This window comes from Amblyomma mixtum, chromosome 3, assembly GCF_055824585.1.
Source record: "Amblyomma mixtum isolate Tamu chromosome 3, ASM5582458v1, whole genome shotgun sequence".
Lineage (NCBI taxonomy): Eukaryota > Metazoa > Arthropoda > Arachnida > Ixodida > Ixodidae > Amblyomma > Amblyomma mixtum.
The window spans coordinates 341,590,312-341,734,490 of NC_143014.1; the positions used below are offsets into that span (position 1 = coordinate 341,590,312).

At 46.2% G+C, this 144,179-nt stretch overlaps 2 protein-coding genes and 1 pseudogene across 6 annotated transcripts; 2 read left to right on the forward strand and 1 right to left on the reverse strand.

Annotated features, from left to right (window-relative positions):
- Positions 1-17,135: 17,135 nt before the first annotated feature.
- On the reverse strand, positions 17,136-63,558 carry Rab14 (RAS oncogene family member Rab14). Of its 2 annotated transcripts, none has more exons than XM_089584122.1 (8): positions 63,368-63,558; positions 59,974-60,298; positions 44,962-45,028; positions 38,132-38,219; positions 34,821-34,851; positions 27,932-28,000; positions 24,496-24,630; positions 17,136-18,691 (listed from the first exon to the last, which is right to left on the reverse strand). In XM_089584122.1, exons 2-7 carry the CDS (start codon positions 60,255-60,257, stop codon positions 24,522-24,524), a joined length of 648 nt encoding a protein of 215 aa, XP_089440248.1. In that variant the 5' UTR covers positions 60,258-60,298; positions 63,368-63,558; the 3' UTR covers positions 17,136-18,691; positions 24,496-24,521. The 2 variants fall into 2 exon arrangements, with proteins under 2 accessions (XP_089440248.1, XP_089440249.1); XM_089584123.1 differs by lacking the exon at positions 63,368-63,558 and adding an exon at positions 62,947-63,350.
- Positions 63,559-68,762: 5,204 nt separating this feature from the next.
- Gclm (Glutamate-cysteine ligase modifier subunit) lies at positions 68,763-113,762 on the forward strand. Of its 4 annotated transcripts, none has more exons than XM_089584124.1 (8): positions 68,765-69,302; positions 72,117-72,182; positions 74,963-75,046; positions 79,642-79,723; positions 85,948-86,004; positions 87,444-87,640; positions 93,208-93,322; positions 96,727-97,290. In XM_089584124.1, exons 1-8 carry the CDS (start codon positions 69,183-69,185, stop codon positions 96,900-96,902), a joined length of 897 nt encoding a protein of 298 aa, XP_089440250.1. In that variant the 5' UTR covers positions 68,765-69,182; the 3' UTR covers positions 96,903-97,290. The 4 variants fall into 4 exon arrangements, with proteins under 4 accessions (XP_089440252.1, XP_089440250.1, XP_089440253.1 ...); XM_089584125.1 differs by lacking the exon at positions 96,727-97,290 and adding an exon at positions 101,374-113,762 and having other exon boundaries at positions 68,771-69,302; XM_089584126.1 differs by lacking the exon at positions 74,963-75,046 and having other exon boundaries at positions 68,763-69,302; positions 96,727-97,581.
- Positions 113,763-136,811: 23,049 nt separating this feature from the next.
- LOC149356153 (uncharacterized) lies at positions 136,812-138,106 on the forward strand (annotated as a pseudogene).
- The last annotated feature ends 6,073 nt before the right edge of the window (positions 138,107-144,179 follow it).

Below are 144,179 nucleotides of genomic sequence, written 5' to 3' on the forward strand. Positions count from 1 at the left end.
AATCACGAATATAAAAGATCTATTTGCTATTTCTGTGTATATCTTAATGCAATAACATCTTCTGTCAGGAGTTGTTAGAGGTGTAACTGTTCGCGTTCAGTTCATTTATCTCCTTTGTCTTTTCATAGCTGCCTCCCATTGCCTTCATTATCCGTTTATTCTAGATTATTTTAAACTTTCTGCATATTTTTATAAGTATTAGGCGAAGTGTGAGGCAAAGAAAACGTCATCAAGACTGTTCAACTGGCGATTATCTTATTTCACTACCCTTGCATGAAACGGCATCAGTTTTCACTCGATTTCAGAGTAGCGCAGTACACGCCTTCACACGTTTCGAAAAAATTTGCGTTCACAAGAGAGCTTTTTGATTGTCATAGAAGACATGCTAGAACGACCAAGCAAGTTGTGGAGAAGGACACTGTTCGCGTAAGCCTAGTAAACTCCAGACTCACTGTTATCGCCATTTCCGAAGATTTCAGCCTGTTATCAGGCTCTACAGTAACTCCGTGGACTGGGAGACGTCATGTGCAATATGTTGAACTAAATGACAGGAGCCCAGCTGTCACCTTTTCGCACACTTATGCGTGCACTCCCAGACACCCTTAGAGCGTGTGGGGGTAGCGGTCTTGGTCTCAGAGACATTGGCCTCGACTCCGCATTGCAAGCTCAGCCAGAAACCAGCTACCAAGGGATAAGGGAAGTGGTCGTTTGGTTCCCAGCTATCGCAGGTCGCAAGCCAGAGAATGGATCGGAGCCAAATGTTCGCAAACAAAACAGAGTCTATACACTAAACAGACGATACAGAGGATTTTCTAATCAATTGTACGAGCACATACAAAGTGATTAACAAAACAATGCAACACATGCAAGATAACACTCGATAGAGACTACAATACACGATAAATATATTACCTAAAGTGCGCTAGCACAGCACAGATACAAACAAACAAAGCACAATTTGTTCACCGGGCACTGCGACATTCCGACGTCCGGAGGATGCGACAGAGCAGTCCCGAAAACACGCGCACGCTGCCTCGCTGGTCCGTAGCTGCGCGAGTGGTGTAGACCCGGGAGTCGTGCGGGCTGGCTTCTCCGAAGCTTAAACGGCGGCTCGGGCTGGCCGACAGCGGTCAGCGCCCTTCATATACAGGCGCGCGCCACGTCTGTTTGTTCTGTTTGAAGGCCAAGCGTAAGGTTGGCCTTCTCCTCAGTGCCCACTATTTCGGCAGTAGCTGCTCTCTCACTCTCCTGAGAAATCGAAAGTCCGGTCAGGCCTTCTCTCTCTGTGATTTCAGTTGCAGGAACTGGCTGTTCCACAACCAGGCTCTGACCCGTGGAGCTAGCTCTTCTGTGGTTGCCAATGAGTCAGACTCGTTATTTTTCCACTCGACCTCTCGGGGATACGCTCCACTTGCTCCCGACGTTCATTGAACAGCAAACTTTAATAAGCTCCCTTAGAAGGATTGCATACTCTCTTTCTAATGCTCTTTCGGCCTCTTCCTCTCTCCTCTTCCGTTCTCTTCCTTATCGTTTTCTCTGCCACTCTCTCTCCTCTTCTTGAACTTCTTTATATTTCTGGTCCACCCACTCAACAAGTTCAACTCCTTTCAGACCCTTCTGAAGCCCTAACTCAGCTATCTCCTTGAGGTTCATTCTGAGCCTGAACTATTTAAATGCAGCACATGCCTCTGCTCGGTGAACCTCACTAACCGCTTCAGCGCGGCACCTAAAAATATCGCTCTCCTGATAACACTTGTTTACGACCACTTCATAAACTCCTTCAGACTGTTTCTCTGTCCTTTGCGCTTGCAAGCCCCAAACGTCCTGTCGCGTTCGCCAGAATATGTCACGTTTTCGCGCACTTCTGCGTGCACTGCCAGACGCCCTTAGAGCGTGTGGGGATGGCGGTCTCGGTTACAGAAGAGATGTTGTCGACTGAGCGTGGCTAGCTGAGACAGAAACAGCAACCTAGGTATAAGGGGGTGGTCGTTTGGTGCCCAGCTTTCGCCGGTCGCACGCCAGAGAATGGGTCGGAGTCAAAGGTTCACAAACAAAACAAAGTTTACACACTAAAGAGAGGATACAGAGGATTTCACAATCACTAGTACGAGCACATACAAAGTGATTAACAAAACAATGCAATGCGTGCAAAGTTACAGTCGAGAGAGATTACAATACAAGAGAAAAAAAATCTCTTCCTCTCCCGTAACCGAGAGTAGAGTAAGCATGAAATGTTTACGGGCCTAATGTCATCTCGGTGGACACCCGAACCGCACCGTAGAGGAAGGGAGGAACGCCACCACCCGTTCAGCGCGATACCTTGCCATTTGAACGCAAGGTTTTTTGAGGAAAGGAAATGGCGCAGTAATTCTCTGCCATCTCGGTGGACACCCGAACCGCACCGTAATGGAAGGGAGGAACGCCACCACCCGTTCGGCGCGATGCCTTGTCCTTTGAACGCAGCGCTTCTCCCTCGGGCCCCTGTGCGCCTGCGCGGCTTTGCTTCGATGCGCGAAGCCCCTAAGAGATCACGTATGACAACGAAGTGTAACGTGGCATTTATGTGCTTTTTGCACGCGTTATTAGAAATCGGAAATTATAATTCCGTGCGTTATCAAACGCACAGCGACTGATATCTTTACAAACATTGAGAAGGCACTGGCAGCAGTTATTTTTTTGCGACTCCTTTGGAGACCAACCGGCGCTTGCATGCCGGTCGCGTAGGAGGGCTTACAGAGTCTCGTTAAATCTCGTTAAGTCTCGTACGGTGCCCGGATGTTCTCGTTTCAGAGCCCGGATGACTGGAATTCAGTGCCCGGATGAGTGGATTTCAATTCCCGGATGAGTGGATTTCAATTCCCGGATGAGTGGATTTCAATGCCCGGATGAGTGGATTTCAATGCCCGGATGAGTGGATTTCAGTGCCCGGATGAGTGGATTTCAGTGCCCGGATGATGGCTCTCGGTCTCGGCGTGACGTCACCACACTGCCGACAACGGGGGCTAAAAGCATTTCATGCTTAATATTGCATCTAAAGTGCGCTAACAGAAGAGGGAGGCAAACGAAGAAAACAAAATATGCTCACCGGGCACTGCGACAGTCCGACGACCGGAGGATGATGAAAAAGCCGCCCGAAGACACGCGCGCGCTGCCTCGCTGCTCTGTGACTGGGGCTAGTGGTGTTTACCCGGGAGTCGTGCTGGCGCGGCGCACGGGCTGACAGACAGCGGTCAACCGCGTCTGTTCTTTCTTCGCGCCAAGGCAGGCGCGCACATGCAGTATCAGCTGTGCAATTCCGTTCTCATTCTCGCGCCAGGCGTGCGTCTCCATTGGACAGGCATGGAGACCGTTTTCCAGAAAGTTCGAGTTCTTATCCGCCGCCGCCGACGCGCGAACGAAGTAGAGAGGGCATCCCTCAGCACGCTCAAGGCTACGTCCTCTCCGTCGGCAATGAGCAGCATTTACTGCAACCTTCTCGACTGTTCGACGGCGCAGGCGGACATGTTTCCTTTGGCGCCGCACAGTGAGCGAAGTAGGGCAGCAACACACGCAAGGCTAGGCGCTCCACGGGCTTCTTCCACCGTCTAGAATTTTCTACGGCGAGCACTGGCGACATTGCTTCTGCGCTGCGCCGGTCTTTCAAATGCGCGCCGAATTTTGAGACACCTGCTGAAACCCTGCACACCTGTTAAAAGATTAGGACTGAAGCTTGGGCAAGTTGGTATGCCATCTTCAAGAAGAACAGCGCGAAATAGACAAGGACTAAAGGACTGCCTGTGTGTATCTTCCTTTAGTCATTGTCTATTTCGCGTTGTTCTTCTTGAAAACTGTGAAAAGAATTGGGTATCCAGGATGAGTTGGGTAAAGGAACGTCTGGTGTGGAGAGGTCACGACGGAAAGGAGATTTTATTAGAGGAATAGAATTTTTTATCGTGCGGGAATGATGGGATTCAATTTATACATCGCCCCAAATGCAATTTCTATGGATCTAGTTATAAAGCTCTCTCGTTAAACCACAGTGGCGGGAACGTAATGGCACGGAGCTGATTGTCCGCCAGTGGAGTTTGTCGGCTTGACTGAATTCAAGGTGTACCATGAGCAAGGAGGTTGATCAGGGTATTCTTGAAAACGGTATGCTTCCATAGGCACGCAACAGTCTGGAATGTTGATGCCTTTTTCAACAGAATTACGGCCCGAAGCACTCCGCGCTTTTGAAATAGTTGATGAAGAGGACATGTGGTCTTATGGAGCGGCCCAGCCAGCCTACTGAGATTATTTCAGTTTAGTCTATTTAGATAAGCAGGCTTCCAGAGGCACGCAGCAGTCAGCAATTTCGATACCTTTTTCAACAGAATTACGGCCCGAAGCGCTCTTTTATGCTTTTGAAAAAGTGTAAGAAGAGGACATGGGGTCTTATGAAGCGGCCCAGCCAGCCTACTGAGATTATTTCGGTTTAGCATATTTAGATAAGCATGGCGTATCATCCGAGAGAAAAACACAGTCGCGCACAGCAGGTAGTGCCGAAGTTGCTGCAAAAGTGGATAACATGGACTGGACCTTCACTGACAGCTTCCTGGACTCCATGCTCGGCCGGAGTCAAGCAGTGATCGCCGGAAAAGGCTTTCATGTCTCCAATATTACAAAACTCCATGTACTACAGAAAAAAGCAGTTCGTGCAATTAACAACATTCCAAATGATGCACACACCAAACCTGTCTTTGAGGCATTACACATTGTACCTATTGTGCAATTGTACTCTGTCCTGCTGCGCAAAAAGTACACATCAAATATTAATCAAGGAACTGCATTCCTCGCTGATTTGTCTAGACTAACATGCAGAGAACGCCCCTACAATACGCGCATCGGAGACAACTGGTATTTACCGCGAACGCGAACTAACTACGGCAGACAAATGCTGTCCTATAATATCCCGTCCATTTTAAACAATTTGTGAAAAACTGTAATTAGTGAAGAGTAAGAGCATATAGTTTCTTTCTTTAGTGTACTAACTCAGCCTGCTTTTATGCCTTCCCTCTTTACGTGATATGTTTGATGGTTATGTGTTTTTTGATGCCCTGAACGTGTTTATTTTCGATGCAATGTGCTTTTGTTTTAAATATGTCACAGGCATAACATATAATGTACCGTTGTGTGATTGTGGGTTTTTGTGCACAATGTAGTTGCTGTAGGGGGCGGGGACCTCCGTCAAGCCTCTATAGGCTTTTTGTCCCCGCTCCCCACATCCTTGATGTGAAAATAAACTTGATTGATTGATTGTTTGATTGATTGATTGATTGATTGATTGATTGATTGATTGATTGATTGATTGATTGATTGATTGATTGATTGATTGATTGATTGATTGATTGATTGATAGATTGATTGATTGATTGATTGATTGATTGATACTGACGCATGAGGCTATTGTCGAAAGGCATTCTTGAAATTGTTGCCTCATTTGGCAATAAAAATCGTATAAACGCCGATACCTTCATGCAGCGCAAAAAACAGTTATTCAGTAAATTTGCGGTAGGAACAAATTGTCGCCTTACAAGATGAAAAACATTGGTTCTATTGGGGCAAAATGTCTTGCATTGTCGTCCCACCAACCTCGTGCACAAAATTTAGTGCGATAAAAGTTAAATTCGGAAACCTGTAATATCATATATTTTTGTCCCCTACTGTATACTAAGCAGGTGCGTCTTAGGTGGCTGTTGGTTTTTCTTGTGTCTCTTTAACTGCCAGTGTTTTGAAGCAGTAAAGTCGACAAAGTAATTTCGAAAACGAGCGACTAAACACATATGCGCCACAATTTATTAATTCACACTATTTATCTCGTAACACCTGTCAAAGTCAGAGCTTCTCAAAGTAACCAATATCAAGTAACACCGTTCTTTACAGTTCAGTGAGCGCCCCTCATTTCTGCTCATTTATGCCCCTCTGAATTGCCAACCATAGCCAATACTATCAACCAGAGCAATGATCACAAAAAATGCGGGCGTATCTCTCCAGTTGGAGGCCAAGTACGGTTTTGTTTTACAACGTGCAGTGCTGACTGCGTTGTGCTTTTTCGAGTCTTTACGGGCTAACGTGTACCAAGTCCGCAGTAAACGTTCTTCACTCGTATCTTTCCTCCCTTCTTCTAGCCAGGGTGTACGATATTTTCTTGGTGTCCACACTCCTGATCGGCCAGGTGAACTGCCTTATCGGCTATGGCCTGAGCGCTCTTGACAAGTCACCAATCAACCTGACACACAAGCAGCCCATTGCGGCACAGGTAGAGCAAGTCAGGAGCACAGCGAAGATACGGACGAAGGTACGTGACATATTTAAACAGGCTTTCTAAGGGTATCGGCGCGGCTGCTGTGAACGAATATTCAAGGCGGCTGAAAAGCGCTCGGAAAAACCTACTTGAGTATGTAGACTGTGCATTAGACAGTACAGGCTAAATTTCAAAAAACAAAGATGAAAGGATATTTGGTTTTCTAAAAAAAAACGTAAATTGCGACACCTTCCTTACCATCTTCTATTCAGTCGAATGCTTTCTAGCCCTTTAGAACAGTCTGGTGCAAGAAAAATAATGATGAGCGGGCTACCACGCATTTCCTAATTCAGCGGTTGCGAGCAGTTTATGATGTACAGGATTTCTTGGAAGTGCATGGTCTGTTCTGAAAGTAGTAGGACTCATTTTTTTAAACAAAATTTATTCAAGAGAATAGTACAAACGATTACAATTTTTCAAGGTAGCACCCTTCCGCACCTACACGCTGCTGCCAATGAGTTTCACAGTTTTCGTACGCCTCCAGGAACGCCTGGACCGGAGTGCTGTTTAACTCCCTCGTCACGGCCTGTTGAACCACCTCTACCGATCCGTGATGTTTCCCCTAGAGCGTCGATTTTATTCTCGGGAATAGAAAAAAGTCTGGCGGGGCCAAGTCGAGACTGTAGGGGGGCTGAGGCAGCGTTCCCGCTTTGTGCTGGGCAAAAAAACGGGGTCCTCATTCACATGATGAAAAAGATCCACCGGTTGCCCTTTTCCTCCTCTGACAACACTCCCGGCACCATCTTCGCGCACGCTTTCCTCATGGATAAGTTTTCTGTCACGATCTCAAAAACTTGGGTTTGAGGAATGCTCAAGTCATCAGCAATCATTCTGATACTCATTCTACGATCACTGCTAAGTAAATGTTTCACTCGCTACACATTTTCGTTGGTCTTGCTGGTCGAAGGGCGTCTGGAGCGGTCGTCTTCCTCCACTCTTTCCTTACCTTCTGGGAACAGCTTGTGCCACTCAAAAAACATCTGGTCTACCCATGGAAGCGTCACCGTAGGCCTCCGTAATCATTTTGTGAGTCTCTTTGCCCGTTTTACCAAGATTTACTCAAAATTTGATCGCGTATCGCTGATCCAGTAAACGCTCGATTATTCTGCGTGACGAGACGTTTCGACAGGGGTTCACATTACAAGCGACCTCCTCTCTTCAACGGCCGAGAGCCGACTGCCGATTTTACCCAGCATTCCCAATATCCCCCTTCAACGATCCTGCACGCGCAGACCACCTCTCGTCCGCCCGTTCGCCCAGGAAAAAAACAGTCCTACTACTTTCAGAACAGACCCTATATATTGTTAGCTAATACGCTTTGCTTCGGATGTAAAACGGTTAGTGAACATTGTAGCATACTGACATCATTCGTAACACAAGAGCGTGTTCTTCACCGGTTTATGGTTCTTAAATGGTTCTTAAATGTCTTTTGTCTAGGAGCAGTGCTTTCTTTCTGAAAAAAAACAACATGGACGAAACAAAGCTTCCTTCACTGCCCCGTATGCAGATCCCAAAGCCTGTTGTTATGCTTTCTTCACAGGGTATACACCTCGTAGTAGCCGTTGGCAACGTGAAAATGACGCCGGAGAATCTGGTGGAGAACACTAACCAGACACTCCGGTGTGTGAACAAGCTACTGAAGAAACATGGAAACCAAGTTCATTCGGTGTGCGTCAGGACCATCACGGGGCCTACACTCAAACTTTTCTGATCACACGCTGCGGCTATACCGTTGTACGTACGCGGTAGAAAAACATTTTCGGCCTTCAGAAAGAATTTCTGTTGAGGACTGACAACTGCAATTGTCTGCTGTCGCTGAAAAAAAAAAATCGCCGTCTGTCTCGTCGCTCATTGTCGACATAAAGTGTGTTGCAGGAGCGGTGTAGCACATTCTAGGAAGAGTTCTGCTCTTCACGCAGTTTGAGTCACTGTGGGCCAAGTCTTGCCTAGCGTCTGCATTTATTGCGTCGAAGCAGGTTGCGGAGGCACGTATACTAGATGGCCGCTAGCCCATGGCTAGCGGCGACCTTGTTGGCCCGCGCGATTGCCCGCACTTGAATCTTGTGATCGAAATTATTCCGGAGACCTCCACTGCGGCACCTCTGTCTCTCTTTCATCTTTCACAACCTTCCTCTCTTCCCTGTGGCGCGGTTCAGGTGTCCGTCGAGATATGAGAGGCAGATACTGCGCCATTTGCTTTCCTCAAAAACCAATTTACCAATTTTACCGCCACGTAGCTTAAAGCATGACTGAGGAGTCCACAGTTACAAGAGGGCACCTATGCGCCTTCCCTCTGCTTTCCAAGCTGCCGCTCCATTGGTACCGCAGCTTGAAGCGCGACTAAGGTGTTCACTACTGGTTACAACGGCGACGCCGCGAAACGCAGAAACGGGCGCCAAAGAGCTGCGGTGTAATGTTTGTCCTGTGTTCATTCAACATCGGTCCAACGCAGCGGTTGACAGTGCCGACCAGAAGGCAGAAAAATGCCATCATGCCACAGCAGCGAAGACACAGAGTACGTCTACAAAAACAACTGCACTTCAAAGAAGCTGCAGAACAAGAGCAACGGCGGCGTCATTGCCGGAAAGGTCGTTATGGGAACGAATGTATTTCGAAGACGGCTAAATAACTCGAGGAAATGGGCTTCTGTGCCGAAGTTAGGAGTGCTGTAAGTTTGATTTTGCAGTCCTTGGCAGAGGTCTAGTCTCTTTCGGGAAGAAATGCCTTCTGACTGGCCATGGCCTGGGTGGCAGCTGCTGTCGCCGCGAGTCCATTCTAAGTTAAAAAATAAAGTAGTTATTTGTGTGCTCTCTCTTTCAGAGAGGTAAGTAGTTAATTAGTGTAATTGCCAGTAGTGAGAGCGAGAGTAGGGCGTTCTAAACGGGCAGTTTAGGTATGCTGCTAAGCCTTAGTAGCTTTGTGAGCTGATTGTGATATCCTCCTGGAGGTGTTAGAGCATCGTGCAGGTGCAGCAGGATGTGTTGTCAAGCAAGTGGGAAGGTAATCCTCCTTTTACAGAGGTCCGCCCTCTGACTTCTTTTCTTTCTCTGAAAGAACTGGCCTGCTAAATACAGCCCCAGATCAGCTTGGCACGTTATGCTATCTATCATAATCAGCGCGCAATAGCGCTTTCGTTGTGTTTCATTGTTATTGACTGCGAAATAGTCCACTTTCCATGCACTTTCGTAAAGCAGGCTACCGTAACCAGAGCACAAAAGTTGCTGCCGTGTATCAGCAAGTCGAGGGTTATTATTCCGAGACTGAAGAAAAGAAAATGTTTTTCCTTTCCTGCGTAACATTGCACTTAATGAGCTACATCAAACTGTTAATGAAACCGGCTCCCTGCCCTAAATTTGGTGTGCACGCAACGAACTTAATTGCTTATTGCTTACAGGACTGTGGCCACCCAGACCACGCTGACTCGGAAAGCATTTCTTTTCTACAAATTCAATGCTTGCGTACTATGAAGGCGAAATCATTAGTGTGTCACTTGCACGTAACCTTCGTGCATTCTTCATGCAGTGAACTTCGTCAGCCCATTTGTCGGACTATGCACTCCATCATTCCATAGGTTACATCAATACTCGCCGTTGCATCCTTAGTACCCATTTCATGGCCGCATTTTTTCTTCGTTTTTTCTTTACCTCTTCCGCTCTGCTCTCCTTCTGTCTTTATCTCCCAAATTCCCCTCCCTACGCAGAGTAGCATGCCAGCGATTTTTAAACACCGTGTAAATTCTCTGTATTTCATTAAAGAGTTTCTCTCTCTCTCTCATTGTGAGCGTTCGACCTCGGCGCAGGTTGCGCACTGAGACATGAAACGAAGGCGGGCCTCCGAACGCTGATTGCACAAACGCTGAATCGCACGGACACTCGGTACGAAAACCTGCCACGAGCTAGCCTCTAACCTGACTGAGGTATACTATATGGAACGAGAAATCGCATGACGCCACCACAACGGTGTACGACGAACGGTTGCGTCCCAATTCTAAAACGAAAACCACGAAAAATTGTTTTTAAGAGCATTAACTCTTAATTACCACTAAGTTTGTCAAGGACGCGTCAGTCTGCAATAAAGGTCAAATTCACCAAAGCAGTGACCATTTGATCACACTGCATAACACAGCAACAGTGGACGCGTAGCGCCTCAGTTGATTTCTATCCGTTATGCAGGGTGTTACACGGAAGAAGTAATTTTAAAAAATAGGTTTTCGGAAGTAACATTGATTTTTTTTTTGCGCGAAGTGGCCAGGGGCCGTAGTGGGCGCTATAAAACGGGTTCCAAGTTCTAATTAGGGGAATAATTAACTAAAATTTGTTATTAACCTTTAGTTATTGCTGTTAGGTGTCTGTTTGTAGTTAGCAAATTGTACAGGATCATCAGTCAACCAGATATCCGTCGTTAGATTTGCGAAAATGTAATTGCGCGCAGAACTACAGCGCTCATAATTTCCGCTCTCCATACGCGAACAACGGGCTCTGTGCGGCACGTGAGCGCCGCAAAGTCACGCCCCCGTATTGACGTCACTCACAGCTGGACACGTCACACGCACGCCGTGCTTTATCTGCGGCTCGAACGGAAAGTGGCTCGCCGTGGCCGCCGTCTGCGCGCAGCCTTCTCGCCCGCCAACTGTGACTTTGTCATTGTAACAGTAGCTTGTTTTGGGCTAGTTGGTAACAGTTCTTCGAAAACAGCGCAAAAAGGACACGTACGACACAGAAATGGACGGGACAGGATATATTTGACATGGTGGCTTTTCGAAAATAAAATTTCACGTTAGCGCCTGTCCTGTCCAGTTCTGTGTCGTCCGTGTCCTTTTTGTGCTGTTTTCGAATGACTTGTCATTCCTTCCAGTCCCCCGCCTATCCTCCTCCCCGCCCCCCCCTTCGTGGCCCATCTGGCTTGCCTCCCTGGATCTAAAACTGCAACGCGCCATCGTCACCTTGGCCCAGGACCTATTGAACGCCTAACATACAGGCTGTTTTAATAAGTGTCGCACCACCACCACGTCGAGCCACGCGCGATAGCGGCGACCATGTCACGTTGGAACCGAAGATATCAATTGTCTGCCAGAGCTTTCGAAAAATCCTTCCTAACGTATTATGCCATCGCCAGGAGAGATCACTGGCACATTGACCTGCTATTGGAGACGTTTCTTTTAATACACCAAAGAATTCATACGCACGCATCAGTGGCATATCACTGCTCTACAGTGGCCTTAGGTTTGGAAAGACTACACCATTCGGCCAGAGTTCACAATCTTGCAATCCAGAGGTACTTGCAGTCAAAGTTTTGGTGATGTTCCTGTACGCGTTGCCGCTAGAGTATTGTGTATACAGCAACTGCTGCCTAATCCTGGAACTCCTGAACTCTGGAGGGACAAGCAACATTGCTGGCCTTAACCTCCAGAAACCTGGACCAGTAGACACAATGAGACCCACACACCATTAGACATACAATTAGGAAACCAACAGCCTATCAGATTATTGACACTTACTGGTGTGCCAGCACACCGGCCTTATGGTATAGACCAGTAAACCTTTGGCATATAAGACCAATATGCCAGAAAGCCAATATGGCCAGTGCACCGACACATCAATAGCTGTCAATAATCTCTTAGGCAATTGCCTTCCTATCCGTTTTTTCGCTAAGGTGGCCATCTCTTCGTCATCGCTACGCTGCTGCTTCGTGCTGTTTCCTGGTCGTCCTGTTGTGCCTGCTGTTCCTTTGCATTGCATGGCACAGTTGGGTGTTGCGTTCTACAGCCATCAATCACCAGCCAAGCATGGTAAAAGCCCGGACCTTACTGGAAAACACCTGTCTTTAAGTTCTCAAGAAAGCGCTCTGCAAATTTTTATTGGCTTGGCAGATTTGTAACACTCGTCTTTTAGCTTTCACGGCCTACGTAATCGGTGCACGCACTTCTGGCCCGGTGGATCAAAACGTGCAGCTTCCATAAAACTTGGGTTGAGCCTAGTTGGTACATAATGTTGTGAAGGTGTAGGTTGCGCAACCAAGGGATGAACCACGAAGAAAGACACAGAGACACACACAAGCACTTGTGTGTGTGTCTGTCTTTCTTTGTGGTTCGTCCCTTGGTTGCGCAACCTACACCTTCACAACATCGTGCAGCTTCCGACAGCGTGGTGCAGAAGGTGCAATGTGTACTGAAGACGGCTGTAATCGGGAGAAAAAAAGGGCTGCGACGAGTAGCAAGGAGTTTCTAATCCGGAGAAGAAAGGCGAGGAACACTGGAAACATGCAAAAGCTAGGCGAAAGTGGGCAATTTCGCCCATCAGGCCATGCCTCTTTCCTTGAAACGAGTTGCTGTTGTGCAAGTGTTCTGTCCACACTATAAAAAGACAGCGGTTATTTCGTTTTGCTTCGGACAGCATGCGCAGAAAGAAGTGGGAATCTCAGGTCAAGCGAGATGGCTGGAAACCAACAGACTACTCCACAATGCATGCGAGGTAAAGCATGCGAAACACTTGATTTCCAGAACAGTTTCAGTGGGGGCGGAGTTATATGCCACTTTGCACCCTCGTATTTACCGTAATCGTATTAGCTTAAATTTGAAGAGGTAACGGAGGAAACTGGTGAAGCGAAAGGCTATTAACGAGTTAGCATTAAGAGGGAAGGTAGAGGAATTCAGAATGTCGCTGCAGAACAGATTTTCTGCTTTAACTGAAGACGACCATAGTGTTGAAACAATGAATGATAATCTCACAGCTATCGTTACAGAGTGCGCCGCAGAAGTAGGTGGTAGGATGGTTCGACAGGATACCAGCAAGCTATCTCAGGAGACTAAAGATCTGATTAAGAAACGCCAAAGCATGAGGACGTCCAACTCCACAGACAGGATAGAACGAGCAGAGCTATCGAAGTTAATAAATAAGCGCAAGGTAGCCGACATAAGCAAGTTTAACATGGAGAAAATCGAGAAAGCTCTAAGGAACGGAGGTAGCCTAAAATCAGTGAGGAGAAAACTGGGCATAGGTAAAAACCAGGTGTATGCGCTAAAAGACAAACAGGGCAATGTCAATTTGGATAAGATAGTTGAATTAGCCGAAGACTTCTACACAAATCTATATAGTAGCGAATGTAATCATCAAGTTACCGAGGGAGGCAGTCGAGCACAGCAATGGGACATCCCGCCAGTAACGAAGGAGGAAGTAAAGAAAGCCTTAGGAGCAATGCAGAGTGGTAAAACAGCTGGTGAGGATCAGGTAACAGCAGATTTGTTGAAGGACGGAGGAGAGATTGTGCTACAAAAACTAGCCACCCTGTATACGCAATGCCTTGTGACCTCGAGAGTACCAGAAGCTTGGAAGAACGCTAACATTATCTTAATTCACAAGAAAGGAGACGTCAAGGACTTGAAGAATTACAGACCGATCAGCTTATTGTCCGTTGCCTACAAGGTATTTACTAAGGTAATCACTAATAGAGTCAGGACAACCTTGGGCTTTAGTCAACCAAATGATCAGGCAGGCTTTCTAAAGGATACTCGACAATAGACCACATTCACACTATCAATCAGGTGATAGAGAAATGCGCAGAATATAACCTACCCCTATATATAGCCTTCATTAACTACGAGAAAGCATTTGACTCAGTGGAAACCTCAGCTGTCATGCAGGCATTGCGGAATCAGGGTGTGGAAGAGTGCTATGTGAAAATATTGGAAGATATTTATGATTGCATAGCTACTATAGTTCTCCATAAAGTCAGCAATAAAATTTCAATACGGAAAGGTGTCAGGCAGGGGGACACGATCTTGCCAATGCTCTTCACTGCCTGTTTACAGGAGGTATTCCGGGGACTGGAATGGGAACAGTTGGGGATAAGAGTTAATGGAGAATACCCGCGTAATTTGCGATTCGCTGATGACATTGCCTTGCTAAGCCACTCATGACAAGAACTGCAAAGCATGATCAATCAGACAGGCAAAGTAGAACGGTGGGGCTAAGAATTAACATGCAGAAAACCAAAGTAATGTTCAATAGCCTAGCAAGGGAACAGCAGTTCGCAATTGCTAGCGAGGTGCTGGAAGTAGTAAGAGATTAAGTCTGCTTAGGGCAGGTAGTGACCGCAGATCCGGACCATGAGAGGGAAATAACTAGAATAAAAATGGGGTGGAGCGCATATGGCAGGTTCTCTCAGATTATGAATGGTAGCTTACCAATATCCCTGAAGAGAAAAGTATACAACAGCTGTATCCTACCGGTACTCACTTATGGGCAGAAACGTGGAGGCTAACAGAGAGGGTTCAGCTTAAGTTAAGAACGCAGCGAGCTATGGAAAGGAAAATGATAGGTGTAACGTTAAGAGATCGGAAGAGAGCGGAGTGGGTGAGGGAACAAACGCAGGTTAATGACATCTTAGTTGAAATCAAGAAGAAGAAATGGGCTTGGGCAGGGCATGTAATGCGAAGGCAAGATAACCGCTGGTCCTTAAGGGTAACGGAGTGGATTCCAAGAGAAAGCAAACGTAGCAGGAGACGGCAGAAAGTTAGGTGGGCGGATGAGATTAAGAAGTTTGCGGGGATACAATGGCGGCAACTGACAAAGGACAATTGGAGAGACATGGGAGAGGCCTTTGCCCTGCAGTGGGTGTAGTCAGGCTGATGATGATGATGATTTACCGTAATCAGCAGCTGTCACGAGGCAAATTCTTCCATTTCAGTTCATAGTGAACGAGAAGCTGTCTGATTGGCAGACTTGGGCTTGGGCAGGGCATGTAATGCGAAGGAAAGATAACCGCTGGTCCTTAAGGGTAACAGAGTGGATTCCAAGAGAAAGCAAACGTAGCAGGGGACACAGAATGTTAGGTGGGCGGATGAGATCAAGAAGTAATCCCGAGTGTTGGAACAGTAATCCAAATGAGTGAGCGGGTCAACAGATTGCACTGGAATATGCTACACTCGTCGTGAGAACTGCTAACAAGGCGCAAAGTTTCTCAGCAGACCAGCTGCAAAAGACAATATACTTCAGTGTAACTCCGATCCATGTTTCAACAATCTCTGGTACAAGCCCGTCTTGGGAGAGTGGGACCAAACATGCCACCGTCAAGAGCGGAGTCTTCACCCTGAAAGCAGCACTGGCCCATCGAGGCACCCTACGAAAAGGTCTATTGAAGCCACAGCGGATGGCTCTTTGGAACTAGTCTCCACCCATCATTACAAGTCTAAACCTATTACTAGCACACTACAAACAGAACCACCTCACTGAAATTATCCCTTTCCTTACCACACAAAAAAAAAGATTTTAAACGTTTAAAACGAAGTGATAAACGCATTGCACAATGTAAAACATCGAACTGTAGCTTGCCAATTATAATTCTGAACGGAAAAAATGCCAGAGTAACACGTGCAAAACTTTAAAATTTATTGGTTAAATATGTTGGCAACAAAACAGAATACACATAAAAAAGCAGCTGCGCCGAGCCAGAAACAGATTACATAATGTTGCACGTGCTCTTAGCTGCCATTCTTGCATTTTTCAGCGACATACATAATACAGTGCACTTCCGGGGCTGCTTCTGTTGGGCAAAAAGGACTGCTCTGCCATTTGAGCAAGTAGTCTCGAGAGGACATGAAGTGGAGGTAGATGCGAGATGTGCTGCATATAACATTTTTTGAGAGTTCTGTTCTTGCCTTTTTTTTCACAGCAGAGCTTGCAGTTCCCACTTTTCTCCACTCTTACTTTTCGGTTGGTAGTAAAGGTAGGTTTGGCCTTCCTTGACATCAAAACCAAAAATCCGAAGGCGCATTTGCAGCATACTGCCAAGATATTTTACCAAAGACCCAAAAGAACCTAAATAAAACCATCCTCATCATTTACAAATCAAACGCACTGCATAAAATGTAACGTGAATGGCAAAACAACTGTCTCACGCGTGAATGTCACGGGCTTCCGAGAAAGTCCCCCAATCGGAACTGAAATTCGACCATACCACTTGGTTGCCGAACCCACCACTACTGCTCTAAAAAAAAAAGCATAAGAACCGTCAAAATGGCTCAGTGTAGCCTTTCGCTTTTTAGCAGTGCATGACGAAACAGTCACCCTGATAGGAGACCGGTGGACTACATCTGGTCAGTCATTTTTCATGTCGCCTCCTTGCATTGGAAAATGAAAAACAAAAACAAAAAAAACTCATAGAAGCAACCTATACGTCGCAGCTTGTCCTGGAGCGCCAACTAATTTTTGTGAACGAATTTTTACACTAAAACATCTGTCATGTAATGATTGATGGTGCGGTAAGGAATGAGTTAAGGTAGATTAAGTTTCTGCAACTCCTTCAGTAGCGATGCAAGTGAGGCGAGAGCCATCGCTAGGCTTCGGTCAGTCAGGCTGTGCACCAAATACCGCTTTGTCCCCACGATAGTGGTGCCACATAGAAAACGAGTACGAGACCGCTCGTTCACAGTGTCGTGCAGTCGCACAGCGTCAGCACTGCCAGCAGGAGTCCAAGGCCGTGCTGAAAAGCAATCTGGAGAGCGCAATTTAAAGCGCCCCTTGTAGAGGCATGCCGCACCATCAGACATGGAATGTTCTGCCGCACGCGAGTCATGCTTGTGCACAGGATTTTCAAGGGGATGCTCAGAGAGTTTGATAAAAGCAGCAATTTGACATTCACCCAGGATCGACTGTAGATAGCAGCACCAGGCCCCACTCCCCTTTTCCCATAAATGCACCAAATGGTCTTTTCACAAGACGCACAGTTGGATCACTCTCCACACCATAACAGCAGTGCTGCATTCAGGTTGATGCAACATGGCAGAAACCAGCAAAAGAAAGCACAGAGGCATCCACACAGTTCATGAATTCTTCCTTTTATTAGCAATGTCACCTGCAATGTGTGCCAGTGTTCAGCTATGTAGGTGGAAGATATAATTACATTAGAGAAAAAAAAAAGTAGAAACCTGCTTAAAAATCGAAGTACGGAGTTTTTTTTTTTCATTCTGGTGCCGGCAACCATCTCAAGGGGAAAAATTAAATTCGCCGAACAGCCTACGTACAATATTAGGGTCACAGGAGTGCTGCACAGGTTACACACACACAGCCGCATCTGTCTGCAGCTCCCAGGCCTGCAAGTAATCACCACAGCTGTGAACACAGCAAGACAAAATGGGCGCGCTTTGTTTACAGCCACGAGTTCTATACAAAACCAAAGCCAAGCTAATGGTGGCATCTGGCCCATAAACACTCTGTTCTTTGTCTGCAACACAAAGAGGTGCCATAATACTTGGAAGGGGAAAAAAAAAGGCATACAACTATCACATCCCGAATAACCACCCGACATCAAGTGGCTGTGAACAGGACTCGGCAACCAACAATGGACTACAGAGCGAGAAGCCTTTCTGTCCCCATTTTGTTTAATGTACAATCAAAATGAATCACTCACACATACACGCAACACGCAAAAGCAGCACACAAGCGACTTGGGGGGAAGAATAGTTCCTCGACCTCAACCGGCCGGCACACACACTTGTTGAAAAGTAAAGCCCAGTAGAGAAATCTCCGAAAACAAGTAGCCAGCTCTGGCTGTCTCTCATCTCTTCCCCACTTTCCCAACATCCCTGAAAACCAGAGCTGCCAGGCAACACTGGAGGGGCAAATCGCAACACAATCAGGAAAACAGCAGCATCGTCTGTGCATCAAAGCTTTGCAGTTAGCTTGCATTTCAGGCTACAACCATAATGCCTGGCAACGGTGGGTTTGTGGAAGGCAAAAAAAGAAAACAGTAGCCCATAGCCAGAAGTTCATGTCACTGGGTAGATTCGAAAGAAGCTGCACAGTAGCATGAGTGGCGACAGTTTCAGTGCGATGACTGGAGCTGCCCCACGAAGCATGCAGTACGTGTCGGCAGCTCAGAAAACAAAATAGAAAACAGGTTGTGTCGAGCCTCCCATGCAAAAGCGAGGAATGTTTTAACAGAGGCAATGCACAGATAACACACAACACTGCACCACAACAATGCTCCGCTTCTCCCACCTCTCCCCTTGCCCACCAAGTACACAGCAGGAATGAAGATTCATGCCCATCGTAGAGAGGAGAAAGTGATCAAGTCTGACTAGACAGAAAAGGGCAAGGTCAGACTTGAGTGGCCGCCCATTCTTCTAAGGAGGGCAGGGAAAAGAAGAGAGAAACCTTTATTTCTTCACCCCTAGCACCAAAAACAAACAGAAACAAAGTTAAGCAGCAGCGGTGGGCCTCTGACGACGGGAGTACAAAGCAAAGAAGAAAGGGGGCTGTCGCCAATAGAAGACCCGTGTGTGCATGTTCGGCTGTGCCCACCCCTCCTCCCCTTGGTGGTGGTAGTCGAGTCTCTCCCCTCTGCTCAACAGGACTGCACCCAGGCTGCACACTGCAAAGAAGCAACAGTTGGGCCCATCGCAGCTGCACTCACAGCAGACATAACTGGGAGCTAATGGAAAAAGAGCGACAACGCACACCCACCGAATGCTCACTTTTTGTGCCGAGGCTCCTGCCTGCCTTCGCATGTGCACAGTGACAGCGATGCTGAGTGTCAGAGCTGCCTTCGCTATGGGGAAGTGGCTAATAAAATGCCACGACAGGAAATGTGTTCTAGGAGCTTGCTCTAAAAGGTGCAGTCCCTCACCGAAAAGTCGGACATGCTCGATTACTCTGACCGTTTCATGCCACTGCAACATGTCCCACAGAGAAAATGTCTAAGAACGAGAGATATTCAGAACGCACTGCACCTGGCTACCCGACTTTTTGAATACCATTCGCACTTGCCGCAGCATTGCTGCCAGTGACCAAACTGCTACATAACATATCGTGGGCAGTCATTAATTGAAACTTGAGCGAATAAAATTAAATGAGAGCCTTAAGAAGTCTGACTGCATTGTGTAGCATTCATTCATTCATTTCCAAAGGCAGTACATTCAATACAGAGGCGTTTTTGTGCTACAGAAGGAGATCGCAATGTAAAAACTGTCCGTGGGACCTCCTGCTCAAAAATGAAAAATTACGGTGGTTAAGCTACATGGCAATTAAAGTATATAAAAAAATACAGGAATGAACACCAAGGAAACATAATACAATACTAACGAGCAAACAAAAAATATGTACAAAAAGGCACAAGAACAAAGAAAAGTATAGAAAGAAAGTATTACAGGCGAGATACGCATGCAATACTAATATGTTAACACCTGCAAAGAACATTCAAAGCAGGGGAAAAAAAATGCACTCGTGACCAGATGAAGCCAGGCTTGAAAAAGGTCCCCAATGAACGGTGAAATGAACGCAAATTATGGTGAGATTTTATTTCGGATGGCAATGAATTTCACATAGAGATAGCTGAAAAGTATGCTGTTTGTTCCCCATAATTAGTGTACACTTTCAGTAGCAGTAGTTTTAGTTGCTCAGCAAATCCAGTACAACTGTCACTGAAGAGTTTGCACGACGTAAACTATGAAGAACAATGTGATTATTATGTGTATGAAAGCTAAGTGATGCCAAGCTAAGATGAAGCTCATAACAATGGGAGAATGCTTAGATTGTAGTAAGTAGATGGGTGCTGATAAATGGCTGAAGGTAATTAGATGGAGAGCTTGATTTTAAAGGTGGCCCCTTTCTACTCTTGCCTTCGCTTTCCACGAGAAGGCAAGCGTAGCAGGGGGCGGCAGAAAGTTAGGTGGGTGGATGAGATTAACAAGTTTGCGGGGATACGGTGCCCACAACTGGCAGAGGACAGGGTTAATTGGAGAGACATGGGAGAGGCCTTTGCCCTGCAGTGGGCGTAGTCAGGCTGATGATGATGGTAAGTGTTACAAATGGTGCCCCAAAATGATATGCAATATGCATAAGAAAAACGCTTTGCATGAAGGATGGGTAGCTGAAAGTAATGGCAGGCTTATCACACTAACACCAAAAGCAGTTTCAGACTTCAGTTCCAGCCTCACATGACCTAAAACCACACTTTCACATGACAGTCATCGTTCGGCTGTTGAAACTGAAACAGCATGAGAAAGAAAATTAATTATAAAGTATTTAGCGGTTATAGCAGAATATCGCATGGTAATCCATGCATAATACAGTCAAACCCCGCGATAACGAATGTTCTCAATTAGGAAATTTTCGCAAGAACGAAATATTTTGGAGTCCCCGGCGGAGGTACATAGGGCTACATGTATTTCATATCCCTCAACAACAAATTTCTGCCATAGCGGGTCGCGAGTTTTCTTCGCAAGGTCTCAACATAACATCACAAAAAGTGCAATCCGGTTGAAATCTGGATCAAAAATGTGCTAAAACATGTTATTTAAGCGCTTTAGAAACTTGCTTGCTGCTAACAAGCAAGTCTCTGGTCGCAGCCATCTTTGTTTACAAAAAAGCTCAAATGATGGTGATGAAAGGGACGCGTTATCGCGACATCGCAGGCGCCTGGTCACATGAGCGCTGTCTTTGCGCGCCAGGGAGGGGGGAGAGAGCGGTGCTGTTCAGAGCGGCATTCAGAGCGGTGGCTGTGTGCTCGTAGATTTTTTCTTTTTAAGGGAGTGAAAGGAGGGGAGGGTCGTGCTGCTCTCTCTCTCGCTCTTTCCGGCTTCAAGGTAGAGGCGGCCGGCACCTCGGGCAACCCGCCTCCCCTTCCCCTCTCCATCCCCCCGTGAAAACGTCTATGCCCCGCGCGACGCGTCCAGACTGTCAGAAGCGGCCAGGCGACCTGTTTCGTACCCTTCATCGCATGTGGCCGTTGTTTGCAGTAGTAAGCCTTGCATAATACCTCCTCCAGTTAAGAAGCACAAATTTATCACGCTCTTAGAGAAATCGCATATCATCGGGGAAGCTGCAACCAGAAAAAAGAAGATGAATATCGCTGTCAAGTTCAGGATACCATGCAGCTCCCTATCCAGCATTTTAAAATCCAAGGACAGCATATTGGCAGCGCTGAAGAATGGAGCACGTGGGGAACACAAAACTGTGGCCGCCCTGGCTTTCAAAGACATGGACCAGGCTGTATACAAATGGCTCCTGGACAAGCGTGCAAACAGTATACCGCTGTCTGGCAGATTGTTACAGCAGAAAGCCATCGACTTTGCATGCCTTCTGGGGCACGATGACTTTAAAGTGAGCACCGGCTGGCTGAGCCGTTTTAAAGCGCTACACAACATCACCGCCAAAGTGATTGCTGGAGAATGCACAAGCGTTAACAAGGAAGACACAGCAAACTGGATGCGAGAGACATGGGAAGCCATCACGGATTAGTACGAACCCCGCGACGTATACAACGCCGACGAGACGGGATTGTTTTACAAGATGTTTCTGTCGCAGACGCTAGATTTGAAGGGCCAAAAATGCCACGGCGGCAAGCACAGCAAGAAGTGCATTACAATTTTCCTCTGCACGAATACAGACGGCTCCGATAAACATCCACTCTTTGTCACTGGAAGGAGCAAAAAGCCACGATGTTTTAAGGCACACGGCAGGCTGCCCATTGGCCACCAAAAATCATGGATGACACGCGCTATCTTCGCCATCTGGGTGGAAGCCTTCAACAACAGCATGCGAAGAGCAGGTAGGTCCGTGTGCCTTTTAGTGGACAACTGCACTGCCCATTGTGTTGACGCCATTTTCACGAACGCGCGACTGGTATTCTTCCCAGTGAACTGCCTCTGGTCCTTCAGCCTCTGGACCAAGGGGTCATCTGAAGCTTGAAGTGTGCCTACCATCAAAGGTTTATATGCTGCTGAACATCGAGTACAAACGCCTGATGGAGGAAGACCTTTTTATGGCCTCAGAGATGGTTGCTGCAGCATGGAAGGCAACAAAAGCTGCTTCGAACACGCTGGCTTCAGTAACCAGCAGGCGCCAGCTGCAGCGTCAGAGCGACCAGCAGAAGAAGGTGGAAGCGAGTCTGCTGACGCCAGTGAACTTTCCACGCTGAGTAAGGAATGGGATGCGCTTCGGAGTGCGGACGAAACTGTGCCGGACGGCTCAGTACCACACGACTTCCTGTCCATCGACGATTACTTGGTCGTCCACGAGGAACTAACGGATGATGCCATAGTCAGCAGCGTGCACGGCACTGACGAGAGCGATGACGACGCCGAAACCGCGACCAAGCAAGTGAGCCCGCGAGAGGTGCTTGACGCTCTCGACACCGTACGCTCATTCCTCGCACGACGTATGGTGACGACTTGGCCATGCAACATAATTAGAGTTGTGAGGATTGAGTGTTAAAAATCCTCCGAAGCCGTCGACATCAGACCGAGATTACGCAATTTTTCTATTAAAGTTAGTTTCTGTGGTATGTACCTTTTTGCCTGCCTTCTCTTATTTTCACAATAACGAAATTCTCGTGAGAACAAAAAAAAATTGCTGTCCCCGATGATTTCGTCATCACGGGGTTTGACTGTTATGCGTTACGCATCATTACAAAGAAGAAAACACGCACCCATAAGTTAGGTGTCTATACTCCTTTAAGTCCAGCACGCACGGTTGATAGATAAAGGCTTGATGTGGTGAAGCCTGGATATTACCTGTCAATGGTAGCGCTCTTGCAAACTGCCCAGTGAATTAAGCATCATTTTCTTGAATAATTTCTTGGGGCACCCAGAGGGCCACAGCAAGGCTGATAGTTTTCTACGCACATGTACAGGTGCCGTCAGAAGTACATGGAAGGCAATATTCACGAAAAATTTAATCATTGCCCCCTCAATTCATGCATCCTTGAATACATACGTGCAGCCTAATTGTGATTGTGCGAATTGCACTGTGCACCACCAATCATGGACCATTATGCTTTAGATTTAAAGAAATTAAGTTTTTTTTACAAAGTCGCCTTCCATCTACTTTTGACAGCGAGTGTACAGTACTCACGGATTGAAATAGGACACTCGGAGCGCGTGGCCACGCACTCCGAGTGTCCTATTTCAATCCGTGAGTACTGTACATAGCCCACAGGTGGTCTGTATATTACATTTTTGTATGGCCTCCAAATACTTGGTCTTGTTGTCAGGCGCTTCCCAGTTCAACCAATGCGTCTCAAGCCCACTAGCCGTGCGAGGTGGCGAAAAAATTCCATTCCACTGCGCAACACGGCAAATCCTCTCAGTGCGGTTTTCTCAGACTCTAACGTGCACTTCCCAACTGAAGGACAGCTCTCGAGCTCAGATCAAAAGCAACACCTGTATTTGATCTGATTTGAGCAATCTTGGTGTGTATCTCTAGATCTCTAGTTACCACGCGGGGTATCCCAATTCCCCTGCCACGAGGCCTGCTTTAATGATTTACTTTTATTTTTTGTAACTCTGCCCTTCTGCAGATTTGTGCACTGACGAAGGTGGCAGCATCGAAGTCCAGTGCACCATTCTGTCCTAGGAGTAGAGTGCTGGTTAAGTGTATATTTGCAGTTGGCGGCAAAGTATGCTGCAGAGAACAGCAAGCACAGAGCGACGCCAAGCTGTAATGCATGGATTCAACATGCAAAATCATTTTCTCACTTCAAACAAAATATGTTCAGATCAAACTTCCAGAAATAAACGCCATTTAATGGTGGTATGCAACTTACTACCACAATTTTACTGGACCACCGCACTACGCAAGTGACGGCTGAATATGCATCAAAGCCAATTTCCTCAAATCTAAAATTTTTTTGTTTTCGACACAAACCTTAAGATTTCTGTCTGAAAAATTTTCACCTACTTCTTTGCCTTCTGGACAATTTAGAAAAACAGTTGGAACGACTACTGCGAGAACATAGAACTTGATAAAAAAATTTCAATCTTCCCCATTTGTGTACCTTCTTCAGTGTTTCATTTAAAAAAAAAAACAATTACAGTGCACTGTACTGCATATGAAGGCACAGTGTCTTATTTATACGAAAAAGTTTTCATAGTCATACGTAAAAAATTCAATTTTCACAAATTTTTGCAAACTTAAAGTGGCAGCCACAGCACAGAAAAATTTTTTTCGCAAAAACAAGCTAACATATGCTTGTCATACTAATCCAAGAAGCCAATTTTTTTTTTTTTTTCAGAAGAAATCAAAGATGGTTGAGTGCAAAGTCTGGATCAGTTGGTATGGAATGACCCTGCAGAATGTCATTTTCCCCCATACTGCACTGATTTCTCCCAGTGTCTGTGCTTGGATATGCCACCAGAGGGAGCCCTTGCGCTGGGGATAGCCACCAGAGGCACTCACCCGTGGAGAGAAGCAGGGCTCTCCTCCTAACAGCCACAGGCCTCCTTGTCTGTAGTGGCCTCGCTCGTCAGGCTCGTCGTGGTCCGCGTCTGCGGTTTGTGCTGCACGCCAGACTCGGCAGCATTCAGGTCCAGGCTGGCCACAAGAGACACACACACAGTCGACAAGGGCCACATTGGAACCGATTTGGCGACTACCACACATTCCACCCTGTCCAGTACGACCTGTACCCTCATCGGTCTTTGCCAGAAGTAACCAGGCTGCATAGGTTTGCTTCTCAGCAGTACAATGGAGCCCTTCCCTAAAGATTGGTTTGGTTTTATGGGGGTTTAACGTCCCAAAGCGACTCAGGCTATGAGGAACGCCGTAGTGGAGGGCTCCGGAAATCTCGACCACCTGGGGTTCTTTAACGTGCACTGACATCGCACAGCACACGGGTCTCTACAATTTCGCCTTCATCAAAATTCAACCGCCGCGGCCGGGATCGAACCCGCGTCTTTCGGGTCAGCAGCCGAGCGCCGTAACCACTGAGCACCGTGGCAGCCTTCCCTAAAGATTAAACTTCCCTTGCTTGAGGGGCTCCACTACACAACAGAGAAGCAAACCAGGCAGTTTGGTTACTACTGGCTAAGACTGTACATAAGCTATACTAAACTTGACCAGTATTGCTCCTCACACAAAAACCGTAAATAAGGTTAATAAGGAAGACCACTACATGAATGCAACACCATTGCTTTCACATGCATCGAGGTCCACTGCAAGTCTTCCCTGCTTAAAGGACAACAGACACCAAATTTTTGCTTCTGTTTTCATCACTATGCTTTAGACATTGGCATACAATGGAACACCTGTGGTACTCGCCTACTACCACTTAAATTTATAATTTAATCTTGACGCTGTTTTGGTTTCAGTTTCATCAACCAAAGGATGGCTGTGACGTGTAGTTGAACTTTAGGCCACGTGAGAAACAAAAAAAAAAAACAGCAACATAACTGCTGATACGTACAGTAATTCCAGCCCTTGAAGCAGGCTGGTTTATGTGCAGTAGTGAGGTAAATCTACGAATCAGCATTTACATTGCATTTTTTCCATGACTCACGTGACCTAGAGTTCAACTGCACATCAAAGCCATCGTTCAGTCGATGAAACCAAAACAGCATGATAGAAGAAATAAAATTATAAATTATTCAGCAGTCGCACACAAATACCCTGCGGTGTTCCATGTATTGTAGTCTTAAACGTCACTTTGAAGAAGAAAATTAGGTTTACATAGTCCTTTAAAGAGGCCCTGGAACGCTTCATACATAAACTCAGCCAAAATGCAGCACAGCATCCACAATCCTGCGCGAAAGTTGGGAGAGCCCTTTCCCGCGACTTTTTCATCCTCGTGCCCTCCTCTGTCTCTATAGCTGAGGCTATATATTGTGCTGAACGCAGGGTTATCTGCTGCATTAAATGAATAATTTGTGAAATCTACAGTTTGTTTAAGACCTTTGCTTTGATCTGCGCATGTCGGTTAAGAGATGGCTGTTAGTTAATTCTTTCAGACGTCAGGCAGCTACCATGGCCGCGGTCAGTCAGCCGCGTTACTCCGCAGGTCAACCGCATGGGAAATTGTCAGCTGCTGGCGTAGCAGACCTTGTAGCACGCAAAATGTGATGGCAGGAGAGGGAAGAGCAAAAACACTAAAATTACTTTTGACTAGAGATAACTGCTTTGAACGAACACATTATAAAAATTCTTGCTGGAGGATATCCGTGGAGCAGCGTCCTTCAACACCCCAGGCATACCGCAACTCTATTTAGAGCAAAACCTGACACTGATGCCGACCCGATGAAGACACCCACGACTGGCCGATCGTCGACCAGCGGCCAGATGTCATTGCAGTGCAACATGCTTCGAGGACGGAGACACTGACAAAGCCAGTCTGCCAACTGTCAGCAGCCGGGTTTTCGCGGAACTGACCACCAGGTGAGAATATTCACCACACACAGACCAGATTCTACAGACCTTGTCAAGAGAGAATGTGTTTCAGCACTCGCATAAAATGAATGAGTATGACTGCCGCCCACACAAGAGCACAGACTGCAAAAGTGTGCTCAAAAGGCACCTAGGACCAGCGTATGTATGTGAAATGTCTGCAGCACCATTTTCCACTCAAGACGAGCAGTATGCCAGTAGTTGAAAATATGGGGTGCACTACATGAAACAGCCATCAGTGCGAGATTTTAAAAATATATATATGATTTGGAAAAATATGCAAGGCACTAAAAGGCCAAAAATTTCAACAAAATAATTGTGATGCGCGTTGAAGCAGCAACCCTAACCATGGTACCCTGGCAGATTTGTTGAGTGTTGGGTTTTATGGCACATAAGGAGCTGAGGCTATATATTGTGCTGAACGCAGGGTTATCTGCTGCATTAAATGAATAATTTGTGAAATCTACAGTTTGTTTAAGACCTTTGCTTTCTTTAAGAACCTAGAACATGTGCCACATCAAGTGCACTTTCACCTAAGCGTAGCAATGGGTGAAAAGGGATGTGGTCATTGTAGAATACAGCAAAATATTTGCAGTTCTGAGCATGAAATAAAAAATACGGTTTGGTGTGAGCTCTCTCCTTTCATCAGTAAGAAGTTGTGTGTTAGGTGTGTGTGCGTCCCATGCGAAGACGACGTAAGACAACTTCAATGAAACGTTCCTCGTGCCTGCATGACTTCCATTCTCCCAAGATCGGAACTATGAAGTGCAGTTTGTTGTTCAGTTAATTACCCAACTCCTTCTGCCATTTACAGTGCATTAACTTCATGCAGTCGTTATGAGGCATGTTCACATTCTTGAACACTTTGAGCTTGTAAAGAACTTTCCCATTACCCTCTATGCCAACGTGACCCAGCAGAATCTTATATGTCCTTGTGTTGTGGTTTCTTTCTATGTTGTGTATGATGCTGCCTAGTAAGGGTTCAACTGCATTTTGTGACTGTAGCGCTGTGAGTAGGGTCAGCGAATCGGTATAGATTATGATATTTTCAATGTTCTCATCTACTATTTTGCTCACAGCCATGCACACTGCATAAAATTTGGGAGTAAAGATTGATACATGACTTGGCAGTCTTATTTTTTCCAATTTCCCTTGGACTACTGCACTTACGATGTGCGTTAATGTGTTGAGCCGTGTATGTAAAATTCCATGCAACTTGCTTACTTTGCTTTCAGAGCCAAGTATTTGTGCAGTGCCAAGTTTTTTACGAGAGTGACTAAGTGTGAAGTTACACACTGCGGGAAGTGGGCTCGACCCAGAAATGACCACAGAGACAGTACAGCAATACAGCTGTGACGTCACATGCCTAGCGCAGGCCCTGGCATGTGCAAGACTACATATATCTTTACGACATCCCCTGAAAGGAAGAACAGCTGTGGTAACACGTCTTGCTCACCTGCCATCCTGGATATTCTGGAAGATCTTCTTGGCAGTCTCAAGGAATGCCTCCTCGACATGTTCACCCCTGGTTGCGAAAAAAGCAGGGCACAACTTGACGAGAACACAAACCACTGGCCGTGAAGAAGGCAGCAAACAAACACCTCATGTAGCAGAACTTTTTGCTGGGCTAGTTGGTCAATTCTGACATTGGTGAAAACAGTGTGAAAGAAGAAGCCCGAAGGCGAAACGAGGAAGTGACAGTCAGTCAGCGCTCTTTCCTGTTGTCAGTTGTCAGTCAGCGCTCTTTCCTGTCACTTCCTCGTTTCGCCTTCGGGCTTCTTCTTTCGCGCTGTTTTCACCAATGTCAGAAACACCTCATGGCGTGGCCTCGCTAATGCAAGCAGAAACACACAGGTGAAAGCCCCGTCACTCAATCTGAAACACTGCTGTCGGCAAACCCTTGACGGGCCCTTGTGTTTGCACAATTACTATGCACCAAGAGGGGACATGAAGTGAGGCTGGCCTAAGCCAACAGATTACCGCGCTCTTAAGGGGGGACACTGGTCTTAGACCTGTTTTCCTTATTTTTAGTCCAACCCTAACGAAACTGTGCCACCTTGCTCAGTTTTTTTATACTGATTCCAACAATGAAATTACCTTTCTCATAAATTGGTCGGTTCCCAGGATAATTAATTTTAATTAGTCATTGATTAGTCCCTCGGTGCAAAAAAAAAACTGCTCCATAAAAAATCATTTTTAATCCATGGCTTCATTGTATAGAGAGTAAAGAGAGCAATAATCAAAACCATTTTTCCATTTTACCCTCATTAGGAATTTCACAGCACTTGGAATGTCAATGTTCAAGGTGTGAATGCAATGCATCGATAAACTTTGTGAAATTATAAATTTTTGAAGTGCGATTGAACAAATCTGCTTCAATTATTGCACACACTGTGCCTTCAGCTTCCCTTAGCAAATAATACAACATCTCTATCTGCCCTAGATGTTGAGATATCGACATACTAAGGCAGCCAGATGTCCAAAATTTTCATGCCACTAAAATTGACTGCCCCTGCATAAATCAGCCCACACGATGATCTTAATTTAATATTATGGTCAAAATGTTGATTTCCTGAAGGAAAAAATTGGTACAGTTGGAAAATAATAGCTGTATATTCCACAAATGTTATTTTTTGAAAATCGATTTTTTCGTCATTTTTTGGTCTCAAAGACCAGTGTCCCCCCTTAACAACAAACACACTCCTTGCACCAAAAACGCAACTTGGAACCGGTGTCGCCATTACCACCGGCTAATTTCACAAGTAGACTACTATGGTGTGTCATCACTACTTTTGCTACACCCACATCGTCGCATTTGGTCGCATTCGGACCGATGTTCGGCGAGAGTCGTGGGCTGGCCTGGAAGGCTACCAAGACTGCTTGTGTCAGCCTCGCCCGCACAGCCAGCGGTGCACTAGCTACTATCATCGGTGCAGTATTTGCCTATGTGCTCTGTTGGTGATATAGCCAGGCAGCACCCATATTGCGTACGTGCTCCAACGTGCGCTTTGGCACAAGCTCCACTCAAATACACGCGTCCACAATGCAATTTTCCTCAGGTTCGTTTCCAGCCAGCAATGGAATTTCATTGCACTGAAAGTGAGGCGAAATCTACTTCGTTATATTGAAGCTAAAAATACATGGTGTCCTATGGACGCGAAGTTACGAAAACAAATATTTGATTACATCAAAATTTCGTTACATTGAAGTTTGTTATAACAAGGTCTAACGGTGTATCACTGCATATCAATGGAAGCCACTTTCTTTAAAAAAAATGACATATCAGCGGGGTCTAAGGTAGTTTCGGGCCGAGCTGTGGGTAGTAAGCAACCCATGCAGGTTCCTCCTGTTCACACCACAGTGCACGAAGCGTGATACGCGCTAGTTGCTTCCGACAACAGCTCAGTTTGCCACTTGGCACACCAGCCTGAATGCGAGTGAGGAACACACGAGAGGTGCACTGCTTTTACCAGTTGAGCAAACCTCCCATTGTAGTGAAAACAGTCCTTTACTTCTGCATTATCTACAATGGCACTGTAAGGGATCATTAGTGTACGCGGGGTCATCGGAACGCGGCTGGGAGCGCTCAAAGCGAAGCGTCTCCTTTCTCGGAACGCGGCCGCTCACAAACGCGTCAGGAAGTACGGGTGTCCCCCGCCCCGCGGTACCGATTCGCGCACGTACTGGCACGAATGTGTATTTGTGTTTGTTTTTATGTTTATTTAGTGGTAGAGAGGGTGGTTTTACCTTGTTGAAGCTGGAGGGCTGGCCATGCCCTTGAAGAACCAATCATGTTGAGAGCACAACATGATTGGAAGCTACGAAATGTGGGCCGGGCCTTTAGGGCTTTAAAACCGGGCCCCGGAGCTGGAAGTGGGGTTCTGAGCTAAGGTCAGATGCTATGCATCTTCGGCTATGCCGAGATAGGGGCCTCCCCTAGTGTTAGCCAGTTCCACCTCTTTGTTGTTTGTCCTTTGCTGTATAATTTGTCTCTAGTGCCTGAACTTGTACATGCAATGTAAATAGCTGTATATAAATCGTCAGTTATTGCCTTTTTTATCCCTGCATCGTAACTCATCACGAGAGCGTCTCTGGCGGGGCACCTCTGGTGCGAGGAAGATAAAGAAGAACCTGTGGAAATTTACTGGCACGCTGTGCTGCCTACCATAGAATTTGCGTTGAGTCTTGCTCCTCATGTCGAAAGCTCATCATCGCCATTCTCTCACGAGTGCACTGCCAATATGACACTGTTATGGCCTCGGAGAATAAGGCAGTGAAACAAAGAAAGGCCGGGAGAGTGCGAAAGACACCATCCTCCAATCGGCAATCAATCAAATGAAATCACCCTGTGGATGTGGAGGGAGGGAGTTAAATTGGCATGCGAGTTGCGAGGGTAGCTAAACAAGGAAGGGGGAGCGTTCTCTCCATGTTTGCGGTGGCACGGAGGTGGCAACTACAAAACTGCATGACCTCTGAGATTTGTACTCTGCTTGCTGTGTTGGCTTTTGCTGTTGTGTTTTTTTTTAAATGGGGTTTAAAAGGCTATGAGGCTATGAGGGACGCTGTAGTGGAGGGCTCCGGATAATTTCAACAACCTAGGGTTCTTTGACATGCACTAACATCGCGCAGTACACGGACCTTTAACATTTCACCTCCATCGAAATGCGATCCCCTCGGCCAGGATCGAACCCGCGTATTTCGGGTCAGCAGCCGAGCACCATAACCACTGAGCTACTGTGACGAGTGGTTTAGTGATAGGCGGTGCAACCAGTAATGAGATGCTGCCATGGATACAACAAATCAGACAAGTCACAGTGTCTCCAGCACTCCAAATCAGAAACCACACGGTCGTGCGCGAAACGACTGAATCAGAGTGTCTGCTGATGTTGGCTGTGCGTCTGTGTCGAGTGACTGTGGCGAAACAGAAACAGCGGAGCACTTGCTCTGTGTGTGCCCTGCTCATGCGCGACCCCTTCCCCCAATGCCTACAGGGAACTCTGACTGACAGTCGGCAATACAACATTCACTCATGCCTTCAGGACATGCAGTGCTCTCTGCTCCCTTCTCCACGAGGTGGATGTGATTGTGTCTAACGATGTCGTGAGTGCCGTACCACCTGCGGACTTAAAGCAACTGTGCACCACCACTTAAGCAAATAGTGCATGCCCCACACAGGTCACCCGCCTCTCAAGTGCCATGTGTCTGTCGCTTCGTGCCCCCTGCCCTCTTCCTCTTCATTCCCCTCTCCTAGCACAACCCAAATGCAGTGACCCCTACACACAAGGAGGCAGTTACCAGGCTGCACTACCCTTACTTAACTCTTTCGCTACCGCGCCATAGGCCATCATTCGCATATGATCGATTCAAATCGCCCGCGCAAAAAAGCACATTTTGGAGCACCGTGGACGTGCTACGCCATCTAGTTAGCGAGCTCAACAACTGCTCTTTCAATTGCAGCCTTGGTTTCAGTGTTTTGACATGAGGGGGCGCCGTGAAAAATGTAACTTTGAACGGCCGCAGCCGCGTCAGCCGGAGAAAATGGCGTCCGCATCGTCGCGCGCTCCTCGAAAGCGAAAGCTGACACCGAGCACACCGGCCGGTTTCGGTTTCGTTTTTTGCGATGAAAGCAGCGGTTATTAGTCGGGCAACAATGTACAACTGTCGGATTTCGGTTTCGACAGTGAGACTTCGCCTCGGGAGCCTGGAACGTCAGCGCGTACTTGCATCTAAGTTCTGTTTTCGTTCGCTGTGTGTTTTCTGCGGTGCATACGGTTTGTAATTGATGACAGTGGTTTATTTTTGTGCTTCAAGGTCTTGACAACGTATTGCGAAGACAGTTTGCCATATGCTCAAGGTCGCGTCGCATTTTTCAACCAAGGCGACAGCTAGGTGTCCATATCGGCACATCGCTGCGGAGCGGCGCTCGGAGATTCGCTCGACTTCTCGACTTTTTTTTGATGCTCTTCACAGCGGAAATGATGAAGACCGTGTGCGGAAACACTAATAAGTATGCATGAATGAAGATTTTCAGCAAGTTCGGCCTGACGGCTCATGGGAAGACGTGAATCTGTTGGATATTCTGATATTCATTGGAATCATCATATATATTGGAATTGTTGACCTGCCACGACTGTATCTCTACTGAAATACCAGAATAATCTATTCTGGCCCTCTGCCATCAAAAATCATTTCTCAAAATTGGTTTTTCGCTTTTTTTGTTTGTTTTTTGCACGTAACGGACCCGGATGATTCAGTGGCGGCAGCTACTATTGGCAAGACTTGGAAAGTGTCCTGGCTTTTGAACCACATCGATAAAACTTATTTCATCGATCCTGATGTTTTAGAGCTTGCCTAAAATGCCAAATTTTATCAGCTGGCTTTCAGGGAGCAGCTGATTCAAGAAATCTTCGGGTATGATGAGGGAAAAGAAGTCCACGCCCCCAATCCTCCCATAGAATCCATTCAACACCAACCGAAAATAATGAAAAAAAGAAGAAACTGCAAGCTCGGCTATCAGAGAACAAGGGAGGAACAAAGATAAAACCTTATGTGAAGCACTTGTCAGTCTATCTCTGCTTCACACCTTCACCCCTGATTGCTCTTCACAGTGGCACCGCAGTCATGACCCCCGACTTGACAAGCCATGGAAAGTACAGTAAATTTTTCTCATAGCTGAAACTGTGAATAATGACAGCTATAAACGTGTGCAACAGTTTGTATATTCCAGTTTTCCTCTAATCAAGTTCGGGCTTAGTGCAGCTGGTAATTTTTGTTTTTGCTTTATACTTTTTTTGTGGTTTTAGCAAATTTCACAAATAAATGTTCATTTACTTTTATACACACAACTCTTCTGTTTGTTTCATTCAGAAGTGTAACTAATAAGCTACAATTTCATGCATTGCAATGTGTGCTGGGTGCATTAGTTCTTGTGAAAAAAATTTTTCTTTCAGTACACTCCAAATTCTGCATTTTTTCGCGGTAGCGAAAGAGTTAAGGGGGGACAAGGGTCTTAAAACTGACCTTTTTATTTATGGCTAGAAGGTCATGAAATTTTACACACACGTGTTTTTCTCTTCTGATTCCAAATATGTAGTCATAACTGAGCTGGTGGTCTTAGGTCAAAAGTTATCTTAAATTCTAGAGTGTAATTAGGTAATTTCTTACACAGCTTTAATGAACATTCTCACTACATTTGCAGCTTTTATTTACATGAATTGATAGCCAGCAAATTCTCATACCCGACGACATTCTTACTTTTTTTTGTTTAGGCCAGATATAAATAGCAGTTTATAATTAACGAGTTGCAGTGTCAAATGCTGCGACCTTTTACTCTCGGCAGAGTATATAACGATGACATGCCTTTAGAGAAAAACGAAGAATGTCACTGGGTATGGCAACTCTCTATCAATTCATGTAAATAAAAGCAACAAAATGCAATGAGAAAGTTCATTAAAGCTGCGTAAGAAATTACCTAATTACATTCCAGTCTTTGTAAGAGTTGAGAGCACCAGCTCAATTATGACTGCATTTTTGGAATTGGAAGAGAAAAACACATCTGTGTGCAAAATGTCATCAGATTCTAGCCACAAATAAAAAGGTCAGTTTTAAGACCCTCGTCCCCCCTTAAACCCCCCTCCCCGCATGTCCTTTTCAATTTAAGAGAATCACTCCTCTCTGCCTTCCGGTGTCCTTTGCGTGGTACTGGTTGCAGCCGTAATGGTTAGCCTATGCAGTGTGCCACAGCGTACCAATTTAGACGTGCTGTCTGTATGCAGTAATTACCGTGCCAAGACACTTGAAGTGAAGACTGAAGCCATGCGTGAAGTCACTGCCAGTGCATTATCGAATTAGGATATCACCCCGACGCACAGAACGGTCACTGGTTTGGCGGTCTGTGATTCTGGCCCGGAAGGCTGGAAAATTGGGCAATACACGTGCGGCCGTCCTGGCGACTTTTGCCCTTGAGACCTTAACGGTCACGCAACCTCGCAACTTGCAAGTGTGAATTTTCAAGTCGTGGAGGTTGCGGTACCGTTTTGGCTGAAAAGTCCCAGCCGTGAGCCCTTGGAGTACGAAATAAAACACTTTACTGCGCACGTACACACATACGCACGCACGCGCACACACACACAAAATGCATGCTCGCATGCTAATGCAGATTACAAGCTGGCCTGCTGCCACTTGTCTCTAGCCTGACCTGACCGACACTTCACATCTTAAAACAAGAACAACATGCATTTCTCCTTCACAGCAACAGTGCACAGTAATGAACCTGACAGGACTAATGTGGAACAGGTGAAACACATTCCACACTGCAAGTAGGAAGTGAAGGTGAGGGGACTTACGTTTTTGCACTAGCCTCCACGAACATTAGACCTGTTGGGTGAAAAACAAAGTGACAGTGGTGAGCTAAAACATCTGCTCCTGGCACAAGACAGCAGCATCACACAGCAAGTTTCCACACCAACCACTGCATAGTTCAAACCAAGTGCTGACCACATGTGTAAACCCGCATTCAACTCCTTACTGGCGGTCACAAATGATTAGCGAGGCCAAAGCAAACTTCCCCAGCATGTGCCACATGCTCAGACTCTTTGAATAACTGTATAATGGAAGAAGCAATTCATGATTTAACGCCAGACTGGTTATACCAAAGCAGTGTTTCGTTTTCATGTGGCTCAAAGTGTGTAAACGAGACGAAAAAAAAACTAAGCAACACAATATTCCGATTGTTTCACTCGCCCACAGCAGAAGTGAGTTTGACTTGCCTGCACTTTCTGCATGCCTCGCCATCTAGGGGCAGCGAAAGAAACTAGCACCACGGACCGATGACCCTGTCGCGCAAAATGCCAGCACAGAAGCATAAAGCAGTTCCGCTCATGACCAAAAGTCGGATCTATGAGAACAAAAAAAGCGACGCGGCGAGGACCACTGTCTTTCCCTCCGTTGCTTAAAGGCTGGGATACATGGAGCGATTTCACGGCGGCAGGTCAGCGATTTTTTACGACGAAAACTGCATTTCTCGCCGTTCCGTGAAGTGTTTTAATTCCTGCACACCACCAGGTGCGGTGGAAGCAGAACTTCTCCCCCACAGTGATGAGTGTCACCGCGGCTTCTTTCTGGGTGCGAACCGGCAGCCACTGGAGCTTCCTCACATGTGGCTCGCATGTGAGGAGGCTTCACTGCGCAACAGACGGCGAACAGCACGTGAGGAGCGGAGAGTTTCGGCAAGCTGGAAGAACGGAAATATACCACGCAGACAGAAGCGAGGGAGGCATGCATTGGCACCGGAACGCAAGGAGTCTTTAAAAAACAGGCTAACAAAAATAAGATCAGCAACACAGCAATCAGCACCAAACGGTGTGCGGCTTGGCTGGCCCACTGACCTGTGCAGCAGATAGCCACCGTCACCGTGGGCTAGCGACGAAGCTTCGAAACGAAACTGGGCGGCCGGACTCTCTCTCGGCCTATCTACGGGAACCTGCTACCACCTACATGCCTGCCTTTGGCATACACATCCGGGGGTCCTGGGAGACAATGTAGTATGCAGTTCAGGCCTGTGGATGAATATCTGGACAATCGCCAGTCAAGCATGTCATATCTTGACACAGCAACCCTTCAGGGGCCCACCCCAATTAACTGATGCGTGCACCGCAGGGTCCGAAGAAACCAGCTTCCGAAGGCTTAGACTTTGCATGGGAATTGGCGGGACTCCAGCGACAGTCCAAATGATCCGAATAGACAGGGGCCGTATTAACGAGGTTTTAATGTAGCGAGATTCGACTGTAGCGGCAACACAGTAACCTCGTTAATTTAAATCAATCCAACTGCAAAAAATATTCGGGTTAACTAAAAAGAACAAAAAAATCAGACCCAGGCAAAAAAATTCATCACAGATAAGCACTACATTTACCACATGACCATTGCGATTGCCGCCTATTTCTGAGTTGCCAGTACCCTTTGCTAACAAAAAACAAAAAAAGTTTGCTCCAAATATAAGTCGACCAACCTTTCACCCAGTCCCATGGCAGCTTGCCGCTCTGCCATCGACGGAATGATACGTAGTGATAGGCGAAAGCAAAGAGCCCACACATAATTTTATTTCCGTGGACCTAATTTGCAGCTATGTAGTCTCTGACTAGATCTATTTATTCACGGAGACCTAAAAGAAACAAATAAAAGCAAAAGCAAAGTCGCCCCACGACTGCCTGAAAGGCACTCCATGCGTTGGTCGATTCCTCCCACTGTACGCGGGGAATTCAAAAATAAAAGGTGGGAGCCGGGCATTAATCAGATTTAATTAGGGAAATCGTCCACACAGGATAATAAATCGAAGTTTCTAAGAATGCTGGGAATGTGTAGATAGAGTTCCCACGGCAAGAAGACGAGTTCAAATTCCCGCGGCAAAAAGACGAGTTCAGATTCCTCTTCAGTGCACCTTTAAGCAATTGAAAGCCATAGAGTGGTGACAGCGCAATCATGAGGACAGCAGCTGGAAGCCAATGAAGATTGTTAAAAGTGAGGAAATGGTGCTCCAACCTGCCTTCCACATCACATGGTGCCCAAATGACAAGCGGCAAACAAAACTGCAAACAGTCTTGTAGTTTCGAAAGGTTACTCTCTCGCTACCCACGGCTAGTCCGAGGATGTGCAAACGAGCCGGGTAAATGGCGGGCAATTCCATTGTTCTTCAGCGAAAGAGACGTGCCAGCGCCTCCACTAGGCACTTCCTTGACTGCAGCTGGGCTGGAGAGTAGCAGAGGGCATGCACATGGTCGCCTCTCGTCTGGCCGTGCCTTGAAGCACTGAGAACAGGTTCCCACCGTCACTTTGAAACCGGTATCCGCAGCTACATCTCAATGAAGCCAGTGTTCTCCCTTCAGCAGTGCTCTTGTGTGCTGGAGCACTTCGCATAAGAAGCATCTGCATCGCTCTGTGGCACCGCCTCACAGCCTTGAAGGGCTGTCGCTTCATTGGTCTGCGGCGAAACTGGGACCAAGCATTTGCACACAGCACCCCAGATCTCCAAATTAACTGGGCCAGCGCAGGCCGCTCCTTGGAATTATCCAGTCAAATTTAAGTTAGAAAAAATATCTGCGATACCAAATTGGCCAGGCTAGAATTATTCAGGTTTTACTGCATGAATGATGCTGAATTTTTATGGCACAAGAGCATCTGTGGCCAAAGAGCGCCATGGTACAAGGTTTTTTCTTCTACTCAAGGTGGGGTTGAGGACCCATTTCCCAAGCATTTCACGCCCAATGAAGCCGAGCACCAGGCCAGGGGAAAGCTTGTAACCATTGTGTCACCGGTGGGCACCCGGTGGAACTGGGGATCGAACCCCGCACCTCCAGCATGCGAGGCGGATGCTCAAAGGACTAGGCCCCCGCTGTGGTAGGTTTTACAGTATTAGCCATTTGCCATCCTGTGACGACACGTGGAGGGGCCATTCCCTTGTGCACTGGTGGAACCAGAACAGCTTAAGCGGAGACAGACACCCACCACAAGTTGTTCTGCTCAAACAATGCTGTGTTCTCTGGGCCAGCATTCTTCTGACACACTATGGCATGACAGGGATGGTGGCCCAGAAAACAGTCACAGTGCCAAGCTGAGAGAAGACAGCCCGTGGAGGCAGGTCTCTGTTTGCACTGCTCACCATTTTCCTCCGCAAACTGCTTGGCCTCGTCGTACGTGACATCCCTCTGGGCTTCAAGGTCACATTTGTTGCCAATCAGGAAGATGACCTGCAAGCACACGGGACAAGCAGTGGACGCATGAAATGCACAACATCGAAACACAGGGCGAAACATACATTCCCTTGGAAACCCCACCATTAGCAACTGATGCGGCCATTAGGTAGTACTGACCCAGGAGTGGAACTGACACTGTCTCACACACCTACCCGGGAGCAGAAGACAGCTGCTTTTTCCAGCACCACAAACCAGCTCGCACTGTGATCATAATCGTCATGTTCCCCCTAATGGTTCACGACAGGCAAACTATTCCATGGTGCCAGCAATGTCTACCATGGTTGCATAAGTGAATAACTATTACACACGTCTCCTGTGTTTTGGTCTTTCTGACATCACCCGCAGGTTGAAGCAAATGTTGGCATTTTTACACAGCCTCTGAAATCATGACTGCATGCTTGCAAAGACTTTTTTGTTCCCCACTATCGTGCCCCCGTATTTTTCTTCCGATGAGAGGGTTACGCCCACGTCAACAGGCAGAAGAGCATTCGGCTTGAACCAAATGCACCTGTACAAGTACAGTAAAGGCTCATCAATTTGAATTTCAAGGGGCCAGAAAAATGCTGGAGTTACCGAATCACCCCCCCAAAAAAAAAGGAACGCTACCACCACGGTAAATTTGTTTGATGGAAGACTGGGCAGTGGGTACCTGCTTTTGAGATAAAAATGGCACATTAGTGACCATTTTTCACGTTTTCATCAGTGCTTTACTACGTGCATACTGCCGGGGGCGTTGAAGCAAAACTGCTCCAAAAGAGTCCAGAACTCCCACATCCTCAATGGACCTCGTCACAGCACCACTGTGTGTGAGGCAAGTGTCCGCTGCCATAGACTTACATGGGTGTTGGCCAGGACTGGGATGGCAGTTCAAATTATCCAGATTTCCGAATTAACGAGGGTCAAATTAATGATCTTTTACTGTACAGACATGCAGAAAAGGAGGCATGTGACTTGCGGCTGCCAACAAGACTTGCTAAAGCCCAGAAAAAATTTTTCACTGCTACTTATGAGAACAGTTTTAAGTAATGTGAACAGCAGTAATTGCTATTAGTCTGGTAAGTGGGGGTTTAAAGTCCCAAAGCTGCGGGAAATAATTTAGACCACCTGGGGCTCCTTAACACGCACTGACATCCCACAGCACCTTTTGCATTTTGCCTCCATCCAAATGTGGCCACAACAGCCGGGATTCAATCCTGTGACCTTGGGATCAGCAGCAGCACAACGCCAACGCCACTGAGCCATCATGGTGGGCAATTACTGTTCGTCTACAAGATACGGGAATAAACGAGCAACACTGCAAGAGAGAAAGGCCGCCCGCTCGCTTTGAATGCAGTGGAACTGTTCATAAAATCACCGCTGCTTTCTTGCAGCACCTGCAAGTTACCACATATTGTCATGTACGAAACGACTCAGAATGTACAGCCTTTGTCAAAAGTTTGCAGCCCAAGGGGTTTGCTTCAGAGCCACACCGTATCATTTGTATTGCATCTCCAGCGTTTCTAACTTTCCTGGACGTAAGAGGATTTCTGGTCTTGCCTCCTCCATTGGGTAGGACTTCCACAAATGCTACAGGAGTCCCAGTACAAGGCTTAGAAGCAAACCCCCTGGTCTCCAAACTTTTGACAAAGACTGTATGTCCATCTCCAAACTTGCGCCCGCCACTGGTGACAAAAAAGTTGACTCCCAACTATAACAGCGGTCCTGTCACCCTAGACGGCCACAGGCGAAAGACACGAGTCTATGGCACCCCCTTTGTTTCCCGTGGTATGGCAGCACGTGCATAGAAACAAACGTGCAATGACACATTTTGAAAAAATGCTGTGTACTAAAAACATGAACAGAGGAAAAAAACACACAAGACAGAGGCGCACATTCCAACTTTAAATTCGCGTCGTGTTTTTTCCTGTTTGGTTTAGATTTATGGGGTTTAACGTCCCAAAGCGACTCAGGCTATGAGGGACGCCGTAGTTGAAGGGCTCCGAAAATTTCAACCCCTTGTATCCATCTTTTTAGTGTACAACATTTTTTCAAAATGATGTGCCAACAGCCCGCTAAAAAGTTCTACGACACCACAATCACTAGGCCAGCAGAGATCAAAGACGATTTAGTGGCGTACCTTGTAAGCGGGCCAACAGACTAGCCTATCAAGTGGCAAACCAAATAGTGTCAAATTCTGGCCTGATAAGCACTTAACCCTTTGAAGGTTTTTGCCATATATGTACGGCGGCGGTTTTCTGTCCCGCAAGGTCTTTGCCGTACGGGTACGGTTTCGATCTTCCGTTTGAAATTTTGCGCCAAAAGAACAATGCGTGCCAACTGGGGGGTGCTGCCACCTCTTAGGACTTACAAGAAGTGTTTGAATTTTGTGCTGCCTTCTTACGGAGGTAAGCAGAACTTATGTCTAGGTTTAGCGCGGCGGCACAGGCTGCGGCAACACCCCTTTTGTAGTTTTGGTTTCGCCGCGTGACCGCAACGGAGTCGCGCGAAATTTGAGTGTTCTTTTTGTCAGCACTATCTTGCAGGGGCTGCCAAAGTTGATTTCTATCTTTATTGGCGCTGCTCTTAGCTTGCTTATCACCGTTGCTCGCGAGGTATTCTCGCCCTCTGTGGCAACGCGCCTACGCGGTTTCGATTCCGCCGCGGGATCGCAATGGAGTCGCGCGAAACATGTTTTCTCTTTGTGGGCACTGTTTTGCAGAGGCGGCGAAAGTTGATTTCTATCTTTATTGGTGCTGCTCTTAGCTTGCTTATCACCGTTGCTATTCTATTCTATTGAACATTTTCCAGTTGTGAGTGATGCTGTCACCAAAGTACTGTTCCTAATTTTTTTTTACTATTTATTCTCGATTATATACATTTTGTAGATTCAGGATCCACAATAAAGTAATTTGACCACCTGGGAAAGTTTTCTTCAAAATAATTCGACCCTCAAAGGGTTAAGGGTTACTGGAAATTGGCTTGACAGCGTCAGCGCAAGTGAGCTGGGCAAACGGTGTACAAATGGAATTTTCATTACACATGGCCCTCCATGCATCTTCTTGCTGGAAACAGGCACCAGCACTAGAGCACTGCACGAGCCCACTACGTTCTCACTGTACTCAGCTTGGATCCACAGCAGCTCAAGAGCTAAGTTGCTCCCGGTGTGCAAGTACACACTGCTACGACACCAGTCAAGAAGTGGCCTGGATAGTCTGTCCAATCACAACAGTGCCTGAAGAAATGAGCTTGGTAAGCACAAAAAGAGAAGCTAAGGCAGGTCCACCCGCTTGGCTTTTTTTTGAACAGCGATCTCATAGGTGTGTAGCTCCCAAGTTCCGAGAGCCAAAGGAAAAAGGTTGCGCGCGTAGTAAACAACTCTGCATTACCTCAAGAAGTTTAATCAGTCATCTTTCATGGCCTGCAATGCCTTAAGCCCTAAAACATCCTTGAAGCCTTGACACTTCTTAAGCACGATTTTGCGGGTGAAATTCATCACCGTGCTCGCCACATTTCAATGGAGACTAAAAGCAAAGGCGTCTGTTTAAACCAACATTCTATTCCACATGGCGCTTCTTGCAGTGCAGAGATGCATTTATGAGAGGCAAAGAAACGCAATCAAAAGATGACCTCTGAACAGACAGCTGCTCGACATGCAGTGGAATGAAGGCCTTTCCCCAGCAGCTCTCATGAGGCTCCAGCTGCCCAGCTGCAAGCTTTAACAAAAACGCGAGCAGATGCGGAGCAGCTCTCTGTTGATCCCGTGGCATGTGCTCACTGACACTGTACTTCCGTAGGTGAACACACTCGTGCTAATGAGCCGTGTGTCAGGCTTTGCAAAACTCCATTAATCATACTGCAGCTCCACTTAACCTGCAGGGGCGGCCTCTGAAAAATGCCACTTTACTTTTCTTGTGTTGTTCAATGCGGCCACTCACGCTTGCAAAGTGAGAGACGCCGATGACACATTCTGCATCCGAGTCTAATGCCGGGACTCCTTCATTTCCGAGACTCTCCATGCAGGGCGCAAAAACAACAACGAAAAGCCCTGCGCGTAATTTTTCTCATACGAGAAAAATGCAACTCTAGCAGATACTACGATATTGGCAAGTAAGCGCCGAGCAACTTTTTCTGCCAAGACCACACCGTGGCTTTATTTCATCCGGGTTGAAGCTAGAACGCCTAAAATGTACCAGCAATAATGAATCAAAAGCCGGACATACGCCTGCTACGTATGGGCCTGAGCCCGCGCACTGCTCTAGTGCATACTACCCGCCGCAACTGCCATAGAGGGCGAGTCCCCGCAGTACAAGACTTCCAGGTTATTCGCAGGGCAAAAGTATACCTCCCAGGTACCATACCCATGAGCACGCTTCCAAAATATAAAACCCAGTGCTTATTTCAACATCCCATTACATACGCATCATTCCCAAGACTTGCACTTGCAATTCCTGCTGGCGTTGAAAGAGCTACTCCCAAGAGACTCCAACGACAGATGTGTCCACACAGAAACTCTTGTAGATCAGCAGTCCCACACTGACTATGCAAGACCTCTTCTATAAAACCGGTTATCCCCATCACAAATAAAGCACAACGCAATAAAGGTGGCAGAATTAAAAAAGCCCACCCCTGTCACTTACAGGATGTGCTGTGTCTGAAGAGCTGGTAACCATCTGGACCGCCACAGCTCACAGAATGCATGTCTTTCAAAGTGAAGAAATGGCCTTTATCTTAAGAAGAATGTAAAACTCTTCTTAATTTTCATTCTGGCTACAACATCAATGGGTACTTAAGGACCTTACTTGCAAATTATTAGAAAGCATTCCAATTTTATTCCTGATGAAAAAATAGCACAACAGGAACACGAGGGACGGAAAAGGAAAGATGCAGACAAGTGCTAATAAGCGATAATTAGCACTTGTCTGCGTAGTTCTCTTTCCGTCAGTCATGTTCTTTTTGCACTATTTTTTCATCATGAACGTTATCCAACTTGCCCAACTTTCGTCCTTGCTCACTTTTATTCCTATTCTATTGCTTTGTAGTTTGTGCAATTCTCAGTACTAGTACTGACTATTACTGGTTAAAGTTTCTTATCTTTTCACCTTTGAAGATGTCAGACCATTTCAACCAATAAAGAGTTTTGCAACACCACCATGGGTTTTCGTGTCGATCAGCCATCTACGCTTTCGCATTAATAAATACCATTTGTCCTTTATAACCCATGCAGCCCTCTCTCCCACCTCAGCATTACATCACACTTGATTCCCTCGCATGTTGGACTGGCCTCTGTGTCCTTAAGAGCTTTTCTGTTGGCTACCAGGATATCTAAGTCCGGCAGAACCCTGCCTTTTGGGCAGCCAGTCTCGCTCCAGTTCCCACAGAAACCCACACAGTACAAGCTCTGCTGCACCTGTGACCTGCCTGGTTTGCTTTAGATGTCACCCTGTGCAAGTGCTTTAAGGCGTGCTGGCATTACAACAGCTTATGTTCAGTGCCGAGCAGCAATGGCTAAAGCAGGACTCTACACTCTAAAACAGAAGGGAGTAAGAAGGGAGTAAAGCTGTCCTCTAGCGCACTAGAGAGTGCACTAGGTGACATCTTACTGCCTTCTTACTTTATATAAATTAAAATTAAATTAAAAATTTAAAAATCAAATAAGGTAAACAATAAAGTAAAATATAATAAGAATTTTATTTTATTGAAGCACATCAGAGTGCAGCTCTTTTTTTTTTTAAATTACAAAAACGTTCGAGATCACTGCGGCACCCCCATTTGAGAAATGCGTAAGCACGAGTTTTCAAACTTCACACCCCGCGTTGGCTCCGCCCATACTTCCCGAATCTTCAAATCTGGCGCCACTTTTGCTTAGGCCCCGATGGCTGACGAAAAAAAAAAAAAATTGCCGAACGTGAAGGGATGTTGTTACTTGTCCAGAAAGGAGTATGATCATAGAAGACAGTTGGGCTAGTTGGTGTGAATTCGTTAATGACTGCGACATTGCAACTAGCGTGGAAACACAAGGACAGCGACACAAGAAACCGACGGGACAGCACGCGTGCTGTCCCGTCGGTTTCTTGTGTTGCTGTCCTTGTGTTTCCACGCTAGTTGCAATGTCGCAGTCATTAACGAATTGTCCAGAAAGGGCATAGATCAAGCATAATGGGCCATTTCGTGCCATCGTCCAAATTGAACAATTTGATTAGGCATGATAAGGAAAGAGGTCATTTAAATGGCTTAGCCTGAAGTCCAAAACAGGGTTGCTCGAGACGAGGCAAATTAGCTTCAAGTAAATATACCCCCGAGAGCACACCAGACCATACGAAACCTCCCATTTTCAGCTCCACACTGACAATGTGCTCCGTTTTATGGTTCAGTTACTGAAAGAGCTACAAGAATTTCCCCTGTCCAAAGCGAAGGACAGCATCTGTCCAACATTTCAAGCCACACCCAGGACTGTTGCTGACGCAGGGCCAATCATACATGTCTGCTCCCTTCCGATGGCCAAGGAGGAGTGCACCCACAGCACCGGCTTTTATCAGCAGAATGGCCCTCCTCCACTATCATAGTAAAAAAGAAAAGCACCCAAGCCAGTGTGGACTTGAGCAGAAAGGTGCCAACAACACAGTCTAACAGCGTCACCAAACACAGCAAGTGCAAAAAACCAGAGCCTGCAGTGCAGTGCACTGGATGAAGCTAAGGGTCAGCAGGACTAACTCAGGATGCGACTACCGCAATGCAGCCCCAATGGGTATGAACTTACTGTGTTAGGGTTGGTGAGGTTCCTGGCATCAGTTAGCCAGCTGCTGAGGTGGTTGTACGTACTGCGCCTGCATGCAAACACAGAGCCACTTTGGTGCATTGCACAGGCCTCGTGCTCAAAGGCAGTACAGAGCAGCCACCGGCGCTGCAAACCTGTATGCCATACGTACAGAGCTACACAAGAAGGTGTACAGCTTTTTACCCTTGCCTTAAACAAGGTTCTTGTGCACTGGTGTTCTATACTAGTAATGCCAGAAATTTTACGAAAACTACTACAACTGTTATGTATTACAACTGACTTGATGCTTTTGTTTGCACTCTTCTTTTAACGTTTGCGTTCGTAAATACCCTCCCCCCTAGGATAATGCCCAAATGGGCACTGTATTGTAGTAATTAAATAGAAAACAAAAGCGAGTGAATTTGCCTGAAATATTCCATGGAACACTGGTAGTAATACGGCGTCTACAGCCAAAAGCAACCAGACATGCACTGAAGAGCACGATCAGCATGGAAAGTGAAGCGTGAAAAAGCACAACAAACCATACAAAACAAATCGTTTTTGTTGGCTGCTGCTTTTGAGTGCAGCAGCTACATAATACGTGCACTGCTTTGATGCCATGAGTGGCTGTTCTTAAATGCCCTCCAAGTGAATTACAGTAGCCCCATCAACAGTCGCTGAATGTGGCATGTTTCAACAGCAAACACGGTTGGCCCTGCTTCCACAGTTTCAGCCAATCGATCTGCACTCCGAGAGAAGGACATGGGCCCAGGTGTCTCAATGCTGATGGAACCAATGCCAACACAGCCAGCCTTTGCTCATTCTGTTCGGCAATGCACCACACCAGCAGTAAGCTCTAGCGGCAGCACACAAGATGAGTCCACAGGGCCAGCTCAGAAATGTGGCGCCAGTGGTGTGAAGGCTTCCATGGCAACACACGACATAACACACTGGGGCAGCCACGTCCGTGACTAGTCTGCATGGAATGCCATCGTGCACAATGCGCACAAATGAAGAAGACGAAGCACTGTGGAGGTGAATGCTCCATCTTGCTTCAGCACCCGATGATCACTGCTGAAATGTGATGGAGGAAGCTGGACTTTCAGAGCCCTGCACATGTGCCATGGAGGCAACAGCAAAGCAACACAAGAAAGAAGCTGCAAGAAGTTAAGCAACGCAGTAGGGGATATTCAAAATTCCGCAAGTGCGCTTTCCCGCATAACAATGTTGCCCCTAACAAGATGGCCGACTTCGCTATAAAAGAACTACATGGGCTTCAGGACAGGCACTAAAGGTGTGGATAGAATGTAAGAAACGTATTTTGGAAGAATCAAACAAAAAAAACAGTCTTTCTTGCTTTGTTTCAGCTGGAAACGCATGGTCCGCCATCTTGTTGGGGGCATCATTGTTATGCGGGAAAGCGCACTTGCGGAATTTTGAATATCCCCTGGGGCAGAAGCGAAGACCCTGCAGTGTGAGCTAGCCAATGCAACCATCAAGACAGGTGGTGCAACCACCACACAGGTGCTTGACAATCCCTTTGGTTACAGCTGTTCGGTCGTGGTTTAAGAATGATCTCTCTGGTGTGCCTCTGCCGCACCAGCCAATACCACAACCTCTCCAAGTTACAGCTATGCATGTCTCATGCCTACAGTTCCTCCACAAAGGCCAAAAGGCCCGATCTATCGACAAGCAATGGCTACCGGTACCCACCAAAGCCCTCCCTCTGCTCAAAAACATAGGTGAGAGACCGATTTCTGCCAGTGTTCTTTCATGCAGTTGAGATGACTAATGCATGGCATAGGCCAATATGGTACCGCAGGACCAATCCTTGTCTTGACCCATCCAACATAACATGGCGCACCTCAAGAGATGCATGATGTCTTAGCCACGCAACCGAAGCTAATGGCTCCTACCGGCAAAAGTTTAGCAGGTTGCAATCCGATCGCCTCAAAACTGCTTTCGCCAAGTGCATGCCTCCTATACTACAGCACAACCAGCCGAAACAAGTCTGAGGGCATCCACTAGTACTGTTCACACCATCATCGCGAGCACACAGACCTGCTACTGCACCCAGTCGTCGTACATCTTACTGCCCCACTCATCCACTCCTCTCTGCCTCTGAGGTTTTACTGTCCAGTTCCCCAACGACCTTCGACAGCTAGTAATGTTACAGCTCCTAATCAACCCAAAAGCAGTCACAGCAATGTTTTCCAAAACAACAATTAGACTAAGTACTAAGCATGCTGCCATGCAGCTTTGTACGTTTGTTCACGCTCAAAGCCGCCAGCACGCAGATTTATCATTGTTTTTGACACAGAATGCAACCAGACTTCTCCCAAACGATAGCATCCACGTGCAACTGCTTCCACACTGTTCGAGATTGTTGTAGTTGCTTTCAACCCTTATCTCCTTATCTCGAAGGTTCCTTGCCAGCTTTAAAATGAGCGTGGCCGATAGCGCCAGGGACTCTGTTCTCCAACAACCGCCGAGCATGTTTGTCACTATTGCCGAGTTGTTCAGTCCCTTGTGAGGGCAAGTCAGCTTAATGAAAAGTTGGTTCCAGCACCCCTTCAGTCTGCCTGCCCATTCTTTATGGCGCTGCCACATGTCAATATAACAACCCACTTCAGCGATCACAAGTCCACCCTTGCTACGCTAAAATAAAGAGAACAGCCAAAACTGAACATCTCGGAAAAATTCTTGCCTTATCACACGCGTAACAAAGCTGCGACTTTTCCAACACTCGAAAGCATGCAGTCAAGTTAAGACACAGAGCTGGAAATTCTAGAGCTTCACTTTAACGTCAAAGTTGCACAGAAATATGACCCATTAACTTTCCTCCAATATTATGAACTGGTTAAATGCACCACATGGATTGTTCAGCGTCAAAGGCCTAGTCTTTAAATCTTTCTCCACTGCAAAAAAAAACACGCAACTTCTTTATGGTGTGCACATTCACCCAAAAAATTGAACATTTTGGTGTACTGCAGCACGCCATAGTGTAGCCATAAAAATTAAATAGGTCATGTATTGCTTACGAAGAAAAAAAAATCCTTCACTGGCAAAAAAATTCACAAAAATATTAAATACTGCGAGCGCGGTGCACGAACTTTTACCTCTTTCACCTGTATATATACCCATCATCGTCATCTCTTGCCTGTGTTCTGAGGATCGCATGCATAGTGATGTTTTGTTCAAGCGGTGGCTCACAAGTGGCAGAGATGCCCTTTGTATCCCCAACCTTTGGACCCACCTATTACCCTCCCTGGAGCTCCATTCCGACCTCCGTCTGCGTCCTCAGCCCTCCGGTACAGATGAGGGCAACGGCACCTGCTCCCAACCGGCGCCTACCCTTGCTGCTGCGGCCACCCCGGCCTGGACCGTCACCAGCCGCCAGTGCAACCCCCAGATCTTTGCCAGCCTTCGTGGCGAAGATGTAGACGACTAGCTCGACAATTACACCAGGGTCACTGCTTTCAACCACTGGGATGACTCCCACCAACCGCTGAACACCGTCTTCTACTTAACTGATGTCGCAAAAACCTGGTTTCTGAATCACGAGGACGACACCCCCGACTGGCTAACCATTACAGAGCAGCTGTGGAGTATTTTGCCTTCTGGTTGTTCTGAGCTGGCTAAGAAGAAACTCTCCGCCCGTCTCCAGCAGCCTGGAGAGTCCTGCACTTCTTACATTGAGGACATCCTCGCCTTTGCGTCAGGCCCCCCTCCTCGCGATGGAGCCTTGCCTGAAAATGTTCTGGCTGGCTCAAGGCAGCACATCCAACCCAGGCACTGCTCCCAATAAATCAGCCAATGTTTGCCTCATCCTGGCCTCATACTGGTTGGTGCGACAAACCAAACTAAACATTATTTGAATAGGTGCAATAAGGAAAGAGTTGCATAAGGACCCTAGGTGATCAGACTATGGTGCACACTGCCTTCCCTACAGATCACATACCGGAAATAAAGACTGCTGTTAGCTGCTCCTTAGTGACGAGTTGAACAAAAGACATCCACAGGATGGCAACTGCGCAAATTAGGCGTTTGACCCCCGTGCCGCCAGGCCGATTTTGATCGATTTTAGCAGCAAAAAGACCACCAACTAATCAAGTTTCCCGTACCACTGCAGTCTAGCAAGAGGAAGAGTGCTTTGACAGCACTGCCAGCCCATGCATACAGTTAGGCACTGATACCACCCCCAGGGCACAGTAGGTTTCCTACAGGCTTGACTGAAACGATGCCACCAGTTAGTTTTGTTCCCTGTTTGGTGCTGGCCTGCCTGCAGTGCCCGGTTACCAGGCCATGCGTGCTAACATTACACTCGACACCCACAAGCTGGGTAAACCCCGGAAAGCGCACCTACAACAAACGACCAAGCAGTGCCCAACTTGAGAGATTTCGATCACAATTCATGGCAAACTGCCCGAGGTCTCTCGGACGTCGCAAAAAGTCTTCCCATGCCAGCAGTTTGCTCACTGACAGCGACCAGAATGTTTCAAGACAAAAATCAGAAGACATTCACAAGATATTCCTTTATGCTTGGCTGCTAGGGGAGATTTTCATAGCCCGAGGCAATGCAGCTGGGTGAAAACTCCTGCCTTTAACCCACCCCTTATCAATCACCACTACCTGCCAGGTCACCACCGGAACGCGGGGTTTCATGGGTCGCCGCGACTTCTCAGAAACGAACGGACTCTTTCCGAGGGTTCTTCCATACCATCACAGACATGGGGCTGTCCGCAAGTGCTGTAGAACCATGCATTTCATCACTCCCCAAATGAGCGGGACTCAGAAATGGGCACCAGACTTATACAGTGCATGCATATAATCAAACCAGCTGAACGATGTTTATCTTTAGCAGCGCAGGTGGTATTGCAGGCCATGCACTGAGCATCATGCCTTTCACGGGCAACCACCATACTCTCGCTCCACCTGCCTCTCCCTTTCTCTCTAAGCTCCCAGAAAAACCAAAGTTTTCGACTTGGCTGCTTTCCAAAAATCATGCCTCGGCTCCTCAGGAATGGTGGCAGCTCATCACAAAAGCAGGCCTAAGCCCGAATTATGCGAGTCCAAAACATCTGTTGGTGGGTGCAGCAGCTGCAGACATGTTGGCTTCAACAAGAACACGCGCTAGCAAATGTGGTTCACCTAGATTGCACGCAGCTTTTTTTTGTGTGTGAGCGCAAAAAAAAAATCATTCCAAACAATAGCAAAGACAATTTGCAGGATAAATATGGCCTACAATCAGGAGAACTGGCACTTGTATGAGCCACTGAAAACAATTCACAAACACAGCAGTCTGGTGCCATCCCCTGGTACACCAGTGCCAGCTTCTGAAATTGCCAACCAGCTTGCGGCAACTACAACAGGCAGACAGGCCAAACATGGCCAGTCGGCTGGCTCCCCAAAAAGAAGTTGCATAAGACAGGATGGCCCAGTGCTTAATGCCCCACAGCACTTGCAGAGTACGGGCCTCAACCACTAGACTAGCCCAAGCCACCTACAGCTATAACTGGAGAGCCTCATGAAGACGCAAGGCAAGAAGAAAGGTATCTCCATCAAATTATGCCTTGTGTATTTAAGAGGGTCATTTGTGAAGCTCGCATGAAAGGGGCCCTGCGATGCAAATCGTGTAGCCCTTGTTCGACTATGCCTCAATGCTGAGTCAAGGCTGCCAACAGATATTTCAGACTCGACAGGATCCCAAAAATGCTCCTCATTATCTGACACAGAAAAACCCATCAAATCAAAAACTCACTTCACTGAGATAAAACTGGCTTGAAAAAAAATGGCTAACTTCGCCCTCTGCCATGATCCGCCCACAAGCGATAATATTCACTTATGTGAGCCATGCTTCCGCCATGTCCAGACTGCAAGTTTATGCACCACACTGTGCGTTACCAATGACCTCAAGGCTTTAGAAGGTATCTAATGTTAGGCTGTTTTGATTGCTTTGTTGTTATTGTTTGACTACTTATCTCGTTTTTTTACCTTCATGTGCAGGGCCAATTCTGTTATAGCCTTGTGTAATCATTCAAGTCTATATATCTATTGCATAAATACAGAGGTTCCAAATTAGTTTATTTCTTTCTACATTTTTTCCTTTTATATATTCTATGGTTACCTTATAAGTGCATTTTTGCTTATGTGCATATATAACCAATCTTGAACATTGTATTCCCCACCCCTATGTCATGCCCGAAAGGGCCCTTAGGGTAAATAAATGAAATGAAATGAAATAGCCCGCAGGTCATGAACCCTTTTCAGAACTTGTCAAGTTGGCTTCCCCCTGTCGCTTGTTCCTCTAGTTACCGGCCGTTAACAAAAATGAGCCTGAAACTTGTGTGTTACTGCCCACAGTGGTGCCACGGGAACCATGTCAACACACAAACTGCAATTGTAAAGAATTGCGATGTCACAATGCACACTGCTCTGCATATACCTGGCACAATGGATGGAGGCAAAGCTCCCACCTCAGCCAGAACGAGAGTAGCACGGCTCAACCCCTTATTAGTCCGAAAAATCAACCTTTCGGGCTCTACACAACGAGGTGCGCGACTGTCCCCCGATAAAGTCAGTCAGTTGTTACTCGGCGCTGCATTTCTCATTCTTCGTACCGCTGTGTGCATCTCAGATTGCACTGTTTGCTTCATGTTGCCAATCACTCGGCTACTGCAATATTTCAATTTGCTCCACAAGTGTTCGTTCAGGTTAGCGGTGTGCAGCAAAAGTTCCTCCTGTTTGCCAGTTGCCTTAACAGGCTTCTAGTACTATAAGGGGGGAAGAGGGTCTTAGAAATAAATTTTTACTAATGAAGTCGCAGCTATGAAATCTTCAGGGAACATGCATTGTTGTGTGCTGATTACAAATATGTAATTTAATTTTATGTGCAACAAGTCCTTGTGCACTTATGCAATGTTAGGTAACTTTTGCTGAGAGTTTCCAAGAAATTCTACTGCAGGAAACTTGTTAGATTGCATGCCATTGGTTTCTCTTGACATCAAGCTATGCAACAAGGGTGAAATTATCATCCTGCCTGTTATAGAAGGTGAGATACAGGATTTTCAAATCATAAGTTTCTTCCCGCTTGCAAAGCGGCAAATTCAAAACCCTGTAAGTCGACTTATATGATAGGCAGGATAATGACTTTGCCCTTACTGCATAGTTTGATGTCAAGACAAGCCAATGGCATCCGTCCTAGCTATTTTCCTGCAGTAGAATTTATTGAAAGCTCTCGGCAAAAAGTTACAAAACTACATATTTGGAATCAGCACACAAAAATACATGTTTCTTGAAGATTCTATTACTGTGGCTTCATTAAAAATTTTTCTAAGACCAGCTTGCCCCCTTAAAAGAATGCATAACTGTACACAATAAAGTGCACAAAAAGTTGGCCGAATGGCATCATTCAACTCTCACACAGCCTGTGGTCTGCTCCCGTGCTGCTGGTGAAGAAAAGGAATGGAACTCTACGGTTTTGTGCCGACCATCGGAGACTCGACAAAGCCATCAAGGTGGAACCATTGTCACGCATCAATGACACGCTTGATCGCCTAAGACATGCTCGTTACTTTTCACACATCTATCTCAAGAGCGGATATTGGTAAATAGAAGTCGACAGACGGAACAGAAAGAAGACTACTTTAACAGCCCAAGATGAAACGAGTTTAAGCTACGAGGCAACTTTGTGGGAAAAGTACAAACAGCAAATTAGTGACATACCTCAAAAACCATCCTGATCAAAGTGTTAGAGCTGTTGAAAAACAAATTCATATTTCTATTTCTAAAAATGCACTAAATATACACGTGACGCCAGCAGTCATAACTGTAATTAAGTACACCGCAAGGCAAATTGCTTTAGCAGTCATACACGTGAAGACAAGCTCTGCAACTAAGCAAAATAATTGTGATAGTACCACCAACTGTCATGGTACAACAACAGGATGACCAGAAACAAAGGTTTTCACATACGACTCTTTTCTGAGAAAAAATGCAGCAATAAAAAGAACTGCACAATTTTACTTATTGTGTTCCATTGCAGAGCAGAAATAAGTGTAAAAAGTTTCAACAAAACTCATGCATGGGAATAAAGTTCGGATTGTGTTCGTGAAAGAAGGAATGGCAAAAGAGAGTTTACAAGAAAAATGACAACGAAGATCTGGAATATCTACAGAAGCCATCAAGCAATATCCAGGAGGGCTAAAATCCACCATATTTGTAGCTCAGCACCTCCTTGCTTGTGCTGCAAATGACTTTCTTTTTGTGCTTTTTGCAGCACCAGTAGACTGACTGGCAGACTTCCAGATTTGCTGTTGGTCACTGTCAGGCAAGCTGTCTGCGGAGCAGGCTTGACCCCACTGAGCTTCAATAATGCCAGGCGTCGCTCTCTTTCCCTTTTTGAAATGATACACTGCATCACACAATCCAAACTTGAGTGTTGTTGGGGGGCTGACATAACTATCCAGTGTGTTCCGAATTCCTCGAGTCTCTTTTGAGGGAATTGCAGTTATTTTAAATACAAACAGAAACAAACATAGAGGGTATGAAACAATTATTTTTAGTCCAAACTGAAAAATGAGGAAAATTAACTAATGCTGCAAATGTTATGTAATATATATTGAAGTAAACCTTTTAGTTTTGGTTGCCAGAAATGCGTAGGGAGTTACAACATTGCCTGTATCTTTGGAACAGAGTTAATTAGAAACTGCTTCTGTTGCAGTTAATTCAGAAAATGAATGGGTATTTTAATGAGGCAAATTTTCAAATTGTTTTTTTTCTAAAATGCCGAGTTTTCAAAGTGGCCTCATACCTTAAATGGGTTATGAAACACCTTCTCAGGAGAGGACATCAACTCAACCACTGGACTGTGTTGTCATGAACACCCGAACCAAATACTAATACACTTCAACATGCAGCAGAGAACCCACAAGCGCGCGAGAAAGTTGGCGAGCCCTTTCCGGCGACTTTTTCAAGCTCGCAACCTCCTCCATCGGACCACTCTTGTGTATACCAGTTCAGAGATGGCTATTGGTTAGATTCTTTCAGACATCAGGCAGCTACTATGGCCGCAGCCAATAAGTGGCGTAGCTCCGGCAGGTCAGGAAGCTCCGTCCCCGGCAGAGAGGGAAAGGCACAAACACACTCGCAAAGTTAGGTTATTTGTAAACATAAATACCCCCGAAAGCAGAAGGTTTGACAGCCGTCGCCGTAGCTCAGAGGTAGAGCACCGGACGCGTAATTCGGAGGTCGTGGGTTCGGATCCCACCGGCGGCACGTGGTTGTTTTTTCTTCTGCTTTTCTAATCAATTAGCTTTAAGTGACAACATATTCAGTAATATTCTTACTTGATCAACACCACAAAAAAAATTAATTAAAAAAATCCCCTGTGCCCCTTGGTTTCTGTGGCTGTTGGCTTCTCTCATATTTATAACGAGCCCCTCATTCCCCTTCCCTTGTTTGCCCTCAGCTTCTACGAAGCGTATTATAAAAAATTCTTGCTGGAGGATACTTGTGAAGCGACATCCTTCAACATCCCATGTGAGCTGCAACTTTATTAGAGCCCCTCTGTACCATGCCAGCCACCTTCCAGCGTGTTATGGAAACAGTATGGCAGGATTAAAACAGTAGACATGCCTGGTCTACCTTGACGAAGTCATTTTTTTCAAGCACGTTCCACGAACATTTTTTCTACCTTAATCCTTTCAGGCACCATTTTTTGTTTTCACTGAAATCAATTATTTTTTCACCTACGTGGTATATTCAGGACTCAAGAAAGGGAATTTGTTAAGTTTTCGAACGTGAAAGACCAGCAGGTCAGTTCTTACAACGATGTGGAGAATTCCATACAAGCTGTCAGATTTCTTAGACATAAAAACATCGAAATCTTCTTGTGTGTCAGGTAGACACCCCTAGGGATCGTGGAATCACTTTGTGTTTCGAAGATTCACATTACGCTCGAAATTGAGCAAAAAGAATCGATGTTTTCACTCGCGGCAAAATCAGTCTGCACAAAAACGACGGACAAAGTGCTACCTAGCTCAGTCTTAAGTGAAATATTATTTACTGCATTTGCTACATGGTACAAAAAGTAAACTTATTTGCAACGAGAAGGGTGCTCAATTTGACTGAAATAATGAAATCACTGTTAAGTGCTTCAGTTTCTCAGAAAAAGCTGTAAGTTTGCCGCTTACACAATTGTGTACAAAGCGCCTGAAAGGGTTACAGCCGTACTATCCAGGGCACTGGGCTCACTCTCAAGCCTACCATGTTGTCATCAACGAAGGTGTCCATCCTTATCTCGATAAGGCAGCTGCCGTCGCCTCCTTCGAGACACCATCGGACAAGAAAGGCGTGCGTGCACCACAAATGCCTTGCTCGCAACTTCTTTCCCATCACTTACTCTCCCCACGAAACAGAATGTCGTCTTGCAGTGATCCGATAGACAGCACCATGCGTTCAACAAAGGTAGTGACCAGGACACAGATGCGAGCAAAAATGGCCTTGGGACAGTGTTCATCCGGAACCAGAATGGCGCTAAGTGTGACACTGCGTGCGCAATTACTCGATGGCAAAGAATGGCTCACAGCTGTATGGGTGATAACAAGACCCCACTTATACCTGTTCAAGTTGGTCGCCCACATTATGGTGGCTGACAAATTTCGGAGACCCTGCAGGACTTGCGTGGTGGGCCCTTTGTCTACGAGAGCTCAACGCCACAATGATAGGTCCGCAATTATTTGCAGCAGGAAACTCCAAATTCCATGGATGCAGAATAAAGAATTCACAAAATTTCGCGGGAAGCACTGGATGCATGAAACATGCAAGTTTTTTGTTTTGTTTTTTTTTTGAGCACACGCTTCACATGCTGCACAGGTCCATTTTCTAAAACTGAAGGTGGCTGGTGTTACTCAGCATCAAGTATTGTTTAGCATTATCTTCATTCAAAGGATGGCGTTTGCTAGATAAAACATCTCCATAACGACTGCAATGGAAGAGTGTGTTGGGGTCGCTTCTTCCATTCCAGCCCAGAAGTACAGGGCACTGAAAACTTCCACCCTGTTCATTTTGCCTAGAAGGAAAAGGTGCGAGATTTCTGCCCCTGAATTTCAGCTCTTGAGCAGTTTTCAGGCTAATCTGCCACCCAGCAGCTAGGACTGGCAATTCTGAAATAAGTCCAGGCATGCTGGCACACTCAAACCTTTCTTCTTGGCAGAAACCTCTCTTGCGCTGGTTTTTATGGCAAATAAGCAACCGAGGGAATCACGCGCCAAACAGAGGGTTGAGTGTTTTCCTGATACCTCCTTTTTAGTCAGTTTACTCAGAAGGTTTACTTGCTTTGAAAAACTAAAACCTGCAAAAGTTCGACAACGGCATTTTCTCACAGCAGCAGACTAGTATAAAATGCGATGCATTAATTACAAAAATGTGCAAAATGCTTTTTTCCTTACTTTTCTTCACGATTATATCATGGCCCGTTTATTGCTTTGAGCTGAGCACGCGCCATCATGCCACCCCACAGGGAACTACGTAACATGGGGCGGGGCAGCAGGAGGAGGTATGCGTCCTGCATTTGAAGAAGTGAACAAGGCAGGCAGAACCTCAGGGTGCTCAGGGAGGTATTTCCTCCCCTGTTCACTTTGTGACTATAAAGAACCATCTGACCAACCTGTCTACCATGGGACATGACCGAGAACAGGCGGGGTGATATCACCTTCACAGTTCGCAAGGCACAGTGCCGCTGCTTTTTCTTGCGAGGCGCATTCTGAGCAAGTTTGGCGGCCACGGCAAATTCGCGACCAATGACCGTACCTTTGGCATTCGAAACACCTTTGAGGATTTAGAGTGTTGGACGTTTATTTTCAGGTGCCCGGCTTGTATAGACTCTGGAAGGGTGCTCGAGCTGAAAGTCAGGACTAGGTGTTTTGTGGGTATTTCTTTTTCCTTATTTTGATATGATGCACAATTATGACATTTTGCTCCCCAACACCTTCCAGCATCTCTTCCTTGGTGAGGTGGATGAAATCTGTTTCAGAAATCGTGCACGGAACGGACGGTGGGCAGTGACTGACACAGGGACGTCCCCAATCGGCACTAGATTGGAGAGTCGAATATTGGACAGTATCTCTGAGCTCTAGTAGTAGGTCACCACTGGGCATCTTTGACAGTTTGTAGCCTGGACCCAAGGCATCAGTTAGACATTCTGAGACTAAGAAAGGAGACATACTTCTTGCAGTTTTTCCTGTTTCTTCACTATGAAGAATAGGATACCTTGGGAATGTTTTTCTCACTTCCCGGCGAAATTCAGCTGCGACTTCGGTCTGCCGTCTTTTATTTGGAGAGAGATCATTTTCTAGAAAGGTGGGAGCCATAAAATATATGTACTGTTCGGCCATTGCGCCAGCCGCCCACCATGGAGTCCAACAAGGGGACGCGACAGGAACTTGCAAGCAAGTCCAGCCCACGCCAGCTGTACACCTCAACTATAGCCAAATATGACTCAACTCACGGTAGTCGGCCACACAAGGTCAACCCTCGCTGCCAGGAAAAAAAGGAAAAACAAAGAAGGGAGAAGGAGACAGGACTGTTGCAAGAAAGAAGACAGGAAAAAGACAGATGTAAAGGATAGGAAAAGGCAACTGCCGATTTCCCCCGGTCGGGTCAGGCCGGAGGTGCCGTCTACAGGAAGCTGGGGCCAAAGTGGTGTGTTGCCTCCGCCGAGGGGCCTTAAGGGTCCAAACTCCCGGCATCAGCTCAACCACCAGGATCCCCTTTTCCCCGGACACGGCGATGCCATGCACGGCTAAGCATAGGTACTCAGGTTTGTGGTGATACACTGCTCACCAACATCCAGTTGCCGTTATACCCCTGCTAATGCTTGGGAAACCATGATGCCACAACCCACCATCATCTGCATGTTGCATATGTCCCTACGGGGCATGGCCTGAATGGTCGGGCACTTCATTATAATCGCAATGTTAGTTTTAAAAATTTCCCCGAGGTCTCAAGCTATCCCTTGTGGTGTAGTCGCGCAAATAAGGTAACTCAGTCATTTATCCCATCGTTCTGCCGATGTCCTGATGATGTCCACAACAACTGCATCAAAAAATTAGAACAAGGCCGTGGACACAACAGTCCACGAAAAATGCTTAAATCCACGACTTTTCAAGGAATTGCAGGAAATCAGGGCCTACACCACGACAGTGCATTAGTGTGGCTGCAAGCATGTCGACTGCCTGTCCACAGCTCCCACAGGCACCAGCATTTACAGATGTGGACAATGAAGACTCCTTTCTAGGAGCCCTGATATGGCAACACAGCAGAGACCCAACATGGAACACCGCAAAGTGATTGCACATTTGGATGGTCAAGCAGGCACAATCCGAGGTCTTGGACCTCGTCATGCCCAGACTATGGAAGCCTCCCATGATGACCCAACCCAGGGGCATTTGAGATTCACTCGAATGCTCGTGTGAATAAACTCAAAGTACTATCGGCTGCAACTGGCCAACAACTTTCATCATTAGACCAGGACCTGCCATAAGTGCAGCCTGCAGGATGCCTTGACCCCATCACACCACCAACAACTCCATTCCGGTAAGTGGATTTGCTCAGACTTTTCCCCAACAACTCCGTTCCAGTAAGTCAACATGGATTTGCTGACTTTTCCCTACATCGAAGTCGTGGAACCGATGGAGCGCCATTACAAGGGGCTACCACACACACAAACCAAACCGCAAGCTTTATCCTCAATTTATTTATTTTTTTGTGTGGAGTCAATTGTTCTTAGTCACTATGCCCCAGATAACCTGATCACTGATGGTGGTGCCGCATTTATTTCACAACTTATATAAATAAGATGTCGTGTATAAGCCGCATCTATCATCAAAAAACTACCACATGCGACCCACAAACAAACGGGCTCGCCGAGCACGTTAAGATCATGGCCGACATTTCATTCCCGCGTGCAGCCGAAGCTATCTAGGAGACATGGACAAGGACATGTAATAGGGCCAAAGCATAAGCACGGCAGCTATCAAGTTATATATATGTATATATACATTCAAAACACTGGAGTGTTCTTAGTGCCGAAAAGCATAGTGCAGCTGGCCTACACAAGCTGCCATACTTGCCTCTGAGGCTCAGACTCCTGCATTTTGAACGCACAACCTTACACAGTTACAAGCAATGGAACAATGTCAAAAACAATCTGACGCAGACGCAGGACTGCGAGGGAAGAACAATGAGCCACCAACTGAAGTCCTGCCTATCAGCTGCTGCACTTTTCATGGTCAGACTTTTAAGGTACAGCAGTGACAAGCGCTTCCTCAGTTCCTCTGCAGCAGAAACACGACCGACTTTTTCCAAGTGATTCCATGCAAAATAAAATGAGGCATCAAACTGCGTCCCCACCACACAATTACTTGTCGATGTTGGCAACTGCATGACCTTAGACTTGACACCATACGTTAAAAATACCGCACACATTGTAAGCCAGTAAAAAAAAACCCAATCTCTCGATATAAAGATGCACTAATCAGTGCATTGAAAACAATAAGCTTAAATTAAAAAAACAAGATCGGCATGGCTAAACACAGAATATCGTGAAGTAGTGCTAGGTTGAAGGTATGCACTTAAGGTTCTTACATGAAAGGCCTTTGGGCTAAAGGCCTTTACCCGGAAGGTATTTAACCTGAAGGCCATCACCTAGGTGAAGGGCTGTGTACAACTGGCAGGCTGCCCACAACTTGGCAGTGAGTAGGTGGGCCGCCTGCCTGGCTTCAGACATGCACACCTGCCTAAAATCGGAAAATCCACAGTAGTGGTATCGCACACCCTTCAGTTACAGAACTATCATTTTACAAGACAAAGCTGCTATGCCAAAACAACACCGAGCACAATGAGGCATACTGAAGTGGACGTTTTCGGATTAGATTAATCCAGAGCCCCTCCACCACAGTGCCTTTGCTTTGGCAAGACTAGCCACAAACATGCAGCAGTGAAAGTCACGAGCACCTGGTGATGTCGTAGACCATCAGGGCACCAGCGGCACCCCGATAGTAGGACCGGGTGACCGCGCGAAAGCGCTCCTGGCCAGCTGTGTCCCAGATCTGGAGCTTGATCTTCTGGCCGCACACCTCGATGATGCGTGTGCCAAACTCAACGCCTATGGTGTGCGGGCAGTCAGCCATGAACTTCTTCTCGGTGAACTGGTGCAGCAGGCAGGACTTGCCCACGCCCATGTCCCCAATTATGATGTACTTGAAGATGTAGGAGTAGTTGTACGGCCCGGCAGTCATCCTGCTGCTTCTGTCACTCACTTCCGCTCTGGATGGGTCACCTGCAACCAACCATCCCAGAAGACAGGGCACTGAAATATTGCCACACGATGCCATGCTGTCTCAGGACTGTGACAAGTAGCTTCAATTATCCTGGGTATAAACTTCTACTGCAGGAACACCCCGGAAAGCTAACTCATCCTTGGATGGCAGCAATCACAATGGAGCGAGACTTTTTGGGATCCCACACTGCCCAACTTCACGAAAGAAAAAAAAAATGTGAAGTGAGTTGATGGAGCAGTGTTGTAACCAAACACCTTTTCATACTGAAGCCATCATGCATGCTGCATAGCTGTAACGCATTGCATACGGTCATCGGGGCATAAACATTCCTCTACACTGTTGCTGAAAAAAATGCACGTGTTACAGTAACCCCCCTGGTTCACCTATGCAGCCCTGGTTACAAACAGCAGCAATGATCACCAGCTGCACAGCATTTAAACAAATTGACTCTCACGATTTCATCTGATCTTACTTCCCAGAGATTGCATCATTAAAATAAGCCCCAGAGGCAGACAGAAAGGGCCTCACTGGGTGACGAGTGGGCTGTGCTGCAAGAGAACTTTGTGCACGTTTTTGCTTTTTCACAACAAAGCCGTTTTACCCCTCTACAGCCCTCCCCAGCAAAAGAAATGAGCGTTACAGAGCGAGATGGAAGCAGTATTTCACTAAGGCCCAGACGATGCCGAGACCCGGTTGAAATGCCCATTCCTCCTTACTGCAGGGAAAACACTGTGGCTCTTGCTTCTTGGTGCATGTGCGGCCACATGATGTGCATGTCAACCAAGAAGACTACTTCCATGGAACATTTCAACACGTTTTCCCACCAATCGACTGCTCAACGATCAAATAAAAAATAGGCTGTGCTCACCAGAGCAGCCAGTTTCACAAAATACATCCTGCTACCCATGCCTCGATGAACTGAGCTCAATTTATTATCAGTAGTAGCAAGAAATGACCAAAAAAAATGTGCAATGGGGCAGCTCACATGGGGCAGGCAGCAATGTGCTATCAGCCAAACACATGCCAGAGTATTAATTACTGGGCGTGCCAAGAGGAGAAAGCTTAATAAGTCAGGGAGAGATAAGCATGACAAGCTGCACCTCCATATCTAGAAGCAGAGATAATGAATGGCACAAAAAAGGTCAACCTGAACGTCCCCATAGAAAGGCAATGTGCAAGATGAGCAACGACTAGAATGCACTGCAGAGCAGCAGGACATGCCTGCAAGAAGTGCTCACAATGTCCCTGTCATCAAAGTGACTACGGCGCTGCACCAAAGAACACTGCCACTAAATGCACTGTTCACCCCCTGCAAGACATGGCTAAGAATCGCAAAGCAAACAACTACCAAGTTGTGTACACGGAAAAACAAGCACTGCTTGTCTCCCACCAATTATCTGTCAGTAAATGCACAGCATACTTATTTATTACCAAATAATGCTTGCATGCAGAGTCATCACACTACAAGTTGCCAAAGCGTGGTGGTGGCCAAGGAAGGCCTACAAAAACTGCAACTGACCAAAAATACTGCCCACATGAAATTCATCCAATGAACAAATAGGTTATGTATAAGAAGCTCAAGTTGCAGGTAATGTGGCCTTGAAAAAAAAAAAAAATCGCGTAGCTGCCCTGGCTAAAACAAACAGGGGGGGGGGGGGGGGGGGGGGCACACAATATCCGCACTGGGCAAGCCTAGATACAACTTAAAAGATTTGGGTAATCTCTGCTGCACATACTTCCTCGCCATGATGACCACAGCGCCAAAAGTAAACACCAATCAGAAGCTGAAGGCTAAGTTATTTCTGGGGGTAAACCGATGGAAGAACGACTGGAGTCGCCCGTAATTTCAAAGCTTTGCCTTGTTGCACAGGCTGACTAGCAGCGATTCAAGCTATCGGCAGTACACATCTACGATTCCATCCACGACACTCGGCGTCGTTCGGCAAACGATCTCAACCGCGGTTACCGAAAACACGGGTGCGCGTACAAGCGGCGCTTTCTAACCGTGATTAGGATAGTACCAGATGCGACCAGCCGCAGCAGCCAGCGCAAAGATCGCGAAGCGCTCACAGTACGCCCAACGATCGCACGACAGCGAAATTAACGCCGACTGGTTAGAGGGGGACACAAAACGGCGCTCGCAGCGACGCTCCAAACGGTTGGCTCATCGAATACAAGTCAAAGCCTGGATGGTTTCGAGTGACGACCATGACATGTTGCATTCCGAAGCGGTAATGCAAATCAAGGGGCAAACATCCTTGACCCGATGGCGGAGGGGGCAAAAATCGGGAGCAAGGGCTAATGTCCCACGAACCGTGTTCCAACAACAGACCGGCGATTCATACACACCAGCAGGCGCGCACGGAGAAAAACAAGGGTTGGTCTCGAGCAAGCGGCGCTCGCACTGAGAGCCACGCAGCAGCTGAAATTGGCACAGTACGCTCGCTATCTGCGACTCCGTTTCTGTCGCGAAACCGACGACGACGTAACATTGACATGCGAGGTTTATCGCGGCCCGATGTGGGCGTTCTTCGCCCAAAGATTGACGCCGCGGCACTCCGAATCGCGAGGGCGAAACCGCAAATTCAGAAAAAAAAAAAAAAGCGACAGGAAAAGAAAGAAAAGGCACTAAGGGCTGGCAACTCACCAGCTGGGAATGACGGAAATGGTCAAGGTCCGGTCGCGACGTCGTTCCCTTCAAGACGCGTCTCGGTCGATCGCAAGGAAAGCCTGCGGTCGCGACGCGAGCAGCGCACTGCGAGGAAATACGCGTGTACACGCCTGCCGCACAGGCGGTTTCTACGCGAGCCGTCCCCTCCCACGGGGCGAACAAAGAGGCCGCCGCGACGCGAGCAGCGCGGCGCGAGCACCGCGATTGTTCGCAGTCCTCGGGGCCCCGATGGAAGGTGCGCGCCCTGGGCTGGCAATCAGGCTGGCCCAGCTTCGAAGCCTGGACCAGCCTGGCGCACAGGGGCCGACGTATACGCAGCTCGGGAGGGAATGAATCGGGAGCGCTCGCCTCCTGCGGGCGCGACTCGGAGGCAGGGCGCGGGGAGAAGGGACCTCACCTGGCTGGCTGTTTCCGGTCGACGCGGGCCCCGGGCGCGGAGCAGAGTCCCGAGGTGGTACAATCACTCGGCGATTCAGTAATCTTCGAAACGGAGGTGGACACCTAATATGGCCGACAGATGACTGACCACGAAGGAAGGTGATGGCAGGCTGCTGGCTTGCGCTGTCGAGAATGAAGGCGAAAGAACAAAATAGAGGCATAGAGGCAAACATTACTGATTTTACTTCAATCTTCACATAATCTATTTCCACTTGGATTTTTTTATTTATTATTGAGACTAACGAAGAAAATAAGCGTTATCTTCTTTTTTTCTTTTTTTTTCCATGTTGGTAGTGGCCGTAGTGCCAAGCAGCAACTGCAGCTTGAGACAGTGAGAAACATTTAACTTTATCGCAAGAAAAGCCAATTTCAACTTTTGTTTGTGTTCATTGTGAAAGGGTTAGGCATATTTAATAATTACTCGCAGGAAACCCTGCTTCTGGAGTGCCATGCGCAGCGCCCAAGGCCGCACGAAGATTAGTTTTGTGCTGAAAGGACAAATCCCAGCCAACTCAAGCCACAAAGTTAGAGTTGCCAGAAGGCAAAGTGTGAAAACCGACCAAGCGAAACTCCCCGAACGCGTGACTACCACGCGCGGCGCTGTTGTCAGTGGCGCCGTCATCGCGTCGCGCAGCGTCTGCTCTCTACTGCAGCAGCAAAGCTTGCGCTACGCTTGCTGCGTGCGCTTTATGATGGTACCAGTCTACTAGACTTCTTCAATCGTCACCGATGTGTAACGCCCGTGCTTTTGTTTCATAGAATTCACATAATGCGTAGGACCCCCTCCAACTTTGGCAAACACAACAGCTGATCTCTAGCGAGTTGCGGACCGATGAAGATCAATTCGCCGCTTTCTAGTCGGAAGGCAGTGGTTGGCTTTTGATAATTCTTGAATGGAAATGTTTTCTTCCAAGCAAGCCTGTCCTAGTTTTTCTCTCACTTTTTACTTTTTGTTTTTCTCCCTTGGTCCCAAAAGTTCATGACAGGCTGACCAGGGGACAAGGCGCCAACGTACTGCGGCGCCTATGCCCCAAAATTTTTGCTGACGAAAGGCCATACTGCGCATGCGCAAGGAGCAGTGACGTCACACGGCGCACAGTTGGCGCGCCGCCGCCGTCGCTAGGTGCCGCCGCCGCGCTCGCCAGTTGCGAATGCGCAGTAGCGGCGCATAGCTAGCGTGCCGGGGCCGCCGCCGCCGTTGCCGCACGCTCTCCATCGCCTCTCTCTCTCTCTCTCCTCGTTGCTTTCGCAGTCCTCCAGGTTTAACCAGAGAATTTTTTCCCCACGGGGGGGGGGGGACCCCACACATACACACGCGCGGGCGACGGGGAGTCGCTGAAAGCGCGATGTCGCTGTTTCCAGCCGCACGCTTCACGACAGGAACGGCGAAGTACACTGGAGCGAATAAAAAGCGCATAGCCAAGTAAAATAAACAAAATCGTCTCGTTCGATCGTCATTTGTTGATCACCAACACAAAGTTCACATTTTTTTTTTATTCGATCATGCCACATACAGCCTTTGCCAGAAGTACTGGGCACATGTGGTTTATTGTTTCTTAGCCGTCTAGCGTAACACTTATTTACAGCAGCAAGCGATTTTTTTTTGCCAGTCACTGTCTGCATTTTTATTTCGGGATTTGATTTAGTTTTCTTTACAATTAAGTAGCCCATTTTATTATTTTTGCCATGATACGTTTTGCTCATGTTTGCATGGTGTCCTAGTTTATTGGTCGAAAATTTGGACTATGATCAGCTTTGCTAATGTTTGTGTTGTGTTGTGTGCTAGTTCACTGCTTGTAAATTTTGTATGCTCGCTGAAATTCCCGCTGTTTGTTTTTTGCGATTAATGTAAACCCAATCCCCTCTATAATTCGGCGACTAATTACTTAAATAATTGCCAAGGAGAATGCCCGGAGGACGGGGGAGGGCGAAAGAAAGAGAGAGTTCTAACTGCCTCCTCCCCCCCATATGCCTGGGGAAGTAGATGTCATTTTCTGCTGAAACCGATATGAGCTTTAAAATTGCGCATGAAAATTCACAATTTACTCTCTATCGCTTGGTGACGAATCGCGGCTACGGCCGCCTATCTGTTTTTTCAGCCAGCGTCCGCTTCGGCGGACGCGGTTGTTGTTGTTTTTGCCTGGTGGCACATACGCGGTTGTTGCTGCGACGCGCGTTTTTTCTTTTTCTCTTTCCTCTGATCTTTTAACTCTCCTCTATCTGCACGTGGCAGCCGTGGTGGCTCGGCTGGAGCGAGTTGGCAGGCCCGTGAAATTTCCTTTTCATCCTTCACTCAGTTGCAAAACCAACAACAGCTCCATCGTTATGCCGCCTGATAAACAGAAAGGGAGGCTACGTCGGCTTTACGAAACCAGGAAACGACAACGGGCTTTGGAGACAGATGAAGAACGCGAACAGCGCCTTGCTAAGCGGTGCGCTCAAGACGCTGCTAGACGGGCGCACCGCGCCTCTATCGAGACCGAATCGTCTACAACCGGTGATGATACCGAATGGAACGCTACCTATGGATGCTTACGCAACCTACCAGGTTTAACCAAAGCTAAACCCCAGCAAATTTTTTTCTTTAAGCTCAATTCAATTGGTTCAGCTCACACGAGAGAGATCCCTGCTAAGCAGAAAACTGTTGTGCTCACCATGTCTAACACTCGATTGCTAATCAAGTGCCTCCAGAATGTGATGCATCCATTGTGTTATTTTTATTTTGGTCTCTAAGGAACTTTTGGAAATACAGTAATTAAGCGCTACGCGTCAAAGAAAGAGCTAAAGGGAGGACGCGCGGTATCGCGAAACCTGCATGCCTGCTGCAATGTGCTATCGGCACCAAATGAAACGCGAACAGATTTAAATAGAGAAATGCAAACAAGAGGTTCACAATGACTTAATTTCTTTAGTGTACGTTAATTGCCCCCACGTACGTACGCTTCAGAGTGATAAAGCCATACAAGCATATTTGATCTGCTTTAACTATTTCATTTTGTTTCGTCTGCTTTGCTGGGCTCGTTTATAGTTTGTTGCTCAAACTGTCAGCATGCCTACAGAAAAGAAGTACTCGCATCAAGCACGCATGCATCATTGCGTTTAAAATGGAATTACAAGGATCAGCGCAGCATGAGCAATTCTACTTCGTATAACGAGCAGCTAGATAGCTTTATCTACGGTAAATATAAACATGGTTAAACCGCGTACCGGTAAAAACCGCAGCGCAATCCACAAAAGATTAAAACTTTTCGCTTTATCTGCGGTAAATATACCGTCTGTTGCGCAAATCAGAGAAAATCGAAAAAAAATTCTCTCGGCCTAACCACACGTTTCTTCGGGCTCGAATTTTGCACAGAGGTTGAATTTGGTGGTCAGTTTTGTTTTATACTACATTTAGGTGGGATACTTGCCTGATTCGTTCAGAATTATTCGGAAATTCCCACCGTCGGCGGCGGCGAACCAAAACCGAAACACTTCGCAGCAGTGGTACTCGTGGCGCCATCTCGCACCCACCGGAGAAACGAGCCCTCTACCGGGGAGGGCGGCGAAGGAGTTGGACTCGCATAGCCAAGTCATTGTCATGGCCTTTTCTTGATCGCTATACGACCGCTTTTTCGGTTATATCTTGCGCTGCTTCACAGCAGAGAGCACCAAGCAAAGATAATTTGCTCACCAACTTAGCACAGCTGGGTTTCTCCGATGGGTGTGAGATGGCGCTACTGGTACCACTGCTGCGAAGTCTTTCGGTTTTGGTTCGCTGTCGCGGCAGACGATGGGGATTTCCAAATAATTCTGACTGAATCAGGCAAGTACCCTATCTAAATGTAGTATACAACAAAACTGACCACTAAATGCAACCTCTGTGCGAAATTTGAGCCCGAACAAACGTGCGGTTAGGCCGAGAGAATTTTTTTCGATTTTCTCTGATTTACGCAACACGCTATATAAACATGGTAAAACCGCGTATACTGATAAAATCTTCAAAGTATACTTTGACACACAAAAAAACAAGGACGTGAAGGTACACAACTGCAGCGAAAATTGCATCTTTATCTTGAAGACTTTCTAGAATTTTCTCGCCTCAACCGCTGACTCGTTTACGCTGAAACTGCGTACAGAACTTTAATATCGCGGTAACTTCTGTCTCGTAGTAAGTATGTCAACAGTACTTACCTGGTTCAGCCGCGCATGATGCAAACCCGTATCGTCTGCCTCAAAATCTACGAAACGAATGCCGCCAACTCTGGGTTTGCCAAAGAATTGCTAGCGGCGCCATCTGTTGCTTGCGTAGGAAAGCGCCTCGACGCGAAAGGCGCCGGGGTCAGCAATACAAGCTGCGCAAGTCCTTTGATGGCGCCACTGCAGCCCTTCGCCGCAACCCGGCGCTGGAAGCCTTCAGTTCGTCAATCTCGGCGCAGACGATTACAGAGTTGCATCATTCGCGGCTGCATCAAGTAAGTATTGTTGTAAAACTTGCTACGAGACAAAAGTTCATAATACGCAAGCTGTATGCTCAGTTTTACCGCAAACGAGCCAGCGGTTGAGGCGAGAAGTTTTTTTGAAGTCTTCACGATAAAGATGCACAATACTGTACATGCACTCCCATTCTGCTGAATTAAAATTCTTCTACTCAATTCTGTGTTTCATCTCTTCTTCCCTCGTCCTTGTGCAGCTGCGCTCGAACTTGCCCATCAGTCTGCGGTGTTTGTAGCGCGTACCACCTCACAAACGGCTGAGTTCTCTTGATAGCTGTTTTAGGGTACTTGGCGTGCATAAACACAGCAAACTCGTCTTTTTAGGCAGGCGCTATGAAACACAAAACCTTTTGTAAAAAATTTGCGGCTGAAATCGGCACGCATACAAAGTGCAGTCATCAATGCCACTCAGCGGCACCGAGACTCTTGCATTTTAATGTGTGTATTCATTTCGAAGACAAAACCCGTCCGCGGCATGAGCGAAAACAGCGCTGTGCACGTCAGAAACATGCTCAAAAACGATGCATCACGACTAGCTGCCGCTCGTCTTCTTTGAGGCTGACGGCATTTCTTGTGGCGCATCGCAACCATAAACATGGTACCCGCGCAATTTTTTTACCAAGCACTTCTAGTTCACTGTACCAAGCACGCATATGCATGCTGTCAAAACATCCAAGCGACTGCGTGCAGCGACGGCCGCTGCTGCCGGCTGCCGCCTCCCCACTGGCGCTCCGGACCGCAGCGCTCACTTTTGCCCTAGCGGCAGTCACGCGCAAGGAGGCCACTTCTCCCAGTGGCGAGCACGCTGCGCTTTTCGCACTTCTAGACACGAAGTCACAAAATCCACAAAGGTTGTGATCACCTGACTAACATATGCCGTGACGTATGCGTAGTATGCGCATGATTCGTGAGAGTCCATGGCATGGTCGTGGATGAATGAGCGCTGTGTGGTCTGTTGAGATCATGATTGAGGCTTTCTTTTGTCATGTACTTTCTCTTTGACAAGGCATGAACTTTTGGTATATGACTGAGGAAAACTGAAATTTTTTGTCAGACTGAACACACACTGGCGCGCGGGCGTAAAGCAAACACGAGGGTAGGAAATGTATCGACAGCAGAATGCACAATTCACGTGATATGAGGCAACGCCGCTACCGCTACCGTGTGATGTAAAGTGTGACGTAGCCGTCGCGATTGAGTGCTCGTCTAGGCGGCTAGGTTCGCTCACTCATCTACAGCGCCTACAGTGCCTGCAGCTCGCCACACGAGGCTCTAGCTACACCAGCTGCTGCAGCGACCATGAGCAACGACAGCTCAGCTGTTCTGCCTGCGGCCATACAGCACGTTGTACTGAACACGGGCAACATCTTGGGATGCAAAGACCTCACCAAGAAAGTGTTTCAGTCACTTGGAGAGGAGGCGAGTTCACATCACTTTCTTGTTTTTAGTTACTTTTCTGTGTATAATTAAACTTATCTTTACTACTGCAGTCAGTCGTCAGATCACGCTTTTCGAACATCGGCTTTGAGCCGTAGGTTTCAGTCTTATCTTCTGGTCTTGAGTTGGAGAATACCGGCTCAGTCAGCTGATATAACGTCAAGTTTGAGCGTTTTTCGCCTGTACTGCATGGTGGATGGGCGGCTGTGCGCTTAGGTTACGTTAGAAATTGGGCAGTGTCTATTCTACCGGCAGCACTTGCCCCTGATTGGCTACTTAAAGCTTCGCGAGAACAAATATGCGCTTTTCACGGCCCCGATTCTCCCGGCACAGTTCAGTTTCGCTGCTTCCGGGAGCAGTGCCAGACTACCCGGCTCTTGCCTGTACGCTCTAGGTACAGCTTGATAGCAGTCCCTGTTTTTTCTTGGGGCCATTGTTGGCTACCAAGAAGTTCGGATTTTAAAAGGTCCGTGCGGCTCGACACTGCCGAAAGCGCACGCTGTGAACAAGTTTGTGCCAAGTGCGACAAAACATTCAGCTAAGCCGAGCGCGAGTGCAGGTGTCAAGCTCTCTAACTGAACCCTGTAATGGTGTTTGTTTATTATTATTTTTTTGCGCACCCGATAAACTGCACTTTTTTTATGTGTAATGCACTGAAATTTCACGTCGCGACTGCTGAGTGTTGCTTGACTCACATGACTATCTCAAAAAGATAGCCTGATTACGTCGCTGCTTGCAGGCGCTCGCGACCCAACGAACAGTCAAGTTAGGGTGGCTAGTCAAGTTCTGTTGATTAAAATTTACGATTGCGGTGCGGCATGAAATGACCAGGGGACTTGCGTACCTGAAAGGCGACCGTGGAAGTACCAAAAATCAGTTTTCATTGCGAAGTGTCACTTAGTTTTCTGTAACTATTTGGAGGTGAGTGCTGGGAGAATGTCAGCACCGCATTTCCCCAGGCGGCCGTCAAAATAGACACTGCCAAGAAATTATTGATTGATTGATGATCCAAGGGGCACAAATGCCTCGCCTGTCTGCATGCAGCTCAGTGTCAGTCCATGAGTAGGTCATTCTGAGATGTCAGCTTTTAGGTGCATGTAACCTGTGTATCAGACGCGTGTTAACCTCCGTCCTTAGTTTCAGTATAGAAAAAGCGTCATTTGGTGTCATTGGATGGTTTTACATACAACCCCCAAAAATCGTGAAGATGGTCCTCTCACATTCAAGTCAGCTTGTGTGTCAAGTGCGAATTTTCATAGAGAAATTTGAGAGTTAAAAACGAGCGGTGTTTTGTAAGTATATGTTGTGTACATTCGCTGATCTCATTATGCAGACGAACCTCGTTATAACAAAACTGTTTATAAGGAAATATTGGATATACTGAAGAACTGACGATGCCAAATCCCGGCTGCGGCGGCTGAATTTTGATGGAGGCGAAATTCTAGGGGCCCGTGTACTGTGCGATGTCAGTGCACGTTAAAGAACCCCAGGTGGTCGAAATTTCCGGGGCCCTTTACTACGGCATCCCTCATAGCCTGAGTCGCTTTGGGATGTTAAACCCCAATAAACCAACCAACCAATGATGATTTTCCTTGGAAGCTCGGTCAACATGGGCTATGATGAAGCTACAGCTATAACGAAGTAATCGCCGGGCCCCTTCTACTTCGTTGTAGCGAGGTTCAGCTGTTTTGAGAAGTATTTAGCTCCCTGAAATGGTTTATTTGTTGGTTGATATTCCAGCGCACCTCTTGACTAGCGCAGTGTGAAATGCCACAGGACATTTTTTCGAAGCATTTTGGCACTTTGCATTTGGCATGCACAAAGGGAAAGGGCTGCTCCTTAGGACCAGGAAAGGAGTGGAACAATGCACATATAAGGTCCCATTTTTGCAATGGAGCATTCTAGATCAATACTTCTAGCAATTTGTTCCTCCCTGCGAATGCTTGTTATGCGCTTTTTGCATTGGAGATGACCAGGTATTGCTTGCTCTGAGCTACAGTTTACACTCTAATGCAGTTTACTGGGGTGAGACGAAACTGCACTGCGTCAAATTTTGTTGGAGCCTATTGATTGTTCAGCAGTGTTTAATGCTTATCAAATAAAACGTGAAGCAGCCTTTTTTTCTAGTGTGCGACCTGCATTCAGTTTAATGGCAGCATGGTAGGTATTAATACAGCAGTCTGGCTGATTGTACTTGTGACTTGATCTAGGATGTATAATGTCGGGAGCCGATCCTTCTGTATTGGTTGTGACCTTTAGCCTGTGGTAAGCCGCCGCGGTGGATCAGTGGTTATGGTGCTCGACTGCTGACCCGAGGGACGTAGGTGCGATCCCGGCCACGGTGGTTGCATTTTGATGGAGGCGAAATGCTAGAGGCCTGTGTATTGTGCGATGTCATCGGGTGTTTAAGAACCCCAGGTGGTCGAAATTTCCGGCGCCCTCCGCTACAGCATCCGTCATAGCCTGGCTCGGTTTGGGACGTTAAACCCCATGAACGTGAAACATGAAATTCTGTTCATATCTTTTTACTATTTTTCACTGCGCTCATACTTTCCATTGCCTGACTGGGGTCAACTGTGCACTCCCGAAATTCCTAATCAGTCAATAAACAGTTGATCAATTCATGTAATTATGACTGGCTGATTGTTTTAATCAAATGTTCATTATTTTTAACTAAATGAACAATTGGCAAACACATTTTGAAATTACTCAAGTTGAAGTACGCTTTCTTCGACAGCAATGATTCAGACATTTTTGTACATATTAACCTCCTCAATTGTCTCTTTTACTTTGCAGCTGATACAAAGCCTTAATTTGGCACTGGTGAAGTGGAAGTCGTCAAGCAACCACATCATTTGTGTCGTAAGTGTTAGTCTAGACCTTCCGACTTAAATTATTGTGTCTATAATAAAAGGGCCGTCCTTTAAACTCTCTTGGCTGCATCTTTTTTCTTTTTTTTTTGCCACAGGCACAGGCATATCCATTTCATTGGAGGTGGAACTTGCCTAATCTTGAATGGCTTTCGCCATTTGAGGCCCTAGCTTTAATTTTGGAAGCCAAGGTAGAAGCAGCAGCTCGTCATGAAGACCAGTGTATACTTGCTGCTTGATGAGGCATTCAGATAAAGCGTAACATTGGCAAGTTCAGGACAGCAGGTAATCTGTAGCTTAAAGTGACTTTGAAACAACCCTGAGGAGAGTAAGCAAACTCACTTGATCATTGCATTGTATGTCATGAGCACCTGAAACAAATAATACATTTTTGCATGGAGCAGAGAACCTACAATCATGCGTGAAAGTTGATGAGCCCTTTCCGGCGACTTTTTCATGCTCACGCCCTTCTTTGTTTCACGCTTCTGCGTGTGCTGGTTAAGAGGTGGCTATGACTTACATTCTTTGGCATCACACAGCTACCGTGCCCCCCCCCCCCCCCCCCCTCCTGGGGAATTCCCGTGCGCGTCTTCGGTAGGGCCGGCGTAGGTGTGCTGACCTTTCGATGTGTGAAAAAGACAAGAGGAGACGGAAAGGCGTGAAGAGGCTAAAATTGTAATTTTGGCTGCAGATAACTCTGCTTCTACAAAGTGCATCAAAAGAATTCTTGCTGGAGGATATTTGTGGGGCGACATCCTTTAACATCTCAGGCATACTGTAACTTTATTGAAAGCTCCTTGCAGATCCTTATTAATGAAGCTCATCTCCCCAGTACAATGTAGTCGTGTTGTTTCTCATGCTTGTGGTTGTTGACTGCTAGTCAGCTGCCGTTGGTTGTGTGGCCAGAGGCAGCAACTTGAGTAAGTGCTGAGGCGAAGACAAACTTGTAGGACTTGCGTGTGTCTGTGCTAGTGGAACAGAGTGTGTTGCTATAGGAGGAAAATGTATTCGGGTCATGGTTACATATCATAAATTTGTAATAGACATGAGTGTTGGTTGTCTAAATAATTATAGGGCACTTAATTATTATTATGTGATGACAATGCATTAGGTCTTCTCTTTCCGGCTCAGCGCATTAATGAGCGAACTGGTTGGCATTGTGATTGGCCCTTCACCTTCCAGTGTAGCCGCCTGCTGCTTTGTTCCCATGGCAACCACCCTCCGCCCGCGTCAGAACTTGCACGGTACGGCCTCTCCTCTAAAAATGGATGGCCACCTGCCAGCGTTGCATTAATTGATGTAGGGCTCCTCATCTTTTGAGTGGCAGCTGAATGGCTGAAAAGGGTAGTTAGTGTCTCCACTGGTCCACTAAGCTTACGGCCTTGTCCTTCTGATGGTGAACACTTTTCATGTCTTCCTTTTGTGTCTAGATGCATAATGTAATGTTTTCTTTTGTGGGTGCACAAGGGTCTTGGCACATTTAACCTGTGCTGAGATGAGCTCTCAGAGTGCCTTCCCTCCCTTGACAAGTGCAATATTACGCGGCCATCACTGACCTCCGGGAGTTTTATTTAATCAATTTTTGTGGTTCCAGCAAGGATGGTAAATACAGCTCAGCCTATTTTGCACTATAAAAAAGAGTGGCAACCTGCAAGGCATTTGTCAGTGTACCTCTGCCAGGAGCCATGATCGGGTGAATGTATGTGGCCGTTGCTTCTTGGAAAGAACAATGATAGGTGTAATGTTAAGAGATCAGAAGAGGGCGGAGTGGGTGAAAGAACAAACACGGGTTAATGACATCCTAGTTGAAATCAAGAGGAATAAGTGGACTTGGGCAGGGCACGTAATGCGAAGGCAAGATAACCGCTGGTCCTTAAGGGTAACGGAGTGGATTCCGAGAGAAGGCAAGCGTAGCAGGGGGGCGGCAGAAAATTAGGTGGGCGGATGAGATTAAGAAATTTGTGGGAATATGGTGGCCGCGGCTGGCGAAGGACAGGGTTAATTGGAGAGACATGGGAGAGGCCTTTGCCCTGCAGTGGGCGTAGTCAGGCTGATGATGATGATGATTGGGCAATGATGAGCAGAAATTGTGAATCAAAAACTTTTACCTGTCTCCTGTGTGTGTGTCTCAGTAGGTAGCAGTTCTCAAGACAGCAATGCCCAAGATTGTGAATGAGAACTGTAGTCCTGCATTTTCTGAAACCTTATTGAATCTGCAAATTTAGAAATGCTGCCAAGCAGTATGTCATGGTGAGGTCATGTCAGCACAAAAAGTTGCTTTTTTTCTGTTTGTTTTATAAAGCTGCTTGCTAGGGGCCATACATCAATCTTATTTGGCTGGCAAAGCATGTTGAGCCTAATGTCATTCGTGAAGGTGTTTGGAAAGATATTCCAAAGCCGATGGGCCATTCATCACATCGGTAACTTTCAGATATCGCATTGATAGGAGTGATGTCAAGCTTTAAGTATCTGGGGGTCATAATTGAGCCTGACCTTAGTTTGAACCAGTGTATAGGTTGTATTGAAGGTAAAAGAATGCGGAAGCTTGGGTATCTCGGGAAGAACCCTGGAAAAACCAAAAGTAAAGCTGTTGGCATACAAAACGGGCATTAGACCAGTCGTGTAGTAAAATCGCATGTAGTAAGTGAAACTGCAGTCCCGTTTTGCCTTGCTTAGATGATTGTGTATTTTTTTCCATTCAGAATAGAGACATCTTTAATAAAGAAACAAGTGTAGCTAAGAAGTGCCTCTGTGGTGACATACTTCCCGCAGAATGATTGCATCACAGCCACAGACCAGGTGATGGTGCAGTCGCAAGGCCAACAATCTGAGGGAAATGGATATCAACCTTATACGGTAAAACGGTGCTTTTTGAGATTGGTGCAAGGAAAAGCTAACTTTTAGAAGGCCTTCGGACTGAAGGCATAACTACGCTGCAGTGCAGAAAAAAAAAAAAAGCAGATGGTTTGGCATGGCTTAAGCATGGAATATTGTGCACTAGCACTAGATATGGTGGGCACTGAAGGTGCTTACGTGCTAAAGTCGTTTGACCTAAAGACGTTTACCATAAAGGTGCTCTGCCGTATTTACTCGCATATAGGTCAACCTTTTTTTTGTCCAGAAATGTTGCCCATGATTAGTTATCGACCTATATTCGTGACGCAGGTCTTCATCATCATCATGAGGGTGCACACAGTGAATTGCTGTGTGCACCCGCATTGCCCTTTCACTCATTTCTGTGGTCTTATCGTGGTAGACTGCTTAGGAAGCAGGATATTTTGGCGTTCTGGGCAGGAGCGGTGATAGTAAAGCACGGGAGGTTTTGGAGGCGTACCACATAAAAAAAAAAGAGGAAAAAGTTGTGTCAGCGATACATCTGTGGACCTTTTTAAAGCTGAGATTTGATATCTTGAATGGTTCTGGTGATTGCACATCAGGTTTCTGTAGATTTGCTCTCTTTTCAGAGATTAAAGTCAGATGAAGTGTGTGCTTGTCCTACGTCGAATGTGCATGTTTTTCAAAAGGTATGGGTCGACTTATGTTTGAATAATTTTTTATTTCTCGGCGAGCCCAATGAATAGGGGTCAACCTATATGCGAGTAAATACGGTACCTTCAAGGCCTTCACCCAGGTGAAGGCCGGCCAGGTGTTCACATCTGGCGGGTTACCCAAAACCCGGTGGGCAGGTGGGCCACAAAGGAGGCTTCAGGGACGTATGTGCGTACACCTGAAATGAGAAAATGTGCCTAGTAGTGCTACCACACTGAAAAGTGAAGCTGGAAATGTTGTTAGTTAAGGCAGCATGCTGGAGGATTGGGCAGTATTGAAAGGAGGGGTTGCACAGCCCTATCATTGCCTCCAAGAAGGAGTCACTGCAACGGAGCTGTGCTGTATGGAAGGGGATTGAAAGGATAAGAGGAAGTGGGTTCAGTGGGGAAAGGCAACGAAATGGTAAAGCAGAGAAGACAAGCTTAAGCTTGGACTAGTCTGGACATCCCCCACCTATCTCTTGCAGTCTTGCTAACTTGGAAAAATGTGAAACACGTCACTGCCGTGAGAGAATTGTATTTTTTCCTTTGCTCTACAATGGTAAAACAGGGATAGACTGAAACTTATACTCTCAAGCTACAGGTGCGCAATAACTTGATCATACCACAACAAAAAGGTTAAAGATCTCGCATGTAAAAGTAAAGAGTTCAAGTTTCCCCCAGAACGACGTGTAACTAGAATGCATGGGTGGCCAAACTGTTGAGTGCTCGATTCGGGATGTTTTCATGCACGCACTTCTAAATCAATCTTAAGATGATTTGTAAGCTGTTCTGTACCTGGCCGGGTCACATTTGTGGGCCACTCTTGGAGAGGCGGTTTTCTGGCCAAAAAATAGGGCTCGGCATGGTTTTCTTGTGCAATATTTCTTGCTTGTGGGGAGCAACCCCTCATAAATCCGCCCCTGGTACCTGTTACTGCGCTTTGCAATTGCCTTTTCAACAAGCTTTATTGTCAAGTGACCACTTTTGCACTTGTCTAGTGCAGGCAGTGCAGCCTTGTGTATTGAAATGTGCATGCTGTTCCTGGCTGATTTCTGTCTCTGATAGCTTGTCTCCAGATGCCTAGTGCTTTGTAGTGTACTTCTACTTCAAACGATGGAATGAACCACGCTGTGCTGGATATGCTTTTTTTCATTGTCAGTGCTTTCTTTGTGCGAGCACATTTTTAACCCTTGAGTTCTCATCTTGCAGCGTGTCTATTTTAAAATCTTGTTTATTTTTCGCATGACTTGTCCACCCACTCCTGCCTAACACTTTGCATAAGTCTGGCAGTACCTATAAAATAAAGGCGCTTCACCGCTGCCCTAATAAGGGAGTAATTACTCATTGGCATCCACCCGAGCGCAGCCATACGGCTACAAAGGAAAGCTATACAGCTTTCTCAGAAACTTCGTAGTTAAAGAAAAATTCGTCCTAGTCCGGAGTTCGAACCCGGGACCACCGCTTCACCGGAGCAGTCGCTCTACCAATTGAGCTAACCGGGACGGCAAGCTTATGGTAGGGCAAGAGCGAATTGATCAATAACTCAAAGTGGGAACTGTGTTGACCAAATGTTGAGGGGAATCCCTCAAGGTGGAGTAGATTTGTAATAAGGGATTAATTACTCATTGACATCCACCTGAGCGCAGCCAAGAGAGTGACTGCTCCGGTGAAGTGGTGGTCCCGGGTTCGAACCCCGGACCAGGACGAATTTTTCTTTAACTACAAAGTTTCTGAGAAAGCTGTATAGCTTTCCTTTGTAGCCGTATGGCTGCGCTCAGGTGGACGTCAGTGAGTAATTACTCCCTTATTACAAATCTACTCCACCTTGGGGGATTCCCCTAAACATTTGACCAACCGCTCCCTTAGCTGTGCACCCAAGGTGGCAGTATTGTCTTGCCATTGTTATGTTGGGACTGGGCGCTCTTCTGTTGGTGCAGTGATCCAAGGTAGCCTTTTTTGGTGTGCTGCCATTCCTTTCTGAGTGTCTGTGCAACACTGGAGTAATGCCTGCCTCCTTCCCTCCCTGTCACTGGCTGAACGTTGTCGTGTTTTCGTGCCACTTTTTTCTTGCTTGTCTTGCTGGTTCCTCCTTTCATGCAGTGGCAAACAACGTGAGCAGCGCTTGCAAGTGCCAATGCTAAGGAACCCTGGAGTGCAATTGCTCCATAGAGCGTCTGCTGTACTCCATCTCAGTAGTTCCCTGCAGCACTACCAAATGCACAATGAATGCGGAGATGACGTTCCTACACTGCAGAATGTAAAGGGGCATATGGGATGTTGTGCGTTAAAAAAAATAGAGGGCTTCATAGTGTATATATGCCAGACACTATTTCAAATTGAGCCTTACCATACGCTCGTGTTACACACACTATTTCCCGAGTTTAGCGTTCATGGCTGTTGCGTGCGCTAAGATATTGTCCAAATTGGTGGAGCTCTTTGAAGCAGGACCCCTTGTTTCGGATTGTATTCGTTGTTGTTACTGCCATTTTCAGTGCATTTACTAGCAGGCTGTCGCTTCGTCTCATCTCGCCTATAAGAAAAAATGTGTGAGTGATAAATTTCTTTTATTTTTTATTCAGAGTGACGGCTCTGCTGCTTCTAGGCCTAGGGAGCATTAGTTTGTTGATGAAAATGGTTCCCAGTTTGACAACCAGATAGCGCCAGTAGGCTGAGCTTATTGTGCATTTTCGTTTGCATGCTCTGAACTAAAAGTGCAAATTTGAGAAAATGGCGTTACATCCTAAAAAATGCTTGCACTTAGTGCACGCAAATGTGCATGCGCAAATGGTACATGGACAGCGTTGATTTTTACACATTTCTAACCATATCTGCGTCCGCCGCGAGCAGACGCCATGCAGACAACGAGGCATGGAGGAGCACATTTAACGCGCTCTCCTGATTGGCTGAGGTGGTGTCTACCTTCTATAGTGCTGCAGGGAACTTGTGAAATGGAGTTCACCACCATGTAGAGGGAGCCACGGTTGAAAAAAAAAAAAGAAGAGAAGGAAGAGTGGTGCTGGAGGAGATGGCGCTGCCTTTAGAATATGGAGGGCCCCTAGTCTTGAGTGGTTGAAATTGCTGAGAGGTGTCATGCCCAAGCTTCTCATACTCGTTGTAGTAGCACAAAATTTTCACCTGAGCTCACAGTGAATTGATGCATTGTAGCACTCACTGTTTAAGGGACACTGACGGCAGCTCCATTCAGTTATTGTTCTCAGTAAAAATTGATCCCTGGCTCTTTCTGGGTTTATTCCCAGTTGATTCACAATCGTGACATCCACACCGAGAAAGACTGGTTGCCGTCATTTTGAAGTCAGTGGCAGATTAGCATAACCTCTGGGATCTGTGTAAAAAATTTTGTGTTGATGCATGCAGTTTTCTTCCGAAATCAGTCAGTTATTTCGTTGCCGCCATGGTGGCTCAGTGGCTATGGTGCTCGGCTGCTGGCCCGAAAGACGCGGGTTCGATCCCAGCCGCGGCGGTTGAATTTCTTTGGAGGAGAAATTCGAGGCCCGTGTACTGTGCGATGTCAGTGCACGTTAAAGAACCCCAGGTGGTTGAAATTTCCGGAGCCCTCCACTACGGCGTCCCTCATAGCCTGAGTTGCTTTGGGACATTAAACCCCAATAAACCAAACCAAACCAGTTATTTCGTTGTTTGGTCTCTCGTAGAGGTCTGCTTTCAGTGAGAGTAGTCTTTGCCAACTTCAGTTTGCCCTCCGTGCCCCTCCCCCTTTGAGAAAAATGGGCCCATGGGAATGCTGATACTGTGTGTAGCAGTTGCTTTTAGGCTCGCCATGGTGATACCCATCAAGTTTTTTTTTTCTTTTTTAGCTTTCATTCGGAACGTTGTTTGATGCTTGCGTTCTTGCCCAAGGTGGTATTATTCACTTGTGAAACAAAGTTGCTGACTTAATTTCAGGACGGGAAGGTGCTCCAGTATGTCAACAAGGACCTACCTTGTCAAGTGGCTGTCAACGAAAGGTCAACCTTCAAAATCACAGGTGCCGGCTGTCTTTCATGCAGTTAATTGATTTGTGTCCGTGTTCCACGCTTCCTTTCTTCTCTCACCTGATGTGGGCACGGAAAGCGTGCTCACAAACACCTCCTTGCCATGTCAGTGCAGATGCCCCAGAAATGCTACATGTGGGTTTGAAATCTTCCCTGCATGGATGTTTATTTATTTATTTATTTATTATACCCTCAGGGTACAAATGTACAGTCTTTGTCAAAAGTAACCAGGCTGCATGGTTTGCTTCTCATTTGTATAACAGAGACTTTACGACTTTCCGTAAGGTCGAAAAGTTCTTTGAAGGTGAGGACAGGGGTTTTCCTTACCATACAGAGACTTAGAGCTTGAAGGCTGGCATAGTAGTTTAAATATACGACGTAGAAGAAAACCATGCAGCCTGGTTACTTTTGACAAAGACTGTACATTATAGAGGGGAGGGGCGGATGCAGAGGCATACACAATTTACACAAGAAGTTATTAGTAAAAAATATACACAATCTCTGTAAAACCAGTACAAAAACGAAAGTAGCATACAAAAAGAATGAAAAAGAACAAAGGTACAAAGAGTAAACTACGACATCAGTAACGGTGTTAATAAATACAGAAAAATATGGCAAGGAAAACAAATAATAAACAAGGAATGCAGTTCCTAATAAACAAACAGTCGTATTGGGAATATGAACACCATCTATGAACGCCATGATGATGATATGAGCACTAGCTATGAAAGGAAACTGTGTAATGCTGATTTAAAGTTCTCAGTTTCAGATATGCTTGTTAGTGATGCTGGTAGGTTATTCCAGTCATTGCTTGTCCGAGGAATAAACGAGTATGAATATGCAAGCGTATTTGAGTGTGGAATATGTACCTTTTTGCTGTGGTCACGGCGAGTTGAAATGTATGACGGTGGTTGAACCCAAAGGTAGCGCAAGGTTGTGTTATGATGGTATATTTTATGAAAGAGAGACAGGCGAGATAGCTTTCTTCGTGTCGATAAAAGTGGTAGTTGTAAGTAGGTTTTCATATTAGTAACACTAGCGGTCCTTTGGTAGTTGTTTAAGATAAACCGGGCTGAGCGATTTTGTATTGCCTCAAGAGAATGTATGAGTGTTACGTGACCGGGATCCCAGGGTCACTCTGAAGAATTGGTGTTGACAGTTGACATTCTGTGCCAGGCAGGTGTAAACTGTGTGGTGGTACTTTTGCCATGTAGGCTTAACGTGGAATTAAGTTTTTGATGAGAAAGAGTGCAGTGGCGGCCTTACTTCTTCTCAGGGCATTCTTTTTGCATTCATGCCACATGAAAAGTGCAGAGTCGCTAATGTTTATGTCCCATTCTTTGTTTGTTTGAACAAACCTAGTGGAAGGAGCTTTGCAGAAGTCAGTGGTTGGAAGGAAACACACTTCATTTGTTCTGACGGCCTGAGGTCTCCAGTGATTCCGCATCTTCTGCTAAGTTGGGGTACAACAAGAAACTTGTCACATTTCTGTGCTCAGTTGAACCCCAGAACTCGCCACCACTGTCCTGGCCTGGCTCATTGGGAGTGCACACCTGCTTTGAAGAGTAGCACAATACCACTGACTGCCCTTTCATTTTGCCGTTTACAATATCTGCAGAGAACTATATTTAACCCGGATATCGAATGATGTCCTAGTCGAAATCAAGAGGGGATGGACATGGGCAGTGTATGTAATGTGAAGGCAAGATAACCAATGGTCAATAGGAGCGAAATGAGTCACTTTGGGATGTGCAACCCCCATAAACCGAACCAAACCATCTCACATACCTCCGTTATCACAGTCCGCGAAACATTATTAGGTTCCCAATAATTCGGTACTAAACATTTCTAGTGCCGCACTCAGCAATGTACAATTGAGTGCCCTCTCTAGAGGCCTCAGCTTTTGTCCACCAACAGCAGGTTACAGTGCAGACGCTCTATAGAGCAATTGCACTACGCATCGCATTGGTGCTTGCAGGCGCTGCTCGCATTAGCGGGTCATTACTCTACAGTTTTTAGTAGCCTCCGCAGGGGCATCTGCGTCATGCAGATGTTGGTGAGTTGCAACACCACGGGGTATCCCGAGCATCCGCAGGGACATCCCCGCAGGGGGATGATGGTGAGCAGTGCACCACCACAGACCAGAGCACCCACGCTTAGCCGTGCGTGGCATCGCCGTGTCCGGGGAGAAGGGGATCCTGGTGGTTGAGCCGATGCCGAGCGTTTGGACCTTTAAGGCCCCTCGGCGGAGGCAACACACCACTTTGGCCCCAGCTTCCCGTAGACGGCACATTGGCAGTCACCTTTTGCTGTCCTCCCCTTCGTCTTTCGTTTTCCCATCTTCTTTCTTACAACTCTCCTGTCTCCTCCTCTCTTGTCAGTTTTTTCGCTTTTCATAGGTGGCTAGGGTTCACCTGTGTGGCCAACCAACCTGTGTTACGTCATATTTGGTTATAGCAGTGGTGTACAGCTGGTGTGGGCAGGACTTGCAAGTTCCTGTCTCGTCCCCTCCATTGGGCTCCATGGTGGGCGGCTGGCACCGTGACCGAAAAACTAAATTTTTTTATGGCTCCCCCCACTTTCCAAACATGATTGCTCTCTCTCAAGAGAGGGTGGAATGATGCGGGTGACTTTTTAAAAAAAGAAAAGTAACTTTTCCTGAATACCGTGTCATCCATAGCGAAGTATAAGATAAGCAAGTAAGAATCCTATCCCTCTTCCTTGTATCAAAATGCTTGACAGAAGCCTTGGGAATCGGCTACAAGGTATCAAAAATGGCCAGCGGTGACTTATTGCTTGAACTGCACGACAACGTCCAGTACTGAAAACTCGCAAACATTGTGTCTGCAGGGAACATTTTTGTCTCCGTGGCTTCCCACCAATCTCTGAACACTGTCCGAGGCATTGTATCTTAACTGATATTGTCCACATCACCGAAAAAGAAATGCTCGAAGGGCAGAGCGACCGAGATGTCATAGGTGATCATCGAATCAAATCCGAAAGGACAGTAAGGAAATAAACACAAAACACTTGATCCTCACGTTCAACACCAGCACATTGCCCGACACAGTCGAAGTGGGATATTTGAAAGTTAATGTAAGACCGTACATACCCAACTCTTGCAGGTGTTTCAATCGCCAAAGGTTCGGTCATGGCTCAAAGAGTTGCCGCAGTTGCAAAACTTGAGCAAAAAGTTCTTCGAAGGATCTCCATTCTGATGAATTTGACTCTGCCCCGCGCTGTGCACACTGTGATGGAGACCATGCTGCATACTCCAGGACGTGTCTGTCCTGGAAGGAAGAAAAAGGGAGAATAACCATAGAGACCAAGGAAAGCATTTCTTTTGAAGAAGCGAGAAGGCGTTTTGCGCTTACCAGCACATTCTACTTCACAGCAAACCCAACTTCGCTGAGGTGGCTTGCAGGGGCGGTGCACCACGTGGCACTGCGGCCCCTGCCGAGGCCACTTCCACCGAGCCTAGGGCAGGGCCGTCCACGCCCCAGGCAGGGACAGCGAAGGCTGCTCTGCCAACTCCGAAGCAGAGAGCGCCAGTCCATGAGTCGGCATCCCGCAGGACTTCCCCCCATTGGGAAGGCCTGATACCCACACACCCGCGGCTTCCCCGCTGTCTTCCAGCACCTCTGGCGAGGTGATGGACGTAACTCCCAGCCCGCCTGCTTTACAGCGGCGGAACAGCTCAGTGGAGCGAAAAAAAGCCAGGGCTGTTATAATGGACCCAGAAAAACCCCCTCCTCATTCCCACCCAAAAACATAAACATGGGTTTTGTAGTTAACTTGGGTATCTGACGGTCAATGATGCCTGTAGCTTTATGTCTTCAGGATACCAATCTCAGTCCGCAACATGTATATATCCTGTATGTGTACGCACACACGCACGCACACACGCACGCACACACACACACACAGTGTGCTCTGCGATGTCAGTGAATGTTAAAGAGCCCCAGGTGGTCGAAGTTTTTCCGGAACCCTTCAAACGGCATCCCTCATAGCGTGAGTTGCTTTGGGACGTTAAACCCACACAAACCCAAACAAAACACACACGCACACCTGGTGGATTGCCCTCTTTCCACTGCCGAACAACACACTTATCACAACAACAACAACAACACAACACACTTATCACAATACATGATTCACATGCGAAATCGACCATCAAAAGATCATGTATTGTGATAAGTGTGTTGTGCACAACATCCCGCTGTCTTGCAGCAAGAGATACGTGCGCAAGACTGAAAGATGCATAAACATCAGACTGGGTGAGCATCGAAGAAACTGCGGCATAATCAACAATCTAAGCAATCTCGCCAAGCATGTAGCTCGCTGCAAAGAATACACCCCAAGATTCCAGGAAACCGCTATTATCGGACATTTCACAGACCGAAATGAAAGAGTAATCTTGGAAGCATACGAAATGGCATGGGCCAGTTCCACGGAATGCGTAAGCGATCTGTCGATAGTGCTGATGCAGAGCGAGATTAAATTGTTAATAAGCAGCGCGATAGAAAGCGGTGATACATCGGTTACGGTTTCATGAATAGCACTTAACATTGTTTTTCATACATGTTTGTACATTTGTTCTTTGTATGCGAGTATATAAGGAGAGCAGTACATTTAATAAACAGTTGAAAGTTCAAGCACGTAGCTGGTTTGTCCTGTTTTTTGTGACTAGTCCTTGTGCCAAAGTATACCGCTCCAACCTGAAGATGACAAACGAACTAGCCGCCATTACAGCATTGCTTGAAAATAAGCACTGAGGCCATGTGAAGCATTTTTCGCAGGCTTTTTTCCACTATAATAAGCAAAGACTAAATTTTAGGGTGCTTGCAGCAGAATTAGTAGAACAAGGAAAAGAGGAATGAATAGACAGATATGGGCAAAGTTGCACTGTTAACTGAATGCTTTATTGGAAATGCCGCGCTCTTTATTTTGTCACCATTATCTTCCTTGGGCTCCTTTTCTTGACAAGGCCAATGATGGTGTGCTTGCATACTGCTTTCCTGTTTGGCGAAGCGGCCATGGTTCGAGGATCTGCCAAGTTGGCTTATCGCCATTCTTTTTCAAGACTTTCACTTCATGCAATTTTGGGGGGGTGTAGAAGTGTGTACTTGGTTCTTTTTGCCTTTTTTATTTTGTATTCCTTACAACGCAGGCTAGAATGCTGCCAGGGGTACCTGATGGTGATGATGTGTGCTGCCTTGTTCGATTGTTCAAGCATCTTCTTGTTTGGCCTTGTTTGGTTTTGTTTGTTGTTTGGCCTATTTTTTGTTTTCCACAGGGCAGGGGATACTATCCAACACTCTTTGAAAGAATTCGCTTATCTTGTCTGGTGTGTGTGGTCTGGCACTGCAGTTTCTTTTGCCTGTTGACTCAAGCACACATCCTTTTGCCTTGTTAGGTGCTCAGCGTACTACTATTCGGACACTGTTCCTCTTTCTGGCCGATCTTCGTGTGATTGTGGGTCAGTGCATGCATGCACTGAAGTTTTGCAAGTCACTTTTTTTCATCTGGTTCTTCACGTCTTTTGTCTTCAGTTAAGGAAGACATATTGGCGACAAAATAAAAGGCGCTGTATTTCCAGTAAAGAGTTCAGTTAGCGGTGCTGCTTTGTCCTGCTTTGTGCTGCTTTGTTTGACAAACAGACAGATGTCTGTTTGTCCCTTTTTTTTTGTCTTTGTGTTGCCAATTCTTCTGCAACCACCTTGAAGTTTGGACCAACTAGCGTAGTTAACCACCCTTTTTAAAAGACTTAACTGTTCCGTGTGGAGGTTTTCGTTCGTGGCAAAGTCACCAAGTTATGAGGCATGCTTGTTCTTGGCATTGTTCACTAGGCTAGGGAGCCTGTCATCTGTGGTGCTTGAAAGCACAAGAAACTGGTTTTTAGTCAAATTGCCGTGACTCCCTGTGTTGTTAGGTGGTCGCAACTATTCAGGAACTTTCATATCCCCTTTAGGCTTCCTTTTAAGTGCACCTTTTAAGTGCGCCTTTCAAGTGCAGTTGGAAGCCTTCTTATGTAGTATTAGCTGTGGGCTCTTTTTTTTTTTTAACTGCGTTGTGGATATAATAGCCTGTTAATGTTGTGGGAGCTTGCAGTTCTGTCTTGTTCAAGTTGAGTTACATGAGACATATAGTATGTTCTAATGTTTGATGGAAAGAGCTTTGGTGCAGTTGAGATAATGCCTTGGCATTTTTTTTCCAGTGAAGGTCTTCCTGGGTGGCTTCGATGCGACAGCCCTGGAGAAGGCTACAAACAAAGGTACACCTGGTGTCAAGTATACTTTCTTAAAAGTCCCCCCTGATGATGCTTGTCCGGTTACCGGGGCACCAAATCTAAGCATGCATAATTTGGAGTCTGTGTGTTTGCAAAACAGCATACGGAGGTCGCATAATCGAGGACTTTCTGTCATGTCCTCGAAGAGTAGGAACAAACCAGCGGGAGACAGAAGGTGATCAAGCGTTAGAACATGGACAGCTGAATAAGTACGATGATCACATTACTTCTCAGAAATCGGTCTGAAACCAGGATTGCCCACATGTATGCAAGTAAAAAAAAGTGTTTCAATAAAAGCAGTGGAAACATTACAGGTTTGAATTTGATGAGTGGCAGACAAAGAAAGCACGCTGGGAGAGGAAAAATCATCACAACAGATATGGTCACAGGGGATCAGTTTTATCAACTAAAAGATATGAGCTTGTTCCGAAATGTTTGTGACTCTTTGTTTAAAAGCAGATTGCAACAAATTCCAGAGTGAAATTGCCGAGTCTCTTGCAGTGGTGTAAAATTTCTGCTTAAAGCAAGTTGTTTCTGTTTTTGAGGAATGATTTAGGAATGATGGAGATTGTGAGGAGATATTGCTTGATTTGAGCGTAAGCACAGCATGAGAATGTTTAACATGTTCACTGACCATTACTGTGCTGTTGGTTGAGAATAAACAATCCAGTGTTAGTGTTGCATGGGCTGCATGCTTCATCTGTAATGCTTTATTTTGTATGGCTTGTGATAGATGAGTGTTGTGCATATCACCCCAGCAAAGGGGAGACTAGTTGATAGCTTTTATCAAGACTCTGCTGCCATGAGCTGCTTTCTTTCTGATGTATGCAGTTTTAAAGTGAAATTTAATTGACGGTCCAGTTGTGTGCCTCAATGCGATGAGTGGTCGCTTCCTGCTGGGGTAGGGCCATTGATGGCAACACTAATGTCTCAAGCAGACATCTTTGCCAGGAAGCAGATTGAAGTGATAGATTTTGTCAAATAGCCGCCGCGGTGGCTCAGTGGTTATGGTGCTCGGCTGCTGACCCAAAAGACGCGGGTTCGATCCCGGCCGCGGCGGTTGAATTTCTTTGGAGGACAAATTCTAGAGGCCCGTGTGCTGTGCGATGTCACGTTAAAGAACCCCAGGCGATCGAAATGATCCTGAGCCCTCCACTACGGCGTCTCTCATAGCCTGAGTCGCTTTGGGACGTTAAACCCCATAAACCAAACCAAACCAAACCAGATTTTGTCAAATGCAACCGTTCTGCATATGCACTGTATGATGGCACCGCGCATTAAAAAACACCAGTTGGTGCAAATTGCTATGGAAACTACCAGTGCGGCATACCTCACAGCCCTGAGTAAAAATCTATTATTTAATTTAAAAAATAGGCAAACTTATTGGAGACTACCCGTGCTCACGCTTACCTGCTGTGTTTCAGTGCTTGAAGAGCTGGCTGTCTCTGAGCTGGACTCTCTGATCGTGGCCTTCCCGCCAGTGAGTGCAAAGTCGAGCACGGAGCAGATGCGTCCCCTGTGGGCAGCCGCTGAGCAGCTCTACCGCCGGGGCCTGGCCCTCTCGGTCGGGGTCAGCGACCTGGACACAACGCAGCTGCGCGACCTCTACTCGTGGGCAGATGTGAGTGCGGCCGCTTTCCTTGGGGGCTCCGCCTGTAAGGAGAGCACGGGATGAGGCACAGCTACAGCTCCCCTGCACCCGCTCGGTGGTTCACAAGTGTCCAACACCTCAGAACCAGGCCATGCCAGTCGATCTGGTGTCTGTGCTGTTGGACCCTTTTGAGCAGTGCAAGGACTGCAGGAAGAAGTGATACTGCATCACACAGGGAGTCCAGCAGAAGGCGCCTCTGGTTTTTTTCTCCTCAACTGCGGGGGTCAGTGTGCTTTAGCGATGTTTACATGTGCTTTTCTTTCTTACGTATTGATGCCCCAAATATTCCTGTTGGGGTAGGAACCATAGAGTTTCTTACTATTACCTAGAGGGAAAGCTGGCGGCGCTGCACTTCAGCCACCATGGACGCCCAAAGCATCATGGGGCGGTGAGCTACTTGTTGCGGGGCAGTCGTAGTTTTTCGGGAACACGGAGTGGCACTACTAAGATGTTTCATTCCGAAAACGCTATTCGTCTTTCGCGCGAATGCAGTGTGTAAAAACAATAGTAGTGAAACCGCAACGACACACAACACTAATAAAAGGTTTCACTTTTCTAAAATGCCATTAAAAAACTTTTTGAGGTATTTAAGCAACTAAATTTCTTTTGAAAACATATTTCCTTTTAAAAGCGCGCCTGTTGAGCTCGAAATATTAGTTTTTATAATGTTCAATACTTGGCCAATAGGAGAGCGAATTGTCTCTTATTTTGGGCAAACTTTGCACTTAAAGGCTTTTCTGCTCACTTGTTGCAATTTACAGACAGGATATACAATGTTAAGACATTCGTATTTATCAAACAGCTTTATTTTTTCATTATTTTTTGGTCAAAAGTTGAAGTTCTGCAGTCGGTAGCTCACCGCCCCATGATGCTTTGAGCGCCCATGGTGGCTGAAGTGGTCACGAGGGGCCTCTATGCAAACTCCCATAGACGGCTTGCCAGCTTTCCCTCTAGGTAATAGTAAGAAACTCTATGGTAGGAACAGAACTTCCGTACGGGCTAGGTGGTTTACAGTCACACGAAGTAGTACAGTCAGACCCCCTTACAACAATATTGCAGTGCCAAGGAAATGTCGTTGCTGTCACTGGGTTTTCCTCACAAAACAGAACATGACAAACTTCAGAGCATTTATTGAAAGGAAAGTAGCTTACACTGACTGTTCATTTCTTTGCAGGAAGAAATCTGTAATCTGTGAGCTTTGACTGCTTTGCAGCAGTTTTATCCACATCTCTCCGCAGAAATTCTAAATACTGCACTTAGTCAAGTGGGACATCCTTAGCAAAAATGAAGTCCCGTTGGGATTCGATCATTCATAAGCCCTCTTGGTAGAATCCAACTTGCACAGGTGTCTGTTCACCATCCGTGCCAGTGACAGCTATGATGATTGCCTCGTCAATGAGGCCTTTATTGGTCATGACTGCATCATAAACCTTCCGATGCACCGCGCTCATCACCATTCACTGTCATTGCTGCATTGGTGGAAACTTCACGAGCCTCTGCATCACTGGCGTCCCGAGCGAAGCTCGATTCCTGCAAGCAATTCTTGGCGGGAAATCCGAGGAGCTTGCAGCACGGAGGGTACGGTAATGGCACAGGAGAAGAAAGGAGTGCTGCAATCCATGCTGTGCTCAGAGTAACCTTCACTGCAGGAATGCATGCGTGCTGATCCGTGTTTCCACTTCTGAAGCCGTTCTTGCTCTCATTCCTCTTCTGTGGTCAAAGATATCGCCTGATGCTTCCTTAGGCAATCAAGCTGCTGTTCCTCTTCCATGGTAAAGGTCTCGCTTGTCGTTTCTGAAGGCAATCGCGTTCTCAGCAATTGGCAGTAGTACTTGTGGAAGAATCCGCCAGTGTCGACGCCATTGTGTTAGGTCACATTTAGTGCGTGAAATTTTCATAGGTGAGTCAAAAAAATAAAGGTGAGAGTCGTTCTGTCTCGAGTGCGGGGGATAGAGACTTTTACGGATGCTGCCACCAGTGCACACCCGCTGATTGGTCCCAACGCAGCAGGTGAGCGACCATGGATGGATGGAGCATCGGAGCATCCCCTTTCAAACGGAGTGGCGGCAGTGGCCACCATTGGGCTTTTCTTCTTTATATTTCTTTATTGGTGAAATAAATTGGTCTGTAGTTTTGCTATTCTCTAATTTTTAATCCTGCACTTCTAACCTTATGTCGTCTCTCTGCTTTCGATCTACAAATCTTCCAATCCCCTTTTGCTAACTTCCACTGCAGATTCATTCACATGACCATTGTTATCTCTAAAACTTAGGGCCTCAGGAAGAGTGACTGTGCCTGCATCGACATCCGGATCGATACCGCCGCATTGCAGTGTTCAAATGTTTCTACAGATTTACCATTGCACATGTGTCATCTTCGTTAAATTTCCTTTTGTAGCTGCACGTTCTAGGACAGCCCGACGTAGCTTCAAAGAGTTTCCTAGTTCTTTCCCTCCACTCTGTGTCAATGCTCTTTCTGTATAAGTATTTAAATACCTTGGCTGCCCACCTGTTATCGTCCAATTTCCTCAGGCGTTCTTCATATAGGATTTTACTCTGAGCTTCCCGTGCGTCAAACGGTGCCCAGCCATTATCCCCTTGTACTGCCTCGTTTGTGGTTTTGCCGTGGGCACCTAGTGCTAATCTTCCTACAGCTCTCTGATTTACATCTAATCTTGACTGAACTTCTGCCTTTAAGGGGGGACGCTGGTCTTGAAAAGAAAATTTTATTAGTTTAGTCACAGTTATGAAATTTTCAGGGAACATGTATTTTTGTACGCTGATTCTAGATATGTCATTTAATTTCGTGTAAAACAATTCTTTGAGCACTTATGCACTTTTTATGCAAGTATTTTGCAGAGAGTTTTGAAGAAAATTTGCTGCAGGAAACTCGCTGAAGTGTATGCCATTGGGTTCTCTTGACACCAAGGAATACAATAAGGGTAAAATTATCATCCTGGCTCTCATAGAACTTGAGTAATAGGGTACTGAAGCTGCAACTTCAGACACAGGAATACACATTTTACTTCTCATTTCTGAAGCGACAACTTCAAAACTCTATAACTTAAGTTCTATGATAGGCAGGAAGACAATTTCACCCTTATTGTATTCCTTGGTGTCAAGAGAACCCAATGGCATACATTTCAGTGGGTTTCCTGCAGCAAATTTTCTTCAAAACTCTCCGCAAAATGCTAGCATAAAAAGTGCATAAGTGCTCAAGGAATTGTTTTACATGAAATTAAATGACATATTTAGAATCAGCACACAAAAATACATATGCCCTGAAGATTTCGTAACTGTGACTTCATTAATAAAAATTTTTTTTTCAAGACCCATGTCCCCCCTTAAGCAAAGAACCGCATTGACGAAAGTAAGTCCCGGCACCATTATTCCTTTCCAAATACCTCTTAGTACTTCATATTTGTTGTACCCCCATAATGCCCTATGTTTCATTATCCCGGCGTCTCTTCGCCCTTTTGCCCTAAGAGACTGTACGTGCTTTTCAGTGTATATATCCCCTTCATTTAGCCACATCCCAAGATACTTGTATTCGGCCACTCTGGGTATTTCATGCGTCTTATTGTAAGCACCTGATCAGTTGTATCGTTGAAAATCATTACACCTGATTTAGTTGCGCTAAAACTGAAACCTAGAGCGTCTCCTTCGTCTGCACGAGAATTTACCAGAGTCTGCAAATCTTCTTGACTAACTGTAATACAGTAGAACCTTGTTAATTTGGACTTCAAAGGAGTGGAAAAAATTTACGAATTATCCGAATGTCGAATTATCGAATGGCCCCTTCAAAACTGCCAAAAACCATTCACGCGTAAGCAAAATTTAGTTGAGGGCACCTGGGCAAGTATTATCTCCTTTTAAGGCGAAAACTGTGTGAGAACAGTGATTTCTCGCCGTTCCGTGAAGTGTTTTAATTCCTGCACACCACCAGGTGTGGTGGAAGCAGAACTTCTCCACCACAGTGATGAGTGTCACCGCGGCTTCTTTCTGGGTGCGAACCGGCAGCCACTGGAGCTTCTTCACATGTGGCATCGCATGTGAGGAGGCTTCACTGCGCAACAAACAGCGAACAGTGCATGAGGAGCGGAGAGTTTTGGCAAGCTGGATGAATGGAAATACCACGCAGACAGAAGCGAGGGAGGCATGCATTGGTGGCAGAACGCAAGGCATCTTCAAAAAACAAGCTAACAAAAATAAGATCAGCAACAAAGCAATCATCGTACCAAACGGTGTGTGGCTTGGCTGGCCCACTGATTTGCGCAGCGGATAGCCACCGTCACAGTGGGCTAGCGACGAAGGTTCGAAACGAAACTGGGCGGCCGGACTCTCTATCGGCCTATCGACGGGAACCTGCTACCACCTACATGCCTGCCTTTGGCATACGCATCAGAGGGTCCCGGGAGACAATGTAATATGCAGTTGAGGCCTGTGGATGAATATCTGGACGATCGCCAGTCAAGCATGTCATATCTTGACACAGCAACCCTTCAGGGGCCCATCCCAATTAATCGGTGCGAGCACCGCAGGGTCCGAAGAAACAAGCTTCTGAGGGCTTAGACTTTGCATGGGCAATTTGTGGGACTCCAGCGACAGTCTAAATTATCCAAATTTCTGAATTAACGAGGTTTTACTGTAGTACAATGTCATCCGCATACATCAAACTGGTGAGCCGCTGCTCTGCACTCTTTCCGCCTAATCTGTTTATAACCTAGATTACTTCCTTGAAGTTTGAAGTTTATTTATTTCAGGCAGACGTGATACAAATGTACAGGTCTGTCTAAGAGGCTGACAAAAAGGCACAGGTGCCTGACGAGTGTCAGCCTCTCAATACACACAGCACCTCAGCATACGGTGAAGGAAAAGAAAGGAAAATGTGGACATGAAAACGGTTGCAGGCACTGAATTTTCCTTGTAGCCTTCTTTCCATAGTCATCATATAATGTATGAACAGCAACTGTGATAGAGAACTACTGTGCCTAAATGTTTTATGTACCTCGACAGTTGTCATACTTCTTATCCCTCCCCATGTAACTTCAACTTTATCATCTTGGTATATTTCTTGTAGGAAATCAGTAATCTCATGACCGATACCTTCATTTTTCATTATGTACCGCAGGAGTTAGCAAGGCAGTAATGGGGACTAGTTGGTTGTGCAGTTTTTGATGGAACTGATGTGTTACACTAGGAATTAGATAAGACAAAACAGGGTACACAGGACAAGTGCATCCTGTGTACCCCGTTTTGTACACAGCAAAGCCATGTGCCTTTGCATTGTGGCACTCATTGCACCTAGCAGATGTCTTAGTGGTGCTACCGAAACAGTGCATGCAGCTTTGCTTATTGCCTACATCGTGCTGCTCTGTGGTTTCTGCCAAACTGTGATGAAGCATTTGATTGGCCCTATCTGTGCAGCTTTTAAATAATTTTTTTTTTTACAGCTGATGTTGCTGGCTATTCGCCTGGTGCTATTGGTTTGATGGCACATGCCTTTCTCTTGTGTGCGATGATGCTTTCTGTGTGCAGGTGAAGCCAAGTGTGAACCAGGTGAACCTCGACTCGTGTTGTGTCATCCCCCAAGAGATGCAGGAGTTTGCCAAGGCCAACAACATTCAGCTTCTCACTCACAGTGATCCCAAAGGTCAGATTTCTATCTGTGATTTACTAGACTTGTGTTTCGATTACATTTAATCCTGGGCAGGGCTAGTGTGCTGAGCCGTGAGCATATCTGTTCACTCTTGCAGTATGCTATAGGTGTAGAAAGGTTGAGAGCCGGTAATTACATGCTGTGTGCCTACAGAAGCTGCAAAACGAAAGCCTGACTGTGGTAAAGTGATTTGACTGATCTTTGTGTAGCATAACTCAGCTTGTAGTTTCTTAATAACCCCTGGGAAAGTACATGCTGGTGTTTCAGTTACCTCTGATGTTGTGTACTCATCATCATTGATGTATGTACGCTGTACCATTTTCTTGCCCTGCACGCATATTCCTGATATATTGATTCAGCTTCCACTGCCCGGGATAGGGCTGGTTGATTGAGTCTTTTTTGAGAGTGAAAAACTACTTCACAAACAGTGCTGTGCAGCAAGGGAAGAAAATGTCCAAAAGCTATACAGAATACAATAAAAATCTCCTCGAGATGCTGCATTAAAAGATTGCACAAGAGGGCTCGATCTCTCTAAACGGTTGAGTTAAAGTTGCAAGGGGCAGTGGCTAGTGGCATAGTATTGCAGGCTGAGTGTCATTTGTTAGTTCCCAGGTTCGAGACCCGCTCAGGTACACTGCTGATTTTTTTTTTCTGTTCAGATTTTGGCTGTACACGCAATTCACAAGAAGCACCAAGAAGCTGTGCCACTACTGTTATTTGAAAAAGGAGCTGTCAGCCAGCAAATCTTGCCATACCGGTCAGCATTTTTAGGCATGCTGCCTCGCGAATACCAGGCTCAGGACTATCTCCCGTTAGCTTAGGTGACAAAAACGATGGTATGGGTAGGTTATAGTCAAATTTACACACCCTCAGTAGTGCACGATGAAAGAAACACCCAGTCATGTGGTTTTAGAACCTACTGTAGGGCAATATCTGTTTAATTAATTGAACTGGTTATCAGAAAGGACAGATGCAGTATCTGTCTCACTCTTGGTGGACACCTAAACTGCACCATGGGAAAAGGGATGAAGAAAAATAAGAGAAAGAGGTACCACAGTGGAGGGCTCTGAATTCATTTTCAACTACTTGGGGCTCTTAAACGTGCACTGACGTCGCACAGCACAGAAGCAGCAACCACATTTGCAACTGGCTGATGAATATACACTTCACCAGATCCTTTGCCTAAAACAGGAAATCGTTTCAGTTACTTATTATAACTGGAGTTCAGAAGGAATGCTTAGGCATTTAGTTCATCAGCTGTGTTGATGTTTGATTGTAACCTGACAGCTGCATGCATATTGAAGTGTATTTGCCGTACTTTACGGTGTATAACTGGCGTTCTTTATCTGAATTTCTCGTCAGTGTGTCTTGTACAACAGTGCGAGTTCTGGTCTGTTCGAATTGGCTGCACTCACTGCAGCACTTCAGCAAAGTTCCGCGGCAGTAAGCGTGCGGCGTCAGTTCAGGCAGTTCAGGTACAGCTTGGCACTGGCTGCTTCCAAAGCGAATGTTCCAGTGCAGGCCTAGTCGTCTGCTAGCCTAGGCGCCTCCACCAAATTACAGCCAGCTGCGTGCCGCTGCAAAAATCCCAAAACGTGTATACAATTTTCACGCAGCAAATCACAATGAATTATTACTATGAGCAAGCCCCAGGTTATCGCTGTTTTAATGAAAAACGAAAGTCTGTGTATGTATTGCACACAGATTATTTATGACTATGCACTGAAGTGTTGCCTGTGGGGCGCGACTTGACTGCTTAGGCCAACAATTCCAATGCCATGAACCGCTACTGTCCTCCTTCTTTCAAGAAAGAACTGTCATATTTCATTAAGACTACGGCAGAGTTGTACATAGTGCATTACAAGTAATATTTGTAATCAGTTACAATTTTCTGTGATTTTGTAACTAACCAATTACTTCTAACAGTTACGATTCAGGTAATTCAATTACTTTTTTCTCTAATTGATTACTGGTAATCAGTTACTTTTTTCTGAAAACAAGTTGTAACCAATGGTACAGCTTTGAGAACTTCAACCTGACGGCAATGGTGCTAGCGGGGATGTTTCCTTCGTGACTAAGCGACAACGGACTGGCTGTTAAGAAGCATCACACTTCATCACGCCCGTACCACAACCTGGTCAGCACACTCTTCTACGGCAGTTCTCGCCACGAGAAATGTCACGTGACCACTCTGTAGGGATGCCCCATCCTGTCAGATGGCGCCGCAACTTCCCTCCCACTAGAGTCACTGGAAAATTTTAGAGTACTGTGATCCTTTTCCCTGCGCCGCCGGGCTTGGAAGTAATATGGCCACTATAGCCCCGTGTTGCTGCAACAAAGAGCACTGAAATTTGCAGGTAATTGCATGGGCCGGCGGCCGTCCAAAGCCTCTGGGCTTTCTTTCTAGGGACTGCATACATGCACAAGTTGCTGCTTAGACGAGTTACGAAAATCATTGCTTCCAGTTTCTTCTGAGTGTTTGTTCACAATATCACTAAAGCTGCCTCTGCTGACTCTGCCAAAGATTATTTTGTATTTTATGATACCAATGTTACGAAGGCAGATACGCAGGGCACCACTGAGTAATTCTCACGCAGCGAGCGTCAGGCAGTGGCTGCGGTATACCTTCCAGATCCGTTTGCGGGAAAATGGGCTTTGTGGTACTCTGAAAGTTATTCCAGTGACTCTACCTCCCACTAGGGTGCTTCGATGGGCCAGCACAGCTTCTAGGGTGGAGACACAACTCTCGTTGGTTCCAATTTTGTTTACTCTCCCATTTCGTTGCACTGAGCATGGTGTGGCGGGCCGTTTGGAAGAGAAATTTGCCACTTATTTGGTAAAAATTTCACTTTTGGTACTCTAACAAGATAGAGAGAGAATGGTCATGTTGTGAATTGGTCAGTTACGCAAAAGTACCCAATATTTCACACTTCATCTTCCGAGAAACTCAATGGCTTATGAACAGCTGTTACCTTTGGACAATGAATATAGCATTTCTGCGCAGTCCACTGACCTGCACGCTGTAAATTGTGAATACTTTTCAATCAATTCATTTGTGTGCCGCCGCGGTGGCTCAGTGGTTATGGTGCTCAGCTGCTGACCCGAAAGACGCGGGTTCGATTCCGGCCGCGGCGGTTGAATTTCTTCGGAGGAGAAATTCTAGAGGCCCGTGTACTGTGCGATGTCAGTGCACGTTAAAGAATACCAGGTGGTCGAAATTTCCGGAGCCCTCCACTACGGCATCCCTCATTGCCTTAGTCGCTTTGGGATGTTAAACCCCATAAACCAAACCAAACCAATTTATTTGCGTGACTTAGATGCAACATAGGTGAAATCCGTCGCACATGTTTGTGCCGGCATGTTCCACAATATTTTTTTCCTTTGCCTCTATCTCACAGCAACGGGGATGAGCGATTTTGTTGCTCAGACCAACGACTCTCAAGGCTTAGGCGAAGCCGGTATTTCTGGAAGACCGGAGCAGATGTTTCCGTGGAAGGAAGGCAACCTTTTTTCCTCTGACTCCCCTTTTCTAACTCATCTAAGAGTGTTAGCAGACACTGCACGGAGGCAGTGATGAGCCGCCGTGGGTAGTCGGACTCTTGGACAGAATTACATATTGCACTGCTCAAGGGAAGGGGGTTCACGGTCCATACCTAATTTTTGTTCGTGTGTTTCTATACTTGCTGTTGGGACAAGAGGTTGTTTATCTTTCGTGCACGGGTGTGGATGTGAATGCATTGAAAACGACACGAAATGCTTCTGTGAGAAGGTTTTGGAGTGGCAGGTGTCCGCACCTTAGGTGTTGACAATGAGTTCGCCTCATGAAGGGCTTGTCTTTCACTCAGTGAACATAATAGTAGGGGTGTGCAGATATTCGAAATTTCAAATACGAATCGATTATGTTTTGATATTCCATCCATATTCTCGAAATTGATATTTGAGAATTTCCGAATATTCGAAAATTCCCGAATACTCGCCAGCAATAGTATGCTGCGCCGACTTTCATAAATTAGACCGTGGAAAAACCACAATATCTGGTCAGATTATCTGGTGATCGTTCCAGGAAAACAGTATAAAGGTCCTGTTCCCTTTATTCTCCGTCGTTTATCTCGTGGACTGATCGCATTCAGACGCTGCTATTCTTGATCTCGAGCGAAATTCTGCAAGTGGGCTTTCCCACATATCACACATGCTGCGAACAAGATGGTCGACGACCCGCTTCGAAAAATGGCAACGCAAAAGCATGCTTTTTTTTTAACCCTTCCATAACATGTTACATACTTAAAGGTGCACTGAAGAGGAATCCGAACTCGTCTTTTTGCCGCGGGAACTAAATCTGCACGTTCCGAGCATTCTTAGAAACTTCGATTTATTGCCCGCGGCGGCTTGCCGCTCTGTCATCGGCGGAGTAATACGCAAATAGTCTGCGCGTATTTTTATTTCTGCGGGCTTATTTTGCGGCTATATTATCTGCCAATGAAACTATTTTTTCACGGAAACCTAAAAAACAAAATAAAGCGAAAGCAAAGCCTCCACGGAGCTGGCTGCAAGGCACTCCCCGAGTTGGTCAACTCCGCCCACCGTACGAGGGAGAATTAAAAAAAAAAGGCGGGAGCCGGACGTTAATTCAATTTAATTAGGAAAATCAGCCACACAGGGCAATAAATCGGAGTTTCTAAGAATGCTCGGAACGTGCAGATTGAGTTCCCGTGGCAAAGAGACTAGTTCAGATTCCTCTTCAGTGCACCTTTAATGCCCGCACCCATGGCATTCGTTCTATCGCCTTCGTAACTCTCTTAGCATGAGGTCCACCAACTAATTTGGACAACTACGTTGTGCGGGGAAGCCCACTTGCGGAACTTTACATGTGGCTCCCAAAGTCCTGAAGGGGCGAGTTGAGCTGCCTCAGCAGGCCAACGATCGTGTAAAAATCCTGCCTATTGCATGGTGCATTGTAACCGGCGCACCTCTTAGGTGGGTGTAACAGCTGGTGTGACAACGATTGGAAGGCCCCTGTCATTAGGCCAATGAATAACCTAGCCGTGTAGTTTCGGTTTCGAGCTGCGCCATTCACCAATGGCGAAGGCAGCTGTTAGCTCGCGCATTTGCTGGTAGTCCAATCCCAGCTGCGCGTTGCTTTCAGGCAGCAACTGGCACGTCGCTGCTCGTTTCATTTTTCTTTTTAGAAACAGTCTCGCCGTTCCGACGCCAATGTGTGTTCCCCCTCACTTATGTTCGCGTTGTTCCTTCAGCACGCCGAAACTGGGCGCTCATCACGGGCTTATAGGTGTTTGCGCGATGGAGCCACCTCTTAAGGCTTTGACGCATTTTCGGCAGTTTTTTCTTTTTTTTAAGGGGACCGCGGGGCGTTTCTTTAGATTGACCTGGGCATTTCTTCCGGTTCCTTGAACGCCGAATTAATGAGATTTTACGAGCCATCATGTTATTTTTTATTGCTAGTCTCGCCATTTCATGGATTTAATTTTGCATGATTGCAGGTAGGGTACTGTTGTGCTGTCAAACCAAGCAGTGTACATTTCTGTGTACATTGTTCTTTTTATACAATGCTGAATCAGTCTAGTTTTAAAAAATAAGGGCAACAACATTTGCTTGTTTTTTATTTTCTGAAATTTTTTTTTTGTACTGAACAGATATTCGGTATTCGATTTGATATTCGAAGCCATTTTTTCTTCATATTTGTATTCGATTAGTATTTGAAAATTTCAATATTCGTACACCCCTGCACAAGACTTCTACTCCACGTCTGGAAATATTTTGGCCACGTGGGATCTGAGAGATCTTTTATATCAAGACTGAATGCATGTCTCCACGGAAATAACTATGACAGTCATTTTAAAACCACTGAGAAGAAATAATAGTACCTTACTGGTTTGGAGTAAGGTCGTCCCCCTTACTAGGCCGTCCTCTTCGGATTGAAGACCCAATTTAAACCCCGCCAGTGTTGAATGCTTAGCCCAGAGCAAGACAAGCACCCTGAGACTTTCCCCTCCCATGTTCACTTTGAGTGCAAAGAACCATCTATTCACCCTCTCTCTACCAAGGTTCAGAGGAAGTTTTTTTTTTCTTAGTCATTGATGGGCAGAGCTCTAAACTGCAGCAGATCAAAGTGGATGTAAGCCAGTTCTGAAGGTGGGAACTCTGGGATTTTAAGAGATGATTATCATTTTCTCGGGTTTCTTTGCAAATCAGTCAGTTTTAATTATTTCTGGCTTGTTTCTCTGTCTGTTATAAACAGTTAACCTACTAATGAAATTTATCCTTGACTAATGTGACTTAGCAACTATAGGAAGGCTCCATCACGTCGTATCATCAGCTACGTCCACTCAACATTATGCTGACGGAAACGCAACTGTCTGCGTGATTTTGGTGTTGAACATGCCACTAAACGGAAGCAGTAAGGAATATGTCGGCATTTATTTTCAGACGCGCCCTCAGCTGTGGTGATGGATTGTTCGGAAGAGAAATTTGTGGTTAATGCGTGAAATTATGCACATTGGGGCAAAGAGATCTGACAGAATGTTGAAAAAGCGGATGTTAACTGTGAAAAAATAGTTGTTATTTGGCAATGCATCATTCATGCTTCCCGAGAAACTCTGGATCTGTTGAGTAGCCATTATATTCGAACAACGAATGCAACATAATCCTTCATAGTTCTGTGACTCAGATACTCTTAAATTACGACTAAGAAGAAAAGCAGTGTAGCCACTGTCCCTTTCGAGTGCAACAAGTGCAGTGAAGATCGTAACAGCCCATCATAACTTGTCGATCACCGTGCAGTCACAGCATCTGCGTCATGCGTGATTCACAGTAATTAGATGGTTACTGCCACTAGCAAAACAAGTGTATAGTGCCTTTTTCTAGTTCAGTCACGTTATTTCATTGGCTACGACGCCACATAGAGGCCGCACCACATGCACAGCATGTAGTACACCACCGGTGACGGTGGAACCAAGATGGTGCTGCGAGGGGAAAGGGGCGGCGTAGGGTGTGCCAAAGGCTGTCTCCACCCTGAAAGCAGAGGGCATCGAGGCACCTTCCTCCCACTAGGGTGCCTCGATGACTGTACCTCTGAAAGCACCCCGCCGCGGTGGCTCAGTGGTTATGGTGCTCGGCTGCTGACCCGAAAGACGCGGGTGCGATCCCGGCCGCGGCGGCTGAATTTCGATGGAGGCGAAATTCTAGAGGCCCGTGTACTGTGCTGATGTCAGTGCACCTTAAAGAACCCCAGGTGGTCGAAATTTCCGGAGCCCTTCACTACGGCGTCCTCATATCCTGAGTTGCTTCGGGACGTTAAACCCCAATAAAACCTAAACGTACCTCTTAAAGCGGAGGCGAACGGGCATCCAGGCACCCTATGCTTGCCACTACACCCAACTCGGAGGCTTCCACACATAGCAGCAACGAAGCGTGGCGCTTCATAGGGGACTTGGACACTAGCATTGAAGCATTGCGCAAAATACAAGGTGGTGCTCAAGGCGTTCATACGTTATAATACCGCCATTCCCTCCAGCGCGCACACTGAGAGGGTGTTCAGAGTAAATGCTGATCTGTTCGTGAGGAAATATGTAGAAATTAGTGACAAGTTCGGAAAACTACTGCTCTTGAAAAAAAAGACAACAAAATGTCACACCGACTGCAGTAGTTTGTTATAGTCTGAGCAAATTTGCATTATGGCGATGAAAGGTGGGAGTAATCAATTTCTTTTCTGTAATTCTTCACTTGCTTTTCTGGGGCTGTAATTGACCACTGTAAGCAATTACATTTTAGATGGAGCAATTGTAATTTCAATCGATGTTACTTCTCTTCTGTACTGGACTAGGTCATATTATTGCGTGGCGGCCAACCGAAAAATGAGGCGGAATGAACGAGAGATGATTTAATGGCCACTGGCCTAGCGCGAGCGCTCCGTCTTGTGCCACTGCCAACTTCATCTTCTTTGTGACGATATCTTCTCAGACAGAGCACGTTGTAGGCACATCTGGAGGAAGCGCTTGAATGAGTGCATTGTCCACTTCCTCTTGCAGTCTTGCTTGACCATGATGGCATGGCCCGGCTGCTCAAGGGCTATGTTGCTGACGACGACATCAGCCACTGGTCATCACCATGGGTGGCCCGCTACTCAGTGCTGGTCAAGTGCCGGGGCTTTCTTCAAAGCAAGGGCTACGTAGCCAACCTGGTCAGGAAGCTGCAGTGACTGAAGAAGGTGCCACCTGCTTTGGCTGCCACCCGGAAGCATCGGGAGGGATTGCTGCAAAACATTATGAAGGCTGTGGCTTTGTGTTTGGTCAGCGATGAAGGCACCACTGTGCGGGGATGTCTGTATGGCACGCTCTTGTGCAAGGCTAAGCTTTCTTCTGCACGAACACACTGTTGCACGGACGGTTTTGAAGGGAATGGTGCTGGAAACTAGATTGCATAGCTTCCGGAGGATACTAGCAGGTTGATGTTGAGCATTTCGGCCAGCGTACTTGCTCTGGGACACAGGGACACTAAAAACTGACCAGGCAATTATGGTGGCTGGGTGCTGTGGCAGTGTAAAGCATCACTTGCAACACTGGCATCCCTTGTTAACGAAACACAGTAAAACTAGGTTGTTTTAACAAACTTGGACAGCAGTACTGTTTCTGTAACTGATGCTGCAATGTTGTGACTCCATGTATGCATCATGAGACGTATAAATTTGTCCCCAGCACAGGGAGATGCTTCAACAGGCACATTCATCAGCTGTGCTGCTGGGATATTCATGTCAGTAGCTTAGACATCTGCACTTGACTTAGTGTATGAAGTATATTTGACAAAAGTATGTTTGTTTTGCGGACTCGTGTGACTTGGATGACATCAGTTTTATGTATTGAATGGATGAAAAGCCGGTGATACGAATCGTTGAAATGCAAAATGTTAGTTGAAACAAGATTGCTAGTACTACTCATAAAAATAGTATTATGGGAGAAGTTCCTGTGCTTTGCTAGCCACCAGTGCTGGCGCTAATGCGGCTGGTAATATTGAAATGCTGACTGTGTGGATATATACATTCGTCAGCCGTGCGATGCCTTAAAGGACACCTGAAGGGGTGAATTTGCTTTTCACCTCAAAATGAGCGTGGGCTCTCTCTCAAGAAGAATGAAGCTCTAGGCAGGTTAGAATGCAATTACAATTTTCAGCCCAAAGGGACGAGAAGTAGTAAGGACCATATAGTTACTGTCTTGCAATCTGGAGAGCATGAGTGTTTATTAATAAATTCTAATTATTTTTTCCACAAAATATAAATGTTTCATAATATCTTACCCTACACTATGACCCCCAAATTTCCACAAATTTTAGTTACGTTATTTTAGTTACGCATCTGAGTTCGCAGTCTATGGTTATAGGAAACACGATGGAGAGTAAAGAATTATAATCGACATGCACACAGCAAGCACTATACTGCTTTCTTTCATAATGAAACTTATTCCTCTGGCCTTGAAAAGCAAAATGCCAATTGAGAAAGTTGGGCATATGATGCATTTTCTTACGTACTGTATTTACAAGATTGCATGTCGACTTGAATGTAGGTTGACCCCCCCCCCCCATATTGCGTCAGAAAAAAGGGCGTGCCTATGGACACATTCCAAAATGAAATTCCAGTCCATGCTTGCACCATTGTCCACACTAGTGCTACTGTCGTCATCACAGCTGCGGTCCCTCAGCACATCGCTCCAACATCGCCATCCAGCGAAATCCCGCACTTTGGAAACAGCCATGGCATTTAATTTCCCGCGAAATCCTATACAACCGCACCACAACATTTTGTGTGGCAGCTGAAATTTGCCTCACTGCAGTTGCCACACCTACATGACTGTTCCGAAATGTCGGAACTCGTGGCCTGGCACGCAGTGGTCATTTCTTCGATGTAAAGAATGACAGCGATCTTGAATGCAGCCGTGAACACGCGCTGAACGCTTGCCGGGCCCGGAGCACAAATGACGAACACTACACTAAAAACTGGTAAAACGTGGCCGGCAGTCGAGTCAAATGTGCGAAACAGAGCCAGAGGAAAACTCTGCGTGAGCTGCATCGGCTCTTCCATCAGCTACCGACACTCCCAGGAAGCGCTGCTGTTCCGAGTGGTGGTACCACCACGATTGGAACATCGGCTCTTCCATCAACTGTTGACACTCCTATGAGCTCCGAATACGCAGTTAAAAGTAAAAGAAATGGCTGTGGCTTAGCTTGGTTAAACCCAGTAATTGCGAAAGCAATATCCGTAGCTACGCCATAGTTCAGCTGGTAGTGTAGCTGGTGGTGGTGCTTGTGGTTAGACTTGTGGTGATGCATCAGTTATCCAAACCAATCCAATCCAATATGCTAATTTGGTAGCTACTGGCCTCGCTACGCGACGGGCTGAAAGTGCAACTAGTATTGCTTTCGCAATAAAAATAAACTACCATATTTTTCGGTGTATAAGACGCACCCTTGTATAAGACGCACCCGCCATATATGCAGGCTCTTATTGAAAAAGTTGTTATATAAGACGCATCCGTGTTTAAGACGCACCACAGTTTACCCAGTTAGGGTAGTGAGGCTTAATTAAACACGCTTGCGCGACCATCGCGAAATGCACAGTGCCTGTGAGAACTTCTTATGCAACGCTAAGTGATCAAAAAAGGCAACACTCGCGCCATAGCCACCCACGTTTTAGCAAAAAAAAGAAAAACAAATGAACTCTTCTTATGTCCATAACATTTTATTTTTACTTAAAACCTTCGGAGTCTTCATCTTTGGATGCGCTATCAAAAAGTTCGCCCATTTCTGGAGGCAATGCGGCTGAAACATTCTCTTCACACTACGTACATACTACTTACATGGAGCAAAGTTGCAAAGGGTGACTAAAAAAGAATGCCGGCTTGCCTTCACTTGTCTTGACAATGGCGAGAAGCACGATTGTCGCCGTCTTTTGTCATTTCACATTACTTTTGCTTGGGGCCTCCGAAACGGCCATGTGCTTGTGATCCCGGAAGTCGTCATCCCCGCCGTTTCATGATAAAGTTCACCTAGAAAAGTTGCGCACAACGTCCCGGTATTGAAGTAGTGACAGTGTTACAACCGCGTTATTGGTAGTGATGTTTTTTCGGTGAAAAAAGCTTGAACATGCACCTGAGTAATTCCTGAACTCGCAAAAAAAACCCGAAAAATTCGCGTATAAGATGCACCCTCGTATAGGACGCATCAGCAAGATTTTTGAAAAAAAGCTTAGTCTTATACACCAGAAAATACGGTAGCTTTATGCCCGGCTACAGAATCCAATCCAATCCAATCAATCCAATCTAATATGCTAATTTGGTAGCTACCGGCCTCGCTACGCGACGGGCTGAAAGTGCAACTAGTATTGCTTTCGCAATAAAAAATGAAAAATTCCTCCGAATAAGCGCAGAGAATAGCCGAATGCTACTGGGTAAAGCCGTAGAGCAAACTTAAAATTGCAGCCACATTTTATTTATTTATTTATTACAATACCCACAGGGCCCTAGGGCGTTATAGAGGGGATGAGTGAAAAAAAATACATAGTAAAAAATACTGGCAAAAGGCAACAATCATGATGCAGAGACTTGTTTGATGACATACTTGGTGATAAGTGGCTTAAAGGATGACGCATCTTCAATGCAGGTGATATGGGGTGGAAAGTGGCTCCACTCAGTGCTAGTCTTTGGTAAGAAAGAATTAAAAAGCACATTCGTTTTACACGTTGGGGTGCAAACTTTATGCGGATGATCAACACGTGACGACATGTATGATGGTATAGAAGAAAAAAATTCCTATTTTAGTGCCTCATTATGGAAGAAAATGCTGTGGAAAAGAGTGAGGCATAAAATATTTCTGCGGACTGCGAGATTAGTCGGACCAAGTTTAGATTTCATTAAAGAAACGCTAGCCGTGCTAGAATAATTGGAAAGGATGAAGCGAGCTGACTGATTCTGAACAAATTCTATAGCATCGATTGAAGTGAGTCGTGCGGGGTCCCATATTGATGATGCGTATTCTAACTTTGGTTGTATTAGTGTTTGATATAAAAGTAACTTCAAATGGGATGGAGCCTGAGAGAAGTTTCTACGCACGTAACCAAGGGCATGGTTTGCATTGTTAATGACCTAATCTGTGTGCATGCTCCAGGATAAGTTGTAAGTGATGTGAACACCCAGATATTTATGAGATAAAATGTTATCTAATGAAAATCCATTAATCTTGTAATCGAATGTTTTAAGCAGGTTAGATTGGCGTGAGATGGACGCGATTTTGCATTTTGATGGATTGAGAACCATGGACCATCGCTGACACCAAATTAAGATGTTATCAAGATGGGACTAAAGGAGGGAACTATCCTTAACGTTATGTATTGCACAAAAAAGAACATAGTCATCAGCAAAAAGCTTAAAGGAAGAGTTAATGCCAATCGGAACTTCATTAATATATATCAAAAAGAGTAAAGGACCCAGAACAGAGCCTTGGGGAACACCAGACGGCACATGGGGATGATAGAGAGTCGTTAGCTGATACAAACTGGGTGCGGTTAGTCAAGAAACATTCAATTCATTTAAGAAGATTAGGGTCAATATTATGGAAACTCATTTTAAGAAGGAGTAAGTGATGCGGTACCTTATCGAAAGCCTTACCGAAGTCAAGATAGATGCAGTCTGTTAGTAAACCACTATCTAAAGACAATGCTAAGATATTAGTGAAAGTTAAGAGTTGAGTCACGCAAGAAAAATTTTTTCAGAACCCGTGCTGACAGGAGCTTAAGAAAGAATTACTTTCCAAAAAAGAAGGGAGGTTATAATATGTAATGTGCTCTAGAAGTTTACAAGGAATGTTTGTTAATGAAATAGGTGTGTAGTTAAGAGGAGAATTCAGATTACCTTGCTTGAAGAGTGGAACCACCCTTGCTACCTTCCAGTCAGCTGGCATTGTGGCATGTTTGTGAGACTGGGTGAAAAGGTGCGCTAAATATATGCTGGAATAAACAGCAGTGTTCTTCAAAAACTTCGAATTAATGTTGTCAACACCCCAACTGGATGATAACTTTAAGCTCTGGATTAACGTCACAGTTCCAGCAAAATTGATGACAGTGGGGTCCATCGGAAAGAAATCGTTCTTAAGCACTTCTGGAGCAACATCGAAAGAACAGTCAGAAAGCAATTTTGCAAAGGTGAGGTTTAAGACAGTACAACATTCATCACTTGTCATAGTATTCCCAGCACTATCAGAAAGCTGAATGACTGTTCGTTCTTTGGGCCTGATAATGTTCCAGAACTTAGATGGATTAGTAGAAAGCAGTGACGGCAGTATGTTATTTAGGAATACACGCTTGACTTCTTTGATAGCTAGTCGGTAAGTTCGAAGAACATCACCGTATGTGGACCAACATTCTGCAGTGCTTGCACATTTTGCAAGGCGAAAGAAGCATTTCTTCTTATTCAAAAGTCGTTTCAAGGCGACGGTGAACCACGATGATCGGGATTTCTTTGAAATTCGGCACATTGGGACGTACTTATCGACTAGCGACAAAACTGTATTCGAAATAAAGCCCAATTTTGGTCAGCGGTTCTCTCGAAGAAGGTAGGCATGCAGTTACCTATGAAGAGCGCTAGTTCGCTGTTAATTGATGTGTAGTCACCCTAGAATAGTCTTTGTCTTGATGCTACTAACTTTCTTAGCAGTAAGCACTGTTATTTCAAAATGAACAAGACAGTGATCACTCAAACCGGGCATGCAAGTTACACGATGTAGAAGACCAGGAGCAGTGGTAAGAATTAAGTCTAACAGGTTAGATGTACCAGAACCAAACCATGTAGGCTCTGAAACAAGCTGCGTAAGGTTAAACTGCATGCATATGTTCAAAAAGGATTGGCTCACTGCGGAAGCATCTCTGGCAGTTGGAAAAGGAGCAGACCAATCTACAGTCAAGCCCACTTATAACAATATTGAAACGCCATGGAAATACCATTGTTATAACAGGGTTGTGCAGAAATAACGAAAAGATGACAAACTTCGGAACATTTATTGACAGTAAATACCCGAGGGGGCTTGATATTTCTAATGCCTGTAAAAGCTCGTTATTTGAACTTCAGGGGACCGGAAAAGTATTCACCGTTCACCGATGGCCAAAGCCCCGCCATCACTGCACCGGCGGGAGCTTCACACAACTCCATGTCACAGGAATCAAGCCGGCTGTCGGGAAGTGATTTTTACGCGAAATTCAAGAAGCATGCAGAACCAAGGGTGCAGTGACAGCTGACAAGAGAAAAACCATGCTGGCTGCACGCGCGCGCACTGCATCGACTGACTGGGAGTACGCATGGCGCACGTAGCCAATGCAGCAGCTCACCTGACGCGATGACGCCTGCCCATGGGACACATGAAATTCGTGAAGCGGGGAATGTGGGGAAGTTGCGAAGAACAGCAGAAGATGGGACAACGTACGCGCTGCCAGTGCCAGCCGTAGCTCAGAGTGTAAAAACAAAGAAAAACGCGTCTGTGCATTTTTTTCTGCAAGCGGCGCACCCCTCAGAAACGTTAATAATGGACTGCTCCGCTAAGGCTCCCTACCGTGCTCCCTACTTCTCTGCATGGGCCTTTTGCTCAGGGAAACGCATCCGTCGTTTCTCCTGCCTTTGTCATTGCGACACGCAAGCATCCTCGGCGCACGCGGTAGCAGCATTGTTTCCGAGTGCGTGGTCACGGGTTCTTTTGCTTTCATGGCGTCGCTGCACCGGCTCAGTCCATTGGTCGGCCCCACACATGCATGCTTTTGTGTTGTAAGCATGGTTTTGCTGGTGTGGTTGTAGCATTTCCTTTTGTTTTATAATGGTTGACACTCAGTTACCAGATTTAATCGTTATAACCAATAATGTGCCTTGACAGCATTGCTATAAGCAGTTTATTTTACCATAGAACACATGGTAAAGCTGATGGTGCCATGACTGACCATTGTTATATCCGATATATTGTTATAACCAGTATTGTTATAAACGGGCCTGACTGTATTTGGGGAAAATTAAAATCACCTAACAGAAATAACGGCAGTGAAGGGAATTGTGTAGCCAAAATATTCAATACATTGTGTAAGTCATCGCAAAAAGATGGTGCCGCATTCGGCGGCCTATAGCACACACAGATTAATGCACTTTGGTAGTGAAGGTTTATGCGGACACAAAGCATTTCAAGGGCAGTAGGGGCAATGACTATGTCTCATACAAGGCAATCGGCAACGGCAATCAGTGCACCACCTCCGTGCTTTGCGGTCCGGTCTTGGTGGTAGATGGTGTAATTTTTTTCACAGTCAAGCAATTCTGCATTGCTTATAGCGTTTGAAAGCCAAGTCTCCGTTAACACCACCACATCAGCAGCGCATTCATCAATTACAGACGATAAATCATGGCGTTTGTTCACAATACTCGATGTTTGGGAAGAGAAATGATAAATTTCAATGGATGGCATTAGGAGCACGTTTTTGGTTAGGATAAAGATGTATCTGTGTCGGTGTGGGTAGTGCCAGACAAAGACCCGGCTGGACTGCTGTCACTGAATGGTCCTATTTCGCACACGCTGCCAGTGTCCGCTGAGTACACATAACATTTATTGCCGATATGAAGCTTGTTATACCGTACTGAAAATTTTTTTCTGCTTTGAGTACCAAAATCTAGAAGCCTTTTTCTCGCATTTCTTGTCACTTTGCATAAATCTTCACTCACGGTTACCTTGGAAGCTTTTAACTTGTTTTTTGAGGCAAGAATAGTTTCTCTAAGTTTAAATGACACAAATTTAACAATAATGGGGCAACATTTGTTGGGGACAAAGCGGACTACTCTGTGGGCTCGAGATATGCATTTGTCGCTCTCGTCCAAACCAAAGTTAGACGTGGTATTTAGAATGGAGAAGATTTTTTGTTCAGATTCGGCCCATGCTTCTTGGCAACTATCGTCGACATTGGGGGATATTAAGTTCTCTCGCCATGAACGATCTTCAAATTCGTTCAGTCTCCGATCAAATGCTACGACATGAGCAATACTTTCAACCTGTGGCGCCTCAGATGTGCAAATAGTGTTTTTCACTGCAGTAAGACGACCATCAATATCTGCACTCTGCAGCTCCATTGAATGTTGGACTGCCTTAACTTCATTAAGCGTGGTCATAACTTCGTTGTGCCTAGAATTCATTTTATCATGTAAAGATTTTATTAGCGAGACTAATTCACATTGTAGCATCCCTGATATCTCATTTGTCCCGCCTTTATTTATGGTGCCATTCTTTGGTTTCGATCGTAAGTCGAGCCCCCGACTTTGGATTTTCAAATTTAAAAAAAAAAAGGTTGACTTACAATCACGTAAATACGTATGTGCCATCCTCATAAAGAGCTCTCTCGTTGTAGCTCTGAAGTATCCGCATATAAATGCCCTCCGTTTCCACCTTATTGAAATAAGTCTCCCTGTCATTTGAACTGGTGCCTTGACACTAATGTTGATATTATCATGTCTGTGCTTTTCGAAATCAGTGCTAGCTTGAGCTTAGAGGAGTTGGATGTAGAAGGTGAATATATTTCAGTGAAAATTTGAGCAAATAAGTGCCACGATGGTTACTGTGTAACCCGAGAGCCAGCAACCGCTGTTAAGGTATTTATATTTTACCATATGTTGAGGTAGAGAACTGAGAGCAACTTCATATCTCTTTAGTTTCAGAGCACTACGCACACTTGTTTTTCAACTAGCGTTCCTCCCCAGTCCACTGCTCTAGGCACACAACACCCTCAGTGACACTTTCCTTCATTTTCCTCCCACCTCCTTCCATGGTAACCACCTCCCGTATGGTCCCCTTGGGAACCACCCTCTGGTTACGCCTTCCTATGCTCTCGCCATAGCCTCCTCTTTTCGTGGTAACAATCCTCTGGTTGGGGCTCCTCTACTGTCATGATGCCCTCCGCCTTCCTCAGTAACCACCCTCCAGATGGTTCCGGTGGTAACGATCCAGCAGTTGCATATTCGTCCACTCACGTCTTACCCTCCTGTTACTGCTGTAGCCATCCTTCAAGGGGTTCCCATGGCAACGCACCCACCGGTTACGCTGACGAGTACAACATACTACTACTGCTACAACGTGAAACCCAGGAATGGGCACTTATTAGCTGTCGCTGTAAAAAGCTGTTGGGCTGTAATTGGTGTCTCTTAAGGTGGTAGTACCATGTTGGCCATCTTGGACAAGGCATTAGTTTAGCTACTAGGGCGGCTCCACTTGTCCGTGAAGTGGAAAAAACGCAGCCATTGGCGTTCTGGCCTCCCCTCTCCTTTGCTGTAACTTGGCATCACCGGCTGAATGGAACGGTTTGTCAGAGAGGAGAGATAATCCTCCAAACAATAATGACCGTCTGAACTTCTTTCGTTCACGTGCTCTTTAATGGCTGGGGTACATAGCAATCATGGCGGCTGTGTGCTAGCAACCGTGATTCTTTTTGAGAAGGTACTATTTCGAGTATGCAGAAGTTGGTATAGGGGGTATTCACAAGTGGCGGCATGCAATACGTCGTAGGTGCCGCACCATATTGGTGTCCTAGCTTTAAGCAGGTAGGCAGTAGGCTGCATACGCCATGCTGCGCTGTCTAGCTGTTACTGGCAGTCTGGTATTCTGTGCTGTTCTTGTGTAGAAGGGCCACCACGAATGCTCTCATTGCATCAGGATCTCCCGCTTAGGGCCGTTTCACATGCTGCGACTAGAACGAAAATAGTCGGCCTAGTCGGTGACGCCGCAGTGCGATTTTCGCACAGTGCTTTCACATGCAACGCGTACCCAGCGAATTCGGTCGGAGGGACACGCAAGGTTGCTCGATGTTCGCATAGGCAACCCACGATTAAACGCGACAGAAACGCTGCACGGAATGTGTTATGACCTGCGTGTTTTTATATGCAAGGCAATATTTCGTATGTTTTGCTTAGAATAAACAGTTTTGCTTACGCCGCGGGAACAGCTCCCACGTGACCCCATGCCGAGACGGCGCGTGACGTCACGCCACGTGCGAGCTGTTGCCGCGGCCGGTCTCGACGCACGTGCGCTCTCGCTCGCGCGCCTGGAGACCGGTCGTGGCCGCGGCAGCTGCTCCCGCGTGACGTCACGTCACGTGCCGTCTCGGCGCTGCCCATTGGTCAGTCGCAGAGCGAACACACCGACGCTGCGACTGGATTCCAACCGGACGGAACTTGGTCGCAGGCCGTCTGCGGCTAGACCGACGGCCCTCCCCAGTCGCAGACCGACAGAATTCGCAGCGTCGCAGGCGAGAATCGCATGCATGTGAAACGGGCCTTACGTGTGAACACTGTCAAAGTGACAGGGCACACTACGTGTACAAGGTCAAGTTGTGCGGGTTTGATCCCTTTACGTGCGCACAGGCAGCTGTGCTTTGATCGCGGACTGGTGGTCACATGTGAATGTGTCGGACATCTCTGAATTTCTCATGTTGAGAATGGGTTTCCTAACAAGGAACCTACTTATGTCACGGAAAGCCTTAGAAGGTGACAATTGGTGTGAGAACCATGGATGAAGAAGTGTTGGCCGACACACTGCTCCTTGAACAGAGGTGATTTTTTTGTGGTTTGTTTTCAATAAACAAATGTTAAGGTTTGGTTTCAAATCCTGGTGAACCACTCCCAAATCCTGTATAAACCTCAAGTGCAAGTGTGGCTAGCTGTCAAGGGCAATGGGCAAGTCATAGCACTGTACCTTTAGTAGGATGGGAACTTGGCCGAGTTGACTTAGGCGCATATTGAGTAGAACAGCACAACCAGACGAAAGACAGAGAACAAGTTTTGTTTGTTCTTTCTTTCTTTAGTCTGGTTGCACTGTTCAGGTAACGGAGAAGCATTTGTACATGCGGCTGCGCTTCTCTTCTACATTGAGTATGTCGTGTGTGCTTGGCAAGAGCGTTCATGTACAAACGGCGAAAGCAAGCGGCTTCCTCCTCGCATAAGGAAAGTGGATGTATGGCTGATTGTCGAAATGGATTTTCATCTTCTGTTATGAAAAAACGCTGGCTAGATGTCCAGGAAACACTGCCTTCATCAAAGCTGTCCGTATGACCAGCTGAGTCGGCGCCGACAAAAGAAGAATTGAAGCTCATTTTTTACTGGCTTAGTAAAGGTCGGCGATGGAGCAGCAACTGCATGTGTGGATCCCACCTACAGCGACTGTATGTGCCGGCAGCAAGGAGTTTTAAAAGACCAGACCTTCTTCAACTCTACAGCCACAAAGCACAAAACCTCAGCCATGAAGACCTGATGAAACACTGAGAATGTGTACAATGCTTTCAACATTGGCCAAAAGGTGATGGCGAGTATTGAAGCACATACCATTAAACATGCTATGTGCCCACAGAGGTTCATGTACAGAGCTGGCTTGTAACAGGTTCATTGTGTTATGATGTATGTCATACAAAAGTTGATTCACCTTCAGTAAGCTTAGTTAAACAGATCTGCTATCCACATGAGGACAAAATCTTTGTGCCGGTGGTGAAGTATGGCACACACAGTGAACCAGATGCTCTTGCAAGGTACGAAGAGGTAGCTGTACAAAGGCATCACAATGTACAGTTTAAGGATGCTGGCCTGCTAATATCTGAGAGCGTGTTTTTCTTGCAGCAATACTGGTCTTGTGTGTGGAGTGTAGTTGCTATGGCAGAGGGCTTGTCGAAGTGAAGTGTCCGTGGACAGTGAGATGGACAGTTAAGTGCACTTTTGCATGATGGAAACAGCTGCGTTTAAGAGTGTGAAGGTACAGTTGAACTGAAATGTTACGTTAGCCCAAGTATTACTATGAAGTGCATCTTCTTGTTTGGAACAGAAAATACTGTGATTCTGTGTTGTTCAACAAGACCGAGGTGAATGGTGAAAAAATATAGGTAGATGAGTTTTTGGCCTCATTAATATGTGTTACTGAGCTGTTATTTCGTCATGTCTTGCTGCCCGAGATGGTAGCATGCTGGTTCACAAGAGTTAAGAAACGTCGGCTGCCACTGCTGAGGGAGCTCGTTCCAAAGGTGCCTCTAAAAACGAGAATTGGACCCCTCACATGGGTAAGACTTCTGTGGCATGAACTACCGCTCCTGAGAAGTGCCGGCAAAGAGGCAACTCTAAACGTGACACGAGTGACATGGAGTGCTGCATTTGTAGCGGACCAGAAGGAAAATAGCATGCCAGCATTCGAAGTGTGCAATAACTCGGTGTATGCAGCTGAAGAGGTCGGCAAACAGTGACAAGTGGTATTGTGGGTGGTGCAGGATATAATACAGTGTATGCAAATGTGAAATGTAATCGCACAGTTAAAATTTACTAATGTGCAATCAATGGACTACATGCAGTTATTTTTTAATTTGCTTTATTAAAACCAAATTTATTTTGGACATGTGCTTGTAACACAAACATGCCCATGAGGTGAAGCAAAAGGTAGAAAGCAAAGCATGCTTACTGACAAGGCTTCAGCCCTGACACTGGCAACATGGCACATGTAAACAGTATGCAAAATGTCATAACATGATAATCATCAACAAATACCACAGTTTATGAAGTACAAGCATCATTGTTAACTAATGAAAATACAGTACAGTAAAAATACGGCTTCGAAGAGAAAATGTACAGCATGTATCACTGTGTGAAAACTAGCAATCGCACTTCTGACACTGCCGCTTGATGCAAAGCGAGGTGCGGCCAGCCACGTCGCGCCGCCGACAATGGGTGAGCATGTCCTGGCGGAGTTTACAGTCGCGGCCGCTGTTTTCAGTGGGGGCGCCACTGTTCAGGTCCCGGGAGTGGACTCCCGAAGCGCTCCTTGCTTCGTCGTGTTCGAGCGCGTTTGCCTTGTGTAAAACCACGCGTTTGCCTTCCATATTCAATGCAAAATAAAAACAACTACTACTACTACTCACGTTCATCATGTCTGCAGTTCTTTCTTTAAATTTTCTGCTGTGCGCATGAGTGAGCACGTTTGCCTCGCGTCTGCGGTGCTGGATTTGGACTTTTCGTGTGCGCGTGAATGAATGTTTGCCTCGTGTCTGCCGTGCACGCTTTGGGCTTTTCGTGCATGCGTGTGTGGAGGTCAGGGACGTGTATGGGGCACGATGCCGCGCATCTGCTGTGTGCCACTGTCCGTCACAAACTCCAGAAAACAGCCAACTGTGAGAAATCACGAGTTTCCCTCCGAATACAGCGTTGAGAAGCGTGGCTGAACATATCGCTCGCCAAGGACTGTCAGGGAAAGAAGCAAGTGGGTGCCAAGCAACAGGTCTATGGTATGTTCTTTGCATTTCGCAGAGAATGACTACAAAAAGTAAGGTCAAGGAAGGTTCTTCGTCTGTGAATGGTTCCTTCCTTTCTTGTATGACCATGCAATAAAAGTGTCAAGTACTTTGTGGTTTTCTCGGCTGCAGGTGGGCTTATGAAGTTCCACAACTTCAGCTATATAATGATCGTTTTTTTTTTTTTTTCTGAGCCGCGGTGGCTCAGTGGCTACGGCACTCGGCTGCTGGCCCGAAAGACGCGGGTTCGATCCCGGCCGCGGCGGCTGAATTTCGATGAAGGCGAAATTCTAGAGGCCCGTGTGCTGTGCGATGTCAGTGCACGTTAAAGAACCCCAGGTGGTCGAAATTTCCGGAGCCCTTCACTACGGCGTCCCTCATAGCCTCAGTTGCTTTGAGACGTTAAACCCCAATAAACCAAACCAAACCGTTTTTTTTGTTTTTTATAAATTGCCATAACTTGTGCATATAGCCAAAATTCGACGTGACACGAAGCGGAAATTTACTGCATGTGACCAGCTGTGCGTGTCCGTCTCATTCACCGTCTACATGGGGTAGCGAGAAGCGAATAAAAATCAGGGAGCACCTTGACGATCTAAAGTGCGCAGACGCGAAAGCCTTTGACCGCCTCTGTCGCTGCCCTCTGCTTGACGACTGTTGAAGATCATTTGGCGACTCTTCAACGCTTCCGTACGGCATCGCGAGCGCGTTTCGTAGCGGGCGACATTGGAGCGCGCGCGGGCTGCATCCTTCCTCGATCAACGTTCAGAGAGCACCTGAGAGAGCTCTGGGTGATGCGACCATTGTGCAGACTTTTGACGTCAGTGCACATGCGCCGTTGTTAAACCACCTGAGGATTGCGCATGCGCAGTGCGCGCGTTTAGTGGGTATCATTAACTAATCATCATTACTGTTCGTACGCGGACGCATGGACGGACGGACACGCTGGCGAGTCATGAGCCATAAAAGGCTTTCGCCTTAAAAATAGAATGAAAGCTTCAGGCGCATTAACGCTACATCCTGAGGTACAGCCGCTGAGCGTTCAGGCATACACTAGAAGGGGGATTCCCACCCGCTGCGGTGATTTGTGACATAATCGGCGCTTTCAATGACGACTGAAAAATGCAGTCTTTAATGAGACACTATGAAGCGCACTGTTTACGCCCTCAAACAGTGAGCAACGGGCGTACCGGCGCAGCTGTCGCGGCGTTTCCCTGCGAGCAGTTGTCCAAGGTAGATGTACTATGGTAGCGTAGGCTGCATAGAAGCCCATACGTTCAAAACATGGCGGCTTGTGGTGCGCAGCCAGCGCCGTCTTCGAAATGCGTGGACAACTAAAAAGTGACGTCATAATTAAAACAAAAACGCAACGTCAAAGTCACGTGTTTTAGTGACGTCATATTCGTGACGTGAGCGTCACGTGCTGCTTGGCGGGAAAAATAAACTGCTGAACGCCGCGACGCTTCAGCGCGACACCCGACACGAGAACGAAGAAAGAAGACACGACGAGTGCCGACCACCAACGCTATTTTTAGGTAGTCAGTTCTCGTTGTGTCTTTTTCCGTCGTCCTCGCCTCAGGTGTCGCGCTGAATGTCGCAGGTGTAGCGCTGAAGCGATGAAATGTGGCGCCGCCAGACAGGTTATCGCTCGCACATCGTGCAACCGCACACCTCTTTTTTGCGTACGGGGGCCCCATGGTCACAGACAATGCCCTTTTGTGGCAAAAGCGACAGAACCGCACCCAACCGAACGAAACTACACAGAAGCGCTGGCAAAAGGGAAAAGCGGAAACTGTACACGAACGATGCACACCAAGAACTCGAGCAACAAGCAACGAGGAAAAAGTAGGGCTAGCAGAATCGAGTTTCAAACAAAAGCAAGCAGAATGGTCAAAAGATATGACAAGGGTATGACATCAGAGCACCGTCAACCTTGGCATCGTCCCGCTGCCATTGCCGCTGCTCTGAGCGAACGCTGTCATAAAATTTTTACAAAGCAAGCGCTATACTTTCTAACAAAATGCACACAACTAAAAAATTTTAAAAAGGAAACATTGCAATTGTTTTTGAATGCTTTTGAAACACAAAATATGTCCTAATTATTTTCCTCTTCTGTCGTGTTTGTCCACTCATTTCATTTTGGCGCTTTAGTTGGATGGATGATAATGGCTTTACCCTTTGTACCGGGCGGTAGCTTTCGCCACCTAGCCTATACTTCCCCCATTTTTAATTTATTTTTTTATTTTCCCTTTCTTTCCCTTTCGCCCTTACAATGTCTAATCTGTCTATCCTTTTCCCCTCGAAATTCACCCTTCCCTTGATTTCCGCCACCAATCCTCCAACCTCCCCTTCGTCAATGTCACGCTTTTCCCATCCACTCGCCCGTCCTCCCCAGTAAATCCCAGCGCTATCTCTATGGCCGTTGCTGCCCCCTCTGGGAGGGTTGGGCGGAGCTCTGCGCACCTCAGAACCAAGTGTTCTATGATCGCCGTTTCCGTTTTACAAGCAGAGCACAAAATATCCACTTCTTCAAATTTGGACCTATACGTTTTTGTTCTCAGAGTCCCTGTCCTAGCCTCAAAAAGCAGTGAACTGCCCCGCGAATTATCGAATAATCGCTCTTTTTTGATGTCCTGTTTTCGTGTCCTATATATGCCTAGCACCGATTTTTCCTGCATTCTTTCTTTCCACATCTTTCTTTCCGTCTCCTTTACCTCGGCTTTCACGTTAGTATTTTGTTGCGCCCCATCCCTCACCCGTAAATACTTCGTTCTTAGCTTTCGGGTTCTATTAGTCCATTTTGTGTTAATACTTTTCATGTACAGATACTTGTACACCTTTTTTGTCCACCTTGTTTCCTCCATTTGAGTTAGTCTCTGATCATATTTCAGTTTGTTGATGGCCTCCCGAACCTCGAACGACGCCCAACCCATATCTCCCTGGACTCCCTCATTCGGAGTGTTCCCATGGGCTCCCAAGGCTAGCCTTCCTACACTTCTTTGTCTGACCTCTAGCCCTGACTGTACTTCTGATTTCCACCCCTAATTTGATGTCGCTAGCAGTCCGGCGGATTACGAGGGCATCGCTCACTTGTGTATTTTCTTCTGTCTAGGGACCGATTTCTGGGATGATGAACGTATGGCCATCGATTGACAGCTGAGTGTGTTCAAACCGCGATATCACTGTGGTATCAGCTGTGCACCCTGCTCTACCCACGAGGCCTGCCGAACTACGATGCTGGAACGTCATCCAGGACAAGGCCAATCAGCGCAAGCAACACGGATCGACAAGCTATAAAAGCCGCCGCTTCTCTTCGAAGGCTGCAGTCCGGCGGATTACGAGGGCATCGCTCACTTGTGTATTTTCTTCTGTCTAGGTGAGAATATTTTTGCCTTTCACACTTGCTTTGTTAGCCTTTTCCCTCCGCCGGACTGCCCGCCAGTTTTTTGCAATGTCAAGTAAAGAATGCCTTGCATGTTTAAAAGCGATCTCACCTGATGGCAAAAGTCTTATCTGTACCGAATGCAAGAATGCTTATCATGTTGGAAAGTGCTCGGGCATTACAAAAACAAATCTCAAAAGCATGTCGAGGGAAATACTTCGACAATGGGCATGCTCGACCTGCAAAGCGGGCAGGTCAAGAACCGCACGTCACAGGGACACTGATTCCTTGAGTGAAACATCGTCATGTGACCCTGATGAACCTTCTTTAGCAAGTGTCATGTCAAAGTTAGATGCTGTACTGCGTCGCTTGGACGAACTTGAAAGAAGGCAGGAAGAACAACTGACGAAACTAGATACTATACAAACAAAAGTATAGAGCATCAAAATCAGACAATGCAAGGTATGGAAGCATCGCTAGACCTACTTTCTTCCCAATACGACACTGTCCTGCAGCCGCTAGAAATACAGAAAACCGAGCTGAAAGACATAAGAAAAGAGACTTGCGACCTAGCAGATCAACTAGCAACGTCAAACGCGCGGCTTCAGCAGTTGGAAACGGAGGTGGATAAACTGGAGACTTACTCCCGTAGAAACAATATAGAAATCCATGGAATAAAACAAAGTGCTAATGAAGACCTGAATGTAGTTTTGGCATCTATTGCTGACAAACTCCAACTTCCCGTTCCTGATGAGAATGAAGTCGGCGCGGTGCATAGAATCAAAGGTAAATCGAGCGAGGAACCACCAATACTGGTCAAATTTTTCAAGAGAGCAACAAGAGAAAAATGGATCGAGAAAAGGACAGCCCTAAGAGATGAAGACATTTTCATCAATGAGAATCTCACATACTCTGTGAAAAAGCTGCACTGGCTGACAGAGTGTGCCGCCAAAGAAAAACAGTACCGTTTTGTCTGGGTGCGCAATGGAAGGATATACATGAGGAAGATGGAAGGGGGAACAGTAATACGCATAGATAAAGAAGAGGACCTAGCTAAGATTGCATGAACATGACAGTTAACATGTTAAATAACATTTTCAATCAGACAGCGCGTCATTCCTTCCTGCCATCAGATATATACGCTGCATCCTCGCAGAAAACAAAAACTATCTCTTGCTTTCATATCAACGCACAATCCTTGCGAAATAAAGGTGACGAATTTGAAGCGTTTTTTTTCACACTTCCGTTTCAACGTTGTCATGGTCACTGAAACGTGGTATCAAAATAGTTGTGAAATACTGCAGTTGCCGAACTACAACACGCATGTACAAAATCGCAATGACAAACGAGGCGGAGGTGTCTTGATAGCAATAGAAAAATGTTTTAAATGCAGTATTCTCGCTGATTTCACTCAAATTCATGACGACTACGAAGTACTGTCCTTACAAAGTGGTAAAAATGTCTTCTCTGTTATATACCGGCCTCCTAAAAGCAACTTCTCAAATTTTGCTTGCTTTCTTGATGAATATCTCCAATGGGTCTCAGATAACAACTTTAACCTAGTATTAGGTGGTGACATTAACATAGATTTTCTTTCACATTCTGCTAACAAACTAGAAGTTGAGTCTATACTGCAATGCAAAGGTTTTATTAACGTCATAAATGAACCAACACGATTACAGGCTGCAACGTCAATTGATGTGTTTTTTACTAATTCTCCAGCTGATCATCTTAAATCAGGAATACTTAATGTCCATATCAGTGACCATCTTCCAATATACCTGATTGTTGAGTGTGAAACATCTAGGAAACAATGCGTACCTTCTGCGATAGAATACCGGCGCATTAATAATGAAACACTGAATTTCTTTCGAGGCGCACTTGCAAATGTTGACTAGAACGTTGTGCGAAACAAAAATGCTCCAGAGGATGCCTACAATGCTTTCATCGCCATATTCAGGACTATATATGAGCAAAGCTTTCCTTTTGTCACTTTCAAAAGACCTCGAAAAGCCAGAAAACCAAGGATAACTGCAGAATGCCTTACAATGATAAAAAAGAAGACGCACCTTTACAACCGCTTCATTAAAACAAAGTTACCCGATGATCTTGTACGATTTAAAACATATCGCAACCAAGTTACGTCTACTCTGCGTCAGGCAAAAAAACAGTACATGGAAAAACTATTCAACCAAGACTTACTAAAAAGGAGCGATCTTGTGTGGCAAAACATTAAAAGAATTTTAAACCGAGGTTCTGCTGCCATTGATGTACTTGAACTTTTTGTTGATAATGAGCCAGTGAGTGGGAAAAAGCTAGCAGATAATTTTAATAATCATTTTGTGTCCCAGGCGGATGGGAATGACGATCTCACGGATGGTGTCTTGACGTACGGATTGTTTCCAGTGCATTCCTATCGCCAACAGATGCTATTGAAATTAAAAATTGCCTCTTGGCTTTACGCAACAGCAAGGCACTTGACATTGATGGTTTCAGAATTTTCCCAGTAAAGTATGTAGCCGATGTAATTAGCCCAGTGTTAGAATATATCTTTATTTGTTGCATTAAACATGCAGTATTCCCCAAAAGAATGCAGATTGCCAGAGTTACGGTTATACATAAAGGCGGAGACAAAAACATTCTGTCAAATTATCGACCAGTATCCATTCTTCCTGTTTTTTCAAAGTGTTTTGAAAAAATCCTGTTTAGACGAATATCTGGTTTCTGTGACAAACATAACATAATAACGCCCAGTCAGCATGGTTTCAGAAAACACTTCTGGACGGAAACCACGCTGCTAACTCAGAAAGAACTAATCTGCATTTTCATTGATTTTTCCAAAGCATTTGACCGCATGAATCACAGAATAATGATAGCTAAGCTCGAGCGCTATGGTTTTCGCGGAAAGTTTCTTCAAATAATTCAGTCTTATTTAGGTTCTCGAGTACAACAGGTAAACATACACAATGACTCCTCAGATTTTAGGCATATCACTTCAGGCGTTCCGCAAGGCAGTATCTTGGGACCACTCCTATTCCTCCTTTATGTTAATGACGTCGTCTGCATTAGTAAGCTGGCAACTTTCATTATTTACGCAGATGATACCACTTTATTTTTTAGAGGCTCACATTTACAAGATCTTCAGCAACAAGCATCACATTGTCTACACTCGCTTTTAGAATGGTCTAAATGCAATTTGTTAAGCATTAACACCCAGAAAACAAAAGCTGTGCTCTTCAGACCTCGCAGTAAGCCTATTAACGGATCGCCACTTTCTTTAAGATTGGGCTCGTCACTCATCCAGATTGTTCCAGTCATCAAAAGTTAGGTGTGATTTTTCATGAGAACTTATTATGGAATGATCATGTCGAAATGGTAATAAACAAACAGTCCAAGGTTGTCGGTATTTTATGTCGACTAAGGTACTTTATGCCGAAGCGTATTAAGCAAATGCTGTATAACGCACTTTTTTCTTCTGTTCTTAACTATTGCTTTTTGGTCTGGGGCACTGCGTCTTTTACCAACATTAATCGTTTGCACCTTCTTCAAAAAAAAAAAAGCTGTTCGTAGCATTGTGAATGCTCCGCGACTAGAGCATAGTGGCCCGATATTTCAGGCACTCGGCATCACCCCCCTTCCCCAGTTGAAACAAGTGTTGTTAAAAACAATTGCTTTATGTTACAGCTGTCTGGACTGAAATACAAAGAGTCTAAATACTCTACTCGAACAGTTTTGAATTGGTTTGCACCTAAGACCCGCACAAATTACGGGTATCAAATGCTGAACTTCACTCTCTCACATTCATTAAATAAGAAATCCTTATAAATGTATAGCTAAATAATGCCAACAACTGTTATATGTCTTGTGTGTCTGTACGTTTTTTTTCTCTGAAAGTGCCTCGTATTGTTTCTTTCGTTTGTTTTGTTAACGTGAACAAGTGTATCACTGCCAAGCTTCTGTAGGGTGCGCCGGCCTCGTCAACTGGCTTTTTGCCGGTGCACCCAACATCGCCATGATGTTAAATAAATATATTCTGATTCTGGTTCTGGACCGCATTCAAGCTCCGGCTTCGCGACCTATTTCAATTGACTTTGAGTTGTCCCCGAGCAGTGGCGCCGCGGCGGGCGCACGGAGAACTAGGCCCAAGACGCCGTTTCTGTGCGACGTGGCGGGCCGCACCTCGCTTTGCGCTTTGTATCTAGCGGCCGTGCTTCTGACCAAGTCTTCAAAACATTAAAGGGGTTGTGAAAAGAAAATGAAGCTCCTCGGTTTTAATTTTTACTGCTTCCATAAACATTAGACATGCTGATTCCGAAATATTTCGACTCAATATTGAGTCTGCATTTAATAAAGCCCGTTCGAAATCGCTGCCTTTTTGTGCTCATGAAACGACCATGCGACGCCATCGGCCGGCACACCCACTACTCGACTACGTCATTTTAAGATCTTCAGAAACGTAGAGATATCTTCAACTTTCGTTTGCCCTAAAATAATAGCTTTATGAAAAATACAGAAAGTGAAAAAAGGTTTTCCAATTATTTGCAGGCGTATTTGCACTCCGTTAAGGCGCAGAGCGTGGTCATACATCAATCACTGACCTGGGACCAGTTTCGGTTTCGGTTCTGCTTCTCCATCCTCCATCCTTTTACAGCGCTGACCAGTTCCGAAGCTCCCTCAGCTGCGGTATCAATAGCCTCCTGAGACCCGAAGTGAATTTGAGTGCACAAAAGCTTTGTAGGGTTTCAGAATAAGCTGGTAGGAGCACAAAGGTGAAAAGTGAGAGATAGTTTCTCAACAGAACTAATAGTTTCAGCTCAGCACGATGTCCAATATATTGGACACTAGGACTCTAGCCGTATTTTCCCACCCAGTGGGCGTGCCACAAAATACTTCAGATAAAGCTGTGAAAGTTGTGCGAAAAAAATACTTTATTATGACAAAAGTCAAAGTAGCAAAATATACGTCAACTGAATAAAAAAGTTTCGCTGTGCTCACTTGCTGTGTGCCTTTTCGAAGCATCTTCTGTCTTTTGTTATGCAGAACTGCTGACATTTTGTGCAAAAAAACTTTGTTTTCATGGTGCACCCCTCAAACTTGCAGCGCGCAGCGTTAGCTGCGTCAGACAGCCTTGGGAAGTGGTAGGCACAGGCACTTTTGTTGGTCTCTCCTCGTCGAGCTTGCTTTGATGGTGGGCTCCACTCAACTTCACTGTCACTCTCTGTTTCTTGTTGTTTTTTTTTTCCTGACGTTTCTTGCTTCTTGACGTTTCTTGGGTTTCTTGCTGTTTTTGGATCGACAATAGTGTCGTCGTCGCTGTCCGATAGGTCAATGTCTGATGTGTTGTAGGCCGCCGCGGTGGCTCAGTGGTTAAGGTGCTCGGCTGCTGACCCAAAAGACGCGGGTTCGATCCCGGCCGCGGCGGCTGGAATTTCTTTGGAGGAGAAATTCTAGAGGCCCGTGTACTGTGCGATGTCAGTGCACGTTAAAGAACCCCAGGTGGTCGACATTTCCGGAGCCCTACACTACGGCGTCTCTCATAGCCTTAGCTACTTTGCGACGTTAAACCCCATAAACCAACTAAACCAACCAACTGATGTGTTGGCTTGTGCAATTCTTTGTAAAACTGCTTCGGCCGTCTCATCAGGAACGCGAGGCCTGTCTCCTACAACAAAGAAGACGTTATTTCGTCCCCAGCCGTTAAATACCAGCAGTATTCGTTTACAGTTATTGCGAAAGCCATCTCAAAAGCGCGGTCAAAATAACCGGGCTGAGTCCCAGCGTCCAACGTATTGGACACGTGAAATCAGATTGAAAGCACAGAAAAGTTAGGTCATGTAGAGTTACAATTATGATATCTACATGTTTTCTGTTCTATTTTTGTTGATATCCAACAAAATTTACGCGTTCAAAGTAGGTAAAATCGCAGAAACAACACTTACTTCTCCGGCAGGTGCCATAGAACGCCGTGCCGCTGAACGCCGCCGTTTTCAAAGTGTTTTGGCGGGAAAGTGAGCAGTTTAATTTCAAAAAAGATGCACAGATGGCGCCACCAGTTGTCCAATGTATTGGACAAGTGGGTTTTATGAAGATGAATCTTTCGGCGCGGGAGTACTGGCTTAAAAGCTAATGTCCAATATATTGGACAAATTGCCATACACGGGTCTCAGGAGGATAGTATCAATGTGAAACCAGGTAGGTTTAGCGACGACCAGGGCCGCCGGCGAGCCTCGCAGTTCATCGCCCGCAGGCGGCGTCGTTGCCGAAAGCTCGGCATGCTGCCACTGCTCGAATATAACAGGCAGCCTTTATGATAGCATGGCTGTTTTGTCTTTTCTGGTGGGAATGTGAAATACATCGAGTCTGCAGGCCGGCGGGCAAGCCTGGATCCCGTCCGCTGGCGTCATAAAAATGAGCTAAAGATTTTTCTTCACATAAATAATAAACTGTGGGAGCGAGAAGTGTGGAAAATAGATCATTTTTGAGGATCGTTGAACCATGCCGAGTTGCTGGTAGAAACAGCAACTGTAATACGAGCAAATTTCTTGCCACAACCGCCGCTCAGCTGCCGCTGCCCGGCCGTTGCGGTCCGGCTTGCGCGCCTGGCGTCCGCTAGCTCCGCTGCCGAGCGCACCGCAAAAATGACCATATTTTTTGTTGTGAGACGATGCTGTTGACAGTAAAGCGATGCCAAAAGCAGGCATTTTATTATAGCCCAGGCTACTTCCGAAGCGCTGTCCACCGCGGCTTCGATGCGAAACAGGCCTAGCGACGGCCATGGCAGCCAGAGAACGTTCGTCGCCCGGCGCGCCCGCGTCCAGCGCCGTTGCCGAAAGCGCGCTACGTGGGTAGGCATGCTTTGTCGCCGCCCGACTACAGCCGGCAGTCTTTCTGATAACATCGCTATTTTGTCTTTTCTGGTGCGAACTTCAGTAGCCAAGCAGCGCGCAGGCGCTGGTGTGCGGTGGCAAAGTGTTACACCGGATGTGGGCCGGGTATGAGTCTAGCGGCGCAAAGATGCTTGCCGCTCCTTGTCCCTGCTTGCAGTAGACGGCAGTTCGCAAGCGGCGATTGGTGCGGCGTGCCGGCCAAGTTTTCGCACATGTGTCAGCTTGACAGCTAGCAGACTCCATTCTGAGCAGGCGACTGTGCCACATTCGAGTCAATATGCGTGCTGTGAGCTCGGCCAACTATGGCTCAACAGGCCTCGCTAAGCCGCCATGTTGTGTTGACGACAGAAGCCTCTGATTGGCTTCTTAAGATGACGTTTGCTGTGAGTTGAGGGGGACGCGCTGGGAAACCAAAATTTTGTTTTTTTTCGCTATTCAATCAACCCAGGCGATGAAACGAACCAAGGTATACTATAGAATGGTCAGAATTCCAAATACACACGTCATTCAAAATTTTCCGAAAACATTTCACGACCCCTTTAAAAAAGACATTTTAAGAGTATTTGCGACAAGAATTTTCATTTTATTTTTGATTGGTTTGGTTTATTGGGGTTTAACGTCCCAAAGCGACTAAGGCTATGAGAGACGCCGTAGTGAAGGGCTCCGGAAATTTCGACCACCTGGGGTTCTTTAACGTGCACTGACATCGCACAGCACACGGGCCTCTAGAATTTCTCCTCCAAAGAAATTCTAGCCGCCGCGGCCGGGATCGAACCCGCGTCTTTTGGGCCAGCAGCCGAGCACCATAGCCACTGAGCCACCGCGGCGGCACCATTTTTTTTTTTATTTTTGAAATTGATGAATAGTTTTGCTGTGTACGGCTTCGTCAATTATCGATGGATACATGTTGCTAAAGAAGCTGATTATCTAGGTGCTGGGCTATTTGGTTGTACATGCTTTAATTCCCATAGCGCACACAAAAGACACGGACGGAAACACGTACACAACAAAGCATCTCTTTCCGTCAAGTCAACGCTTTGTGATGCATTTCTTACCCTTCGTGTCTTTTGTGTGCGCTCTTGGAATTGTACTATAGTTCATTCGGGTGCGAGCAGGTATGAGAGAGGTAACACGTAAATTGTAAGTTAGATTTCTGTTTAGATATTAAAGGTGTCAGTGAATAAGGTAACGTTATTTTTAAAGGGTCAGTCTACTCACCGAGATGAGTCTATAAATAATGGCAGTGAATAAGGTAACGTTATTTTTAAAGGGTCAGTCTACTCACCGAGATGAGTCTATAAATAATGGCATATTCTGGTATCTGGCACCCTATAACATCAATAACGAGGGATCTGCTCCCGGTTTAGGCAGGAATTTATATTTTATTTCGGCGTTAAAAGTCACGTAAAAATGCATGGTGGCGACCCCAAACGTAACGTTGGTATGCCCCAATATGTCACAGAAACGTACGTTTTGTTTACAGTGTTCTGTAGTTTTGTTCTAGTAAACTGTAAAAGGCGTACTGGTCGCTTTTTCTGTAAATCACATGAATATTTATAGTTATACGTACGCTAAACGCAGGAAAATTCCCACTATTAGTTCAGCGTATGCTAGCAGAGACGCAAAAATAAACAGCCTATAGTGGCGCCATCTGGTTGTCAGGACGGGAACCATTGCTGTAAACAAACCGACTCTCCACTTAAGCCTAGAAGCGGCAGAATCGTCACTCTAATTATTAAAATAAAGGAAATTTATCACTTATACGTTTTCTGATAGGCGAGATGAGATGAAGAGAAAGACCGGCGCCCCATTTATGGCCAGTGAACGCACTGAAAAAGGCAGCAACAACGAGAATTCAGTCCGAAGCGAGAGGTCCGGCTTCGACGGGCGCTGCCATGTTTGTCGCCGCGCGGCGGAAATCCAGATGGTTGCCAGGTGAGACTACCACCTCATACAGATGTGTTTCCACATCAATAAATAGACGATATACGAAATTGCTTGGCGGTCTGGCAATACCGCGCCCACAACTTCCGGTTTCCATCTTGGCTCGGTCGAGCTCGTCGAGCTGGTGCATCGTTTACTATGCGTACTTTCTTCTTGCGAGTGGAATTTCAACAGGCAAGCTTCAGCTGCTGCGTTGTTTTCACAGCTGATCTTTGACCAAATGCAGGTGCTTTCAATAAGCGCCAGCTTACTCCTACCGCGTCCTCAGCTTCGCTTGAAGTCTGGCGCTGATGATCGCAATAATCGGCACTCGAAAGTGGGTTGGAAAATCGAACCGTGACCGTGGGCTGTTGTCGTTTTAATGCTCGCATTAAAGCACCAGTTCAAGCATCACGCATTATCATGGCTATTTTATTCCCAGGTGGACGCGAATTCATCTGGTAGGGTAGCGAGCGGTTATTTTGCGCTGAGTGCGCACGTGTGTTGACAAACTTCTGTGACAGTGCGAACTTTCGTTCGCGCCGACGCCAGGAGCTTCGTGCATTGCGATATAATCACACAAGACCCTCGACCAGCTGCGTAATTCGATTCATTTACTGTAATGTGCAATGCGCATCCGCGGTTTTCAACGTCACCGTTCCAGAGCCCGGCGTCGGTTGATTTTCGCCACAATTCGTTGAAACCGCGTCCTGCTTAAGACGCAGTCAGTCGACATTAACAAGAGGAAAGTAGGCATGCACATATAATTCAAAATATTGTAAGCAAAGACGCAGCTTTTTTTTTTTCAGATAAGCACTGAGCCACCGCGGCGGCTTGATAAGAGAAAGATGCTATAGCTGTAGGTGTATGCACGGACTCGATACGCTGGTCAAGCTGTGTGTGCAGGGGCGAAATTAGCATGTTCGGTTGCTTCCGAAACTTAATTAGCTTACTCCCAAACTTGGACAAATGGCTTTGTTGCGAAGCAAGCTGTTGGAGCTTGCCACAACGATAATAAAATCTGATGGCCTGAAGCGTTTTCAGCCTGAAGCGTTTGTAGCTTAGAAATGCGTCCCTCCTTCATAATACAGTAGCTATATTATTCGCTTCTTTTTTTTAGATTTTCGTCGCTGCAGATATCGAAGTTATAGGAATCCTCAAGAAATAAAGCATTCGCACCTCAGTTTTTACACGTAGGGTTTATTGCTTCACAAAGACTCCTTAACGCGCATAACATATGCGTATGGTCCAGAGAGTTTGCTCGCCCTTCTAAAACTAATTGAACACGGGAAAAACTTAACTGAACATGTAGCAAATTAAGCAGTAATCGGCATATGGTTCTTCGAGTGAAGTTATTTCGCCGCGGCACGAGCAATTGGCCCACTCAAAAAAATTACCTTCTCTATTACGTTGTTCAAGTATGCGTCTATATATATTCACGCCCGACCGGAGAGTTGATAAATGCACGAAATCGGCTTCTAATTTTGATCAGAGACAACAAAGGCTGTGGTCCTTATCTTAATTTAAACGCAAATCACCTCGAGAGATTTGTCAAAAATCAGCGCAGAAAGCGAAAGCTGCGCACTGATCCGCGTGCTGACACATGATACCTCACATGCGTTTTGGGGTACTGAGACGTTGGGACGGAGTAAAAAAATAGAAAAGCGAAAAGCTGGAACGCACCTAGTTCTGGCACGCATCGTAGTGTCTTTTCACAGTGGAGAGGGTAGCGCAACACTGCATCGGCATTTTACTTTTCAAACGAAGCGCAGCCGTTTTAACCCAACGCTGGGCAGCGGTTTCGTTTTCTGTACCGTATCAACATGGAGGACTTAGTTCTCGGAGCGCCGAGAGATGGCGCTGCGCATTTCGCATATCGTCTATTCTATTTTAAAATGTTCTACCGCACTTCTTGGCACCACACCTGGCTAAACGGTAATTTGAGTAAAGAGCTATCGGTTGCCGCAAAGAAAATATGGCCGATAAAGTTCAGTAGACTGACCCTTTAATTGTCATATAGATGAGAGCAGCTACAGTGCACTTGTAACATTACAGAAACAGAAGGGCATTAAAGGTCTGAAATATGCTCTGAAATAAGGATCTTCAAACGTACATAGGGTCCTTTTTTGAAGTGAACATAATTGGTTATTGGTTTTGCTAGAAGTGCCTCAAACGTGTTTACAATATAGACAAGCGTCATGTTTGTAAACAAAAGTGGCGTTGGGGCCGTCAGCGACGCGGAGTGTAGGCAAAAACGTAGCATGCCCTCCCCGCGCCAAACGATGCTACCTTCGAAACCAACTCGCGTACGCGAATATTTCGAAGCGTGCGCGTCGCTTGTGGTTAGAAACATTTCTGTTGGTGACCGGAGAGCAGTTCAGCACTTTTTCAACCTGTTCTCCCGACGGAATTATCTGGTGATATTTGGCAGCAACGGCGCGTCTACGGCGGTTGACTACGTGGACTTATTAAAGGATACCGAGAAAGCTCGAGGTATACAAGCTTGCAGTCTCAACATTGGTGCGATACAGCATACCCGATCGCTAAGTGCAAGAAGAAGGACGACGGGATGCACGACGCGAGGCAGCTTTTTCCCATGACGAACCTTTGTGATGTGCCTGCTCTCGTCCAGCCCCTTCAGTGCAGAGAACGCCGAACACTACTGGACACTGAATTCATGCAGTTACTTTGAATGAGTCATGCAAATGCGGTCTTCACTGGTAATGTCTGAAAAAAAAAATGCTTTTTTATTCGCTTGTCTTTAATAGAGGTGCACAGGCGAATGGATAGAAGCTTACTTCGTGCTACAACGAGGTTACGTTTGCTCTGCAGAGCTAAATATTTTAAGTCATTCTGCTTGCAAGCCTAGCTCATTCTGCTTGATAACTGGTTTTGGTCTAGTATTTGCTGTTTTCACTAGGTTCTAATTGACCAGCAATTGTAAAATTCAGGTAATATTGGAAATAACACTGCATAATTTTGCCGATACCTTAGCGATGTTTAATCGTTTTTCTAGGATAGGGGGTGAAAAACGTACATGCTGAAGCTCGTGAAAGCGAAAATAGAGAAAAAACTACGCTTCGTATGTTCCTACTACCGGACTACAGTGCTGCTTCAAACGTCGCGCTTAGTGGCCCGATGAATGCTGAAGGCGACTGGCAGCAGCTGTTTTTATTTATTTATTTATTTATTTATTTAGCGCGAAGAGATGCCCGGAACGTAGTCCGGGTGATTGCCACCTGAAAACGGTCCCCTGCGTTCAATTTATACGGTCACACCCACATGGAATGTCGTGTACCGACTTCTCATAATAAGAGCCTGACAGAACGCGAACAAGATTCAGACGTTGATTCTTGCACTGTTCGCCGCGCGACTGAAGAGCAAACGTGCTGATTAAGAGACACAAACTATCATATTTCGATGCAGAAATGCAATACTAGCCGCGCAGCCGATCCGTCGCCGAACTTTTCCCGCTCCACGGCCGCTGCGCATCGCTTTGGCCCATATCTAAATGCGATAAACTTGTGGAAGCTTGTGCCGCTGCCTTTCTTCAGCATTGCGGTTCAACCACCTGCACCAAAACTCGCCTGAATATTGCAAAACGCGTTCAAAAACGCTCAAGCGTGGCATACCCAAGGCACACGATACCGGCTTTTGCCTAATACGATGTATCGCACCAATAGACCTACTACTTTTAAACGAATGCGGCTTACGTGATCACCCCAGCCAAAGTCGCTATGATTCACAGAGTAACTTTTAAGAATTTATGGATTCAATGTACACGTTTTTTCATGATGTATTCCGTAGGGATGGGATGGGGAAACTTTATTTTGCAAGAGAATATAGGCCCGCAGGCCTCCTGGGTCTCTGCACGACCCTCACAGTCTAAACGTTCATGTGGTGTTGGTCTATGATGTATGCGGCCTGGCTGACAGCGATCTTCTGTAGGCTTAATTTTTAGGACAGAAAAGTATATATATATTTTTTTTTGTATTCAGTTCCACTTTGTTTGCTGCAAGTCAAATCATCAACTCTTGGAGCAATAAGTTTGAGAGATGCTCTATACCGCTGACATAATGAATGCCGTTTATCTTCAAATCTGAAGGGAGGATATGCTGTTTATTTCTTGCAAGTTTATTGATACACTCCCAAAGCAGTCTAGCATTGTGTATAGATGAAAACTTTAGACGGTAAAAGAGTGACTGCTTTTTTTCATGTCCAGGTTTAATTTATTGCAAAATTTCTTAAATTCCACCAACTGCTGTCGGTAATTTGGTAAATTGGTTTTTGAGGAAAGGAAATGGCGCAGTATTTGTCTCGCATATCTCGGCGGACATTTGAACCGCGCCGTCAGGGAAAGGAGGAAGGTGGGAGTGAAAGAAGAGAAAGAGGTGCCGTAGTGGAGGTCTCCAGAATAATTTCTACCACCTGGGGATCTTTAACGTGCACTGACATCACACAGCACACGGGCGCCTCTTGCATTTCGCCTCCATCGTTTCGCCCCCCAGATATGTTTTTTTTGTTTGATATGCTTGAGTAAGTCGGCAGAGACCCACTCTTTTCTGGCCTTCCTCTGTTTACCTTTTACGACTGAAGCGCCCCGTTAAATACATCTGTAGTAGGATACCACTTAAAAAAACAGCAGTTACTAGCACTGTGCCACGGTCTATGGCGTCCTGTATTACTCTGCTTGCCAATCACAGCAGTAAACTAAATCGGCTTTTTAATTTTTGACTTTATTAAATGAGCCAGGTATTAAAATTCTAGAGCTTATAATTTTTTTTTCTTGTCAATAGTTTCTTGTCTAGGTAATGAGAAAAGCTTTAACTACGGAATACTTTTTTGTCATGAAAAAATTCTGTGTGGCAGTCCTGAATGTGACTATAGTGTTTTCTCTACAAATATTTCATGCGTGGCAGATGGGTGTGTTGTTTTAAATGAATCAACCCAGCTGCAGAGATAAATGAACAAAATTTAGTAGTGTTTTGGTCGGTAGCTCTGTGTGTGTAAACAGAAGTGTGAGATTGGCTTTTGAATGAAAAAATTGAAAAAAAAGGAAGATGATCACTGATTCCGAAAGAAAAGACGCTGGATGTGGCGCTGCACAAATCAAGTAATGCTTCTGCCTTCCGGCTTATTCGATTGGCATGTCAATGTTTTCTCAACCATACGACAGCATTGTTTCAATAAATCTGATCTGTACTGGGTTGGTATTCAAAATAATATTCAGATCACCAAATACTGTAACATATGCAATTTGTTTGAGTTGCATTTGGTTAAACTGTGGTTCACTGCACCGCCTGCAGTGGTTCATGGTGCACTGCACCAGGGCCCTCGATTCACAGCGCCCCTGCACCGCCATCTGCGATTGATTCAGGTGCAGCCGCAGTGCTGCTGCGGTGCAAGGAACCACGGCACCAGCCACCAAGGAGGTACAGAATAGTTGTTCACGTGGAGATAGCTTTCAGCAGACGACGCTAACATGCTCATAAATATTTACGGTGATTTGAGGGAGGCCTTTCCTGTCCTCGACGGGGCCGGCGTCATTTTGCGAGAAAATGGCACTGAAATCTACGCGACAGCAGTAGGTAACTTTGTGTTTTCTGTTGCAGCTCCCATGTAACTGGCCATTCGTGTGCATGCGAGTTCACACAAAGCTTTTTTTTTTTCAGACGACGGAAGAACAGTGTATGTGCAGTTGGCAAAATGCAGGCACAGCGAATCCAAGTGTGTTTTCCCACAACCAGCACCAGTACCATATTTGCTTGCTGCACTAAGCACGCAGTCGGATGCTGCAGGTTACGCCACTGCCTGGACGCCGGAGCTAGCGCTAAGCAGCGAGGAAGCCCTCTGGAGCTGCCAGAGAACTTTTCTGTTTTAATCAGTACTTATAAAGAGCTAAATGAGCGAGGCAGGTTCTCAGCGGGGATTTGTGCGCGCCCACCCCGAGGCATCAGAAAATATGCATAGGCCTTGAAGCGCGTCGAAAGTTCATCGAACGTCTCTCAAGAGTGTGAAGAGCATCATGAATTTGAAATTACAGTATCTGGCAACCACGCTTTCACAGTACTTAGAATTCGACTACAGTCTGTCGGAATCAAGTGAATTGCGGTGAACGACAGCATGGTGTCGGTTTCCTCATCTTCGCCGTCGAAGAAAACATAAGGAAGTACGTGGTGTCGTTGTCCACTGCTAACTCAGTCTCGTTAGGCACAAAAACGACCACGCACAAAAACTTGAATATCCGAGTACGTATCATTGGATCCATTTTCGAAAAAAGAACATTCCCTAGAGATGGTACAACGAAAAGCAATCCACTTCATTTTCAACATTTATCGAAAGCATACACTTCACCGTCCGATCTCATGGCCGAAAACATGTTCCACCCTTGAAAAAGAGCACTCGCCAAGCTAACATTTTTTCTCTCATTTTTAACACCATCAGTTTAATTTCAACTGCGGCGACTACCTGCGCCCACGCGTAACCGACATATACCAGGCACATTCATGACCATGCTTCGCGCGCACGAACCTCGTTAAAAACTCTTTTTTTTGCCCGCACTATCGCTCACTGGAATAGCTTGCCAGCTCATATCTATGCCGCGTATGATTCGTTCGCTTCCAGCAGAAACAAAACGCAGGAACGCATTGAAGATGTCAACTTCTGCAGGTCCCATGTACTTCTATGGAACTGAGTTTTAACGTACGCTATCTTAGACAATTAGTTCAGATAACTTTTCCTAGAATTTAGGGGCGCATAAACTTGAAAAAAAGGCAAGGCTTCACAGACAAAAGATGTCTCATAGATATTGTGCCATACAATCTTGCAGAATGTTTGGCACAATGGCAAACTCTGGCAAAATGTTTCTTCATTTTGTACGCTGACGCCGTACATTTCCTTCATGCATAACGACTTTGCAAAGCTAAGCTGGCAAGAAAAATACGGTGTCGATAAGCCTTTATATATATATATATATATATATATATATATATATATATATATATATATATATATATATATATATATATATATATATATATATATGATGCGAAATTGAGAAACGCTTCTTTTAAGTAAACATTTATTGGGAGTCGACGTTTCGGACAGAGCCTGTCAGTCTTGAAAAAAGGCTCTGTCCGAAACGTCGACTCCCAATCTTATTTAAACTAGCAACCAAGTACGTTTATCTTATTGTGCTATATATATATGTATATATATATAAGATAAAGTCACCAGAAATTGAAAAACATAACAAGATTTAATTCACGACGTTTCGGCTGGAGGACTAGCCTATTGCTGGTCCTCCAGCCGAAACGTCGTGAATTAAATCTTATGTTTTTCAATTTCTGGTGACTTTATCTTGTATTAATCAGTCAGCTGCCAAGAAATAATTTTTCACACACACACACACACACATACATACATATATATATATATATATATATATATATATATATATATATATATATATATATATATATATATATATATATATATAGCGAAGTATACGCTTCGTTAAAGGAAACATATTTATTCTACTCAACGTTTCGATCCCAAGACCGATCTTCTTCAGGAGTGATTATACATTGTGAATGCATCCCCTTTCATAGGGGTGGGTACAGAACAGGTAAGTGGGAAACACAAAGCACATAGTAGAAAAATGCACATAAAAAATTATTAGAGGCAGCCCGACCCACACGAAAAAAAAGGGGGGTGGGCGAGTGTGAGGAACAGGGAGAAAATACAACATCCAGCTGCCGCCTCTGCTTTGTTAAGCAAAACAGGCTTGCTTGTTGACAGGCGTGTGCCGCTCGGAGGTGCTCGACAGGTGCGTGGCCGTGCAGCAACTCGAGGGCAGGAAAAAAATATAAAAAATATAAAAAATAAAAATCTGACCCTTAACAGAGAGAAACTTCGGAAAAAAAGTAAAAGAGGGAGAAGAAAACCTTGGAAGCAGTGCTTTTTCTTCCCACCCAGGAATAATGCACCCATGCCCGGAAGTATCGGAAGGAATGTAAAAAATGTAAGCTTACATTGTGAAAGAAAAAAAAATATAATGTGGCATTCGCGGGACCACAAAGTGAGCAGACCCAGGGGGGGGGGGGAGAAGGCAAGGCACACATGTGGCATGCAGAAAGGGGTATGACCTCAGACGACAGGGTCAGTGTTGCTTTGTTTAATTTCGTAGGCCAGATTGTGAACTAAAACCCAGTGTGGCCAGACTATTTGTTCCCTCTTCCTTTTACATTCTCCTCCGCCTACCGCTACGCTGTCGCGCCGGAACCGCCCAGCTCGTTAGAGCAGCCGTGCCCGGAGTAGCCGCCGCCTGATCGCCAAGCGAAAGAGCACGTCCGCGGCGGTTAGGAAATTGTTTTTTTAGTGACTTGTCGAGCAGACGGGTACGACAGACGAAATCTGCCGATGCGTGGCCCCAGTGAGCGTATTAAGACGAGAGAAACGCGTGATTTTGTTGAAATAAGCGTGCTATGCTCAAATTCACTTGTCGGGCAGACGGGTACCACAGACGAAATCTGCCGATGCGTGGCCCCAGTGAGCGTATTAAGACGAGAGAAACGCGTGATTTTGTTGAAATAAGCGTGCTATGCTCAAATTCACGCAATTCACACGCCTGTCAAGATTATTAAGAATTTTTTTGTTTTGTTTACCACGTAGCAGCCATTCATTGCCAGTACTGCTGAACTGCGTGTGAAAATTTGATGCACTTGAGCAGCTTCTCAGTTTCTTGGTGATGGTTTTGTGATGCAGTTGTCTGTTAAGTGGTCAACGTTGAGGTCAGCTGGGACAATATAATGAAAAGCAAGAAAATATGCTTCAATATCAGTAGAAATAACCACTTCAAGCATACAAGTGTTAAGAAGATGGAATGCAGATAATGAAATGTGCGAAAAGTATTTTTTTTTTATATATCAGAAGGCGTGGAGTCGCGGACGCCGTGTTCGGTCGCACAGGCTTGCTTTCGCAGTGTATGCGGAACCCGGCTGCCAGTAAAGGCCGATTCACACGATGGACTGTTGGCCCTCTTGAAGTATTTTTTTCCAGACAAGCAAGACGCATACACAAGAGGGAACCACACAGTACAAGGGCTGGACTAACAAGGCTGAATGGTGGACCTGTTGATGTGCCCTCGGACCAGGCGTCACTTGACGTCCAATTTTTGGTCCGCCTCATTCATTCCTGACGAACAATGCCAGTAATTAAACTGGCATGGGGTATGGCTGTGACTAAAGCCTTGTTCACATGGAGCCCGACGTTGCGGGTCGGGTCGGGGTGCGCCAGATGTCGGGCTGATCAGCCCGACCCCACCGCGTTTACATGAATTTGTTTTCTGTCGAGCAGAGATCGTCGCTACCCCTATCGTCGAGCAAGCAAACCACACGCATGCTAGAGGAGGAGGAACGCCCATACGAAAAGTTCCCTTTCCCGACTGCTGCTCTTTTCGGTCGGTTGTTCGCCCGTTCACGTGCGCGCTCTCTTCGAGGCCGGCGGCGGCTCGCTTTGATTTCCAATGTGTGTTTCCGCTGCCGGGAAAAAAATATCTCCGAGTTCCTGCACATCGCCAGCCAGACCGGAGAGGAGGCAAGAGAGGGTCGGGCAGAGTCAACCCCCCCCCCCCCCCCCCCCTGCAGTCGGGCTGGGCCAGCTGGTGCCAGGAGAGGAGCTTGAGCTCCTCTTCACTGTCCTCCTTGCTCATATTCACCCTCGGATTGGGCGGGAGGCACTTTCTTGGGAAACTTGTACCCCGCCAGGAGTGGGGTGAGGGTGCAAACCAGTTTGATGGTGTCTCCCTTCTTGTTCTTTGTGTTCTGTCAAAGTGTAGCAGTCTTTCCCTCTCTCCATCTCAAGGTATGAGTAATCGACGCCACCGTATTTAAGCGAGCCGGTTGTGCGAGTTAACCCGAGAGTTTCGTTGTCCGCTGTCTCAGTGCGCTATTTTCTGCCCGAAACATGGCTACCGCTGGAGTGCGTGTGGACCCGGACATCATCAGTTTTGCGGTCATGCTGAACGACGAAAAGGCCCTGGACGAATCTTGCCGGGACTATGGGCTGCTCCCAGCAGCACCAACAGCCCCGCCACCGGACCCGCAGCGCCGTGGAAGACTCCTGAGAAGTCAACACTTCTGGGGGATCTGCGGAGACATGGGCTTCAACCCCGGTAAGCCAACCTGCACGGGCTCTGTGGTAACACGGATGCGCAAGTGTCCGAAGGGTCCTCGGCCCACCTTCCGCTGCGGCGCCTGCCGGAAAGAGCTCTCGCAAGAAAACGGGGAAGCTGTCCTTCACGGCCGTCAGGCCACGGCCAGCTTCTTCGCTTTCAGGGATGCCGCCGACCGACCCCATATGAAGATGTCGCGGCGTGAGGTCCTTTGGCTGATGTACGCCACAGCCAAAGGAATGAACGCCACGGTAGCTTCCGAGTGGACCCAGGGGCGGTTTAAGCTCGGAACGGAGGCCCGCACGGATTGGACCAACTTCATTCGTGAAGTTGTGGCCAAGGACCTGCTACAGAGGCCACGCATGGGTGGCCCCGGGGAGGAAGTTCAGGTCGACGAGTCCCTGTTCCGCGGTCGCCGAAAGGCGAACCGGGGTCGTCTGCTGGCTGGGGACGGCGTGCCAGGCCGTTTCAACGGCAATTACGGCGGCGTAGAAGATCGAGGGCCCTGGGTCGTCGGCCTCTATTGGGTATGGGAGAGAACCGACTTTTTGAAGTTGAGAAGCGGGACGGCGACACCCTGAAAGCCATCATCAGTGAGAATGTACTGCCGACAACCAAAGTAGTCACGGACGAGTGGCGGGGCTACAACAACCTGGAGGCTCTACAGGACGCGGCCGGTGATATGGACCTGCAGCACAACACAGTGTGCCACCAGGACAACTTCGTCGACCCGGCCACCGGTGCGCACGCTCAGAATATAGAACAAGCTTGGCAGAAAGCCAAGCGCGTGCTGGTGCGCACCGGTGGAACAAGCCGCGCCCTGCTTCAGTCCCACCTGAACTGGCTCTGGTGGGCCAGCATAAACGGCCGGACAAAGTGCCAGGACCCCTTCCTGCGACTCGTCGAGGCCGTTGCCCGCCAGTACCCCCAGGCTTGAACAACAGGATCGCCACAAACGGCCCTTATCAGGGCCACCCAATTGCTGCTTTGGCAGAAATCGCATTTGCTTCCCAAAGGACCGCTGTTCCCTCTCTTCTCACTGATCAATATCTCATTAAAGTTATGAAGTGCTTAGAATTTGGACATCCCGAAAGTATTATTTTACCATCTTGCCTCGTTAACGAGGACACTTAGGTAACCGAGCAATGCCGCGGATAAGGCGAGTCGTCCATAATAACGGTTCGAAAAACAAATGTAAAAAAAAAACAGTAAAGCTAGTTTTTAGTGTCTACATATTCGAATACTAGTGGACATTGAGAGAAAGAAATTAAGAAGGTTCTTTGGACCTCACAATATTATCCTAGTTGCAGCTAGCTTTAAAAAATGCGTTGCAGTTTGAATCGCCAACTGGGCTATCGCACGCGTGAAAGCGTGTTATGGCGTGACCATGTGAGGCCACCGTTTTCGCCGATCTGCAGAAGAATGGCTACACACGTGGCTTTATTCAACGCGCTGGTCGCCGTCAGGAGGAACAGCCAACAACTAAACGCGCGCGCGTTGTGCTTCCATACATGAGGGGAACCAGCGAGGCACTAGCACGCATTCTGGGAAAACATGGAATTTACGTGGATCACAAACTTGTTTCGACAATAAGCCGCTTCTTAAGACGACCGAAAGATCGCGTAAGACGACCGAAAGATAATTGCCCTAGTTCCGGGAATCGTCAAGGTCACGGGTACTGGGGAGACAGACGTACCCGTGGAAGTGTTTTGACATGTTGTTTTTAAGTGTTTTGCTGTGTCTCCCATAGGGGTAATACGGTAGAAGTGTGGGGCGTGGCACGTCACCCAGGGAGTCAATCCGTTGGTGTGTCCATTCTCGGAATGTACTATGTTTTAGGTGAAAATGATGCCCTTTTTACAATATGTACATTTGAGAGAGGGTTATGTGCCTTAAGGAAGTTGGAGGGCGGGCCACACGCCTAATAACCAATCGTGTTAAGGTGACAGTAGCCAACAGCCACAGAAACCAAGGGGCACAGGGGATTTTTTTTTTAAATTCATTTATTTATTTTGTGGTGTTGATCAATTTATAATATTACTGAATATGTCATCGCTTAAAGCTAATTGATTAGAAAAGCAGAAGTAAAAACAACCACATGCCGCCGGTGGGATCCGAACCCACGACCTCCGAATTACGCGTCCGGTCGCGTACCGTATTTCGGACGCGTAATTCGGAGGTCGTGGGTTCGGATCCCACCGGCGGCATGTGGTTGTTTTTTCTTCTGCTTTTCTAATCAATTAGCTTTAAGCGATGACATATTCGGTAATATTATAAATTGATCAACACCACAAAATAAATAAATGAATTAAAAAAAAAATCCCCTGTGCCCCTTGGTTTCTGTGGCTGTTGGCTTCTGTCATATTTACAACGAGCCCCTCATTCCCCTTCCTTGTTTGCTTAATCGTGTTAAGGGTTTGACACGATTGGATGCTAATGAATATGGGCCGGGCCCATGTGTCTTTAAAACTGGGTCCCGGAGCCCGGAAAAGGGGTTCTGGGAGAGAGAGAGCGGTGGGCGAGATATATGCTCCACCGCGGTGGTTCAGCCTTTATATATAATATAAAGGCTGAGCCACCGCGGCGGCGCATATAATACATGTATACGCACCCCCGCGGTGGCTCGGTGGTTACGTTGCTCGGCTGCTGACCCGAAAGGGTCATAAAAGGAAACATATTTATTTGACTCGACGTTTCGATCGGAAGACCGATCTTCTTCAAGAGCGGTTTGTGTTTGCTGATGTTTCCATTTTTACAGGGGTGGACACCAGGTGAGCGAGAAAAACAAAGTAGATAGAAGAAAAGTACACATATAAAAACAAAGAAATAAGCATGGATAGAGAAAAGGGGGAGTGGGACCCACACGAAAAAATGGAGAGTGGGCAAAACAGGTAAGCAGCACGGAAATGCAATGTCCAGATGCGGCCTCTGCTTTGTTAAGCACCGCAGGTTTGTTTACTGACAGGCGTGTCGATCTCTGAGATGGTGGACAGGGTGCGTGGCCATGCAGCAACTTTTGTGGAAAACTGCGGGAACTTGTCCCTCCTCCTGGCCGCGAGGGCAGGAGAAAAAAGAAAAAAAGAACTTGACCCCAGGGAGCAGGGAAAGAAAGAAAAAAAGGAGAGAAAAAAATGAAGGAAAAGAACCTAAAAAAAGAACTTTAAAGAAGTGATTTTTCTCTGCACTCCACAATAGTGTACCCCCCCCCCCCCCCCCCCCCCCGGTTTAGCTGCTGCCTCTGGACTTTGAGAGAAAGGGGGGGGGGGGGCGAAGTATCGGAAGGAATGTTAAAAATGTAAGTTTACAGAGAAGTCAAATTGAAAAGAAAAAAAAGGAAAATTATGTTCTGTTCGCGGGGCCACAAGGTGAAACAAACCAGGGGTGGAAGGAACGACACAAATGTGGCATGCAGAAAGGGGTATGACCTCAGACAACACAGTGAGTGGTGCTTTGTGTATTTTCGTAGGCCTCTGACCTCGGAAGTAGTGCACTGCACGGGCTCGGGCCGGCCCGAAAGCCCGGGCCCGGCCTGGCATGATTTGTTTTGCCGGGCCTGGGCCGGGCCCGGGCCTGAAGTTGCGGGCCCGGGCCGGGCTCGGGCTTAAAGCTGCGGACCCGAGTCGGGCTTGGGTCTGTACAGAAACGGCTGGTGTCCGACTATTCATTTACTATTGCAGAGTGAAGTGCACAACTGCGGAATTTATTTCCTTATTTCCACGCCGCGGTGGCTTAGGGGTCAAGGCGCTTGATTACTGAGCCGGGGAACCAAGGTTTGCTCCTGGCCTCGGCGGCCGCACTTCTGTTTAGGCGGCAAGCATGATGCCATGTATTTTGTAGTATCATTTCTCGATGAAGGCTCCGCCGTGGTGGCTCAGTGGTTACGGCGCTCGGCTGCTGACCCGAAAGACGCGGGTTCGATCCCGGCCGCGGCGGCCGAATTTCGATGAAGGCGAAATTCTAGAGGCCCGTGTACTGTGCGATGTCAGTGCACGTTAAAGAACCCCAGGTGGTCGAAATTTCCGGAGCCCTTCACTACGGCGTCCCTCATAGCCTGAGTTGCTTCGGGACGTTAAACGCCAATAAACCAAACCAATAAACCAAACCATTTCTCGTTGAAGAAACCCAGGTGGTCGAAATGATGCGGAGCCCTCTGCTTCGGTGTCTCTCACAGCCTGACTGCCCTTAGGCCTTTAAGCCACAAAAACATTGCTTTTATTTTAGCGCTATATTTTTCTCATATGAGAAAATTCACGAACTAAAGCATGTTTGGTTTTCTTTTTGATCAGCTGACCCGAACGTCTCGTGAATGAAATAGCCACAAAAGCTGGCGAGGGTTTGTAAATCTCACCTCATAACCACATCTATCCCTCCTCGCTCCTTCAGCCTGGTTGTAATGAGAAGTGTTTTGACCTGTAAGTTACCACGTGGTTCGCGCGTTATCTTCTGCTCCATCAGTAAGAGTAAAATTCAACCGGTCTTAATTCGCAATTGATCGTTCGTCATCCCAAAACATACATACACTATATGAAATGCAGTAGGAATTAAGACGCTTATAGTCTTCAAAACACACACCGTGAAAAACTCAAGCCTTTTAGCTTTTCGTTTCTGCTGAAAGGCGACCAGTTCGGCTATGAGTTCAACCTGTGAGATCGCGTTCACTAAAAAAATGTCATCTCACTGCTTGCTAGGCAGCTTGAATGTTCATACTTCCGGACGGCAAAATATAACTGATTAAAATCAAGGGGGAATGCAAAGCAGTGTATTATGCGCATATGCAGCCATTTTGTTTGGCTCTCGGAACTTCCGAGTTTATCTTTGCGCACCTACACGAGATCACTGTGCAAAATACGGGCCTGGAGAGCACTGCTCTTAATCGCTTCCTTCTGGGTTAAAAAGAACCAACTTTCTGCAAGCCAAACTGTGGTTTCAGAAGCTTTGTCGGCCAGTTTCTTATCGGTCTAGTAGCAGTCTACTTGCTCAAAGTGAGCAGTATACCTCATGCGTTACTGTGAAACGGTCCGGGCCGGGCCCGGACTGGGCTTCACTCCGGGATTCACGGGCCAGGCCGGGCTACCAAGAGCGATAATTTAGCGGGCTTGGGCCGGGCCGAGCTCGGGCTTCAGGTCTCGGGCCCGGGCCGGGCTTGGGCCTCAGAGTGAGGCCCGTGCAGTGCTCTACTTGGAAGAGTGGTGAGGGTGCCATGACTTTCATTAATGCCACTTTTCATTGTGTTAAATTTAAAAATTGATTCGTCAGGATTTTTGCCTGACGAAGGCCGGGCCCCGTTCGTGTCCCCTTTCAGTATTACACATTTCTGGATCTGGGAAAACCTTTTTGAAGCGTATATATATATATATATATATATATATATATATATATATATATATATATATATGAGAGAAGCCAACAGCCACGGAAACCAAGTGACACAGGGATGTGATGTAGAACGTCATCGAACGGCGAGGCTGGAAGCTGTGTGAGAACCCTCTTATGTTTATTATGGCGTCAAGGCTGCCAGAACCGAGGCCCTCGCTAAGCAGTTAAGCAAACAAGGGAATGGGAATGAGGGGCTCGTTATAAATATGAGAAACCAACAGCCACAGAAACCAAGGGACAGAGGGGATTTTTAATTTTATTTATTTATTCGGTGCTGTTGTTCGATTTAGAATATTACTGAGTATGTTATCGCTTAAAGATTGATTAGAAAAGCAGAAGAAAAAAACAACCACATGCCGCCGGTGGGATCCGAACCCACGACCTCCGAGTTACGCGTCCGGGGCTTTAACGCTGAGCTATGGCGACGGCTGTCAAATCTGCTTTCTTGGGTATTTATGTTTACAAATAACGTAACCTTGAGATTGTTCATCAGTGCCACCCACGTTCAGAGGCCGTGGGTTCGGATCCCACCGGCGGCATGTGGTTATTTTTTCTTCTTTTCTAATAAATTAGCTTTAAGCGATAACATATTCAGTAATATTCTAAATCGAACAACAGCACCAAATAAATAAATAAAATTAAAAATCCCCTGTGTCCCTTTGTTTCTGTGGCTGTTGGCTTCTCACATATTTATAACGAGCCCCTCATTCCCCTTCCCTTGTTTGCTATATATATATGTATATGATTTTGTATTCCTTAATTTCAATTGCTCTCATTGCAAAGCTCTCACATTCTGAAGCACTGAGCACTGAAAGGCTTATCACATTGTGAAAAAAATGTAAATAATACAAAAATGTTTTGGTCGTAGCTCAAATGCGCAAGAAAAGGCGAACAACAACAACAATATGAGAACAAAAATTAACTGCGCAAAAGGACGGGACAGCATCTGCCTAAGCATTGTCACACTTGCAAGCATGATGACAAGATTGTAAGCCGCTTTTCGATAGGACCAAGATTATCGGACGCTCGAGGGATAAGAAAGAACGCGAAATTATCGAGGCCTTGGAAGTCGCGAGGTTAGGGCCTGATAAGTGTGTTAGCGATCGATGCTTCAGTACACCTGTACCGCAAGGAGTTAGAGTTCCTTGATTCCACAAGATGAGTGTGGCTTTTGTTTTTGTTTTTGTGGTTGGTGCGCATGCGCTTTGCTGCTGAAGGAAAGAGGAGTTGGTGGAATAAATCAGTTGTCAGTTGCTAGTTACCGCTCGTCCTGTCCTCTTCTCGTTCTTCAGTCCTGTCAACTTCGCGGTTATTCCTCCTCTCCAACTTGTCAGTCTGCGTTTGTCCGGTGTGGTTCTCTTTCTCTTGTCCCGTCCTTTTGCGCAGTTATTTTTTGTTCTCATAATGTCATACCAACTAGCCCCTCACCGCACTCTTCTAGATTTCAACAACAACCAAATATTAAAAAATAAATAAAATCATCAGACACGAGAACACAGGTCAATACCACTTTTGATTACACAACGCCTCTTGTGAAAGGGTATGGTGCTAAGATGTGGTGCTGTTTCAGAGATAAGCCATTTACTAAGAAAGAAAAAGCGGCGCTAACAGTAAAAAGAGGACGAAAATGATCAGTGTAGATGAAACACGGCATGATACTATAAGGTATTGCGGTTATGACGATAGACAAGTCAGCTTCCCAACATTTTCATTGAGACCGGAAGAAACAGTATTAAATTTGTGTATAAAAAAGGATTCACGAACTTCGCGTTCATGATGGGTCT

What these genes read in the sequence shown, in the direction of transcription:
- Rab14 (XM_089584122.1), bottom strand. Translation starts at nt 60,257, where the DNA reads ATGACTGCCGGGCCGTACAACTACTCCTACATCTTCAAGTACATCATA. An exon ending in GCAGTTTGCGGAGGAAAATG is followed by an intron (nt 34,852 to 38,131) that starts GTGAGCAGTGCA and finishes TTCACCCAACAG; the next exon opens with GTCTAATGTTCGTGGAGGCT. An exon ending in GTGGAGGCTAGTGCAAAAAC is followed by an intron (nt 28,001 to 34,820) that starts GTAAGTCCCCTC and finishes TTTCGCAACCAG; the next exon opens with GGGTGAACATGTCGAGGAGG.
- Gclm (XM_089584124.1), top strand. Translation starts at nt 69,183, where the DNA reads ATGAGCAACGACAGCTCAGCTGTTCTGCCTGCGGCCATACAGCACGTT. An exon ending in GCAACCACATCATTTGTGTC is followed by an intron (nt 72,183 to 74,962) that starts GTAAGTGTTAGT and finishes TACTTCCCGCAG; the next exon opens with AATGATTGCATCACAGCCAC. An exon ending in ATGGATATCAACCTTATACG is followed by an intron (nt 75,047 to 79,641) that starts GTAAAACGGTGC and finishes ACTTAATTTCAG; the next exon opens with GACGGGAAGGTGCTCCAGTA.